At 36.6% G+C, this 144,179-nt stretch overlaps 1 pseudogene; it reads left to right on the top strand.

The window, feature by feature from the left end:
• Window positions 1-102,730: 102,730 nt before the first annotated feature.
• LOC132427886 (large ribosomal subunit protein eL6 pseudogene) lies at window positions 102,731-103,537 on the top strand (annotated as a pseudogene).
• The last annotated feature ends 40,642 nt before the right edge of the window (window positions 103,538-144,179 follow it).

Below are 144,179 nucleotides of genomic sequence, written 5' to 3'. Positions count from 1 at the left end.
ATTTTTGAAATGGGAAATGAGCACTGGCTTGAACCTAAGACTGTCAGCTGCATTAGCCCCTAACAAGGGAATCAGCCTCTCTTTTGAAGCTTTGAAGCCAGACACTGACTTCACCCTAGCTATGAAAGTCTTAGATCGTATTTTCTTCCAATATAAGGCTGTTTCATCTACATGGAAAATCTGTTATTTAGTGTGGCCACCTTCATTAGTTATCTTAGCTAGATCTTCTGGGTAACTTGTTGCAGCTTCTGCATCAGCACTTGCCACTTCACCTTGCACTTTTATGTTATGGAGATGGCTTCTTCCCTTAAGCCTCATAAACCAACCTCTTCTAGCCACAAACTTCTGAAACTTCCTCACCTCTTTCAGCCTTCTTAGAAATGAAGAGTTAGGACCTTGATCTGGATTAGGCTTTGTCTTAAGGGAATGTTGTGGCTGGTTTGATCTTCTATCCAGACCATTAAAACTTTCCTTTCCTATAAACAATAGGCTGTTTCTTATCATTCATATGTTCATTGGAGTAACACTTTTAATTTCCTTCAAGAGCTTTTCCTCTGCATTCACAGCTTGGCTAACTTTGGAGTAAAGAGGCCTAGCTTTCAGCCTATCTTGGCTTTCAACATGCCTTCCTCATGAAGCTTAATCATTTCTAGCTTTTGATTTAAAGGGAGAGATGTGCAACTCTTCCTTTTATTGAAGACTTAGAGGCCACTGTAGGGTTATTAACTGGTCTAATTTCAATACTGTTGTGTCTCAGGGAATAGGGAGGCCTGAGGATAGGGAAACATATGGGAGAACCCAATGGTCAGTAGAGCAGTCAAAACACATACACTTATTAAGTTCACCATCTTATATGGGTGCAGTTCATGGTTCCCCAAAACAATTACAATAGTAACATCAAAGATTGCTGATCACCATAACAAATATAATAATAAAAAGTTTAAAATATTATGAGAATTGCAAAAATGTGACACAGAAACAGGAAATGAACAAATGCTGTTGGAAAACTGGTGAATTACTTGCTCAACTCAGTGATGCCACAAAATTTAGTTTGTAAAAAAGCCAAAAAAAAAAACAAAAAAAAATTGCGTTTTCTGTGATGCACAATAAAGTGAAGTACAATAAAATGAGGTATGACTGTATTAGAACATGGAAAAGAGAAACATTGAGTCCACTTTTGGTGTTTCCTGATTAACCATTCTACTCTCTAGTGCTAATTTCTGTTCAAATACAAGGAAGCCAGGGCTGAACCCATACACTTTTTTTATAACCCTTTGTTAATTTGTAAATGGATCACAGGATGCATAGCAAAAATCTAGCAGAACATCACAAGATTTCTCTCTGCAAAAATTTAACCGAACTATGCATCAGTGAGAGGTATATGCAACCACAACTCTGTTTCAAGCTCTCAGACCTACCCTTGGGTTTCCTGAATGTTCTAAGTTGTAAATTATTTGCAAACATCATTATCAATGTAAGTATTTTCCATTATTCTAGGGGCCCTTCCACCACTGTTACACTGAACAAAGAGGCACTTCCTCACCCTTCCATGTCATATGTTTATGATTTCATCCAACTGGAGAAAGTCTCAAGCCTGCTTCCATTCAGAACACTTGTCTCATTCCATTATGCCATTTTTGGTTTCCTTTGGTAATGTTAATGCTCTGCATGGGAGGGAGTTGAAGGATAATTGTAATTATAAAAATTATAGGAACCATCTTTCTATTTTTTAGGACTTTATGCAAATTTCTGTGAAGTTCCAGAGAATTGGCTTGACCAATGAGACTAATGAGAGTTTTCTAAATGTTTTAAATTTTCAGAGTTCCTTTCTTTCTTCTCTACATCAGTTATTACTAAGAGCTGTAATATAAAAAGTGCTGAAATGATGGCTATATGATAAGAACAACTCAATTGAATGAAAAAATATATTCAACCAAGTACATTTGCATTTAAAAACATATTTTAAAAGAAGGAAAAATATCACAATAAAACGGGAATGCAGTATACTACAAAGATGGACTTAGAAGCTGTACTGACAAAGAACTGAATCCAGTCTTTGTCAGTTTCTATATCTGAAGCTTTGGGCAAATTACCCCAACTTTTTTCCCCCAAGCCTTGGTTTACTCATCTGTAAAAAAAAATTATTGACTCATGTTTAATAATAACATCATTTATAGGTCTTTTTAAAAAATATGCAAAATTATAAGTTCAGGAAAAATTTGTCTACAATTGTTTAGCTACATCTATTTCCTTGGCTGTGGTAAAATAATCCAACTATGACAAGAGACTACATATGACACAGAAGTTTGAAAATGAATAGATTGCCATTTCTCTATATAAGTCACTCTTCTTAAAAACCAGGGACATAGACATGATTCTGGACTCATGGATCTTATATTAATATTGGAAAGAAATCTATTATATTCTTTATTACAACAGCTTTAGTTTAAGCTATTAGATTTTCTTTGTACTGTCTCTTTCAAGTCAAGATCAAATGGAAAAGCAGAGTTGGCTAGAGAGCACCTTTCCTCTTTGCAGTTCAATCACTGTTGAACATAATAATCTACATAATTTTCAGGAGAATTTTGAATATTAGTAAGACAATGTCTATGAGATGAGCTCCTCTGAAAAAGCAGAATATAAATGCAAGAAATTATAATGTATTGCTTCTCAAATGTTATATAAGATATTCAACTGGATCTGTGTTATTAATAAAAAAGTAAAGCTGTACAAGATAAAACCCCAGAGGGACAACGAAGTGAAGTAGAGATAGGTAATCTACCCAGAAAGAAAGAATTCAGAGTAACGATAGCAAAGATCATCCAAGACCTTGGAAAAAGAATGAAAGCACAGATTGAGAAGAAACAATGTTTAACAAATGTTTAACATGTTTAACAAAGACCTAGAAAATCTAAAGAACAAACAGAGATGAAAAATACAATAACTGAAATGAAAAATACACTAGAAGGAATCAACAGCAGAATAACTGAGGCAGAAGAACAGATAAGTGAGCTGACAGACAGACTGGTGGAAATCAGTGCCATGAGTAGAATAAAGAAAAAAGGATGAAAAGAAATGAAAACAGTCTAAGAGACCACTGATACAACATTAAATGCATGAACATTCACATTATAGGGGTCCCAGAAGGAGGAGAGAGAGAAAAAGAACCTGAGAAAATATTTGAAGAGATAATGGCTGAAAATTTTCCTAACATGGAAAAGGGAACAGTCATCCAAGTTCAGGAAGCACAGAGAGTCCCAGGCAGGATAAAGCCAAGGAGGAACATGCTGAGACACATAGTAATCAAACTGACAAAAATTAAAGACAAAGGAAAATATTAAAAGCAACAAGGGAAGTAACCAAATTGACAAAAATTAAAGAAAAAGAAAAACTATTAAAAGCAACAAGGAAAAAGCAACATATAACATACAAGGGCATACAAATAAGGTTATAAGTTGATTTTTCATCAGAAACTCTGCAGGCCAGAAGGGAGTGGCACAGTGTATTTAAAGTGATAAAAGGGAAGAAGCTACAACCAAGAACACTCTACCTAGCAAGTCTCTCATTCAGATTCAATGGAGAAATCAAAAGATTTACAAACAAACAAAAGCTAATAGAATTCAGCAACACCAGACCAGCTTTGTGACAAATGCTAAAGGAACTTTTCTAAGCAGGAAAGAAAAGGCCACAACTAGAAACAAAAAATTATGAATGGAAAAATTCACCAGTAAAGGCAAGCATACAATAAAGGTAGGAAATCATCTGCACACAAATATGTATCAAAACCAGGAATCACGAGGAGAGTACAAACGCAGAATATTGGAAATGCATTTTAATTTAAAAGACCAGCAACTAAAAACAACCTTGTTTATATATAGACTGCTACTTCAAAATCTCATGGTAACCACAAACAGAAAAGCTACAACGGATACACACACAAAAAAGAAAAAGGAATCCAAACATAACACTAAAGTTAGTCATCAAATCACAAGAGAAGAGAACAAAAGAGGATGGGAAGAAAAAAGACCTACAAAAACAAATACAAAACAATTAACAAAATGGCAATAAGAACATACATATTGATAATTACTTTAAACATAAACAAATTAAATGATCCAAACAAAAGACTTAGACTGGCTGAATGGATACATATATTCCGTCCACAAGAAACCCACTTCAGATCTATGGACACATACAGACTGAAAATGAGGGGATGGAAATAGGTATCCCATGCAAATGGAAATCAAAAGAAAGCTGGAGTGGCAATACTCATATCAGATAAAATAGACTTAAAATAAAAACTGTTACAAGAGACAAAGAAGGACACTACATAATGATCAAGGGAACAATCTAAAAAGGATATATAACAATTGTAAATATATAAGCACTCAACATGGGAGCACCTCAATATATAAGAAATACTAACAGCCATAAAGGGAGAAATCGACAGTAACACAATAATAGTGGGGGACTTTAACACCCCATTTTCATCAATGGACAGATCATCCAGACAGAAAATCAATAAGGAAACACAGGCCTTAAATGACACATTAGGCCAGGTGGACTTAACAGATATTTATAGAGGATTCCATCCAAAAGCAGCAGAATACACATTCTTCTCAAGTTCACATGGAACATTCTGCAGGATTATTCACATGCTGGGCCACAAAGTAAGCCTTGGTAAATTTAAGAAAATTGAAATCATATCAAGCATCTTTTCCAACCAAAACACTATGAGATTAGAAATCAACTACAAGAAAAAAGAAACTGTAAAAAATACAAACATGTGGAGGCTAAATAATATGTTTCTAAACAACCAATGGATCACTGAAGAAATCAAAGAGGAAATCAAAAAATACCTAGAGACAAATGAAAATGGAAGCTCGATGATCCACAGCTTATGGGACACAGCAAAACAGTTCTAAGAGGGAAGTTCATAGCAATACAATCTTACCTCAGAAAATAAGAAAAATCACAAATAAACAACCTAACCTTACACCTAAAGCAACTAAAGAAAGAAGAACAAACAAAAGCCAAAGTTAGCAGAAGGAAGGAAATCAAGATCAGAACAGAAATAAATGTCATAGAGACCAAGAAAACAATAGAAAAGATCAATCAAACTAAAAGCTGGTATTCTGTAAAGAGAAACAAAATTGATAAACCTTTAGTGAGACTCATGGAAAAAAAAAGGGAGAGGGCTTAAATCAATAAAAGTAGAAATGAGAAAGAGAAGTTACAGTGGACACCACAGAAATACAAAGGATCATAAGAGACTACTACAAGCAACTCTATGCCAATAAAATGGACAACCTAGAAGAAATGGACAAATTCTTAGAAAGGTGCAACCTCCCAAGACTGAACCAGGAAGAACTAGAAAATATGGACAGAGCAATTACAAGTACTGAAATTGAAACTGATTAAAAAACTCTCAACATACAAAAATCCAGGACCAGATGGCTTCACAGGCAAATTCTATGAAACATTTAGAGAAGATTTACACCTATCCTTCTGAAACTGTTCCAAAATAATTGCAGAGGAAGGAACTCTTCGAAAATCATTCTAGAGAACACCATCACCCTGATACAAAAATCAGACAAAGGTACAATAAAAAAAGAAAATTACAGGCCAATATGACTGATGAACATAGACAAAAAAATTCCTCAACAAAATACTAGCAAACCAAATTCAACAATACATTAAAAGGATCATACACCATGATCGAGTGGAATTTACCCCATGGATGCAAGGATTTTTCAATATTCACAAATCAATCATTGTGATACACCACAACAACAAACTACAGAATAAAACCCATATCTAAACAGATGCAGAAAAAAACATATCTTAAATTGATAATCTCAACAGATGCAGAAAAAGCTTTTGACAAAATTCAACACCCATTTAGGATTAAAACTCTCCAGAAAGAGGGCATAGAGGGAACATACCTCAACACAATAAAGGCCATATATGACAAACCCACAGCTAACATCATCCTCAATGGTGAAAAACTGAAACCATTTCCACTAAAATCAGGAATAAGACAAGGTTGCTCACTCTCACTGTTATTCAACATTGTTTTAGAAGTTTTAGCCACAGCAATCAGAGAAGAAAAAGAAATAAAAGGAATCCAAATCAGAAAAGAAGTAAAGTTGTCACTGTTTTCAGATGACATGATACTATACATAGAGAATCCTAAAGATGCTACCAGAAAACTACTAGAGCTAATCAATGAATTTGGTAAAGTAGCAGGATATAAAATTAATGCACAGAAATCTCTTGTATTCCTATACACCAATGATGAAAAATCTGAACCAGAAATTATGGAAGCACTCCCATTTACCATTTCAACAAAAAGAACAAAACACCTAGAAATAAACCTACCTAAGGAGAAAAAAGACCTGTATGCAGAAAACTATAAGACACTGATGAAAGAAATTAAAGATGATACAAACAGATGGAGAGATATACCGTGTTCTTGGTTTGGAAGAATCAACATTGTGAAAGTGACTATTCTACCCAAAGCAATCTACAGATTCAATGCAATCTGTATCAAATTATCAATGGCATTTTTTACAGAACTAGAACAAAAAATCTTAAAATTTTTATTTGTATTTGCGGTACACGGGCCTCTCACTGTTGTGGTCTCTCCCATTGCAGAGCACAGGCTCCGGACACACAGGCTCAGTGGCCATGACTCACAGGCCTAGCCACTCTGTGGCATGTGGGATCTTCCCAGACCAGGGCACAAACCTATGTCCCTGCATCGGCAGGTGGACTCTCAACTACTGCACCACAAGGGAAGCCTGCCAAAGCAGTCTTGAGGGGAAAAAACGGAGGAATCAGACTCCCTGACTTCAGACTATACTACAAACTACTATACTACAAACCCACAGCAAACATCACTCTCAATTGTGAAAAACTGAAAGCATTTCCTCTAAGATCAGGAATAAGAAAATGATGTCCACTCTTGCCACTTTTATTCAACATAACATAGTGTTGGAAGTCCTAGCCACAACAATAAGAGAAGAAAAAGAAATAAAAGAAATCCAAATTGCTAAAGAAGAAGGAAAACTGTTACTGTTTGTGGATAACATGATACCATACACAGAAAATCTTTAAGATGCTATTAGGAAACTACTAGAGTTCATCAATGAATTTGGTAATGTTGCAGGATACAAAATTAATACACAGAAATCTGTTACATTTCTATATACTATCAACAAAAGAGCAGAAATAGAAATAAAAGAAACAATCCCACTTATCATTGTATCAAAAAAAAATAAAATACCTAGGAATAAACCTACCTAAGGTGGCAAAAGACCCGTACTCTGAAAACTATAAGATGCTGATGAAAGAAATCGAAGATGACACAAACAGATGGAAAGATATACTGGTTCTTGAATTGGAAGACTCAATATTGTCAAAATGACTATACTCTCCAAGGCAGTCTAAAGATTCAATACAATCCTTAACAAATTATCAATAGCATTTTTCACAGAACTAGATCAAAAATTTTTTTCAAATTTGTATGGAAACACAAAAGACCCCTAATAGCCAAAGCAATCTTGAGAAAGAAAAACAGAGCTGGAGGAATCAGGATCCCTGACTTCAGAGTATACTACAAAGCTACAGTCATAAAAACAATATGGTACTGGCACAAAAACAGAAATATTGATGAATGGAACAGGATAGAAAACCCAGAAATAAACCCACACACCTGTGGTCAATTTATGTACAAGGAAGGAGGCAAGATTATATAATGGAGAAATACAGACTCTTCAATAAGTGGTGCTGCAAAATCTGGACAGCTACATGTGAAAGAATGAAATTAGAACATTCTTTAACACCATACACAAAAGTGAACTCAAAATGAATTGAAGACCTAAATGTAAGACAGGATAGTATAAAACTCTTAGAGAAACACATAGGCAGAACAGTCTTTGACATAAATCACAGCAATATCTTTTTCGATCTGTCTCCTAGAGTAATGGAAAAATAAACAAATGGGACCTAATTAAACTTAAAAGCTTTTGCACAGCAAAGGAAATCATAAACAAAATGAAAAGGCAACCCACAGAATGGGAGAACATATTTACAAACAATGCGTCCGACAAATGATTAATTTCCAAAATTTACAAACATCTTATGCAGCTCAATATCAAAAGAGAAAAAAACCAACAACCAAAAAACAACCCAATCAAAAAATGGACAGAATACCTAAATAGACATGTTTCCAAAGAAGACATACAGATGGCCAAGAAGCACATGAAAAGATGGCCAACATCACTAATTAGGAGAAATGAAAATCAAAACTACAATGACATATCACCTCATATCATTCAGAATGGCCATCTTAACAAAATCTACAAACAACAAATGCTGGAGAGGATGTGGAGAAAAGGGGACCCCCCTACACTGTTCGTGGGAATGGAAATTGGCATGGCCACTATGGAGAACAGTATGGAGGGTCCTTAAAAACTAAAAATAGAACTACCATATGATCCAGCAATCCCACTCCTGGGCATATATCCAGAGAAAAACATGGTTCGAAAGGATATTTGCATCCCAAAGTTCATTGCAGCACTATTTACAATAGACAAGACATGAAAGCAACATAAGTGTCCATCAAAAGATGAATGGATAAAGAAGACGTGGTACATATATATCATGGAATGTTACTAAACCGTTAAAAAGAATGAAATAATGCCATTTACAGTAACATGGATGACCTGGAGATTATCATGCTAAGTGAAGTAAATCAGACAAAGAAAGACAAATATCATATGATATTGTTTATATGTGGAATCTTAAAAAAAAGATACAAATGAACTTATTTATGAGACAGAATCGGACTCAGACTTAGAAAACAAACTTATGGTTACCAGAAGGGAAAGGTGGAGGGGAGTAATAAATTGGGAGTTTGGGCTTGACATGTTCACACTAGTATATTTAAAATAGATAACCAAAAAGGACCTACTGTATAGCACAAGGAACTCTGCCCAATATTCTGTAACAACCTAAATGGGAAAGAATTTGAAAAAGAATAGTTACATGTATATGTATAACTGAATCACTTTGTTGTATACTGGAAACTAACACATTGTTAATCAACTATGCTCCAATATAAAACAAAAATTTAAATATATATATATAAATAAAAACAAAATACCTTCAAAAATAAAATAATTTGTTAATGAATACACAATATAAAAAGATGTACAGTTGACCCTTGAACAACATGGGTTTGAACTGTGCAGATTCACTTAACACAGGCATTTTTTTCAATGGTGAATACTACACTACTAGGATGCAATCTGCAATTGGTTTAATCCATGAATGCAAAACTACAGACACTGAGGAAACTTAGATACAGAGGAACCCCATTAAGGAGGTCTTACTAAAAGCTATATGCAAATTTTTTACTTTGAGGAGCATCGTAGCCCCTAACCCCTTGTATTGTTCTAGGGTCAACTGTAAACTTGGTAAACTGTGACATCAGAAACACAAAATGAGAAAAAAAATGAAAGCTTTACAATAAAGAGGAAATCAGAATGGGGAAATGTTTGGAATTTTTCATTGCTTAATATGGATAGTCGAATTTTTAGAAGTCATTCTAGCTGCATGAGGTACTCTGTCAATTTAATTAGAGCTTCTAGAAAAAGAGGTTGAAATTGTGATGCCTGTTTAGGCTCTAAGGAGGCAAAAGAACAGAGAAAAGTATTTTGAGTTTTTGGGGTTTATTAGGTTGAACCATATGTGATTACTGAGGCCATCATTTTTGTCCTACTAAACTGGCAATTCTACATGATTTGCGATGGTTTGTACTTAAAAATTCCCTTAATTTACTTTTTTATTTATTGAGAAAAATACTGAGGTGATATGATATTACATCAGATATCAGACTGAGTTGATCATGATAGTGCCTGAAGAATTTGTATTAGTCCTAAGAAATAACTTACAATCACTTTTGTTAATTGGTGTAATTTATCTTATCAGTTTTGAAACATGTTACCTATTGCCTTGCTCCTCAATTGACATTGTACAAGGATTTCATTCTAAGTTAAGCTTAAAGTATATATTTGGGAAGTCCAGAGCAAAGAGAGGTGGTCTGCTTGGGAAAAGAACATTTACCAATCATCCTCTGAAATCAGTAATAGAAGTGGAAATCCCTTTAAAATATTTCTAAAACCAAGTTTCATCCCTAGGAAAAGTCCACAGCTGTAATTCTTACTATATCTAAACTTAGTGACCTGAGACAGTAGGCAACATAATTTCAAGAGATTTACCACGTCAGAGGCAGAGTCCAAATTGGGTATGTCAGAATTCCAAACAGCACGCTTATATTCCACTCATACATATATTTTCAAACAATGATATCCCAGAAGCATGTAATGAGTAATTCAGAAGATTATTCAGATCATTAGCAAGTGGTTTTGCTGTTCTAATGAGACCATTGCCAAGGATAGGGACATAGGGACATAATCTTTGATTCTTTTTGGATACATCATAGAGAAAATAGATTAAGAAGTAAAAGAGTGTCCTAGAGAAGAAAACAAGTGAAAATTGCTCCACTGCATCATATAGACACAATAGTGTCAATATGTTCTTATAAAAATGAATTACGTAGTGATTTAAAGTATATCATGAGAATAAGATTATAGTAACTGCTGAACTTCAAAAACGAAGAGTGATAAAGAAATGCATATATTTGGCTTATATTCTATAAAGGAAAAGAGGCTTAAAATTCTAAAGCTAAAAGGTAGTATCAGGAGTTGGAGTAATTCCTTTCATGATGAATCAAGTTGCAACAGTTCTTTATACTCCTTTTAAGTTAGAGTCATCAACAATGGTCCTTATTAACTCATTCAACTGTTAACTAATAGTTGTCAAAATTAACTTTAAAGAAATTTTTTCATGCTACCTTCATAACCATCATAGAGGATAGGAAAAAATATTACCGTTTATAGAGAAGACTACCAATAATTAAATAATTTCCACAGGGTTGACAGATTGTAAATAGCAAAGTCAGATATTCACATCCTTGGACTTCAACATCAGGTGCGGTGGTTGTTCCTGTCTTTCACACTTCATTTCCGTATTTCAACAGCATTTGCTATTTTAAGTACTTGGACATCCGAGACATTCTTTTTTCTTATTCAATCTCTATTAAAAATCTTCCATTACAAAGAACAAAATAGAAATTGCTGCATCTTTATCTACCACCTTATTCTAAGATCGCTATCTCTCAATACTTTTCCCAGAATGTGATTATTAGCTTAAGATCATACCATTAAAGACCTGGTTTGAGTTGTCACAATGAAAGAGCCTTCTGTTATACTCCGCCCTCCTCTGTTATTTTTGCTGTTCTAGCACATTTCATGGTAAGAGGAGGGCCTTCACCATCTACAAAGTATCCATCAAATTTAAGTTCATATTGTGCATATTTAGTTCTAGGTACTGGATTTTAGAGAGGAGAGGATAAGGATAACCAAACTCTGTCTGGAATAAGTTTTACAAGCTATTTAGAGAGGCAAGAACAATGTCATGTAAAATGTATTATTGTAGCCCACAGAGCACCTAGGGTGACTTAGCATTGTGCGGTGAGTAAGATTTTGGTCTCTATGCCAAATTGTGAGGAGTTCAATGACATCTTCCTCAAGTTCTACACACTCCCAGGGCCTCTGGTTCTCATGATCCCCTTTGGGTTGATTCCAGTTGCTGAAACTGTAAACTTTTGTTTCCACACATGCAATTCCCATGGCTTATTTCCACTCTCTGCTAGATGCTGAAATAGACATGGGACTCAGCTCCTTTTGCTTGATTTTCCTTTGTACAATTTACAGAGATTATCTGTGTGTGGAGGTGTCTCTATTAAAGATGTGGGAAGATGATGGAGAGAAAATTAAAAGATGAAAGAGAAAAAAAAAATTAAATAAGATATTCTTAGAAGTCTTTTGACCTCACCCCAACATCAGTGGCTATATCTCTTTATAAGCTTTAGATAGATTATGATACTGTTGCCATCTTCCTGCTCCCATTTTCTCCTGCTGTCCTCCACCCCAGATTCCTCTCTTCTAATGCAGAGTGATAAATACCGATCTCTTTCTTCTCACGAACTATGACTTTCAGGTCACCATCTATACTCAAAATATCATGTATTTACCTTCAAAGTGAATTTTTGCTCTAAGAAAAACTATGGTACAATGATGTCTTTTCATATGGTTATAGAGTTTGGCCGGCAATATTTGTGTGTATGTGAATTGTTTAATAAATTGTCAATATATTAATTGTGGAGGTTTTCATAAAAATCTATATTTTTGGCTTCTTTTGAAAAATTGAAGCTCAGGCAACCCCAATCCCCCATATTTGCATGAGAACAGTTATAACATGCTGACTAGTGACTGGCCTTCTCAGGAGCATATCTTCTCAGATTTTCCATAGCCCTTATCATTCTGTCTTCTAGGGAACTTTTTCAATTACATGTTTGACCTTTATAGGCTTATCAATTTGCAAGTCCTTGTTTAGAACCACTGAGAAAATGGATATACCTATGAAAAGTTTGTAACTAGACAATCAATAATGGAAATAAGTCAATCTCTAACAAATGTGGTAAAGTTATCGGAAAGAAAATAAACTGGAAAATGGGTGATGATTGATAAAGCTTCAGGTACTGCTTATAATCAAGAATAAATTAAATCTGTAGATTACCTTAGGTAGTAGAGTCACTTTAACAATATTTATTCTCCCAATCCAAGAACACGGTATGTCTTTACATCCATTTGTGTTGTCTTCGATTTCTTTCATTAGCATCTTGCAGTTTTCAGAGTACAGGTCTTTTGTCTCCTTAAGTAGGTTAATTCCTTGGTATTTTATTTTTTTGATGTGGAATTGTTTCTTTAATTTCTCTTTCTGATCTTTTGTTGTTAGTGTATAGAAATGAAACATATTTCTGTGTACTAATTTTGTGTACTGAAACTTCACCAAATTCACTGATGAGCACTAGTAGTTTTCTGGTAGGATCTTTAGGATTTGCTATATATAGTATCATGTCATCTACAAACAGTGACAGTTTTACTTCTTCTTTTCCAATTTGGATTCATTTTATTTCTTTTTCATTTCTCATTACTGTGTCTAGGACTTCCAAAACTATGTTGAATAAAAGTGGTGAGAGTGGATATCCTTGTCTTCTTCCTGATCTTAGAGGAAATGCTTTCAGCTTTTCACCACTGAGTATGAATGTTAGCTGCAGGTTTGTCATATATGGCTATTATTATGTTGAGGTATATTCCCTCTATGCCACTTTTGGTAGAGTCTTTTGTTTTTATCATAAATGGGTTGAATTTTGTCAAAAGCTTTTTCTGCATCTATTGAGATGATCATATGGTTTTATTCTTCTATTTATTGATGTAGTGTATCACACTGATTGATTTACAGATATTGAAAAATCCTTGTATCCCTGGGGTAAATTCCACTTGATCATGGTGTATTATCCTTTTAATGTATTGTTGGATTTGGATTGCTAGTATTTTGCTGAGGATTTTTTGCATCTATGTTTATCAGTAATATTGGCCTGTAATTTTCTTTTTTATGGTATCTTTCTCTGGTTTTGGTATCAGGGTGATGGTGGCTTCATAGAAAGAGTTTGGGAGAGTTCCTTCCTCTGCAGTTTATTTTGAAATAGTTTCAGGATAGGTGTTAACTCACTTTCAGTCTGTATGTGTTCCTAGATCTGAAGTGGGTCTCCTGTAGACAGCATATACATGGGTCTTGTTTCTGTATCCATTCCGCCAGTCTAAGTATTTTGGTTGGGGCATTTAAGACATTTATGTTTAAGCTAATTATCGACATGTATATTCTTATTGTTATTTTATTAATTGTTTTGGATTTGTTTTTGTAGGTCTTTTTTCTTCCCTTACTCTTTTGTTCTCTTCTTATTTGATTTGATGACTAAGTTTAGTGTTGTGCTTGGATTCCTTTTTCTTTTTTTGTGTATCTATTGCAGATTTTTGGTTTGCAGTTATGATGAGGTTTTGGTATAGCAGTCTATATATAAACAAGTTTGTTTTAAGTTGCTGGTCTCTTAAATTCAAATGCATTTCCAATATCCTGCATTTGTGCTCTCCTCTTCTCACGATTGCTGGTTTTGATATATTTGTGTGCAAATGATTTCTTACTTTTACTGTATGTTTGCCTTTACCAGTGAGTTTTCCATTCCTAATTTTCCTGTTTCTAGCTGTCGCCTTTTCTTTTATGCTTAGAGAAGTTCCTTTAGCATTTGTTGCAAAGCTCCTCTGGTATTGAATTCTCTTAGCTTTTGTTTGTTTGTAAAGTTTTTGATTTCTCCATTGAATCTGAATGAGAGATTGCTAGGTAGAATATTCTTAGCTGTAGCTTCTTCCCTTTTATCACTTTAAATACATTGTGCTACTCCCTTCTGGCCTGCAGAGTTTCTGATGAAAAATCAGCATATAACTTTATGGGAATTCCCTTGTATGTTATTTGTTGCTTTTCCCTTGTTGCTTTTAGTGTTTTTATTTTGTCTTTAATTTTCATCAATTTACAATGGCATTTTTCAGAGAACTAGATTAAAAAAATCAAAATTGTATGGAGAGACAGAAAAGACCCCAGTAGCCAAAACAATGTTGAGAAAGAAAAACGGAGCTGAAGGAATCAGGCTCCCTGATTTCAGACTATACTACAAAGCCACAGTCATAAAAACAGTATGGTACTGGCACAAAAACAAAAATATTGATCAATGGAACAGGATAGAAAGCCCAGAAATAAATCCACACATCTATGGTCAATTAATCTATGACAAAGCAGGCAAGATTATACAATGGAGAAAAGACAGTCATTTCAATAAATGATGCCTGGAAAACTGGACAGCTACATATATAAAAAAAAATGAAGCTAGAACATTCTTTAACACCATACACAAAAATAAACTCAAAATGGATTAAAGACCTAAATGTAAGAGAAGATAGTACAAAACTCCTAGAGGAACACATAGGCAGAACACACTTTGACATAAATCATAGCAATATCTTTTTTGATCTGTCTCCTAGAGTAATGGAAACAAAAATAAACAAATGAGACCTAATTAAACTCAAAAGCTTTTTCAAAGCAAAGGAAACCACAAGTAACATGAAAAGACAGCCCACAGAATGGGAGAAAATATTCACAGATGATGCAACCAGCAAGAGATTTGTCTCCAAAATTTACAAACAGCTCTTGTGACTCAATATCAAAAAAAACAAACAACCCAATCAAAAAATGGGCAGAAGACCTAAATAGATATTTCTCCAAAGAAGACATACAGATGGCCAAGAGGCACATGAAAAGATATTCAACATCACTAATTATTAGAGAAATGCAAATCAAAACTATAAAGAGATATCACCTCACACCAGTCAGAATGGCCATCATCAAAATATCTACAAACAGTAAATGCTGGAGAGGGTATGGAGAAAAGGGAACCCTTCTACACTGTTTGTGGGAATGTAAATTGGTATAGCCACTATGGAGAACAGTACAGAGGTTGCTTAAAAAGCTAAAATAGAGCTACCTTATGCCCTGGCAATCCCACTACTGGACATATATCTGGAGAAAAACATGGTTTGAAAGGATACATGCAACCCAATATTCACTGCAGCACTGGTTACAATAGTCAAGACATGGATGTAACCTAAATGTCCATTGATAGATGAATGGATAAAAAAGATGTCTTACATGTATACAATAGTATATGACTCAGCCATGAAAAAGAATGAAATAATGCCATTTCATTGACATGGATGGACCTAGAAATTGTCATACTGAGTGGAGTAATTCAGAGAAAGACAAGTGTTATATGATATCACTTATATGTGGAATCTAAAAAAAAAAAACTGATACAAATGAACATATTTACAAAATAGAAACAGACTCACAGAATTAGAGAATGACCTTATGGTTACCGGGGGGAAGGGTGGGGGAGAGAGATAGATTGGGAGTTTGGGATTGCCATGTACACAGTGCAATATTTAAAATAGACAACCAACAGGGACCTATGTAAAAAAATAAAATAAATTAAAAACATTTTTTAGAATTTTAAAATATGTAAAAAAAACTTAAAAATTAGATAAGAAATTAAAAATAATTTTAAATAGAAAAGCAAATTAAATACATTAAAAAATAAATAAAAAAGAATAAATTGCCCTACATGACTGAAAGGCAAAATCAGAATGACCTGGGTTTTTTTAAAATTATACTCTATAGGAATTGAATCTATAGAGATTCTAAATTTAGAACATCTAGACTGAGGTATTATAATTAGTATTTCTAAAACATTCTCCAAGTGACTGTCATATACAGCCAGGAATTGAGTATGGGCCATAGGTTTATAGTACCTAATATATCAACCAATATTTATTGAGCACTGTGCCTGATAAATACTAACTACATTATCTACCAAGTACACAGACTCTTCTAAGTGAAGTTTCCACGGCCAACTGCCCTGCTAAAGAAGAGTGATTTTGCCATATCCCTGGGCAATTGAACAATATAATGGCAGAAATGTTACCTTGTAATTTGGCTCAAAACAATAAACTCAACCAATTAGATTCTCTCATTCTGGTATCTGAATATCAAATGTGGAAAGAAGGATGGGGATATCCAGTTGCACTAAAAGTTAAAAGGTCATAATAGAGACACTGGATGGACTCTGACTTGGCCACTTGCAGTCAGAATTTATGAGAAAGCAAAAACTACACTTCAGTTTAAAGAGCTATAAGGCAGAAGAGAAAACACACACATACACACTAAACATTGGGTAAGAAGATAACTAAAGTAAGAGTGAATTGGGGAGCAGACACACAAACACACAAATAGTAACTAAGGAACTGGTAGTAACTGGGGGCCTAGAGAGAAGATTCAGAAACTCCAATGGCTGAAACCTCTAGTACTTACTTTAATTCAGACCCACACTCATATTTTTTATCTGAGTATCTGTTTTTTAATTTCTCCTGGGATCCCACACATGTGTATGATTGGACTAAATTATATTATTTGACATAATTTAAATTTGTCCTTGTTCTTTATAACCAATTATCAGTAACATGTATCCTTTTATACACACAGATAAAGAAGGGAGGTGGAAACTTTTTAGGTAACCAGCCTATCCATTAACATTAGACGCTCAGCAATATTATTAATTCCTAATACTTATACCACTTCATATCTGAAAGTACTTTCCAGGTGATGTGTAAAAACTAACAATGCATTCTTTTTGCCTCTGTAATTATGCAACTAAAGTAAACAAATTTGTTTTGAGTGCTTCTTATGGCATTAGACTAAGCATTTATAATAATCATGTCACTTTATTCCAGAGTACCATTATGAGCTAACATATGAAATGGCAATGCCCTGAGAACTCAGTGAGGGAGGGGACAGACTTGAAAGTGGAGTGAGACCCAGGGACAGGCTCAGTTTCAAGGATGGGGTGAGAGGAGCCATGAGGTTAGCCTCCCTGTTGGGTGTATTACTTGCAAAAATAACCTTTTGGAAACATTCTAATGGCCACTTTCAAAAAGTTTAATCAAAATGACTGTATTATAATGTCATGTACTCAGAGGACTTTGAAAGTTGACATCGAAGTGACAGTCAACTGGAGGAGAGGTCCACTTTTCTCTAATCACCACAATACAAGCCTTCTCTTCACAGGAAAACTTAAAAAATAGAAAGAAAACTCAACATTTACCAACTCTTTTTTGCACCTCTTGGTCTCTGTCATCCCTTCTAACTTAGTCTCTGCCCTTATTACTACATGAAACAGTAATGTCAATATCATACAATTCAGTGCATATATTTTAAGTACCCTTCTTCCTTGAGTACACTGTTTCTGAGAATACCTTGCTTTGACTTCATGATCCAATTGCTCTCAAAGAGGTTCTCTCAGGATGCTATGATTTTCAAAGAGGTTCTCTCAGGATGCTATCTATCCAGCCATGAAATTGAGGAATGATTCCTGTTTTACTCCCAGATCTTATCCTCTCATTTTTATTTTATCCCCTAGATATCTCATCCCTACCCACAGGTTCATGACCATCTCTATATACTGATGCTTCCCAATCTCTATCTCCACCAGACTTCTCCTATGAGAGGTGTAACCAGCTTCTGGCTCAAAATGTAAAAGTATTTCAAATTCAACATATCTAATCACTAACTCACGAATGTTTCTCCACCTATCCCTTTACCTTACAGTTCTTCCAAAGCTGGTAAACTTCAGAATATCTCAGTGAGAGTTCCCTCCCTCAATTTAGTTTCTCAGCCATAAATCTCTGAGGCATCTACAATTCCAAACTTTCTTGTATTCTTATATACAAATCATCACCACATCATTTTAATTTGGCTTCTAAACATTTCTCCATTTCTACTACCAAAACACAAGGCCCAAGTCAAAACTAATACCATTGCTTGACTGGGAGTACAACTGTCAACTAATTTGTCCACCACAACCATTCTGATTCCTCACCAATCCTGTCTCAAACGGCTGCCAGAATAATATTTTCAAAATACTAAAGTGATCATATGATGCCAAGTCATAGCTTATTGTTCCTTCTACTGCATTCCATTATTCCTAGATAAAATCCAGATTCTTAAATGCCCTTCAATGTGTTATCTAGCCCTGGATATCTTTCTAACAATATCTTGCTCATCTCTTGCTTACGTTTTTGCTCCAGGCTTATTTGTCTGACCTTAGTTCCCATATCATTTGGGTTTCTCTGTGATTTAGGGAACTGTGTATGAGCTTCTCCTCCCTTTTCTTAAAATATTTCCAAGCTCCTCTCCCTCTCTCCACGTCCATCCTACTGTTCAGATATCAGGTGAACTGTTATTTCCTCACAGAAGCCTTTCTTGATCCTGAGCTACCACCAATTTTCTTTGTATAAACACTCAGAAAGATATTTTACTTTGTTGCCCTTGTCTCCATGCATTATTACAAAATAATTAAATAGAATTAATGGATAGTACACTCCTCACTAAATCCCCAATTCAGGAGACAAGGGACTGTGTTTTTGTTCAACATCATTACCCCAGGTTTACACAAGTGCTTGGCTAGTAGTGGGGACTCAAGGCCTTAAACTGTAAAGAATAGTACTTCACAAACTAAACTAGCTCAGTAAACAAGGTTGGTGGGAATTTAACATAAGGGTACAACAGCATCCCTTTGAATCCAAACCAGGAAGCATATGTGGGCTTCAATGAGGACTGAAACCAGGAACTGTAAAATTAGGAGTTAAGATTTACTTCTCTATTTTTCTGGGACTGCATAATTTCACACTTATTTTTCTCCATTTCTGCGTGTTATAATTCTTCAATACTGTTTTCCATAGTGGCTATACAAATTTACATTCCCACCAACAGTACGTGAAGGGTTCCTTTTCTCCACATCCTCACCAGGACTTGTTATTTACTATTTTGTTGATCACCATTCTGACAGGTGTGAGTTGATATTTCATTTGTGATTTCAATTTATATTTCCCTGATGATAAGTGATGTTGAGCAACTTTTCATGTGTCTGTTGCCCATCTGAATGTCTTCCTTGGAGGAAATGTCTATTCAAGTCCTCTGCCAATTTTTTAATCAGATTTTTTTGATACTGAATTGTATGAGTTCCTTATATGTTCTGGATATTACTACTTATAGGACATCATTTGCAAATATTATCTTCTCTCATTCAGTATGTTGCCTATATGTTTTGTTAATGGTTTCTTTCACTGTGCAAAAACTTTTTAGTTTGGTGTGGTCTCATTTGTTTATTTTTGCTTTTGTTGTCCTTTCCTAAAGAGACAGATCCAAAAGAATATTTCTAAGACCAATGTCAAAGAGTGTACTTCCTATGTTTTCTTCTAGAAGTTTTATGATTCTTACATTTAAGTCTTTAATACATTTTGAGTTTATTTTTGTATATACGTTAGAAAATGGTCTATTTTCATTCTTTTACATGTATCCACCAAGGTTTCCTAACACCATTTATTAAAGAGGCTGTCTTTTCCCATTGTATATCCTTCCCTCCTTTGTTGCAGATTAATTGACAAAATAAGTATAGGTTTAATTCTGGGTTTTCTATTCTGTTCCATTGATCTATGTGTCTGTTTTATGTCAGTACCATACTGTTTTCATTATTATAGCTTCATAGTATTGTTTAAAATCAGGAGCATGGAGGACGAGGGGAAGATGGTGGAAAAGTAAGATGCGGAGATCACCTTCTTCCCCACAGATACACCAGAAATACATCTAACGTGGAACAACACCTACAGAACACCTACTGAACACTGGCAGAAGACCTCAGACCTCCCAAAAGGCAAGAAACTCCCCACGTACCTGGGTAGGGCAAAAGAAAAAAAGAAAAAAAAGAGACAAAAGAATAGGGACAGGACCTTCACCAGTGGGATGGAGCTGTGAAGGAGGAAAGGTTTCCACACACTAGGAAGCCCCTTCGCAGGCGGAGACCACGGGTGGCAGAGGGGCGGGGGCTTCGGAGCCGTGGAGGAGAGCGCAGCAACAGGGGTGCGGAGGGCAAAGTGGGGAGATTCCCGCACAGAGGATCAGTGCAGACCAGCATTCACCAGCTCGAGAGGCTTGTCTGCTCACCTGCCAGGGCGGGCGGGGCTGCAAGCAGAGGCTGCAGAGGTTGTGACCGACTTTGGTCACAGTGCAGGGAGAGGACTGGTGTTGCCTGCGTGAACACAGCCTGAAGGGGTTAGTGCACCACGGCTAGCTGGGAGGGAGTCCGGGAAAAAGTCTGGACCTGCCGAAAAGGCAAGAGACTTCTTCTTCCCTCTTTGTTTCCTGGTGCACAAGGAGAGGGGTTTAAGAGCGCTGTTTAAAGGAACTCCAGAGATGGGCACGAGCCGCGGCTAAAAGCGCAGACGCCAGAGATTGGCGGGAGATGCTAAGGTTGCTGCTGCCACCACCAAGGGGCCTGTGTGTGAGAACAGGTCACTAACCACACCCCTCTTCCAGGGAGCCTGTGCAGCCCGCCACTGCCAGGGTCCCGGGATCCAGGGTCAACTCCTCCGGGAGAACACACGGCACGCCTCAGGCTGGTGCAATGTCCTGCCGGCCTCTGCCACCACAGGCTTGTCCCGCACTCCGTGCCCCTCCCTTCCCCCAGGCTGAGTGAGCCAGAGCCCACGAATCAGCGGCTCCTTTAACCCCCTCGTGTCTGAGCGATAAACAAACGCCCTCCAGCAACCTACACGCAGATGGGGCCAAATCCAAAGCTGAGCCCCTGGGAACTGTGAGAATAAAGAAGAGAAAGGGAAATCTCTCCCAGCAGCCTCAGAAGCAGCGGATTAAAGCTCCACAATCAACTTGATGTACCCTGCATCTGTGGAATACATGAATAGACAACGAATCATCCCAAATTGAGGAGGTGGACTTTGAGACCAAGATTTATGATTTTTTCCCCTTTTCCTCTTCTTGTGAGTGTGTATGTGTACGCTTCTATATGAGATTTTGTCTGTATAGCTCTGCTTCCACCATTTGTCCTAAGGTTCTATCCATCCGTTTTTTTCTTATTTTTTAATATAATAACTTTATTATATTTTACTTTATTTTCTTTTACCTTATCTTCTTTATTTCTTTTTTCCTTCCTTCCTTCCTCCCACCATCCCTCCCTCCCTTCTTTCTTTCTTTCCTTCTTTTCCTCTTTCTTTCTTCCTTCCTTCCTTCCTTCCTTCCCTCCTTTCTTTCTTTCTTTCTTTCCTTCTTTCTTTCTTTCTTGCTACTTCTACTAATTCTTTCTCTCTACTTTTTCTCCCTTTTATTCTGAGCCGTGTGGATGAAAGGCTCTTGGTGCTCCAGCCAGGAGTCAGGGCTTTGCCTCTGAGGTGGGAGAGACAACTTCAGGACAATGGTCAACAAGAGACCTCCCAGCTCCACATAATATCGAACAGCAAAAACCTCCCAGAGATCTCCATCTCAACACCAGCACCCAGCTTCACTCAATGACCAGCAACCTACAGTGCTGGACACCCTATGCCAAACAACTAGCAAGACAGGAACACAATCCCACCCATTAGCACAGAGGCTGCCTAAAATCATAATAAGTCCACAGACACCCCAAAACACACCACCAGACGTGGACCTGCCCACCAGAAAGACAAGATCCAGCCTCCACCAGAACACAGGCACTAGTCCCCTCCACCAGGAAGCCTACACAACCCACTGAACCAACCTTAGCCACTGGGGACAGACACCAAAAACAACAGGAACTACGAACCTGCAGCCTGCAAAAAGGAGACCCCAAACACAGTAAGATAAGCAAAATGAAAACAGAAAAACACACAGCAGATGAAGGAGCAAGATAAAAACCCACCAGACCTAACAAATGAAGAGGAAATAGGCAGTCTACCTGAAAAATTCAGAATAATGATAGTAAAGATGATCCAAAATCTTAGAAATAGAATAGATAAAATGCAAGAAACATTTAACAAGGACCTAGAAGAACTAAAGATGAAACAAACAACGAAGAACAACACAATAAATGAAATGAAAAATACTCTAGATGGGATTAATAGCAGAATAACTGAGGCAGAAGAACAGATAAGTGATCTGGAAGATAAAATAGTGGAAATAACTACTGCAGAGCAGAATAAAGAAAAAAGAATGAAAAGAACTGAGAACAGTCTCAGAGACTTCTGGGACAACATTAAACGCACCAACATTTGAATTATAGGGGTTCCAGAAGAAGAAGAGAAAAAGAAAGGGACTGAGAAAATATTTGAAGAGATTATAGTTGAAAACTTCCCTAATATGGGAAAGGAAATAGTTAATCAAGTCCAGGAGGCACAGAGAGTCCCATACAGGATAAATCCAAGGAGAAATATGCCAAGACACATATTAATCAAACTGTCAAAAATTAAATACAAAGAAAACATATTAAAAGCAGCAAGGGAAAAACAACAAATAACACACAAGGGAATCCCCGTAAGGTTAACAGCTGATCTCTCAGCAGAAACTCTGCAACCAGAAGGGAGTGGCAGGACATACTGAAAGTGATGAAGGAGAAAAACCTGCAACCATGATTACTCTACCCAGCAAGGATCTCATTCAGATTTGATGGAGAAATTAAAACCTTTACAGACAAGCAAAAGCTGAGAGCGTTCAGCATCACCAAACTAGCTGTACAACAAATGCTAAAGGAACTTCTCTAGGCAAGAGACACAAGAGAAGGAAAAGACCTACAATAATGAACCCAAAACAATTAAGAAAATGGGAAGAGGAACATACATATCGATAATTACTTTAAATGTAAATGGACTAAACGACACAGATTGGCTGAATGGATACATTCAAACGACACAGATTGGCTGAATGGATACAAAAACAAGACCCATATATATGCTGTGTACAAGAGATCCACTTCAGACCTAGAGACACATACAGACTGAAAGTAAGGAGATGGAAAAAGATATTCCATGCAAATGGAAACCAAAAGAAAGCTGGAGTAGCAATCTCATATCAGACAAAATAGACTTTAAAATAAGGACTATTAGAATAGACAAAGAAGGACACTACATAATGATCAAGGGATCGATCCAAGAAGAAGATATAACAATTGTAAGTATTTATGCACCCAACATAGGAGCACCTCAATACATAAGACAAATACTAACAGCCATAAAAGGGGAAATCGACAGTAACACATTCATAGTAGGGGACTTTAACACCCCACTTTCACCCATGGACAGATCATCCAAAATGAAAATAAATAAGGAAACACAAGCTTTAAATGATACATTAAACAATAGGATTTAATTGATATTTATAGGACATTCCATCCAAAAACAACAGAATACACATTTTTCTCAAGTGCTCATGGAACATTCTCCAGGATAAATCATATCTTGGGTCACAAATCAAGCCTTGGTAAAGTTAAGAAAATTGAAATTGTATCAAGTATCTTTTCTGACCACAATGCTATGAGACTAGATATCAATTACAAGAAAAGATCCATAAGAAATACAAACACATGGAAGCTAAACAACACACTACTTAAAAACGAAGTGATCACTGCAGAAATCAAAGAGGAAATAAAGAAAATACCTAGAAACAAATGACAATAGAGACATGACGACCCAAAACGTATGGGATGCAGCAAAAGCAGTTCTAAGAGGGAAGTTGATAGCAATACAATCCTACCTTAAGAAACAGGAAATATCTTGAATAAACAACCTAACCTTGCACCTAAAGTAATTAGAGAAAGAAGAACAAAAACCTCCAAAGTAAGCAGAAGGAAAGAAATCATAAAAATCAAATCAGAAATAAATGAAAAAGAAATGAAGGAAACAATAGCAAAGATCAATAAAACTAAAAGCTGCTTCTTTGAGAAGATAAAATACATAAACCATTAGGCAGACTCATCAAGAAAAAAAGGGAGAAGACTCAAATCAATAGAATTAGAAATGAAAAAGGACAAGTAACAACTGACACTGCAGAAATACAAAAGATCATGAGAGGTTACTACAAGCAACTCTATGCCAATAAAATGGACAACATGGAAGAAATGGACAAATTCTTAGAAATGCACAACCTGCCAAGACTGAATCAGGAAGAAACAGAAAATATGAACAGACAAAACACAAGCACTGAAATTGAAACTGTGATTAAAATCTTCCAAAAAACAAAAGCCCAGGACCAGATGGCTTCACAGGAGAATTCTATCAAACATTTAGAGAAGAGCTAACACCTATCCCTCTCAAACTCTTCCAAAATATAGCAGAGGCAGGAACACTCCCAAACTCATTCTACAAGACCAAAATCACTCTGATACCAAAACCAAAGATGTCACAAAGAAAGAAAACTACAGGCCAATATCACTGATGAACATAGATGCAAAAATCCTCAACAAAATCCTAGCAAACAGAATCCAACAGCACATTAAAAGGATCATACACTATGATCAAGTGGGGTTTATCCCAGGAATGCAAAGATTCTTCAATACATGCAAATCAATCAACGTGATACACCATATTAACAAACTGAAGGAGAAAAACAATATGATCATCTCAATAGATGCAGAGAAAGCTTTTGACAAAATTCAACACCGATTTATGATAAAAACCCTGCAGAAAGTAGGCATAGAGGGAACTTTCCTCTGCATAATACAGGCCATATATGACAAACCCACAGCCAACATCATCCTCAATGGTGAAAAACTGAAAGCATTTCCACTAAGATCAGGAACAAGACAAGGCTGCCCACTCTCACCACTCTTATTCAACATAGTTTTGGAAGTTTTAGCCACAGCAATCAGAGAAGAAGAGGAAATAAAAGGAATCCAAATCGGAAAAGAAGAAGTAAAGCTGTCACTGTTTGCAGATGACATGATCCTATACATAGAGAATCCTAAAGATGCTACCAGAAAACTACTAGAGCTAATAAATGAGTTTGGTAAAGTTGCAGGATACAAAATTAATGCACAGAAATCTCTGGCATTCCTATACACTAATGATGAAAAATCTGAAATTGAAATCAAGAAAACACTCCCATTTACCATTGCAACAAAAAGAATCAAATATCTAGGAATAAACCTACCTAAGGAGACAAAAGACCTGTATGCAGAAAATTATAAGACACTGATGAAAGAAATTAAAGATATACAACTATAGGGACCTTGAAGATGGCGGAAGAGTAAGACGCGGAGATCACCTTCCTCCCCACAGATACACCAGAAATACATCTACACCTGGAACAACTCCTACAGAACACCTACTGAAGGCTGGCAGAAGACCTCAGACCTCCCAAAAGGCAAGAAACTCCCCACGTACCTGGGTAGCGCAAAAGAAAAAACAGAGACAAAAGAATAGGGACGGCACCTGCACCAGTGGGAGGGAGCTGTGAAGGAGGAAAAGTTTCCACACACTAGGAAGCCCCTTCGCGGGCGGAAACTGCGGGAGGCGGAGGGGGGAGCTTCGAAGTCGCGGAGGAGTGCACAGCAACAGGTGCGGAGGGCAAAGCGGGGAGATTCCGGCACAGAGGATCGGTGCCGACCGGCACTCACCAGCCCGAAGGCTTGTCTGCTCACCCGCCGGGGTGGGCGGGGCTGGGAGCTGAGGCTCTGAGGCTCGGGTTTCGGACGGAGGGCAGGGAGAGGACTGGGGTTGGCGGCTTGAACATAGCCTGAAGGGGTTAGTGCACCACGGCTAGACGGGAGGGAGTCCGGGGAAAAGTCTGGACCTGCCGAAGAGGCGAGAGACTTTTTCTTCCCTCTTTGTTTCCTGGTGCGTGAGGAGAGGGGCTTAAGAGCACTGCTTAAAGGAACTCCAGAGACGGGCGCGAGCCGCGGCTAAAAGCGCGGACCCCAGAGACGGGCGCGAGCCGCGGCTAAAAGCACGGACCCCAGAGAGGGGCGGGAGACGCTAAGGCTGCTGCTGCCGCCACCAAGGGGCCTGTGTGCGAGCACAGGTCACTCTCCACACCCCTCTTCCGTGGAGCCTGTGCAGCCCGCCACTGCCAAGTTCCCGGGATCCAGGGACAACTTCCCCGGGAGAACGCACGGCGGGCCTCAGGCTGGTGCAAAGTCACGCCGGACTTTGCCGCCGCAGGCCCGCCCTGCACTCCGTGCCCCTCCCTCCCCGCCGGCCTGAGTGCGCCAGAGCCCCCGAATCAGCGGCTCCTTTAACCCCGTCCTCTCTGAGCAAAAAACAGACGCCCTCCAGCGACCTACACGCAGAGGCAGGGCCAAATCCAAAGCTGAGCCCATGTGAGCTGTGAGAACAAAGAAGAGAAAGGGAAATCTCTCCCAGCAGCCTCAGAAGCAGCAGATTAAAGCTCCACAATCAACTTGATATACCCTGCATCTGTGGAATACCTGAATAGACAACCAATCATCCCAAATTAAGGAAGTGGACTTTAGGAGCAAGATCTATGATTTTTTCCCTATTCCTCTTTTTGTGAATGTGTATGTGTATGCTTCTGTGTGAGATTTTGTCTGTATAGTCTTGCTTCCACCATTTGTCCTAGGGTGCTATCCGTCCATGGGTTTTTTTAAAAATTTTTTTCTTAATAATCAATTTTAATTTTAATAACGTTATTATACTTTAACTTCGTTCTTTATTTCTTTCTTTCCTTCCTTCCTTCCCTCCTTTAGACAACGAATCATCCGAAATTGAGGAGGTGGTCTCTGACAGCAAGATTTATGATTTTTCCCCCTTTACCTCTTTTAGTGAGGGTGTATGTGTATGCTTCTGTGTAAGATTTTGTCTGTATAGATTTGCTTCCAACATTTGTCCTAAGATTCTATCCATCCCTTTTTTTCCCCTAAATAAGAATTTTTTAATTCAATAACTTTATTATACTTTATTTTATTTTTACTGTATTTCTTTGTCTTTTTTCCTTCTTTCCCTCCTTCCTTCCTTCCTTCCTCCCTCCCTCCCTCCTTTCTTTCCTTCTTGCCTTCTTTCCTTCTTTGCTTCTTTCTTTCTTCCTTCCTTCCTTCCTTCCCTCCTTTCCTTCCTCATACTTCTACTAATTCCCTCTACTTTTTCTCCCTTTTATTCTGAGCCGTGTGGATGAAAGGCTCTTGGTGCTCCAGCCAGGAGTCAGGGCTCTGCCTCTGAGGTAGGAGAGCCAACTTCAGGACACTGGTCAACAAGAGGCCTCCCAGCTCCACATAATATCAAACGGCAAAAATCTCCCAGAGACCTCCATCTTAACACCAGCACCCAGCTTCACTCAACGACCAGCAAGCCACAGTGCTGGACGACCTATGCCAAACAACTAGCAAAACAGGAACACAACCCCACCCATTAGCACAGAGGCTGCCTAAAATCATAATAAGGCCACAGACACCCCAAAACACACCACCAGACGTGAACCTGCCCACTAGAGAGACAAGATCCAGCCTCATCCACCAGAACACAGGCACTAGTCCCCTCCACCAGGAAGCCTACACAACCCACTGAACCAACCTTAGCCACTGGGGACAGACACCAAAAACAACAGGAACTACGAACCTGCAGCCTGCAAAAAGGAGACCCCAAACACAGTAAGATAAGCAAAATGAAAACAGAAAAACACACAGCAGATGAAGGAGCAAGATAAAAACCCACCAGACCTAACAAATGAAGAGGAAATAGGCAGTCTACCTGAAAAATTCAGAATAATGATAGTAAAGATGATCCAAAATCTTAGAAATAGAATAGATAAAATGCAAGAAACATTTAACAAGGACCTAGAAGAACTAAAGATGAAACAAACAACGAAGAACAACACAATAAATGAAATGAAAAATACTCTAGATGGGATTAATAGCAGAATAACTGAGGCAGAAGAACAGATAAGTGATCTGGAAGATAAAATAGTGGAAATAACTACTGCAGAGCAGAATAAAGAAAAAAGAATGAAAAGAACTGAGGACAGTCTCAGAGACTTCTGGGACAACATTAAACGCACCAACATTTGAATTATAGGGGTTCCAGAAGAAGAAGAGAAAAAGAAAGGGACTGAGAAAATATTTGAAGAGATTATAGTTGAAAACTTCCCTAATATGGGAAAGGAAATAGTTAATCAAGTCCAGGAGGCACAGAGAGTCCCATACAGGATAAATCCAAGGAGAAATATGCCAAGACACATATTAATCAAACTGTCAAAAATTAAATACAAAGAAAACATATTAAAAGCAGCAAGGGAAAAACAACAAATAACACACAAGGGAATCCCCGTAAGGTTAACAGCTGATCTCTCAGCAGAAACCCTGCAACCAGAAGGGAGTGGCAGGACATACTGAAAGTGATGAAGGAGAAAAACCTGCAGCCAAGACTACTCTACCCAGCAAGGATCTCATTCAGATTTGATGGAGAAATTAAAACCTTTACAGACAAGCAAAAGCTGAGAGAGTTCACACCACCAAACCAGCTTTACAACAAATGCTAAAGGATCTTCTCTAGGCAAGAAACAAAAGAGAAGGAAAAGACCTATAATAACGAACCCAAAACAATTTAGAAAATGGGAAGAGGAACATACATATTGATAATTACTTTAAATGTAAATGGACTAAATGCTCCCACCAAAAGACACAGATTAGCTGAATGGATACAAAAACAAGACCCTTATATATGCTGTCTACAAGAGACCCACTTCAGACCTAGAGACACATACAGACTGAAAGTAAGGGGATGGAAAAAGATATTCCATGCAAATGGAAACCAAAAGAAAGCTGGAGTAGCAATTCTCATATCAGACAAAATAGACTTTAAAATAAGGACTATTAAAAGAGACAAAGAAGGACACTACATAATGATCAAGGGATTGATCCAAGAAGAAGATATAACAATTGTAAATATTTATGCACCCAACATAGGAGCACCTCAATACATAAGGCAAATACTAACAGCCATAAAAGGGGAAATCGACAGTAACACATTCATAGTAGGGGACTTAAACACCCCACTTTCACCCATGGACAGATCATCCAAAATGAAAATAAATAAGGAAACACAAGCTTTAAATGATACATTAAACAAGATGGACTTAATTGATATTTATAGGACATTCCATCCAAAAACAACAGAATACACATTTTTCTCAAGTGCTCATGGAACATTCTCCAGCATAGATCATATCTTGGGTCCCAAACAAGCCTTGGTAAATTTAAGAAAATTGAAATTGTATCAAGTATCTTTTCTGACCACAACGCCATGAGACTAGATATCAATTACAGGAAAAGATCTGTAAAAAATACAAACACATGGAGGCTAAATGATACACTACTTAATAATGAAGTGATCACTGAAGAAATCAAAGAGGAAATGAAAAAATACCTAGAAACAAATGACAATGGAGACACAACGACCCAAAACCTATGGGATGCAGCAAAAGCAGTTCTAAGGGGGAAGTTTATAGCAACACAAGCCCACCTTAAGAAGCAAGAAACATCTCGAATAAACAACCTAACTTTGCACCTCAAGCAATTAGAGAAAGAAGAACAAAAAACCCCCAAAGCTAGCAGAAGGAAAGAAATCATAAAAATCAGATCAGAAATAAATGAAAAAGAAATGAAGGAAACAATAGCAAAGATCAATAAAACTAAAAGCTGGTTCTTTGAGAAGATAAATAAAATAGATAAACCACTAGCCAGACTCATCAAGAAAAAAAGGGAGAAGACTCAAATCAATAGAATTAGAAATGAAAAAGGAGAGGTAACCACTGACACTGCAGAAATAAAAGAGATCATGAGAGATTACTATAAGCAACTCTCTGCCAATAAAATGGACAATCTGGAAGAAATGGACAAATTCTTAGAAATGCACAACCAGCCAAGACTGAATCAGGAAGAATAGAAAATATGAACAGACCAATCACAAGCACTGAAATTGAAACTGTGATTAAAAATCTTGCAACAAACAAAAGCCCAGGACCAGATGGCTTCACAGGCGAATTCTATCAAACATTTAGAGAAGAGCTAACACCTATCCTTCTCAGACTCTTCCAAAATATAGCAGAGGGAGGAACGCTCCCAAATTCCTTCTATGAGGCCACCATCACCTTGATACCAAAACCAGACAAGGATGTCACAAAGAAAGAAAACTACAGGCCAATATCACTGATGAACATAGATGCAAAAATCCTCCACAAAATACTAGCAAACAGAATCCAACAGCACATTACAAGGATCATACACCATGATCAAGTGGGGTTTATTCCAGGAATGCAAGGATTCTTCAATATACGCAAATCTATCAATGTGGTAAACCATATTAACAAATTGAAGGAGAAAAACAATATGATCATCTCAATAGATGCAGAGAAAGCTTTTGACAAAATTCAACACCCATTTATGATAAAAACCCTGCAGAAAGTAGGCATAGAGGGAACTTTCCTCAACATAATAAAGGCCATATATGACAAGCCCACAGCAAACATCATCCTCAATGGTAAAAAACTGAAAGCATTTCCACTAAGATCAGGAACAAGACAAGGCTGCCCACTCTCACCACTCTTATTCAACATAGTTTTGGAAGTTTTAGCCACAGCAATCAGAGAAGAAAAGGAAATAAAAGGAATCCAAATCGGAAAAGAAGAAGTAAAGCTGTCACTGTTTGCAGATGACATGATCCTATACATAGAGAATCCTAAAGATGCTACCAGAAAACTACTAGAGCTAATCAATGAATTTGGTAAAGTGGCAGGATACAAAATTAATGCACATAAATCTCTGGCATTCCTATATATTAATGATGAAAAATCTGAAAGTGAAATCAAGAAAACACTCCCATTTACCACTGCAACAAAAAGAAGCAAATATCTAGGAATAAACCTACCTAAGGAGACAAAAGACCTGTATGCAGAAAATTATAAGACACTGATGAAAGAAATTAAAAATGATACAAATAGATGGAGAGATATACCATGTTCTTGGATTGGTAGCATCAACATTGTGAAAATGACTCTACTACCCAAAGCAATCTATAGATTCAATGCAATCCCTATCAAACAACCACTGGCATTTTTCACAAAACTAGAACAAAAAATTTTGCAATTTGTATAGAAACACAAAAGACCCCGAATAGCCAAAGCCATCTTGAGAATGAAAAAAGGAACTGGAGGAATCAGGCTCCCGGACTTCAGACCTATACTACAAAGCTACAGTTATCAAGACGGTATGGTACTGGCACAAAAACAGAAAGATAGATCAATGGAACAGGATAGAAAGCCCAGAGATAAACCCATGCACATATGGACACCTTATCTTTGATAAAGGTGGCAGGAATGTACAGTGGAGAAAGGACAGCCTCTTCAATAAGTGGTGCTGGGAAAACTGGACAGGTACATGTAAAAGTATGAGATTAGATCACTCCCTAACGCCATACACAAAAATAACCTCAAAATGGATTAAAGACCTAAATGTAAGGCCAGAAACTATCAAACTCTTAGAGGAAAACATAGGCAGAACACTCTATGACATAAATCACAGCAAGATCCTTTCTGACCCACCTCCCAGAGTAATGGAAATAAAAACAAAAATAAACAAATGGGACCTAATGAAACTTCAAAGCTTTTGCACAGCAAAGGAAACCATAAACAAGACCAAAAGACAACCCTCAGAATGGGAGAAAATATTTGCAAATGAAGCAACTGACAAAGGATTTATTTCCAAAATTTACAAGCAGCTCATGCAGCTCAATAACCAAAAAACAAACAACCCAATGCAAAAATGGGCAGAAGACCTAAATAGACATTTCTCCAAAGAAGATATACAGACTGCCAACAAACACATGAAAGAATGCTCAACATCATTAATCATGAGAGAAATGCAAATCAAAACTACAATGAGATATCATCTCACACCAGCCAGAATGGCCATCATCAAAAAATCTAGAAACAATAAGTTCTGGAGAGGGTGTGGAGAAAAGGGAACCCTCTTGCACTGCTGGTGGGAATGTGAATTGGTACAGCCACTATGGAGAACAGTATGGAGGTTCCTAAAAAAACTACAAATAGAACTACCATATGATCCAGCAATCCCACTACTGGGCATATACCCTGAGAAAACCAAAATTCAAAAAGAGTCATGTACCAAAATGTTCATTGCAGCTCTATTTACAATAGCCAGGACATGGAAACAACCTAAGTGTCCATCATCGGATGAATGGATAAAGAAGATGTGGCACATATATACAATGGAATGTTACTCAGCCATAAAAAGAAACGAAATTGAGCTATTTGTAATGAGGTGGATAGACCTAGAGTCTGTCATACAGAGTGAAGTAAGTCAGAAAGAAAAAGACAAATACCGTATGCTAACACATATATATGGAATTTAAGAAAAAAAATGTCATGAAGAACCTAGGGTAAGACAGGAATAAAGACACAGACCTACTGGAGAACAGCCTTGAGGATATGAGGAGGGGGAAGGGTGAGCTGTGACAAAGCGAAAGAGAGGCATGGACATATACACACTAACAAACGTAGTAAGGTAGATAGCTAGTGGGAAACAGCCGCATAGCACAGGGATATCAGCTCGGTGCTTTGTGACCACCTGGAGCGGTGGGATAGGGAGGGTGGGAGGGAGGGAGACGCAAGAGGGAAGAGATATGGGAACATATGTATATGTTTTACTGATTCACTTTGTTATAAAGCAGAAACTAACACACCATTGTAAAGCAATTATACCCCAATAAAGATTTTAAAAAAAAACATCAGGAGCATGATACCTCCAGCTTTGTTTTTTTGATATTGAGCTTATGAACTGTTTGTAGCCTTTGGAGATTAATCCCTTGTCATGATTGTTTGCAATTTATTTGAATAATTTCTGCCCTTTCCTCTCTTCTCCTTCTGGGACCCCTATAATTCAAATGTTAGTTTGCTTAATATTGTCCTAGAGGTCCCTTAAACTGTCCTCAGATTTTTAGTTGCTTTTTCTTTTAGCCAAGAAAAATATTTTTTGATTGGGTGATTTTCACTATTCTGTGCTCCAGATCACTTATGTATTCTTCTGTATCATCTAATCTGCCCTTCCTTCCCTCTAGTGTATTATTGTATTAACTGATTGGTTATTTTTTATATTTTTAAATTAACCCTTGTTGAAGTTCTGTGTTCCTCCATTCTTCTCCCAATTTGTTGAGCATCTTTATGACCATTACTTTTAATTATTTATCAGGTAAATTACTTAGCTCTGTTCATTAGAGTTTAAACAGAGGTTAAAACTGTCTCCACCCACCCCCCACCTCAAGGGTTTTATGTTTTTCTCGTATTTGGAACTGTTCTTCAGTCTCATTCTGTTTGACTTTCTGTGTTTGTTTTCATAAATTAGGCTAAACAGTTACCTCTCCTGGTCTTGAAGATGTGGCCCTATTTTGGAGCACCCCCTATGTAGGTGTGGCTGCCAAGTGGCTTAGGATTTCTGGGGCTGGAGCAGGCATGTGGTGGGGGTGTCCCAGGGTGCACCAGGCCAAGGCTGCTTTTGCAGGACTGCTGGAGCTGGAGCAGGAGGGGCTGAGGTTTTTCCCAGGGTGTGTTGGGCCAAACTGGGGTTGCTCTGGCAGGATTTCTGGAACTGGAGTGGGCATGAGCTAGGGACATGCTGGGATGGACTTGGCAGGCCAGCTAGAGTACCAGCTGCTTTACAAACTGCTGCCTCTGCACTAGGACTCAGAGCAAGTGAATTTGTGTGAGCCCTTTAAGTGTGGAGTTATGATTTCCTACAGCCCTCTGGCTCTCCTGGATGTAAGCTCTGTTATTTTTCAAAGCTAGGTGTTATGGTGGCTTGTCTTCCTTGTGCAGGTCCTCAGGGCTTGGGTGCCTGATGTGGGAGTGGAACCCCTCAATTTTTAGGGAGGATCTCCACATTTGTCTCTATGCTTTTGTTCCATTCTCATTTTTAGCAAGACTGGCTTTCTCTGCTTCAGGTTCCTTTTGAATACTTGGAAAAATGTAACATCTTGTTCCCATGAACCACAGTGATTGAGGAAACTTTTATATCTGTTACTTCACATTCTCAAGAAGAGATTATTGACAATATAGCTTAAGTAGGGTGTCTATACCTGATCCAATAAGCTATGGCCAGAGGAATAAAATCAGCAGCATGGCTGCCTATTTCTCCTTATTTTTTTTTAGGATAGATTGTGGAGTTATTCTCAAAAACAGAGTTGGGTTGTGCAGCTAACACCCAAGAATCTGTTATGCTATGTTTGGCAACACAGCGTATATAGGATATGTTAGAGAGTCAGTGGGGGTAAAGTGTCAAATCTAGTATTTCCAAGTTGAGGGGTTAGAAAAATTATAGTGCTGATGGCATAACTAGGAAGTTAAAAGTAAGAACTAATGTGGAGAGGAAGGTTGGTAACAGGATATTATTACATTGTAAGAGAGATATTGTGGGTTCAGTTTGGAGAAAATTGAGCTATTTATTATTGGATCATAACATTTTCCCTTGATATGTGAGAAATTGACCCCGATAAATCTTTGTCTAAATAAAAAACCTCTCATATCTTGATTCCTCAATCTAACCTACCAACTCCTTTCCTTTCTACAAGATTTATGTAGATAAACCAGATTAACATTTTCCCCTGGCTATCTTCTTAGGCATAATTGACAAAGCTCATTGATTGACCTTTGAAATTGAATAAGAGATACAATTGTGCAAATCCAAGAACAATACAAGTCATGTTAAGACAATTCTCTGAAATGAAAAATGATAGTTTGGAAAACTCACTACTTATACTAATGGCAAGATTACATATACCATTATCTCCAAACTTATAATGGGCTCAAAAATTTACTCTGAATCTAGGAAAATTGAACCATAGTATAAAACATGCTTATTTTCCTTGAAAATCTTTTCTCTCAATTTTATTGCTAATCTGTAATAGGTGCCAGAAATATTTGACCTGGCAGTCAAACTGTATATACTATGGACAGCTGGGCTGGATGGCTTCTGCCTTACGATTATGTGGAATATAAAGTATATGACTCATAAGTGCAATTACAATCAACTTTGAATTTCTAACAATATATGGCAGAGAAGTACCAAATATCATTGTTAACACTTTTTATATAGCTTAACAATATACTATATTTATATTCAAAATGAGAGGCTTTAGTTATGTCCATTTTCTAAAACTACAAATGCAAAAATCAAAGAAGTTATCATAGAATTAAATAACATGACAATGTCTATTAGAAATTGAGATATGAGAATTTATATATGATAGCATGTGTTTTGTGGGTAATGATAGCCCACCAAGATCTAATTTAATCAAATATTTAAAGAGGTAATAATTTTTAAAGAATTGAGGTAAACCATACTAGAAAAAATGTTATTGTTTATTGTTAATGCCAGAACAGTATTCCTGGTGCAATTTAATATTTCATTAAGGCATTAACTTTCATATTGTGGGTTTTATCCAAGGATTTTATGGTTGATGATATATTTTTTCTTCTTGAAAAAACTTAGAATTTTATTTCATAGCAGTGATGGATGATGGGAATGTTCTTTTCCCATCCATCTGAATATGTTCTATTATCACTTAATTACTAGGACTTAATCCAGCAATTTAAGAAAAGTATATTGGCTTTTGTTAGAAACATAAATTATAACCATGTACAGTGCTCCGTATTTTATGGGAATTATGCAAAAATATTTTGCTAGATGCTTTTCTTCAAAAATTTTCTTACACTAGATAGCTCTTAGGTGTTCAAGTCATAATGAGAATGCTCCTTTAAATTTTTCTTGCCTTTTTTCATTAGTTTCAGGATGCAGTATGTTTCTCACATTTTAAGCATTTGCCTCTGAATCTGGGAAAACTTAAATAAGTTTCTCTTGTTTCAGCCATAGTTAAAAGTGTAAATTACTAAAATTTGTGCATAAAGGGTATACACAAATTTACATGGCTGTGGAAACAGTATTTGACAGAAGAACGCATGCTAAATGAATGTTTGACAAAAAGAATTTAAGATTAAAGAGAGAGAGAGAGGAAAAAAAGCAAAGAAAACGACTCCTAAGTCTGACAGATGAAGGCAACATATACTTGTAGTTCATTTGTGAGATGCAAAAAGACATGCACACCGAATGGTACTCATTTTAAGACTTTAGCTTATTTTTTGCACACTTTACCCTGACTCCGACTTGTGACTTTTCTGTCTTATCACTGGTATTTTTATATTCTGCCAGACTTGAAAACTTAGTCATCTGTGACTCCTCTGGCTGCTTTAAGCTCTGTAACCAATAAGTCATAAAATTTTTTATTTTATTCAAAGAAATGTTATACTTTCACAGGGTATAGGTAGATTTCTGAGAACAGTCTTTCCTCAGCATTGGGGAATAATTAGTCCTATACTGGGCCCTGCTTGGTCCTACTTAATATGCCTTCAAAGTAAGATCCAAAAATATAAAACCTTGTCTAAGAAACTTAACTGTGTCTCAGAACATAGCTTGAAAATACTTATGAGAATACAAAATATATCTAGCACCCATCAAATTCACATTTACAATGTAAGGTATCTGATAAAAATGACAAGGCATGCAAAAAAAAAAAAAAAAAACAGGAACATACAGCTTATATGATGATAAACCAGTCAGTTGAAACTGACACATAAGGTAAATTAACAGACAAGGACATTAAAACTGTTGCTATAACAAGTATATTCCAAATGTTTAAAATGTTGAATTGAGACATAAAAGAAAGGGAAATGTAAAGAAGACCCAAATTGGGCTTCTAAATAAAAGCTAGAATGTGTGAGGTGTAAAACACAATGGATGGGATTACTGATATGTTAGAAATAGCAAAAAATATTAAGAAGTTGCAAACTTGGAGATATAACTATAGAAACAATCCAAAATAAAGCACAGAGGAAGAGAATAGTTAACATGCACAGATTATCAGGTATCTGTGGTATCAAGATGGCTAATACATATTTAATTAGTGTCCATCAAAGAGGATAGGGGAGAAAATATATTTGAACAAAAATAGGCCAAATTTTTCCAAATGTAATAAGACAGTAACCTATAGCTCCAAGAAGCTCAATGAACACCAACAGATGCTTACATACATACATACACACACACAGGAGGAAAGAAAACTATAACAGGCACATCACAACAAAACTGCTGATAATTTAAAAAAAAGCTTAAAAACAAGAAAAATATAAACAAAATTAAGAATGGGAGCAATATTATTATCAGAAACAAGGCAAATTAGAACATGGTGGAGTGACATGTTTATAGTATGTAAAGAAAAAAAACTGTCAACCTAGAATTCTATACCTAGCAAAAATATCTTTCAAAAACAAAGGCAAATAAAGATATTTCAGGACATAAAAAAAAAAAAAACAGACTCACATTATAAAAAATATTAAAGCACATTCATTTGAATGAAAATGCAGATAGCAAGATGAAATCTGCATCTACAAAAAGGATTAAAGAGTACCAAGAATGGTAACTTAAAGATATATATTATAAACCCTAAAACAACCATTAAAACAGTTATGGCTAATAATTCAACTATGGAGATAAAAATGGAATCATAAAAAATATTCAATTTTTTTGTTAAACCAACATTTATTATTTTTTAATATATCTACCTCAACTGGAGACTTATTTCTGTAAAACAGATACAAAACAAAAACGACACCACAGCCTACAATACAGAATGTTCTGTATAAATCAATGAGAGAAAACATGATCTAAGAGAAAAAAGAAAAAGAAAAGGACAACACATGGAGAGAGGATGAACAGCCCAGGTCAGGAATTTTATCTGAAATTCTGCATTGAATAGAATTCTTTCAGCCACTTCTTAAAGGCTATGGACGTTTTCCACACAATCAGATAGGAGAGATAAAAAACACATACCAAGATGTTTATATCAATAATCATATTAAATGTAAATGGCCTAATTTCCCAATCAAGGGGTATAAATTGTCTAATTGGTGAAAAAATAAAAACAATATAATGTTGCCTACAAGAATCACACTTCACATATAGAGAATATTAGATAAAAGTAAAATGATAAAAGGTTAGCTATGCTAACATTAATAATAAGACAGCTAGAGTAGCTGTTAAATGTCAGACAAAGTAGATTTAAAAGCTGAGATAATGTATCATTTAATAATAAATTGCTCAATTCATTAAGAGATACAAACCCAATCATTTACGCACCTAATAACAAAACTTCAAAAAGCATGGAGCAAAAACTGATAAAACTATAAGGAACAATAGATAAATCTATAATTATAGTCAGATATCTTAATAGCCATCACTCAACAATAAATAGACCATGTAGACAAAAAAATCAGTATGAATAAAGAAGATTTGAACAACACTATAAACCAACTTGACCTAATTGCCATTTAGAGAACACTCCACCCAACAACAGCAAAATACACATTTTTTTTCCAAGTGTGCAAAGAACATTTACAAAGACTGTTTTTTGCATCATAAAACGAGTTTTGATAATGTTTAACAGGATTTGCATCATACAAAATATGCTCTCTCATCTCAATAAAGAAATCAATAAAAGATGTCTCAAAAAATCCCCAATATTTGTAAACAAAAAACACGTGGTTAGGGCTTCCCTGGTGGCACAGTGGTTGAGAATCTGCCTGCTAATGCAGGGGACACGGGTTCGAGCCCTGGTCTGGGAGGACCCCACATGCCACGGAGCAACCAGGCCTGTGAGCCACAACTACTGAGCCTGCGCGTCTGGAGCTTGTGCTCCTCAGCAAGAGAGGCCGTGATAGTGAGAGGCCCGCGCACCATGATGAAGAGTGGCCCCCACTTGCCACAACTAGAGAAAGCCCTAGCACGGAAACAAAGACCCAACATAGCAAAAATAAATTAATAAACTCCTAGCCCCAACATCTTCTTTTAAAAAAAAAAAAGAAACCATCCCTTAAAAAAAAAAAAAACAAAACACGTGGTTAAATGACACAAGTCATAGATGAAATCAAAAGAGAAATTACAAAGTATTTTATCTAAACAAAAATGAATATGCAACATATTCTAATTTGGGGGATACTACAAAAGCAGTACTGGGAAAATTTATAGCATTAGAAAAAAGTTCTTAAATGAATACTTTTCACCATAAGATCAGAAAAAAGACAAGGATATTCATTCTCACTATTTCTATTCAACATTTTACTGAAGGTCCTATCTAGCACAATAGAGGGAATAAAAGACAACCAGATTAAAGAGGAAAAATAAAACCAGCTTATTCACAGATGGCATCATCCTCTATGAATATTATCCAATGCAATCTATAAGAACTCCTAAAACTAACAAATGACTTTAGAAAACTGCAGGATACAAGCTAATTAACAAAAATCAATTATATTTCTATATACTAGTATTGAACAATTGCAAAGTAAAGTTGGAAGAAAAAACCTTTATAATAGCATAACAAAATGAAATACTTAGGGATAAATCTGATGGATGATGTGAAAGTCATGCATATTGAATTCCATAAGATATTGCTCAATAAATGGAGAGATCCATCATGGATACGCAAAGGTCCCAATATTAAGATGTCAATTCTCCCTAAAATTGATGTGCAGTTTTAGTGCAATTGAAAACAACATTCTAGTAGGCATTTTTTTTTTTTGACAGAACTTGACAAATTGATTCTAAAATTTATACGGAGATAGAAAGGGCCTCAGATAGCCAAAATAACTTTTACAAGGTAGACCAAGTTGGAAGACTAAGACTACCAGATTTAAGACATTATAAAACTGCCCTAATTACGAGAGTTGGGTATTGGCATAAATTAGAAGAATGGATCTATAGAACAGAATAGAGAGCCCAGAAATAGACATACACATATATGGGCAACTGATTTTTGACAGAGGAATAAAGGTAATATAGTAAAGAAAATATTTTATGAAAAATGATATCCAAAATATTGGATATCTATATGCTAAAAAATAATCTTCAATACGTATATTGCACTATACTGTATGTAAAAAATTAACTCAAAATGAAACAGATTTTAATGTAAAATTGAAATTACACAACCATTTTGGAAAATAGCTTGGCAGTTTCTTAAACAGTTAAGCACATATCTACCATATGATCTAGACATTCCACCCCAAGTATTTACCCCAGAGAAAGCAAGCACATGTTCACACAAAAAGTTTTACAGGCCTGTTCACATGTGCTTTATTTCTAATAAACAAAACCTGAAAACAAGCCAAAAATCCATCAACAGGTAAGTAGATAAGAAGTAGAAAACTATTCAGCAACAAAAAAGTAAACTATTGAAATATGGATGAATCTCAAAGTAATTATGGGGAGTGAAAGAATCCAGAACATAAAAAAGAGCACCTAATTTATAATACCATGTATAAAAAATTTAAGAAATGAGATGTTATGTATACTAACTAGAAGTGGACCAGTTTTTGCCAGATTTGGCGGGGGGATGAGGGGATTGAGAAATAAGAGGGAGGGATTAGGAAGGGCTAAAATAAAAATGTGGGTAACATACTCATTATCTTGACTGATTGTGATGATGGTTTCTTGGGGGTTTATACATATGTCCAAACTTCAAAAATTATATACATATACATGTGCAGTTTATTGTATATCAATTATATCTCAATAATGCTGTTTAAAAGTATAGAACTAATCAGGCTCATAAAATAACAGGAAGTAGCATACTTACTTTTGACAGAACTTGACAAATTGATTCTAAAATTTATATGGAGATAGAAAGGGCCTCAGAAAGCCAAAATAACTTTTACAAGGTAGACCAAGTTGGAAGACTACCAGATTTAAGACATTATAAAACTGCCCTAATTACGAGAGTTGGGTATTGGCATAGAGATGGACTTGGAAGTCTCCACTGGAGTGGATGAGCTCCGACCATTCCCACCCTATTTTGTCCCTCTTTTCCAGACTCAAATCCTGAGACACCCAGAGAAACAGAGGGATAGACACCCATTTTCCTGATTTGAGTCAGGAATCTACCGTTTGCCTAAAAGGGGACAGATTACTTCTGTTTGAAGTCTCCAAGCATATTGTAGAGAGTTAAAATCCACCAGAGAAGCCTGGGATATTATGAAAAGTGGAATGAATGGCTAACTAAACATCTTCACTTAAGTAAGCATATTTATTCCAATTCACTGAACATTCAACGAATTTTATTGATTGCCTATTCCATCCATGACATGCAGCATATATTGATGAAAAGATGGAGAGCCATCCTCCTTGGGAAGTGGTACAGTGGGGGAAATGTATATATAAAGAGGGAATTTGAATACTTATATGGCTTCTTCTCCTCTAAGTCTTAGGTCCTGCCCCAATCCATGAAACTACCTCACAGCTTGAGCCAGCACAGAGGCAGGAAGAGGAGGGAAAGTTGCAGAGCCATAAAAATAGAAAGAGGAAGCACTGCAGGGGTAATGAGTACCTGGCAGTAGGCATTTAGGAAAGAGGATTGGAGTAAAACAAGCTCCTTTAAACATAGTTAAACACAGAAGAGTGAGCAATTGCAAACCAAAAGTTTAAGCACTTTCTGCAAATAATAAAAAACAAGGCAAAACCTTTCTGTAAGTAAAGCAAAGTCAGTTCAGGATCAGAATTTGTGAAGGAAAGAAATCACTATCTGAAGCAGACCAGAATAGACTTCTAGAGATTTTGCCAGTTCACTGGACAGGCAAAATTATGTAAGAGGTCAGTGCATAATAATTGTACGTGGGGAAACCTAGGCTGACAAACTTCTGTCACTTATGGGTGACAGCAATTAAGTTCTCTCCTCATGTTCTGATCTATTCAATGTTGATAATATTAGTAGCTACCTCACATATTATGAAGAATGAAGGACAGAATGTGCATAAATCCCTCATCAGAATACTTTACTCAGTGAAAGGTAGAAATAGGTTAGAAATTATTATTGGAACCTCACTATTACCTATAGTTAATTCTCATATTTATATTAGCTATATAGTAACATATATATTCATCTTTTCTTTTTGTATATTCATAAAGTCTCTATTAAAGAAACTCTTCAGTTATGGTCATTGCTAAATATCTATTCTAGAAGCAACATGAAATGGACACAATACCTCACTTATCATTCCTTACTTTCTCCACAGTGCCCAAGCCAAGCGTGTGGCACATATTTGTTGAATAAGAAAAACGATTTGGGTAAATTCCATCTGAGGACAGCAATCAGGGGTCAGGTGGTCAGAGTCAGTTATAAAGCAGCAGGGTGAATATCACCTAGTTACCTGAGCAATATATTCCTAATTAAATTTAGCAATACAATAGCCCTCTCGGGTCTCTAATATGTAGAGTTCTATTGGCTTGAAGCTGCTCTTTCTGGCCTTGGATGTGATGTTGCCCTGGCCTTGGTTGTGTGTTTCTGAAGAACATTTCTTACCCTATCTTGTAATTATAGATAGATATATATCATGGTATGTGTATGTTTATATATTTATACATACTCATATTTAACTTATAAAGGGTCAGTAAAAGAATAGACCAACCAATCACAATTTTGCTTTTATTCAACCCTGGGAGTTTTTTCTCCTGATACACGCAACAAATAACTAACACGTGTCTTTGTGTGGGCAAATGCACATTCAATACAGGATATGCTTATTCAGAATGAGGTACAGACTATTTTTATTTTTATTCAACATTTCTTCAGTTTCATATTTTTGGAAAAATTATTGACCTTTTTGTAACGCACATATACCAAGTTAATATATCTAATTATTGCACATTTTATTATTAGAAGTTTAAAATATAATAATGTAAACAATGAGGAAAAGTCCTTGCTGGCTAACATTTTCCCCCATCGTTTTTATGGAGGCCTCTCTCTAATCAGGATTTTGAGCCCTTCAACTGCTGAACTAGCAAACTGTTCATAAGTTACATACGGTACTAGCCGAAACTGCAGACTTTGCAATACTTTCCCAGAATTTCAGAAATCGCACAAAAGGAAATATTAAGTGTATCCAGTAGTAAAGGTATGATGAGGAAGACACATTCAATGGCAGAGTAAATTAGTTCATAAAAAGAGCAGCACAGGCAACCAAGATAACCAGTGTTACCACATTACCGCGAAAGGTATTGAAAAATCCTGGCCTCCATCTTTGCTAGAGATAAACTCATCACTTCACAGCTCAAACCATCCAAAATAGAAAATGTCTGATCCTTACTCTCTCACAAATGGGTGAAATAACAAACCAAGTAAAGGAAGCATTTTTTTCCAATGGTCAAAAAAGCCACCTTCTACGGTCCCTCACCCCCTCCTCTCAGAAATGCTTCAAACCAATCACGATCTCCATAATAGCTTTGGACCAACAACTTAGCAAACTAAGGAAAGTAACTTCTGACTCCGAAGCATTTCTTTCCATTTGGAAATATTGAAGTCAAGGAAGGACTTTTTCTTTGAAAAAATATAGAAGGCAAATAAATAATCATGTCATAAGTAAGTGATGTGAATTAATAAAATAGCATCCTGATGACGAAGAGGAAAGATGCACGCCTGGCTTTGCCAGGCCCTATTCAGCAAGGGCCTTTTTGGAAGTTGGGAATGATTGGATTGGCCAGAGTCCACTTTGTTGTGCATGGAGCTTCCTGCTGGCTGGCCTGACGTAGGATGTTATTAAGCAGTTTGGGCTGGGGCATTATTATTCTCCATGAAGAATTTAAAGAAGATCTTGAGCCTATTGCAAGAGGAGTCATGCTGTGCCATGCAGTATAAAAATATCATCAGTCTTATGCCACTGGCACATTCAAGCACCTAGTGGGATAAGCCAGGCACCAATGTTCAAGGTTTTATATAAGGTAACAGCTGCTTTGGTCAGACAGTTAATTAAATATGTTAATTTCCCATACAACCAACAGTAGCAACAACAGTTCGAAGAGAGATTTTATGACATTTCTGGGTTCCCTCCTATACCCAGGAGAGTGGCTTGTGCCCGCATCATCTCCTAGTCTCCTTTGTGCAGTAATGTTGTTTTCCCCCTTTGGAAACAGCCCTGTTCTATGACACTGCAAATATTGTACATGCTTTGGTAGCACATTAACCACTGCCAATTGTCACCACTCCAGTCCTGAAAGGCTATTTGGGTCTGATCCCACGCTAGTGTTTGGTTAGTCAGTAAATATCACAAATCATACTGAAGAGGGGGAATGGGCTTTTTCTCCATTTGTGTCATTCTGGCTTGGCATTTATATTTTATCGTTGTGGAACTGTTAGAGCACAGATTGTAAATCACGTAAGAGCAATGACTAGATTCCATCCTAGGCCTGAGGTTGCACCAAAAGACTGTTCTAGATGGTGTTATGAGTTAATCATATGGAGTGCACACATCTGAGAATACATGGTTTAAACATAACAATATGTAAATGTGCTTTCTGGCAATATGTGGCACTGTGAAAGAAAATGTTCTCACTTAATTCATGAAAAGAAGCAATCACAATATCTAGGAGTTATAAATATAACTGTGACATGGAACCATATATAATATTTTTGTGTCATACAGGAATCTTTGAGGATTGCAAAGGAGATGGCAATCTGATTGTGATAATGCAACTGATTTTATGCACCTGAATGAAAGTTTCAGAGAACACTGCTGAAGAAGAGTTGCAACAGCTCAAGTGTTAGTGATTGGCATTTTGATGGAGATGTTTATCAGCCTACAAGTTTCTCAGGGAAGTTCAAAAAGCTCATGCTTGTTGATTAGGTTATCATCAGTAGAATAACTCTTCTCCTGTCTAATGTCACTTTTTTTTTTTAGGAGACGTGGTTTTTGTATAGCACATATATTCTCATATTGCTTAAAGATATCTACAATCTATATCATTAAATCTGAATGCAAAGTGATATGGTAGGAAAGACTAATGAAACAGACTTTCTGCCACAGTTGCTAGGTTGTCTCTATTTTCTTATTTGTAAAATGAGGGGCTTGTGGAAATGAACTTTGAGATCACATCCCGGTCTGATTTTCTATTTGATGAAATATGATAAAATCAAAACGTTCTGACCTATCACAAACCAGCTGGTGATTTTTTTTTTTTTTTTTTTTTTTTTGCAGTACGCGGGCCTCTCACTGTTGTGGCCTCTCCCGTTGCGGAGCACAGGCTCCGGACGCGTAGGCTCAGCGGCCATGGCTCACAGGCCTAGCCGCTCCGCGGCATGCGGTATCTTCCTGGACCGGGGCACGAACCAATGTCCCCTGCATCGGCAGGCGGACTCTCAACCACTGTGCCACCAGGGAAGCCCCAGCTGGTGATTTTGAACTCAACTACTCTGAGTCTCAAACTTCTATGTTTCTAAGGATGTAATACATTGTGAATATGGTTAGTGAATTACAAAATGCTCTAAAAGTTATTGAGATTCTTTGTTTTTAGATTCATAGTTCATTCTTTCAATAAATTATACAATTTTATTTAAAAATCTCAGGACAATAGTGTTATTGGTATAATTCACTCTAAGTCCAAAGACCAGAAGTTCTGATGTCCAAGGTCAGAAAAAGATGGATGTCCCAGATTAAGAAGACAGAATTTGCTCTTCATCTTCTTGTCTGTTTCAGGCTCCAGTGGATTGGATGATGCCTGCCCACATGGGTGGGGACAGATTGCTTTACTCAGTTTACTGAATCAAATGCTAATATGTTCCAGAAACACCCACACAGACACACCCACAAATAGCATTTTACCAGCTGTCTGGGTATCCTTCCTTAACACAAGATTAACCATCACACATAACTATTAACTTATCTTCCTTCTCCTAATGTCATCAAGGAGATCAGTGAGAAATCCATTAGGGGACAGTAAACATCACAGAGTTGAGGAGGATTTTCAGGGCAAGTGAGGAGAGAAAATTCCGACATCTAGTTGTTTAAATTTGATTTTTAATCTCTAGGTCCATTGTAGTTTCTTCCTGAGGGAACAAATGTAGATTTAATTGTGACTACAGAATACATAAAGTATCTGACTGGTTGGGAGAGGGAGAAGGGGGCTGATTCTGGAAATTATAGAATGGTTGATATGAAACTGTCTACTCTTTTCTGAATAGGGAGCTGGAGGATGGGAGGGCAGCCAGCAGTTTCCCAGGGACAATGTTGCTGTATTAGTGAGGGTTCTCCAGACAAGCAGAATCAACAGGAGATATAGATATCTTAATATCTATCTCAAGAGATTATACAATGTTGGCTCACACAATTATGGAAGCTGAGAAGTCCCAAGATCTGCCAACTGCAAGCTGGAGACCCAGGAAAGCTGGTGATATGGTTCAAAGGCCTGAGGGCCAGAGAATCAATGGTATAGATTCCAGTCCAGGTCTGAAGACCTGAGACCAGGAGCACCAAGAGCAGGAGAATTGATGTCCCAACTCATCCCAACTGATAATTGACTCAGTCAATTATCCTGCCCTATCAGTCAGATAATTCAAACTTTCTTCACCTTTTTGTTCTATGCAGGTCCTTAACAGTTTGGATGATGCCCACGTGCATTGGAAAGGGCCATCTGTTTTACAAAGTCCACCAATTCAAATGCTAATCTTTTCCAGAAACATCCTCACAGACACAGAAATATTTCACAACTATCTAGGCATCCCTTAGCCAGTCAAGTTTACGCATAAGATTAACCATCTCAGCTGGGCATATGGATCCCAGGTCTGATGACAATACAAAGCATTGTTTGGGATTTCCATGTCTGTACCAAGATAACCAAGGTTGAGCTGGTTTTCTAAAGGCAAACATACCCAAGGAAATAAGGAGTAAAACAGCAAAGATTCCACAGCAGCCAAACCATGTGCTTTCAGTTCATTTGTAAGAATTTGTACTGTCAGAGTTGAAATGTTTCCTTAGGCTTTTTAGATAGTGACTGTTGTCTCAGGTGAAGGTCTCTAAGAAGACAGTTAAAAGAGTGGATTTGCTCTTGCGGATTCACTAACAAAGCTTTATGATCCATTCACCTCATTTACATTTGAGATATTGTTAGGGAAATGCCACACAGATCTTTCCTTGAGTTCAAGCTGACATTGCACACTATCTCACAGATTTGAAATTAACATAACCCTTATATGGAAAAAGTTTGGAGTAAATAAGGTGGGGATTAAAATTCAGTCATTTCCCTATCCTTTTATCTGCTTTCACCTCCAATTTTTTTAATATGTAAGGAAAGTAGCTTTATATATATTATCTATTACAAACTTTACATCAATTTTATAAGGAAAGTTACTTTCCTTACAGGGAAAGAACATTTTAACAGATGAAGAACCCTAGACTTAAAGTTATCAAGTGACTTTCCCAAGGTCACCCAGCCAGGGAATGACCGAGGATTCCTACTCAAGATTATTTGACTTCTCAAGTTGAGTTAACATTCCACCCCCCAATTTTTAAAATCTGAAGCTGCAAAACTCAGCAAAGGGTACTTGGCAGGAAGTGGGTCAAATAAAATTATTACTACATTAGAATGGAGTCTTAGACATAATTAATGCAACATCTTCTTATTACTCTTGTGGAATAGGGGAAGTATATATCAGGGCTCTCCGGAGAACAAGCAAACCAAAGAGAAAAGGGTAATGAACTTGGAGAGAGGTCTCCAGTGAGGAGCTAAAGAACTCTTTCATCCCAATTTACTAATTTAAAAAGATTGATTAGTTGTAGTTCCCCATTACACTTGAATAGTGTTTTATAGTTTAGTTCCCCATTATACTTGAACATTGTTTTATAGCTTATAGAGTATTTTATAATAGGTTTCCTTCTTTGATTTGGTCCCTATAGAAGCTCTATTTTATAGTGAGGGGGATATTATAATCTCAATTTTATAGATTAAAGATTTTAATTACAAAACTATCTTGAAATGGCATAACTAGTAGATCTAGATCTAAACACAAGTGTCTTATTTGTTTTTTTGGTTTGCTTTTAAATGCAAATGCAGTGTTCTTTCTAACCACATTATCCCTTTTGAGAACACATAGTTACCAAATGCATATGTAATAAATACTAAAAAAAAGTTTGATAAATTTAGGATTATCTTACAAGTGTTGACTTCAAGTCAGAAACAATGGAAATGAAATGCAATACAAGTAAATGTAAAGACGGCATTTAGATTTAAAAAGAAGAATTGGTCTGAATTGAGGAAATTTCCTTGTCACAAGCTTGCCATGTATCAACAGTAAAATAGAATTTTTCAGAAATTGTTAATGAAAGCAAGGTAGGATTAGGAGAAACATATTGTTCTGAGGAATGAGAGTGACAACATTGTTTTCTCTGAATTGGTCAGAATGATGCTAAAAGCTTGGCCTCTCTGTACACCGGTGCCAACTCAAATCTCAGAGACAGAGTTTTGGGTGAAGTAGAAAAGGATAGCTTTATTACTTTGCCAGGCAAAGGGGGACACAGAAGGCTCCTGCCTCGAGAAACTGTGTCCCAACCCCAGAGGATCTGATGGGGGTGTTCATAACAATGGTTCAAGGCTGGGATCTCTGACAAGACTAGGGTATGTGTGCAGGGCTTCCGCTCCTTTAATTGGTCTGAGGTGGTCTATCTTCTAAACTAGATGAGCTTCTCTGGTCCCTTTAATCTTGCCTCAGGTGGTTTCTTGGTTGCTCATCCCTTGATTACCAACTGTTTGAATCTGCCCTTTGGAACTCAGGGAAGATCATGGAGGTCGTAGTCTTACCTACAAGAAATATGGGACAAAAAAGGCCTCCGTGCCCGGGAGCCCCACAGGGCTTCTCTCAGTTTCAAGAACACAGCGGAAGCTTTGAGTTCAGTAATTGATAGGACATTTAAAAGGGATATTGGCAAGCAGAAGTTCAGAGGAGGTGATGGGGTAGAGAGATGGAGTCAGGAAATGCATTCGTCTCTTGGGTGAGGCAACTAAGGGCATTGCCCAGCACAGTGCAGAGTTCTAAACAGAGTTCTAAGCATCTGAAAACTAGCACTTTCTTTTATACTCACAATGACCTTAAACACTAGGAAGTAGTATTATTTCCATTTCAAGAGATGAGGAAAGTAAAAAGTGATCACTCTAATACTCAGAGTAATAAGCTAGAAAGCAGTTTATTTGCCAAGAAGTTAAGGGTGCACTGGTATAAGTAAACAATTATGCTAGAGAAATCCTAACATCACATAAGGTCCTAGAGTTATTTGTTTGCTGATGTTTTTATTAATCCCTATACTTCTTGGGTCTCAAAATTCAACTGAAGTTGAAGTTTATTTACCTTAGCATAAATATGAATAATGATATTAATATAAATATACAATATGTATTATATTATATATAACGTAATAAAGATAACTATAAATTTAATTGGCTCTCAACCAGATTTTGTCATGAAATTTTTAGAGAAACCTATATTTCAGCACGTTAACTGTTTTTTCTATTTTATTACTTGAAATAACTGAATACCTTCTTAGCCGTTACTCTGTTTTGCTATTTTTCCCCAATTTTTGATTATTTTAATTTTAAAGCTTGAACCATTAGGTAAATAAAAACAAGAAACTAGTACTAGAGAAAGAGTTCTATCAATCACCGCTCTGACACCAACCAGGTGTTCTTCAATTTAATTCAGTTCTGACACTAACTACTTGTACCTGATTCCACAAGTTAAAGACACAGTTCTCCACAAGACTACCTTCGGTTCAGATGACAGCTACAAGTCTCCGGGGCCACCTATACTTCTGGCTCACCAGCTATAAATCTGGGGTTCCTACAATCCCCTCAAGTTTGAGAATTTCCTAGAACAACTCAGGACTCACTGAAAGCACTACACCTATGATTACAGTTTTATTATAAAGAACTAAGACCCACAACAAATGGAAGATATTAGCATTCTTCATTCCAGAGAAGACCACCTGAGGCCACCTGAGATTAAAGGAAGCAGAGAAGCTCATTAGGAGACTACCTGAGACCAGCATAAAGGAGTGCAGGCCCTGCCCACACCCTGATCCTTATCAGGAACCCCACCCTCCTTGAACCTCTGCTATAAAACTCACATCAAACCCTCCCAGGTTGGGATACACAGTTTTTGAGGCAGGAGCTTGTTGTGACCCCTTTGCCTGGCAAAGCAATAAAGCTATTCTTTACTACTTGACTCAAAATTCTGTCTCTGAGATTCGATTCGGCATTGGTGCACAGAGGTTGAGTTTTTGGCTTCAGTTATGCTAAGTTAAGAAATAATTGGTCACACTGGAGTGAATCTAAGTTGCAGGACTGGAAGTTGTTTGCAATTTCTTTCCCTTCTCTTTTGCAAATGAAGCACGGGCTTTAAGTTTTCTCTTCACTAAAAAACATTTCACTGATTTTTTTAAATTTGTTTTACTTTTTTATAAATTTATTTACTTATTTTTGACTGCGTTGGGTCTTTGTTGCTGCACGCGGGCTTTCTCTAGTTGTAGTGAGTGGGGGCTATTCTTTGTTGCGGAGTGCGGGGCTTCTCATTATGGTGGCTTGTCTTTGTTGAGGAGCACAGGCTCTAGGCATGTGGGCTCAGTAGTTGTGGCTCACAGGCTCTAGAGCACAGGCTCTGTAGTTGTGGTGCATGGGCTTAGTTGCTCCACAGCATGTGGGATCTTCCCAGACCAGGGCTTGAACCCGTGTCCCCTGCATTGACAGCAGATTCTTAACCACTACACCACCAGGGAAGTCCCTCACTGTGATATTTTAATTAAGTAGCTCGGTTTAGCCAACAACTCTATCTGAGGCTTTTCATGGGGGGTTATTTTTTCTCTAAATACATCTCTGGGAGCAAAGGTGTATTATCACTTATGTCAGGAAGCGACATGATCTTCGTACTTGTTAATCCATAAATAAGGATATGTCTATCACAGGCAGAGAAAATGAAGGGGTGGGGAAAGAAACAATGCATAGCAGCAGGCTTTCTGTGTGTGCCTGGCAGAGCATGAGAAAATGATACTGGTTTAGTTTTCATTCTATTCATCACTGACGTTGTGGAGATAATTGGGTGTTGTAGTTTCTTTCACTCAATATAATGCACATGAACTTTTGAAGGTTTATAGTTTACCTTAGATTTTGTGGCATCATTTATAGAAACTTTAGAACAATTCTGAAGTCTAAAGGGAACGAAATCCCTGAAAATTGGAGTGCTCTGTTGGATGGAATACATCCGAGTTTCAATACAAATGCTGAAATGACAGGTAGAGAGAGGAGAATTATTGTGTCTGTTCGTAGTCCCTGAAATGACAACCCTTGGATAAATCTCCCTGCCAGGGGAGAAACAGACTATCTGGTATTTTGACAAGGAAAAGTTTATAAACACTAGAGAAAACTTGGACCTTCGACAAAGAAGAGCTTATGAGAGGGGGCAGGGACAAGAGTCAGACGAAGAATGTCTGGAGCAAAAGAAGCCAATACTGAACAACACTGCTGAAAAATCTAATGATGTGAGTTTTAGTTGCAGAGAAGGCTGAGTAGCAGTTTGGGGACATCTTTTACTTATTTTTCTTATCATGTCATTAAAAAAAAGAAATGGAGTTGCTAATAAAGAACATTCTGAATAATTTCTAATTAAGTTGAGACAGAGAAAGAAAATGTATATCTTTTACTTTAAGTCTCTCAGGAATAAAAGATGTCCACACCCACAAAATGGACCCGAGTGATTTAAGCTACCCACCCAGCTGTAGAATTTCTGTAGCTGTTGCACATTCTTTGAGGAAGGAAGAAGGTCGGGGTCTGAGGATCCTACTTGAGCCTCAGGGAGGATCCAGAAGAGGGAGACAAAGCTACCTCGCCACACTCGTAGTATCTTATATTGACAAGTTCTCACTGAATTTGCTACATATACTTCTGTGTGGCCATAGCTACCGTAAAGGATCCATTACTCATTAAATAAGTGATGAATATACTCAAAAATTGCAGCCACATGGGCCGCACAAATGCATTTTCATATTATTAAGATGTTGCCAACTTGCAACTCTTCGAAATCTGAGTAAATGTTTTGACAAGAGGAGACAGCAAGGACAAATAAGAAGTAGCGGTCTTAAAGAAATTTAGCCCCACTTCTAACAGCTTTAAAGTCTTAAGAGTGTTTTCGCTGGGGCAGTACCAGATAAATTGCTCTTATATGTGCATGCAAGAGGCTAAAATTCTTTTGAAAGTTTATAATTTCTCATGGGAAAACACAACATAAAAGTTACTTTTACTCATAGAAAAACAAAACCATATTTTCCTGTCAACCTTTGCTGTTGGGAATTTCAAACTTTTTGCATTTTTTTCCTGTGATTCTTAGCTGGCCCAAGGGACAGGCGTTTACAACATAATTTACTTTCAACGTGTCTCTGTAAATCATTGTAATACTCTCTATTGCTTGTGGAGAGGGAAAAAAAAAAAAGAGCTCCCAATGGGGCTTCTTGTCCCACTTTCCCAAGACTCCACCAGCCCAAACACGAACAGAAACTTTCCCTTTTAATGTCCAACCTCAAAGACAAAAGGCACAAAAGGAAACATTGCACTGTAAATACAGGTAAAGTTAGAACTATGGGCAGGCTTTCAGGGAAAAGATTACATTTTAAGATTGAGAGAGGGAGATTTGCCCTAGGTGATGTGGAACGTTTAGAAATGCTCAAGTTATTCTGGAGTAGGTGGGCTGCCCTCAGCCAAATGACTTGAGATCTTTTTTTCATAAAAATCCTAACCTACGGCATACATTTGCCAAGCTATTAATATCAAGGATCATTCAGTTTTACATGAGAATTTGATGACTTATACATTGGTTGATGCTTCCCCTTTTAGAACCTTAATGGGAATTTTTAAGCTATTTCACAGTGTGTAAATTTGAATGTAGGTCAGATGAGGAAGAAAAATAGGGCATATCCAGGCCCAAAGAATAATCTGAAAAATAATACGTCAGAGCAAAGAAAGGTAAGGTGCAAAATTAAACAGATGATTAAAAGTGTCTTAAGCAATCTGAGGTTTGAAGACAGAACCTGATAAATTAGCACTACTCTATATAGACCATTTGAGCTCAAATTCAGGCTACTAGTGAGCCTGGTTCCTCCACAAGCTGCAGATTAAGGAGTTAACATATCATGTTAACCTGCTTCTGCTAACTGTCCATAACAGGAAATGTAACCCAGGTGGGTTTGATATTCACAAGATTAAAGGGTATGTGTACCATCAAATGGTCACCACATTAAAGCTGTTTTAATGAGGACTTGGGAGATAATGAATGAATGTCGCTAATTCACTACAGAGAAGACAGCCTGACCTCCTTCTGACCTCTTTGCCGCCAGGTATCTTAAACAACATATTAGTTTTGCTTAAAGCCAAAATGGGACGGTCTGTAAGATAAGAACAAGCCAAATGCTTAAGAGAATGACTTTTGCTAGTGTTAAAGCCAGAAGAAAAAAAAATCTTCTCCCTAGAGTCCTTATAAAAAGAACACTGTGTAACAGGATGAAAATCATCCTGACACCTTTATCTCTGACACAGCGCTCAGCTACATCAGGCTGTTTCCTGTAGTGCCCCTCAATACTGTCCAGTGACATCATGCCAGGAAAATACCACTAGGTAAAGGCATGGGGGGAGGACTATTATTTAAGGAAATAACTCTCTGCTGGTTTAACTTAATCCTGAGTAAAAATTTAGAGGATTTAGAGGGACTGCTTATCTTTCAGGTAATCCTTCATAAATATCAGGCTTTTGATAGATTTAAGACAGCAGCATATTAGAGATTGTACTTGCTTGAAAATACTCAGGGCACAGCCAATTTATTGTGATCCCACTTGGTTTTCCAGGGAGCAGGAATAGGGTAGGAACTGAGGACCCAGTGATAGTTATCCCCAAATAAAAGACAGCTTGTCTTCTGCTAAGAGGTGAACCAAAGGAGTAGCTATGATTAGGGAAGAAGGGACAGACTGGAAATACTCCAGTGTCCTATTTTAGTCATTGAGTACAAACACTGTCAAATAAAGTAAAATTAATACAAGCGTGAATTCATTTTAAGGCTTGACCAATAGATACAGTGAGGAAGTATTTTCAGCTACGGTGGTTTCAGCTTTTATTTTTCTGGAAGCGAAAAACATGTTGGATAGAATAGATGGAGTTCATATGAAACTTGTATTGGAGTATTTTCTCCTAAATAAGCTTATCAAGAAAGTTTCCAAAGGCATTAAATGTATATTGTGGTTTGTCTATATGGGCAAGGCCTCAGCTTTTAAAGGCTATCTTTAGTTTAAAATACTGAAGAAAACTTAAGTGAGAGGGAAAAGTCCTCAAAATTATCTTCCAGGCCAGATTTATTTTGGCAGTCACATTCAGGAAACTATGTAGTGTACCAAGTTTTAAGAATTGTATTTGGACACTAATCCATAACTGTAGTCATCAGTTTACTGACAACCATCTGCTTGGACACTGCTCCCACGTTCTAATAAGTAATGTAAAATTAAAATGGCAACAGACAATTTCAGCAGCAAAAGTAAAAATGGTAATTGCAACCTTGAACTCATACAAAGTGTTATGAATAAAATAGTGATCCTGTTTCATCGTTATTCAAACACATTTAGGTAAAGCGTGCTAATTCTTTCCATTATAACCAAGATCCTTGAAAGAATAATCTATGTTCATCTTTACTTCTTTATCTGTTTCACTTCACTACATACAGCTGCTTTGTTTTGTCGGTACCTTGAAAACCTAGTTTTCAAGTCAAGGTTTTCTGTCATTATCTTACTTTATCTGAGCCATTTGATGTTATGGAGGTAAAATAATGGCTTAATAAATGTTGGGCACCCTTTACACTCTTCGGTGTTTTCTTACGCCAGATTCCATCTATATCCCAATGGCTCAACACTCACTTCAAGCCTAGACTTCTTGCAAGAGATACAGACCTGCATAATCAATGACCTATGAGATATTTTCTTTTAAATGTTTCATAGACATAGTTAAATAAAAATGTTCAAAACCAAACATACCATCCAGCCCTATACAACATTCACCAAACCTGTTCTTCTGCTTAGTTTTGTCAAAATCTCAGAGAAAAACACCATCTACCCAGCTGCCCATTTCAAAAACCTAGACTCACTGTTGATTTCTCCATCTCTTTTCTTTTTCATAAACCAATAGTCACAATGTCCTGTACATTAGGTTAAAGTGAATGAAAATGCAATATAAACTTGCTTAAGAAAAATGATTAAGAAAGAAAAAACATTGGCTCATTTTCCTGAAAAGGTCAGTCCCAACTGACTCTATGACTTACATTCTCCAGAGTCTCTGAGCTCTGCTTCTGTCTTGTTTCCACTTCTGGTAGGTTCACCAGTTAGGGTAGCCAGATGGTTCCTGACAGCTCTAGACTCATGGTCCATTCTCTCAGCAATTCCAGCTGAAAAAATGTGCCTCTTCCTCAAAAGTTTTACAGAATCTGAGAATCTAATCTTACTGTCTCCTTGTCTCTGTTTGGTCTCAATTAAATCAAGTGCTTATCCCTGATCCAAGCAGCATGGGTAGGAGGAGGCAGCAATCTGATTGGCCAGTCTGAATTACAGTCCACACCTGGAATAGGGCTGCAGGCAACACCACTGACAGCACAAGAGTGAAAATTATGAAGTGTTAATAGCACAGAAATTGGGGTGCTTTTCCAACAAAGTGGATGCCAGCAGGATATTCCATGAATATGCATTTTTCCTTTTTTCCTAAACATGAGCAAAATTTAGAAAAATAAAAATAAAAGAGTGTATTAAACTATAACCTTGATATAATGTTAATGATACAGTGGGAATTGGTGAAAAGTAGGCATATTTTGGAAGTCATCTTGGTTCCCTTGAAGAGTATCTGTCTGTGTTTATCTCCTGAGTATGCAGCAATATTTTTATGAATGGCAAGACTTAATGGTTTTACTCTTTCAACATGAATTCTGGATTTTAAAAATAATTAATCTAGATTTTCCTAATTTAAGTAGTAGGATAATCATTCAAGAGAAAGACTGAAAATAAGAGGAGAATGTTTTTTAGTTTGAGGAAAAAACAGGATTGACTTAAATCATGGACATTAAGTACATAATATTTTTCATACTAATTTTACCCACCAGCTGTTCTTTTCCACTGCAAATTAAACAAAGAGAAAAGCTTAATTTGCAGAAAGAGGACTGAGATTAGTCATAAGGAGTCTGATGCTTCCATGCATATTGAATGCACCTGTCGGGAGAGCCGACCCTCAGGTAGTTGTGGGCTGGAGTCCTGCTGGGCTTGCTGCAATAGCCTAGTGGTGGCTTCTTACCTCATGTTCCTCTCTGATCCTTTCTGATTAAGGAAGCAGAAAAGCTCTGAGTTGGGTGCTAAAAATGCATTCACCATGGGAAGGAAGTAATGCCTTTCTCTTCTGCTAAATTTCTATTAAGCTGGGAAAGATGTTATCTGCCCGGAGTAGCTTACAGCAGTTTGTCGAAATTCAGGAATGGGAAACAGCGGGAGGGCTTGTTAAAAAACAAATGGCTGCCACCACCCCCCCACCCCCCCCACCCCCCCCCCCACCCCCCCGGCAGAGATTCTGTTTCAATAGGTCTGGTATGGGCTTGGGAATTTTCATTTCTAAAAAATTCCCAGGTGATGCTGAAGCTGTCGCTCCAGGCACCCCACTTTAAGAATCACTAGCTTCGACGTTGCCCTGTTGTGGTAAAAAAGATTCGGGGATTCTTTTAGAATTAGGTGAGTCAGAAATGCAAGTGCCCAGATGGTTCCATACAATTAAGGAATAGTAAGCCTCTGTAAGCGGTGTTTTCTTAGAATCTTTTTGATAAAACTGGGTTCATATAGATAAGTTTTCCCACTTTTTCTTAAAGTTTTAGGGGACTGGAAATCTTACTTTTTGAGAACTTTGGCTTGTGACCTTTTCCCCAGTGATTATTTTCCTAATTGCCAAACTCCACTCTCCTATCCTTTCTCCATCCAACACATATCCCATCCTCAACTGAAAATCATAGGCCTAATCAGAATTTCAGAGAATAAGCCCTGTGTCTTTATATTCTCATAAGACTTAATACCCAGGAAAGTAAAGTGCCCAAATGGCTAAATGCTTTTCCATGGGGTCCTTGTGGTTTAGTGTAACACATGCAGCAACAGTATTATACGCAGATTCAAAAGTGCTGCATCTTAAGCAACTGAGCTGGAAGTGGAGACAGGTGCTCTGGAAAACTAAGTTTTTCTGAAAACTGGTTCTAGTTGTGAAGAAGATACTACAATCAAAGAATCATACAAGGAATCTGAATACTATTGTTCCATGACTTGTGAGCCTGTGATCAAAGCAGTATTTCTAAATGGACATTTTATAGAAAAGGTGATAAGTGTGCATGAATAATAAAATTATGAGTAAATTAGATATATCCGTGAGAAAACAAATTCTCTAAGTGAACTCTTTCTCTTGAATGAAATGGCTCCTTGGCTACCTTGAATAGTTCACTTGTGAACAACTCAGGGTAGGTCCCAAATTCCAAGACATGTAACCATAGTATGAATTCTAGCTGAGTTTGAGAAAAAGTGGGAACCCTTCTGCTTTAAGTCAGTAAAATTCTTCCCTTACTCTTTTTATCTGATGTGCAGTGGTTAGACCTTTGCCAAGGTTGCAGAGGACAAGAGACCCTTGAGTGATTTAACCCATTGTTTTCTTATTTTCACATCCCCCAACCTTAGAGATTCCAGGGCCTCAGTTTATTGATAACACTTTAGTGTTGGCAGAAAAGTTTGGAACTCACTTGTTTATATTGGCATAAAGAGATATCCCTCTGCCCATTTTATGTATGTGGAAATTAAGGCTCTGAAAAAAATCACTGAGATAATGTTTGCAAAACACTCATTTTAGGGCCCTTTCCATAGTAAGCTGTTCTTATGCATAGGGCAGAGGACCTCTTTTCAGGAATTTATACAGATTGGACTTGTAAATAATCCATGGCGATGTATTCTATAACAGAGTTAGCAAATGGGACAGAGAGAAGAGAGCAACCAACTCAGTGTGGAGAGGGTACAGAAAGGTCCTCAAAAGAGGACTCATGGAGCCTGTGTAGGGGTTCAGCACATGGTTGAAACACCATGCTTATTGAATGCATTTGTAAGAACATAGACAATTTCACCATGAAATGTAGATCAAACGATATGTCATTCTGAAGCAATATAAACAGATAGATTTGATCACAACTACTTTTTTGGTTGAATTATAATGTGTAGTCAATAATTCCCAAAGGTGGTGATTCATCAAAATAATAGAGGAGCTGCTAATAAACAAAAACTGGGATACTTTGAAAATTCCAATTCAATTTCATAGATAAGAACAAGGGTGGGGTAGAGTAGCACAGGGAACCATAGTTTTACAAAGTTCCCAGGTATTTCTGGTTATCAGCAAAGTCTGGAAACCATTGGTTTAATACAGCTGTTCTACTCCCTGGCTGAACATTTGAACAACCTGAGGCCCTTTTAAAGCTACCCAGACCTAAGCCCCACCCTACTTAGCCCTATTTTATTTTTTTTTTAATTCCCCAGGTAATTGTAATATGTAGCCAAGGTTGAGAACCACTAATTGAAGCTGATGAATATATTGCACTTAGCAAAAGGAAGGAGGGAAGGGAATAAAACAATTGTTGGAAATAAGAAGACACTCTTACGGAGGTTTTCTTATGAATTATAAGTACTTTGAATCTACTTTTGCTACTATTGTTTTACCCCTCTCCCAATGGCCAAATCTCATAAGGACATAGAGGAAGGCAGATATTTGTTTTGATGCTATTTTCCACCAAGCAATTCAACCAGAAATGTTTCTTTCAGTGAGTGCTTGCAGTGAGAAGAAATGAAGATGCATTCTCCATAGCCTCCCAGTCTAAAATAAAGCACGGTCTCTGTCCTTCTGATCAGAAGTGGTATAGTTTACCATTCCTTTTACCCTACAAATTACAGTGTGTGGGCAGTTGTTCACAGTGTGGGCAATCCTGATTTTCAGTGATGTGAAAAGCACATTTTTGGGAAAATATCTAAAATTTTGGGATTCCTGTTTGAATGGAACTTGTCAAATTCACTTAAAGAAAAAGAAAGACAGTCAAGGTGAGAGATTAATCAAGTAATCATTGTTCTTTCAGATTGCAAGTTTTGAAACTCAAGTGGATGACATATTTTGGGAGGGTTCATAATTCACTTATGGAAGACATTTCTATTTTAACTATGTATAAACAACCATTGAGGACAGGTCTTCAGGTGAGGTGGGTCCTTGATGAGTTCTCGTTTGGGCTGGTTTCATGTAGGATGAATGCATTAATGCTTTCCTTCAGTTTAGATGTTCGTGGTTCTGTTTTTTGGCACATAGAGACTCAAAGGCTTTGAATAAGAAAAAAAATAGATATTCTATTTAAGGTTGTTAAGATCATTGAATTAAGTTGGTGGTTCAAATGCTGCCATGAAATAAAAATGTGAAAAGTTGTTTTCATAAAGGTTTATCTTCTGTAATTCTGAAGAGCTGAAAAAATAAATTCATAAGTAGATGTAAGTGATAGAATGACAAAGATTTAATATTTATGGTATAGTAATGTTGGTGACACTATTTCCAAAGTGAATAATATATTTAAGATTAAAGTTAAGCAATATTCCATCAATCTTTTATCAAACTAGTATAATTCTTTCTTCCCTTTTCTGGAACAAATTTGCCACTGGTTTGTCCCTGGCAGTTACCTAACAGAGCTTCAGAGTTAGAGAACCACTGAAGTGTGTGTGTGTGTGTGTGTGTGTGTGTGTGTGTGTGTGTGTATGGGGGGTGGGGTGTATGAATTAACTATATATGTATTTATGCCAAAGGTATTTTTGTCTTTCCTGTAAGCATTCTTTTCTCCCTGTCTTCCTCTGTTTTGGAGAACTTGAATGTCTATCTCTATAGGTACAGCTGCATTATTTTAAACCAAGTAAAATCTGAGGTAGAGTGACATTCTTTTGACTTTTGTCTGAACTTCATTTTGATGTTTCTGCTTAATGAGCATATACTTTTTAAGCTTTAAAGCAAGGGAATACTCTTGTTTGTGTTTTGCATTAAATGTCAGAAATCTTTTACCCAGGTCATAGACTAAGCCCGAGTGTAAGCCATTAGTTACTAAGCAATCATATTTATATCATATATCATTTATTTATAATATCTGAATGTTTTATGTTGTGTGGAGGTACTCTAGCTGCTTCCTGGTTTATCTCTATGATTAAATTTCCTGCATGGTCCTGTAAAGTATGGAGCGTGACACAACTCAGATGAGTAGAAACAGTTACCTAAGTCATGAATCCTATCCCACCTCAACCCACTTATTCTAATACTTCTCTTCAAGGAGCTTCTTATATCCCATTAAATAATTAAAGAGAAGGGTTGATTTATTTTGCTTTCCTTTATCTATAATGACCTTAAAGGAGGAAAGTGAGAAGAGAAACAGAATGTTGCTCCTGTTAATAACTATTCATAGTCTTTTACCGTGGTTTACTGGAGTAAGAAGACAGATAACTCAATTTTCTTCTTCCTTAGCAGGCCCCTTGGGGTGGGGAAACCACTCCAGACTGGTCCTCAAAATCACCCCTGTGTTTTTGGCAGGTGCCAGACTGTTCTGACATATTGCCCATATCCATATAGATGGATACCTAAGTATGTGTGTGCTTGGGAGTGTGTCACATATAAATTAATTTGTCTTTATAGGGAAATCAAAGGCAGGTAAGACTTGGAAGGGAAATCAGAGCTTACTACCCTGTCTGGTGTGATTAACATTCTTCCTTCCAGAGAACACATAAATGCAAAAATCCTACCTGCCTCATATTATCCTAGAACTGAGAATCTTTACAAGATTCAACATCATTCAGTATTGTAAATGTCAATTGGTTATTATTATACTTTATGAAAATTTAAAATAATTAACAATATATAATTAGGCCATAGTATACTTGAATTTTGATAACACGTTTTACCCTTTGTGTAGTAATACCACCTAGATCCAACTTGGACTCCATGGATTGCTATTGACTCTGTTCGTGTGTGTGTGTGTGTGTGTGTGTGTGTGTATGAGATAGAAAGAGAGAGAGAGATGAAGAAAGAGAATGAGAGAAAAACTAATTTCACATGGCTGTTTTTGAGAATTGCTAAAACCACAGAGGAGGTTGCTTCCCTATAGATTCTTTTGCTTGCCTTTGCACATATCTAAGTTTGGTACGTTTGGGGATCTTTCACTACTCTGGGTCTACCCAGGACTATAAACAGTCTTTACCCTGGTCATACCTTTCCCATAAAAAGGAAAAAAGAAAAAAGAAAGCATACTGTACTCACATGAATGTAGTTACAGTATAGGGGGTTGCTTCTTGCTTTGCCGTAAACTGATGGTTGAAATCTGTCTAACTGGAAACATTTCAATGCAAAGTAAGGTTTCTGGAAGTAAATCCACAGTACCTGATGCTTGGTGGGTAACATAATGACTGTGTTAGGTGAGGACATTAGAAGGTGTGTATGTGTCAGCAAGCAGTTGGACAGTTCTTTCCAATTCTGCCAGACAGATTTGGCTTCACTACAGTTTGAATGAATTTTTACAGCTTGAATGATTTTTTTTAAGATAGGACAACACCACAGTCATACTTGTTTTGGCTGTCAGCAGTGCACGTCGGAGTCTGTCTTATTGTTGCAGCTTATGTAAGTTGTATTAACATGGAGTGCAAGAATTAGGAGAAAACTAGGGAATAGATTTTGTAGTATTTCACAAGGTCTTCTGGAAGCCTTAGAAAGCTGAGAAAATACTCTTGTAAAACTTGTCCCCCTGACCCAAAACTTTCTATCCCCTTCTCAGTAAATTAAGCCATAGATTCTGAACTAAGCCTGAGGTTTCTCATTTTATTTTCAGCTTTTCAGATTTGCATAGTAAAATATCTGATTTGAACAATGAAAGAATAGGATGCAAGCTTCTTTAAGGAAAATGTGCCTTATCTGGGTTTATTTCTTTGTTCGTTTGCTAGATTTATATAGCACCTTTGACCCAAGGTCTAGGACACTTTCTTATGTCAGGTCCTTCCCCACCTTTTTAAAATTGATCACTTGAGATGTAATCTATGAATCACCCCCCGTGACTTCCTCCAAGCTCCCACTGGCATCGCACACTGGCCGCTCATGTCAGAACCACAGAAAACTACAGCATGTCAGGTCTACGCAACGTCAGCTCTCTGCGGAGAAAGACATTCGTCAATGTCTTATTGCAACTGATGCCCTCCTTGGGAATTTTTTGTTGTAAAATTGTGGTCATGAGACTAATAAAAAAAATCTGCACATATACAAAAAGGGGCATTCGGTTGTTATTTTTCCCCTTTTTTATTTCCATCAGAGAATAAATATCTTAACAGAAAATGTACATGTGTTACTTATTTAAAGCTAGTGCTAAAAAGCACACACGTCTTCAAGGAGACAACTGATTCAGTTGAAACCAAATGAGAAGAAGCAAATCATGGGTCTGGAAAGAGAAGAGTGATAGACAAAGCCAGTTCAGGTTTACTTCTCAGGGCAAAGCTACTTTTCTGATGAGTAAGCTTTTCCTCCAAAGCCCCTCAGTTTAAAAAAGGGAAGGATGATGGAAACTGCCTTGGTTAATTGTCAGCTCACACCTTTCTTTAATGAGTTTCCTAGAAGTTTATGGTTAAGTTACCCTGGTGACTCAGGTAGGGTTTCCATCAACTCCAGCTGAGGCTGTCAGAATAGGAAAATGGGGGTCCATTTTCTGATTAATGAAAATAATAATTATGTACAGATGAAAGCAACGAGAGAAAGCAAAGAGCTTCCATGTTACTTTAAACAAAGAAGAGTTAAGGCCTTATCTTAACTATGCATTGGCACCGCAATGCGAAATGGTCATGCAAAATTAATTTTTAATGTGTTCAATTTATATTAAAAATTTCTGCAAGTGTGTGAATTTTTTTTCCAAGGCTGGAGTGCTACTTCATTTACAATATTCCCTGAAGGTGTTTTTTTTTTAAAGAGACTCTTAAACTGAAGCCATTTTAAGGATTTTATGAGACATTATGTGAGCTTTCATATGCAAGTTAGTCGTTAAGTACCAGATATTATATTCTGTAATATGCTTAAGTGATATTAGAGGCTGTATATAGCCTGCAGTAATGGCTATTGCTGCTTTTTTAATTTATCAAGAAAATGTTGCTTAAATAAGGAGCAAATCAATGCTGGGTTGTACAAAATATAAATGTAAGGAAGTAACAGTATTTTTTATATACTTGTTTCTTCTAGCTTCACTAAGAGGGAAAAATACAACCTACTTTCAGGGCTTATATTGACAGAAATGGTCAAAAATAAAATAAAATAAAATAGCGTATTTAGAATTAGAGAACTGCTAAGAATACACAGAATGACATTGAACAACTGATACCCATTGCTACTCAGTGCCTCGTGATGGATATAAAGATGAATTTTACGCCCTTGATAATTGTTTTTTGTATGCTGTCTGGCATTCAGACAGAGTAAAATCTCTTACTTGGATTTTGACCAGTTAAGGCTTTGACTATTTTTCCTGCAAAGGGAAATATTTATATTAAGCTGGATTCATTGGTCAAGCTTTGAAAAGCATGGATAAAGCCCCCACCTGATGAGTGGAATTGACTTAAAAAAAATTAAAGAGAGATTCTTGTGCAAAGCTCCTCCCACTCTGCAACTTAGTCACCACCACTGCCACCACCTAGTTGTAAGTGTTGATAATTCTGTGTATGTCTAAACAGTTTTTTAACATTGTCCTGAATTAAAGTTTTCATTTGGGAAGAAATGAGATATGACCAGTTATTGACAAGCTATGTATCGTATCCAGGGGCTTTTCATTATGGAAATAGGACTGAGACTAAAAATAAATCTCTTTTTGTTTAAAAAAAAAAAAATCTCAAAATAGTGAAAAGCCCTAAGCAAAACGAAGGTTCCTTTAGTTTGGTAGTAGGAAATTTATTTTATACTTACATTTTAATATTAAAATAAAATGATTCCTTAGCTGAGGTTATTCCCTTGAACATTTTCTCCCATTATGGGCATTATCACCATACACTTACATATATATGTTGGGCTTCTTAAATAGTATCTTAAATACCATCAATGTGCCGTGGCAGATTCACACTTTGAGCTCACATTTCTCACAATACAAAAAAAAAATAACTTCAATTGTGTTTCCTTGACACTGTGTTTTATAAGACAAATAACAAAATATGAAGCCAATAAACAAAGTAATTTTCAGAGATTACAACAGGCTCAATTTTAGCCCTTCCGTATCTCAAATATGGGTTAATGATTGTTTATTAATTAATTTTTATTTTCATTCCACAAACACTGACCAAGCCCTAACTATACTCCTGACATAATTCTCTGAGGTTCTGAGCGCCTAAGTTGTCCTCAAAATCACCAACCAAAAAAGTGCATTATATTCACTCTAATTTCAATGGTCAGTGTATTTTTGGTTTCCTATTCTTAAAGAATGATAATACAAATCTTTTATATGTGAGATAACTATCTGATAATCAGAATGTTTGTTTTTATTGGAGCACCCTACAGCCAGCCAACACTTTCCTGTGTTTTCTGCTGCTTTTTCAATCTTGGGAGGAATCTCATTATAGTTACTAACTATCCTTATTGTCATTTTGAAAAAATATCAACATGGGCAGGCAGAGTTTTCTATTTACAACCCCTTCAAGCTGTGGAATCTTTCTGGGTATTCACGAGTTTCCTGGTCCCCCTGGGTCCCAGTAAACCCAAAGCTATGTGTTTAAAAGGAAGACAATATTCCAACTTAGCCCTCCGCCTTCCTTGGCCCAGCTGCAGATCTCTCTCCCTCGTTCTCCACTTTGCATTGTGATTAAATACATTTAAAATCAAAATCATCTTTTCCACTCGCTTTTCCTCTCCCAGCTGCTGATTCCCACCCGATCCTTCTTTTGGAGTCAGAATTAATACGAATATTTAAAATCCTTGCCCTAGACCAGCAGCTGCAGATTTCTACTCCCCATACTGTGCTCCGTCTGCAGCTCACCAAAATGTTTCTCAGAAAAATAATACGAAGATGTTTTTTCCTTCCAAAACTTCTAGTGCTTTCGTGGCCCTCATTTTAACCTGATTTCTTTGATAAGGACCGTGAACATGATCTTGTTCAAAAGTTAAGTGTGTCAGATTGTGGGTGTGCATGTCGGGGGTAAGCTTGCTTGATATTAATTAATATTTGCATAAAACAGCATGTGGGGCTGTCTGCACAATTCATTCTTACGGAACACATTGAAACACATATTACATGCTATACATTTTGGACCAATACAGGAAAGTAAAAACTGAATAGAGCTTAGCTCTACCAGATCTTAAAATAAACATTCAGAAGAAGTAAGGGAAATAAGCAAATAAAGTTTTTTGGCAGAGAGTTTATTTATTTAGCAACAGTGATGCAGTTGCTTACACTTTCTACAAATGTTTTATCTCTTTTTCCGCAGCACCTGTCCCTGAGTGAATAGAACCACATCTGTCTCATCTTGGCATCACAAGTACACATCTACATCTGTGAATGATGATTCCATTTTTGAAGGAAACAGTGTATACTTTTGCACTCCTGCAGTCTGGTAAAAAAAAAAAATTGCACAATGGATTTTGTGTCTTGCAGGAAAGCTTTTAAAGTGAATAAAAAGTTTGGAACTGGTACAAAAATATTGAATTTGCAATTTTGGAAAGCTATGAATTTTACCTATATCTGTATGTGCATGTTGTACGTGTAAATGTCTATATTATTTGATTAACACAAAATATCAGATAAAGAAAGGAATCACTTAGTAGAAGGCATGATTTAAAAAGAAAATGCTTTAGTAAACACTTCAATATTTTACAAGCTTATAAGATGGTAATGGTTTGCATATTGCTTCAGAAATATTTTCTGAAAGACAAAGATTAATTTTAAGGAAGGAAGAATTCAGGGTCGTAATTGATACCAATTACAGTTACTGATTATGATAATTTAGGGTATTTTGTATTTTGCACACTTCAATTTTAATACAAATAACAAATCTCTATGCAGAATCCTCTAATAATTAATGGAGGGGAGATGGAGGATCCTGGTAGCCGTAAATTCAGACAGATCCAAAGCAGAAACTACAGTTCAGAAGATACACAGTTTTTCTTTTCCCTAAACCTACATGAATTTCTGTAGTCTCTATTTGAAACCACAAACGTGGCCATCGCCCTTTCTCTTTTTTTCTCTCTTTTCCCCACATCTACTCCAATCTCCTAGTCCCAGTTCATTTTACTCCATTCTTCTATCTTGTTGCCATTTACCATCATCTCTTTTCTAGATTCTGCAAAAGCCTCCAAACTGACCTGTGGACCTCAAGACTATCTTCTCTCCAACCTCTGTTCCCACTGCACCCAAAAAGAGCATTTCTGAATTCATCTCTGATCTAGGATTTCCCTGCTTAAAACCCTTCGATGGCTCTCCATTGCCCTCGGAGAAAGCCCAAACCCAATGCCTCACCTGGATTAGAAAAGCCTCCAGGGTGGGCTCAGCAGCCTCACCTTTTTCTGCCTCCTCTGGCCCTCCCCACTCCCCGTGCCCTTCAGCCATTGACGAATTATTTTCACTTCCTGAAACTCTTCCCGTTGTCCTCTCTCCCTCTCCTTCCCCCTCCCAACCTTTGAGCTTTTTCCTATGTTACTCATTGTGCCTGCAACTGTTTCTGCTTCCACCTTTTCCCTCCACACTACTTTACCGCTCAATAGCAACTGGGGATGGATGGGTAGAGCTATATAACAGGTGTCACATCTGTGGGTGCAGGAACTATGAACTCAAACTTCATGACCTTCCCTTTCTTGTGTGTGGATGCCTCTTTACTGTGTGCAGGACACTGACTTAGGCACTGTAAGAGTATTTTTTAAATGCTGTTCAAAAGTTGGGCAATATGCTTAAGAAAACTGAACTGATACAAGCAGAGTGTGCTCATACACAAAACAGAAATGACACAAGCAGGGTATACAGGAAATAGACATCATTTTGCTGTTTGGTGCAAGGAGTGAAGGTAATTACTTTGGCATATTAGTAGTCTTTGATCTGACATTTCCTCACATTCATTTTCTTCCACAAGTAAAATAGCCAGGTCTTGATAATGCTTATATAATGATTTGTGGCTTTCAAAGATAATCCTGTAGGTGATTCCATAATCTCCCTCTTTACCATTTCCCAGAGTTTCACAGGTCTTGCATCCATGAGTCTCAGCTCTGTTCCTCTTGCTTCTCTGGAAGTCTATTTAATTTTTCTTGATCACTCCATGGTCAGAAGCGAGAACAGCTGCTCTCCACGGCTGTGTGTCTGTTCATATTGCTGAAGAATCCTGTATCTCACCTATCCTTCAAATAGCACTAGGTTCTTGAAGGAAAAACTGCATCTGCAGACTTAACTGGGTTTTGTTTTGATTTCAAGGACACTGCTTGTCCCAGGGTGGTTGCTGTACTGCTGCATTACCATCTCCTCATGTCCCATGAGACACACCTCGACCGTTCTCCTGGTTTTCTGTACTTTGCATCATGTACATGCAGAGAACTGTCTGAAGTGCTGGCCATTGGCACAAACCTTCCTCAGTATTTTTTTTTTTTTTTTTTTTTTTCATCTGAAGGCGAGAAGAGCAAGCTGCATAATTTACCAGCACTTCCTGGGCGGCCCCACCTTCTTTTCTCTCCTGTCTGGCCTAACCCAGCTGCCATCTGTTCTTCTAAGCACCCCGGGCCCTCCTGTGCTTGACAATACACTGCAGCGTTACACGTAGATAAATGAACTGTGATGGAAATCTTGAATTCTTTCTCTTTCTATGATGTGTCCAGTTTCCTGTTGTTTTGTTGGTCGCAGCCAGTTTGTGTATACACGCAAGTTTCCTTTTGCTTAGTTTTATTCCAAAGGAAAATTTAAAAAAATGTTTTTAAGTAAATAATGTGTATTATTTATTGATAGCACCCTGGATATTAGATAAATATACAGGCAGGAAGTTTTTAAAAGCATATATTATACACCCAAGAGAATAAAAGGAGTTATTTCAGTCTAGTGGGAAAATTACATAATTAGGGATTTTAAAAAAATATGTTACTCCATCAGTTTTACTGGTCAATTGAGTCTGTTTTAAAAACACATAAAAAATATTTTTAAAAAAGGATCTTTAATTGTTGGCCATATTCTTTTTCCCCTAATTTTAGATATGTCTACCATTTAAATTCCTCAGATTCCACAGCTGATCCCTGCTATTATGTTTGGAATTAACATTATTATCTAGAAAAAAATTTGTAATAAAATACCCAGTAATGAACAATGAGTGTTTAAAAGTTACAGTAGAGATTTTGGGTCAATTCTTTAATAGTCAATGTAATTTTAATTCTGAGAGGGAAAGCTGCCTTAATGCCAGTAAGCACCACGTATATATATACACTATTAGTAATTTTTAACCTCAAGTACACTGATTTCTATTGCTTTAATTCAAAATGACTAATATTCAAATCACAAAATTGATTTATCAAATTTTATTGAAAAAACTTACATTTAGTAGATGTTTCATTATATTTTTCTTTTTTTTACAATTTGGATAATCAGTAGAAATTTAGAATGATTGACATTCAAGTTTTGGATTCAGGAATATAATAAAGAAATACTCTTAGGTCCACTTTGTTTTTTCATTTTCAGCAAAGCTAAGTTGTACTTTTAAAACTTTGAATATCTATTTACTTCAGTTGTCTCTGAAGTAAGGAAGGGAGATGGTGAGGAATAGTAAAAATTAAAATCAGAATTATGTTAGTTAAGGCTGGAAGATATATCATAGTGTCCTAAAAGGAAAATAAAGTAAAATTTTTCTATTAGCTTGTGACCATGAAATAGTCTCCATTTGATATTATGTGTGCCAGTATTATAGGTGGAAATAGCATGTATCTATGGGTATATCCAATAAGGTATTTCTAAGCTAGCTGACACTAGTGACATTTCTAATTATAGTTAACTATTTAGGGTTTATTAGAAATGCTCTGTATTTATCTCTTGTTTACATGGGTTCTCAGATTTAACTGTAGTTAGTTTACTCTTAACAGTGTCTACAGGGATAACTGAACTCCTCTGCCACTTATTAAGTATATAACTTTGGCAGATTTACTTAATTTCTCCAAGTCTAAATTTCCTTCTCTGTAAGTGGAACTGATATAAGTTTTATTTTGATAAAATCAGGGATCAGCAAACTATAGCCCACAGGTCAAATCTGATACGTGGCCTATTTTGGAGTAGACAAGGAGGTAAAGATGGTGTTTATATTTGTGATGAGTTGTAAAAACAAAATAAAACAACAACAAAAGCAATGAAGACTATCTAAGAGACCCTATGTGACTGCAAAGCCTAAAATATTCGGTATCTGGCCCTTTATAGATAAGTTTCCAACCCTTAAATTATATCAAAGAATTATTTTAAAGATTAAATTATTAAATTTTTTATTTGTGTAAAGAAGTTGGTAGGATGGCAGGCATATGGAACAGGCTCAATAAATGTCACTTGTTATAGTTTTTGGTGATAATGATAAGAAAATGATATTAATGTTCTTCTTAATGGGTCCACCAATTGGTTAAGTCCTATTTTATCTGTGTTCTCTCACTCCGTCCTATTGTAAATAGCATCTGTGTTAGATAAAACAGAAAGCCATTCCTTTTTAGAAGGATGTAAAATGTTCTACATTTTAAAGAAAACTTAACAATGTATAATTTCTGACTCATTTTTATTCACTAATTAATTAATTTTATTATTCTTAATGCAACTCTGATGTGAGAAGCTGTGTCTTGGGAGGAGGGAAGTCTGGAGGTAGGTTCATAAAACCATGTCAAAGATCACTGGAAAGGAAATCACTTAATGTTCTTTCTTTGTGTGTTATTTCTCTTGTAAAAGAAAGAATGTTAGTCACTTGATTTCTCCTTTTCTGAAGAGAGGCTTCCATTTGGAAAGAGTGATGTTTTCCCAAAGGGTGGTGGGGGGAGGAGTTAGAAAGGAAGATACAAAAGGGAAACAAGTCTATTGTTTTGTTTTGTTTTACCTTCAGAGAATGTAGAGCATTAAATCCCATGCTTTCCGAATGTCCTGGGAATCTTACGTAAGCCCACCATAAACTAAGGTTCATACAAGTAAACATCCGTCCCTTCCTTAAGCATTAGATTAAAATGCATTTAAAAAAAAAAAAAAAAAACCTTTGTCAGCAGTTCTAATGGTGGAATGCTATGGATCCCAGCCAGTGGGTCCTTGGGAATGCCATCACAAGAGGACCCATCCAGCTGAGAAACAGAGCAGTGGAATCTGCTCAGACTAGTCTTGTTTGGACTCAAGCTTGAGTCCAACTAAATGTGTGGGGGAAAAAAAAAATAAGCCTCCCCTCCACAGAAAGAAAGAAAGAAAAGAAAGAAATAAGCCTCCCCTCCACAGAAAGAAAGAAAGAAAAGAAAGAAAGAAAAGAAAGAAAGAAAGAAAGAAAGAAAGAAAGAAAGAAAGAAAGAGAAGGAAGGAAGGAAGGAAGGAAGGAAGGAAGGAAGGAAGGAAGGAAGGAAGGAAGGAAGAAGGAAAGAAAGAAAGAAAGAAGAAAAAGAAAGAAAGAAACAAAGAAAGAAAGAAAGAAAGAAAGAAAGAAAGAAAGAAAGAAAGAAAACCAGTAGGGGTTCAAGTTAAAAAGGAAGGCCTTATAAACACACCTGATTTGGTCAGCAGTAGCAGGATTCGTGAGGGCCATGGCTAGGTAGAAATGAAATAGGCCATGAGTTCCCCACCAAATTCCTGTGCAAATAGGATTCTGGTGTTTCTACTAGGGCTTTCTTTGTTCTTCAACATCATGATAGCCAAGCCACAGGATTCTAGAGCCCTCGGTTAAGAGAATTAACACAAACCTATGAACATGCCAGACCCACACTTAATAGTAAAAGGCATCCATCGGGCTTCCTATTAAAGCACTAGCACATGAACAGTTTTGTTACACATTTTCCCACAGTAAAAAAGAAAAATGATGTATTGTCTAAGTTTTTAATAAGATGGAGAAAATCATCCCATCTTTCCATCATTTGGGCTTTGGGACCAGTTCTGAAAATGTACTACAGCCAGTCTTCTTAAAGTCAAAGTGAGGTTGAGGAGAAGCAAGATGACGTTGCAGGGTGCCTCACAGGCATAGATGAAGCAAAGCTGCCAGAAGGAGACTGTCTTAGTAGGTCATACAGGGTGCCTGACAGAGGGACTGCAGGAAGAACCAGTGCTAAAAGCCCTGCTGGATAAGGTGAGTCCCCATGTGTGAAATCTGACTTTGACAAACTCAAATTCTTCAAATTGCTGCTGAATCTATCCCATTCAGCTGCACTTCAGATCGATGATTCCTAAACTTAAGAACAGATGCACATTTCTGAAGATTCAGGACTTTTCTGCATTGCTCCTCATCAAATCTGATTTGAACTCATAGGAAGATTGTTAAAAACTCTTCCAGTTTAAAACTATCCCTCTTAGAGATATTTTAAGATAGCATTGCTGAGCAACTTGGTAACAGCTTTTACTTATTTTGCAAACCATTATGTATGTAGGTGAGCTAAAGGTCATTTAAAAGCAAGATATTATGTGATCTCATTTTGCATCCCGAATCCTTATTTTTACCTGCAATGCCATCTATCCTGGATCCACCCCATCACCTGGCAATTATTACCCAAGGGTCTCATCTTTTAGGGCACACAAGGCTACTTCTGTTATAAACATACCAGTGCGGACAGACTAGAGACACTGAGGAGAAATATTGATAAAATGGCTGATGTCCCCACCTAAGACTAGAAGCCCTGCCCTTCTGAAGTGGGAACATTTAAGATTCATTTTAAACCTACTGGTAACCTCTGGAGATATCTGTGTATGTTGTCTCTATATAAAGAGAGTTCCAGGCATAGCCTGGACTCATGTCAAACATTGTAGCAAAAACTATTTCCTACTAAGTCCTCCTTGAGAATCTGAAATATGCCTCCAGAAATACCTCAGAGGCTTTTTCTATAGGAAAAAATCTTCCTCCCAAACTGCCAATAAATTGTTTTAATAAGTAAACAAATGCTGGAATGTAACCAAGTTGTAAAATTCTAAGTATTGGGTTGTTTTGCCTTTAACTATCCATGATTACTATCAACTCAAAGGAAGAAAAAAGTAAGGGACTAGATGTTCCCTCAACATACAGCATCTGTGAAATGGTCACATTGGCCAAAACTGTTGGAACAGAGCTGCTCATTTCTGAAGAATGTTGAGGCACAGAGGGCCTGGCAGGAGGTATTGTGTCAATGGAGTCAACAAGAAACCTCCTTGAAAACCTAAGATCAGGTCTGTGCTCTGTGACCACCTAGAGGGGTGGGATAGGGAGGGTGGGAGCAAGACGCAAGAGGGAGGAATTATGAGGATATATGTATATGTGTAGCTGATTCACTGTGTTATAAAGCAGAAACTAACACACCATTGCAAAGCAATTATATTCCAATAAAGATGTTAAAAAAAAAAAAAAGCTTTCCTATTTTCAGAGCTGCCTCCATGTTCTGTGTGTGTCTTCAGTGGATATGCGGCCAAGACTGAAATGCTCTGTCGGTACCCTCTCAAGAGGGAAACCCTTTAATTTTTTCTTCACCTTTTCCCCTGTGCTTCCTGCTTCTCCTCTTCTGCCTCTGTATAATCCTTCTCCTCCTCATTAAATTTTCTGGGATTTTAAAGACAAGGCTGAATGTGGTTTAGATATTTGAAATTTGAAAAAGATTGCTTTTGTTGACTTTTATTTTCTCATATGTTTGGGGTGATCTATGGTCTTGCAAGGGAGTGTCACTGTGGGTAGGAACGGAGTGAAGAGAGAAAATAAACATTTATTACCTGTTGGCTAAGTGCCAGGAATAGACTTAGTCATTTTACTATTACACTGAATAATCACACCAACTCCATGAGGTAAATATTATTTTTTTCCTTATCGAATGAGGGAAGATTTCAAAATAATGATGCCCAAGATCATGCAGTTTGTAAGTAACAGAGGTAGATATGAATCCACTTCTGTCCAACTCTGAAGTGCATGCTCTTTCAAGTAAATATACATGGGAAGATAAGGCTTATATGAGTTTTCAGACAAAGGAATTTGCACGGGGGCAATTCCATGCAATATGTCACTTTGTATTTCTCAGTATAATAAATATCTTAGGTTCTGCTTATATGCTGTGCTTTGTGCTAATCATTAATGTAGTGTTGAAATTAGGAGCTTACATAGTAGTAGGTTAGGCAAAGAATTAATCATTTAAAATTTAATTATTAGCAATTAATTGATCAATTTTTGATCCTGATAGGAAGTAAACAAAGTGAGATGCTAGACAGTAATTGGGAGCGGAGGGCAACCTAATTATATTCAGTGTCCAAGGAAGGCTTCTTTAAGGAAGTAACATCTAAGCTGAGACCTGAAGGATAAAAAGGAGCTGGCTTTGCCAAGAATGGGAAGATGAGTGTCCCAGGCAGAGAGAACAGAGACTAGGGTGAAAGGAACATAGTAAACTAGGGAGAGAGGTGAACACAGAGATTGGAGAAATTGGTGGGAGTCTGGTGATGCTGAAATGTATGTGTACATTAATACACTTAATATTTATTCAAAATGTAGTGGAAAGCCATTGAAGGGTAAGATACAGAGGAGTGATATGATATGATTTACATTAAAACAGAATCTATTTGGTTGTTGAATGCATCTCTCCATCTAGTCTGTACTCTAGGAAGTGAAAATGTATCTTACAGCTCCATATTATGTCTGAGAGGATGGGGGCAGATTATTAGTTTTACTTTCTTTCCTTATTCCAAATCCATTGCTTAATTAGAATGCCATTGCTTTTCTCTTATCTATAGGACAGTGGACAAGCAATAGTTTTATGACATTTGAGATTACAAAATTTAGTTCAGAATGTCATTGTCTCTCTCTTATCGGTGTGAGAGTGGATAAACAAGAGAGATCACCTTTCTGTTTGTCAGGGACTCTGCAGGATCCATGGGAAAGAGGCCCAGGAGTTGTTTAGTGCCATGGTCCTGCCAATAACATTATTCAGTGGTTAAAACATTATGAGGCATGGTTGGTAAGAGAATGGTTCTGGAACTACACTGTTTTATTTTGAACCCTGGCTCTACTATTTACCAGGTGGGAATCCTTGGGTGACTCACTTAACTTCTCTGTGTCTCAGATTTCTCACCTCTCATGTAGGGATAATAATAGTATCTACCGCATGTGATAATTGTGAGAAGGAAATGAATTAAAACCTACGTAGCCCTTAGAACAGTGCCTGGAACATACTAATGAACAAATAAGGGCTAATTGTATCTAAAATTGTCGGATTAGAGCAGGGATTAAGTTTAGTCTTAGAGGTAGTCTACCAAAATTTGTTTCATCCATCCCTTTGCAAGTGGGAAAGAAGGTAAACACCACTCTTCTAATATGTGTGTATTAATGAAGTATTCGTAGGTTAAGGAAGTTGCAGATATTGGGAGAGCTACTTGAAAGAAAGAGAATGAAAAAAACAGGATTCTTGAGAACATCAATATTTAAGAAAAGAAAGAGGGGCAATAAAACTAGGCCATCAGAAGGAATGCTATCAAAAACTCTACAGACAAAAAGTGCTGGAGAGGGTGTGGAGAAAAGGGAACCCTCTTGCACTGTTGGTGGGAATGTACATAATTTTTTTTTAGATTTTTATTTATTTTTATACAGCAGGTTCTTATTAGTTATCTATTTTATACATATTAGTGTACATAGGTCAATCCCAAACTCCTAATTCATCCCACCACCACCCCCATGCTATCCCCCACTGGTGTCCGTATGTTTGTTCTCTACATCTGTGTCTATTTCTGCCTTGCAAACTGGTTTATCTGTACCATTTTTCTAGATTCCACATATATGTGTTAATATATAATATTTGTTTTTCTCTTTCTGACTTACTTCACTCTGTATGACAGTCTCTAGGTCCACGTCTCTACAAATGACCCAATTTGGTTCCTTTTTATGGCTGAGTAATATTCCATTGTATATATGTACCACATTTTCTTCATCCATTCATCTGTCAATGGGCATTTAGGTTGCTTCCATGACCTAGCTATTGTAAACAGTCCTGCAATGAACATTGGGGTGCATGTGTCCTTTTGAATTATGGTTTTCTCTGGGTATATGCCCAGTAGTGGGATTGCTAGGTCATGTGGTAATTCTATTTTTAATTTTTTAAGGAACCTCCATACTGTTCTCCATAGTGGTTGTATCAATTTACATTCCCACCAACAGAGCAAGAGGGTTCCCTTTTCTCCACACCCTCTCCAGCATTTGTTGTTTGTAGATTTTCTGATGATGCCCATTCTAATTGGTGTGAGGTGATACCTCATTGTAGTTTAGATTTGCATTTCTCTAATAATTAGTAATGTTGAGCAGCTTTTCATGTGCATCTTGGCCATCTGTATGTTTTCTTTGGAGAGATGTCTATTTAGGTCTTCTGCCCATTTTTTGATTGGGTTGTTGGTTTTTTTCATATTGAGCTGCATGAGCTGTTTATATATTTTGGAGATTAATCCTTTGTCCATTGATTCGTTTGCAAATATTTTTTTACCATTCTGAGGGCTGTCTTTTCATCTTGTTTATAGTTTCCTTTGCTGTGCAAAAGCTTTTAGGTTTCATTAGGTTCCATTTGTTTATTTTTGTTTTTATTTCCATTACTCTAGGAGGTGGGTCAAAACAGACCTTGCTGTGATTTATGTCAAAGAGCATTCTTCCTATGTTTTCCTCTAAGAGTTTTATAGTGTCTGGTCCTACATTTAGGTTTTTAATCCATTTTGAGTTTATGTTTGTGGTGTTAGGGACTGTTCTAATTTCATTCTTGTACATCTAGCTGTCCAGTTTTCCCAGCACCACTTATTGAAGAGAGCGTCTTTTCTCTATTGTGTATTTTTGCCTCCTTTGTCATAGATTAGTTGACCATAGGTGAGTGGGTTTATCTCTGGGCTTTCTATCCTGTCCATTGATCTATATTTCTGTTTTTGTGCCAGTACCATATTGTTTTGATGACTGTAGCTTTGTAGTATAGTCTGAAGTCAGGGAGTCTGATTCCTCCAGCTCCATTTTTTTCCCTCAAGATTGCTTTGACTATTCAGGGTCTTTTGTGTCTCCATACAAATTTTAAGATTTTTTTGTTCTAGTTCTGTAAAAAATGCCATTGGTAATTTGATAGGGATTGCACTGAATCTGTAGATTGCATCGGGTAGTATAGTCATTTTCACAATATTGATTCTTCCAATCCTAGAAAATGGTATGTCTCTCCATCTGTCTGTGTCATCTTTGATTTCTTTCATCAGTGTCTTATAGTTTTCTGAGTACAGGTCTTTTACCTCCTTAGGTAGATTTATACCTAGGTATTTTATTCTTTTTGTTGCAATGGTGAATGGGATTGTTTCCTTAATTTCTCTTTCTGATCTTTCATTGTTAGTGTATAGGAATGCAAGAGATTTCTGTGCATTAATTTTGTATCCTGCAACTTTACCAAATTCGTTGGTTAGCTCTAGTAGTTTTCTGGTGGCATCTTTAGGATTATCTATGTATAGTATCATGTCATCTGCAAAGAGTGACAGTTTTACTTCTTCTTTTCTAATTTGTATTCCTTTTATGCATGGATAGAACTTCCAAAACTATGTTGAATAGTAGTAGCAAAAGTGGACATCCTTGTCTTTTTCCTGATCTTAGAGGAAATGCTTTCAATTTTTCACCATTGAGAATGATGTTTGCTGTGGGTTTGTCCTTTATGGCCTTTATAATGTTGAGGTAGTTTCCCTCTATGCCCATTTTCTGGAGAGTTTTTATCATACATGGGTGCTGAATTTTGTCAAAAGATTTTTCTGCATCTATTGAGATGATCATATGGTTTTAATTCTTCAGTTTGTTAATATGGTGTATCACATTGATTGATTTGAGTATATCGAAGAATCCTTGCATCCCTAGGATAAGCCCCACTTGACCATGGTGTATGATCCTTTTAATGCACTGTTGGATTCTGTTTGCTCATATTTTGTTGAGGATTTTTGCATCTATATTCTTCAGTGATACTGGTCTGTAATTTTGTTTTTTGTAGTATCTCTGTTCGGTTTTGGTATCAGGGTGACGGTGGCCTTATAGAATGAATTTGGGAGTGCTCATTCCTCTGCAATTTTTTGGAAGAGTTTGAGAGGGATGGGTTTCAGCTCTTCTCTAAATGTTTGATAGAATTCACCTGTGAAGCCATCTGGTCGTGGGCTTTTGTTTGTTGGAAGATTCAAAATCACAGTTTCAATTTCAGTGTTTGTGATTGGTCTGTTTATATTCTGTATTTCTTCCTGGTTCAGTCTCAGAAGGTTGTGCATTTCTAAGAATTTGTCTATTTCTTCTAGGTTGTCCATTTTATTGGCACAGAGTTGCTTGTAGTAGTGTCTTATGATGATTTGTATTTCTGCAGTGTCTGTTGTAATTTCTCCTTTTTCATTTCTAATTTTATTGATTTGAGTCTTCTCCCTCTTTTTCTTGATGAGTCTGGCTAAAGGTTTATCAATTTTGTTTATCTTCTCAAAGAGGAAGTTTTTAGTTTTATTGAACTTTGCTGTTGTTTTCTTTGCTTCTATTTCATTTATTTCTGCTCTGCTCTTTGTGATTTCTTTCCTTCTACTAACTTTGAGTTTTGTTTGTTCTTCTTTCTCTAGTTCCTTTAGGTGTAAGCTTAGATTGTTTACTTGAGATTTTCTTTTTTCTTGAGGTAAGATTGTACTGTTATAATCTTCCTTCTTGGAACTGCTTTTGCTTCATCCCATAGGTTTCGGATCATCATGTTTTCACTGTCATTTGTCTGTCGGTATTTTTTGATTTCCTCTTTGATTTCTTCAGTGATTTCTTGGTTATATAGTAATGTATTGTTTAGCCTCCATGTGTTTATGGTTTTTACATTTTTTTCCCTGTAATTGATTTCTAATCTCATAGCATTGCAGTCAGAAAAGATGCTTGATATGATTTCAATTTTCTTAAATTTACTGAGGCTTGATTTGTGACCCAAGATGTGATCTATCCTGGAGAATGTTCCATGTGCACTTGAGAAGAAAGTGTAATCTGCTGTTTTCAGATGGAATGTCCTATAAATATCAATTAAATCTATCTGGTCTATTGTGTCATTTAAAACTTGTGTTTCTTTATTAATTTTCTGTCTGGTTGATCTGTCCATTGGTATAAGTGAGGTGTTAAAGTCCCCCACTATTATTGCATTACTGTCGATTTCCTCTTTTATAGTTGTTAGCATTTGCCTTATGTATTGAGGTGCTCCTATGTTGGGTGCATATATATTTATAATTGTTATATCTTCTTCTTAGATTGATCCCTTGATCATTATATAGTGGCCTTCCTTGTCTCTTATAACATTCTTTATTTTAAAGTCTATTTTATCTGATATGAGTATTGCTACTCTGGCTTTCTTTTGATTTCCATTTTCAAGGGATATCTTTTTTCATCCCCTCACTTTAAGTCTGTATGTGTCCCTAGATCTGAAGTGGGTCTCTTGTAGACAGCATATATATATATATATATATATATATATATATATATATATATATATATATATATATATATATATATATATATATATATACCTTGTTTTTGTATCCATTCAGCGAGCCTGTGTCTTTTGGTTGGAGCATTTAATCCATTCACATTTAAGGTGATTATCAATATCTATGTTCCTAATACCATTTTCTTAATTTTTTTGGGCTTGTTTTTGTAGGTTCTTGTCTTCTCTTGTGTTTCCCACTTAGAGAAGTTCCTTTAGCATTTGTTGTAGAGCTGGTTTGGTGGTGCTGAATGCTCTGAGCTTTTGCTCATCTGTAAAGCTTTTGATTTCTCTGTCAAATCTGAATGAGATCCTTGCCGGGTAGAGTAATCTTGGTTGTAGGTGCTTCCCTTTCAACACTTTATATATATGTTGCCACTCTCTTCTGGCTTGTAGAGTTTCTGCTAAGAAATCAGCTGTTAACCTTATGGGAGTTCCCTTATATGTTATTTGACATTTTTCCGTTGTTGCTTTTAATAATTTTTCTTTGTCTTTAATTTTTGTCAATTTGATTACTGTGTGTCTCGGCATGTTTCTCTTTGGGTTTATCCTGCTTGGGACTCTGCAATTCCTGGACTTGGGTGGCTATTTCCTTTCCCATGTTAGGGAAGTTTTTGACTATAATCACTTCAAATATTTTCTTGGGTCTTTTCTGTCTCTCCTCTCCTTCTGGGACCCCTATAATGTGAATGTTGGTGCATTTAATGTTGTCCCAGTGGTCTCTTAGGCTGTCTTCACTTCTTTCATTCTTTATTCTGTTCTTTGGCAGTGAATTCCACCATTCTGTCTTCTGGGTCACTTATCTGTTCTTCCGCTTCAGTATTGATTCCTTCTAGTGTATTTTTCATTTCAGTATTTGTATTGTTCGTCTCTGTTTGTTTGTTCTTTAATTCTTCTAGGTTTTTGTTCTTTAATTCTTCTAGGTCTTTGTTAAACATTTCTTGAATCTTCTCGATCTTTGCCTCCATTCTTTATCTGAGGTCCTGGATTATCTTCACTATCATTATTCTGAATTCTTTTTCTGGAAGGTTGCCTATCTCCACTTCATTTAGTTGTTTGGGGTTTTATCTTTTTCTTTCATCTGGTACATAATCCTCTGCCTTTTCATTTTGTCTATCTTTCTGTGAATGTGGTTTTCATTCTACAGGCTGCAGAATTGTAATTTCTCCTGCTTCTGCTGGTGGGAATATAAATTGATATAACCACTATGAAGAACAGTATGGAGGTTCCTTAGAAAACTAAAAATAGCACTACCATATGGCCCAGCAATCCCACTACTGGACATATACCCTGAGAAAACCATAATTCAAAAGGACACATGTATCCCAGTGTTCTTTGCAGCACTAGTTACAATAGCCAGGACATGGAAACAACCTAAATGTCCAATGACATATTAATGGATAAAGAAGATGTGATACGTATATACAATGGAATATTACTCAGCTATAAAAAGGGTCATTTGTGAGATGTGGATTTGCCTAGAATTTGTCATACAGAGTGAAGTAAGCCAGAAAGAGAAAAACAAATGTCATATATTAACGCATATATGGGGAATCTAGAGAAATGGTACAGATGAACATATCTGCAGGGCAGAAATAGAGATGTAGATGTAGAGAATGGACATGTGGACACAGCAGGGGAAGGGGAAGGTGGGACGAATTGGGAGATTAGGATTGACATATATACACTATCATGAGTAAAACAGATAGCTAGTGGGAACATGCCATAAAGCACAGGAATCTCAGCTTGGTGCTCTGTGAAGACCTAGATGGGTGGGATGGGGGGGTGGGAAGGAGGTCCTAGAGGGAAGGGATATAGGTATACATGTAGCTGATTCACTTCATTGTATAGCAGATACTAACACAAAGTTTTAAAGCAATTATACTCTAATTTAAAAAAAGAAGGAATGTTCAAAAAATGTAGAAGAATAGGTGAAAGTAGGTAATAGTGGTAAAGAGATCAGCAGAAAGAATAGTGAAAACAGATCCCCATTGATTGTGCCATTAGGACAATATTGACCTTTGTTCAGTTGGTCTTGGGGTAGACTCGGAACAAGAAGTTGGTTTGTAGCCAGTGGTTAAAACCTATTTATGAAGTGAATTATAAAAAACTCTTCTAACAGGAAAAATGAAGAAGAAAGGGGAAGTGATAGCTTTGAAAGGAGGCTGGAATTGTGTGTGTGTGTGTTTGTGTGTGTGTCTATGTGTCTGTGTGTGTGTCTGTGTGTCTGTGTGTCTGTGTGTACACCCAAAATATATGGGGGAATGAAAACTTGTTTGTAATATGTGAATATAATGTAATGGAAAAGAGAATGTATACATCTAAATTTCAAGACATATTGAATTGAATGAGTTTCCTAAAGGAAGATATAATAGACTCATTATAAAAGAGGCAATTAAGAGCATCCTGACTGAGTTTGTATCTTATCTCCAGCATTTCCTAGTTGTAGCCATGGGCATATTGCTGAAGCTCTCTGTGCCTCAGTTTCCACATCTGTAAAATTGGGCTAATATTAGGACCTACCACAGGTGGCTGGGGTCATGTGTTGTGCCCGTACGCATCCCAAGCATATAGTAAGTGCAATAGAAGTAACAGCTATTTTTGTGAAGGAAGGGAGGTAACATTTTCTTTGAGATTGAAGAGTAAGTCGGGCAAAGTAGCAACTGAATTGTGAAAGATAAGGGAGGGAATTAGAAAAATTTCTTAGAAACCCTCTACTTCCTCAATAAATGAGAAGAAAAGTTCTCTTCTGAAAATGAGGAAGGCAGGCATGGGGTCTGAAATTTAGAGAAAGTGGTAAAATTTGAGCATAGGTTCTGGAAAATGGCAAAGAAAGATGAAATAAAAAGATGATCAAGAAGGACTTAGGGACTAGCTAATATGAATACACTTGTCAAAGAATCAGTGTGCCTCCTCGTGAGATTTTCTCCAGCAGGTTTTACCAGCTGGTAGATGCTGTAGTTACCACCCTACACAGACTCTGCAGGTCAGAAGGAGGTAGAGGTTTAGTAAGGGATCTGTTATCACAGTCATTCATTAAGTCATTCCATCAGGAATGCTACCATCTTTAAAAATGTTTTATTATTATCATTTTCAAATATTTTACTATTTTTAGTACTTTTTTCCTTGTAGAAAAATATATGCAATAGAAAATTTAACCATTTTCAAGCGTACAACTTATTTGCGTAGTACAAATATGCTATAAATGTAGCATTTCATACATTTTACACTGTTGTGCAACAATTACTACTATACATCTCCAGAAATTTTTTTATCATCCAAACTAAAACTCTGTACCATTAAAGAACTACTCTGCATTACCCTCTTCTCCCAACCCCTGGTATCCACTCTTCTGCTCTCTGTCTTAATCAATTTGACTATTCTAGGTACCTTATATAAGTGGAGTCATACAATATTTTTCCTTTTGTGTCTGGTTTATTTAACTTAGCATAATATTTTCAAGGTTCACCCATGTTGTACCATGTATCCGAATTTCATTCCTTTCTGAGGCTGAATAATATTCCATTGTATGTATGTGACATATTTTTTTATGTGTCACATCTGTATCACATCTGTCCATGAAAACACAGGTTGTTTCCATCTTTTGGTTATTGTGAATAATACTACTATATATCTATATCTATATATCCATCAGGAGCAACTGGACTTTATCACAGAAATGCAAGGTTGGTTCAATAGCCAAAAATCAATCAAATCATTTCACCATACTAACAGAAAAAACAAAAATAAAAACATATGGCCCTTTCAACAGATGCAGAAATAGGCTTTGATCTAATTCCATACTCATTCATGAAGGAAAAATAAAAACATAGGAAACTAGGAATAGAAAGAAACACCTTCAATCTGATAAAGAGCATACACATAAAAATCAACATCATTTTTATTGGTAAAATATTGAATATTTTCTACTAAGATTAGGAACAATAAAACAATCTTACTTTAACTACTTCTATCAATGTTTTATTAGAGGTCAGAACAAGTGTCATAAGGCAAGAAAATAATAGAAAGTGTGATGACTGGAAGAAAAGAATAAAACTGTTTCTTTGCAGATTATGTGATTGTATTGTAGTAAGTCCTAAGGAGTCTACAAAATTTTACTAAAAATAATAAGTGATTTTAGCAAGTTCAAGAATACAATTCACTAAAACCGATTTTATTAATTAAAAAATAAAATATAATTTGTATTAATAATTATTTAAAACTTGGGAATAAAATTAACCAAAGACAAGTAAAACCTGTACCTCAAAATCTCCAAAATGTTGCTGAGATAAATTTAAAAGGATATAAAATATTGAGAGATATATTGTGTTACTGGATTGGAAAACTCATTGTTGTTAAGATGTCACTTTTCCTCCAATAATTTGTAGATTCACTTCAATCCAAATTAAAATCACAGTGGGCTATTTTGTAGAAATTAATAAGATGATTCTAAAACTTGTATGGACATACAAATGATGTATCTAGATTAGTTGAAACAATCTTGAAAATTGTGAAGAAACAATCTTGAAGAACAAAATTGCAAATTTCATATTATCTGATTTTAAGAATTATTTTAAAGCCAACCTAATCAAGATTGGGTGGAATTTGCATAAGAATAGAGTCACAACACAGCTGAACAGACTAGACAGTCTAGAAATAAATCTACACATAAATGTCAATTGATTTTAGACAAAGGTGTGAAGGCAATTCAATGGAGAGAGAATATTCTTTCTTTTTTTTTTATGGTTGGGCAACCATCACCACCATCATTTTAGCATATTTCTATCATCCCCAAAATTCTGCTGTCAATCCCTGCTCCTACTCCCACCATCAGGCAATCACTAATCTTATTTCATAAAGGAAATTCTTTTTCAACAAATGGTCTATAGCATCTGTATAAACACATGGAATGAAATTTACCATGTCTACTTCGCAATATGCACAAACATTAGAAATGGATCATATACCTGAAAGTAAAATCTAAAGCAATAATCTTAAAAAAAAATGTGAGAATACCTTTATGACCTTGAGTTATGTGAATATTTCTTGGCAAGGAAAAAAAAGCAATAGACATAAAGAAGATTAAATTTTAAAATGAATTTCACCAAAGTGATTTTTTTAAAGTGTCCATCAAAAGATACCATTATGAAAATAAAAATGCAAGTCATAGGCTAGAGAAAATATTCATAATCCGTATATCTGACAGAGGATTTGCATCCAGAATACATAAATAATTTCTACAAGTCATTAATAAAATGTTAACTAGCCAATATAAACAGGCTAGATAATTGAACAGCCACTTATCAAAAGATATGGCAAGCCAAAAGCCCACTGAACCGTTCTCCACTTGGGTTAAATAAAAACCACTTCATGCTTATTTAAAGAACTAAATTAAAGACTGATAACACTAAATGTGATGATTTGGAGGAACTAGAACTTTCATATGTTACTGGTGGGGGTACAAAGCAGTACACCCCTTTGGAAAACTGTTTGGCTGTTTCTTACAAAGTTAAACATACTCCATCAACCCATTGCCCAGAAATTCCACTCTTAAGTATTTACAAGAGAAATGAAGCATATGTTCACAAACAGCAGTGTGCCAAAATGTTTATAGCAATTCATAGTAGCCCCAAACTGCTAAAACCCAAATATCCTTAAGAGAAAAAAGGATATATTCTGATATATTCATATGATGGAATTCTACTCAGCATTTATAATAGAATATGGCACTGTATAATGAATAACACTGAAGAATTAAGCAACAACAAAAACAGCAAAACATTTGGTTGAATAAAAGAATCCAGACACAATAGAGTACATGCCATATGATACAATTTGTAAACACTTCAAATACAAGGTAAAAGTTGTATATATTGATTGAAATCAGAGCAGTAGCTGCCTATGAGTCCTGAGAATGATTGTAGGGCAGCATAAAGGAAATTTTTGGTATGATGGAAATGTTCTCTGCATTGGGTACAGGGTTGTATATATTAGTTAAAAATCATTGAATTATACACTTAAATGTGCACATTTCATTGTATATAAATGTTGTCTTAATTTAAAACAAATGTTACCAAAGTTGGTTAATAAATAAGAAGACCATTAACAGGAAGAGGAAGCACCTATGTCAGTAGCATTGACTTTTGTGACTCCCTGAATACTATGCCCTTTCATAGTTCCTTACTGTCCTCCTTCAGCTCTAACTGGCCCTTCACAAAATTTTCCCTTATCTCTTTTGTATCCACCTCCTTTATAAGGCAATCTCTGCTCTTCTTTTTTGATAGCTCTCTTCAATTCTCCTCTTTCTCCATCTTAAGACCAATTCTGATACTCCTTATTCCTATTAAGGTGTGAGTGAAAAATAGCATTGTTAAACTGTTGACTTTCTGCCAAATATTTATTTTTTATAAGTGAAATGTCAGAACTCAGTGTCAAAGAAGTAACTCAAAATAATTTGCACTATCTCAATAAATTTAGAATTTTATCTTTTATATTTTTAATCAGTTGCTCAACTAATACTGAGTTGCCAGAGAGTTTGATGAACCAGGAGATAAACTGAAGAGCTGTCAATCTGGGGAGAGGTGGGCAGATCTTAACCAAATAAGGACTTAATGAATGTACATAAACAAAATGACAAATGTTTTTGAAAGGGGGGGGCATCTTCTAGGACTCTTTCCTCTTCTTCTTCTCTTCCATACATTTCACTTCCTATTCTTTCACTGAATGTTTGAAAAATCACTCTAGTGTGTCTCATCAATTCTGTGACCATTCCTATTCATCTTGCTCAAATTCTGCTGTCTCTCACTTGTCCTAAGATGTCACCTTATTCACCTCTGTGATTCCAGTTGTGTCCACCTCCTTTCTTACCAATTTTCCCTCCCCTTTCACTCTTCATCCTCTCTTTTTTTAAAAAAAAATTATTTATTTATTTATTTTTGGTTGCATTGGGTCTTCGTTGCTGCACAGGCTTTCTCTAGTTGTGGTGAGTGGAGGCTACTCTTCCTTGCAGTGCACGGGCTTCTCCTTGTGGTGGCTTCTCTTGTTGCAGAGCTTGGGCTCTAGGTGCGTGGGCTGCAGTAGTTGTGGTATGCAGGCTCAGTAGTTGTGGCTCGCAGGCTCAGTAGTTGTTGCGCATGGGCTCCGCGGCATGTGGGATCTTCCCAGACCAGGGCTCGAACCCGTGTCCCCTGCATTGGCAGGCGGATTCTTAACCACTGCACCACCAGGGAAGTCCCCATCCTCTCATTGATTCTCTCCCAAATTCCAGCTACACTAAGTGTGGGTGGTTTGGAAATAGATTATACCCTTTCATGTTTCTGTACCTTAGCATAGACTATTTCCTTTTCCTGGAAAGTCCATGCCGTGGCACTGACTTCATTAAGATCCAAATAGTTAACTAACTTTTTTCAGGAAGCCATAGTCTGCTCTCTCCTGTGCATGCTTCCCTTTGATGACTTTTGCTTATTATTATACATGCCATTTTGTCCTTTTGCCTGCTAGATTTTAAACTCCTTGAGAAAGGGATTGTGATAATCTATGTATTCTATTTTCTGGCCCAGTGTCTGACCCACTGTAAGCATTCAATAAATATTTGTTGACCTAATGTTTTATGAGAAATATTTAAAAAGATAACTAAACTTTCTTTTCTTTCTGTTTGAAATGTTTGTGTGTATGTATATTTGCTTCAGTTTTTTTTTTTTTTTTTTTTTTGGTCTTCTTCCTTTATTTACACACATATACACACATGGAAAACCATTAACAAATGTTATTGAAGGAAGGTGCCAAAAGAAATTAACATAAATGGGTATATTCTCTGGAGCTGAACATTTTGCCATTTATTTTTCATGAGATAGCTTCTGAAATATCAGTCTTCACTGTAAAAAAACCTAATGAAGCAAAGCTGACTTTAGGAGCCATATTTGTAAAAGAGAAGTAAAAAGATTAGTTAATATTCTTTTAAGAAGATGATTTTCCTTTACCCAGTTTACTTATGTGCAAATCACTGACCTACTTTTAACATAATGAGGATAATAGGTAGGTTTGGGTAGGTATCAAAATTAAAGTCTAAAGTCTGCGTCTAAATTATGAGTTGCTTGCTTGTGAGAAATTTCCTAACTGGGACGGCTTCCAAAAGCACTTTACCGTAGCTTCATGGAATTTTCTCAACTGTTTTATTTGGTTCCTTCTCCACACCTCTTCCCTTGTGCATAGAGGCACATCTGTCTGTTTTCTGCCTTATCAAGCATGCATCTACATCTGTGAGGAAAACTCCACTTCCTCGGCTAAAAACCTGTATCTGATTGTGGTAATAAAGCTCTACTTCCTCAGTTCAAAACATACATCAGACAAGACCAATTACTTCAAATGACTCATAGTAACAGGCAAAGCAAAAGTTGTCTTTTCAAAGCCTTTGAACTTCTCCTGCTTCAAAGGTGTACTAAAACGTGGTTATGAGGTGATTGTCTAAAATTGCCAAATTACCAGTTTCCAAGCTTTGACATTTGCTATTTTGCATAACTAGACAAAGGAAATCAGTGAGATTACCTTCCAGGGGGAAAAGAGACCAAAAAAAAGGGCAGACAAAAAAGTAACTATGACATAGGTGAGGCTGGTGGCCATGATGCCTCTTAGGCAAAGGGCAGGAATTAACTATTGATAGAATCAGGTTACTAAGTTAAGCAAGCAGATATTTTTCATTCTTGTTCTTGCTCTTAAAAACATAAAAAATATATTACTCTGAGAATGATCAGTGAATAAGATTTTTCTTAAAGAAGTCACTGTCCAGAAGTTTTGCCTGATATTTTGAATTTTGGTGAAATACTTCCTAATACTCGCTTATGTGTCAAAAATGTCAGTAGTGGTAAAAGTAGTCAAAACTCATAATTGCCTGTCAGCTGTCTGGGGATTTGCGTGAATTGAATTTGTGGCCATATCTGTTCCTGTCCTTTCTCTAGAGTGAATTTAGTCTGACCTTCTTCAAGGGAAATACTTTCTATAGGTTTACTGCCTTCCTACCATACCTTTCAATAGCATAAAAGGCTTTTTATTTTACTTCTTGTAAACATCTTTAAAAATGTTTACCTTCTTTATAAAACTTCTTCCTAAGCACAGCAGGAACAGCTGAGCCTAATGGCTACGGGTAAGTTCTCTAGAGTCAGATGCCTCAGTTCAAATCCTGGTTCTGTACGTCCATTCACCTGGATGCCTTTACATGGGCTACTGACTTCTCCCTGTCTTAATTTCTGCATCTACAAAATGGGGATAATGTTAGGAATTCCCTGGCGGTCCAGTAGTTAGAACTCTGAGCTTTCACTGCCGAGGGCCCAGGTTCAATGTCTGGTGGGGTTTAATCCCTGGTGGGGGAACTAAGATTTTACAAGCTTCGTGATGCGGCCAAAAAAACAAACAAACAAACAAATGGGGGTAATGTAAAAGTACCTACCCCATGGGTTGTTATGAGCGAGAAATACATTAATATTTATAAAGCATTTCAAATAGTATCTGGCACATGGTAAGCCATATATGTGTTTTGTAAAATATTTTAAAATGATGACGTGTATATATTTAATTTACTTTTCAGAGCTTGATTAAATTGAGAGCACAATGATTTTGTTTTTCAAAAGCGATATAATCTGATGAGAAAAAATGCTGAGGCCCACTGCCTGAATCTAAGGAGAAGTACTTGGTAGTTGGAACTAGCCAGCTTCTCCCGTAATCTCCACCATGCCAAGCCACTAAAGGGTTCCCTTGGCAGAAAGTTCAAAAATACTACTGAATCCAGTGAACTAAGCCTTGTCTCCAAATATTTTTTCTTATTTTCTTAGTGTGTCATCCCTCTTAAAATAAGGAGCAAAAAATTTGCGACCCTTGAAAACATACCCTTTCTTAACAATGAGCAATAAATGAGCAATTTTGATTAGGTGATATTATTCACAATTTATAAATACCTAGCAGTCAGGCATGGTGCAACCACCAATTCTTAGACATTTAGATCAAGAGAGACACTTTCGGTTAGTTAGTTCAAGACTCCCACTTTACAGAAGAAGAAGACTACAGTGAAACGGACATAGATAGGTTTTCCAAGATCATAGTCACAATTAGCAATGGATTTGGGTCATTGTTAGTCTTATTATTTCCTCGTCTCCTGTGTCTCTTCCATCATAAAACCAAATACCAGATGTTAAAATAAATACTAGTCTCCTCCAAATGATTATTGTCGAATCATACCCTCTATGATTTGCTGCCCTTCATAGTCTATCCAACACAGGTGGTTTGTAGATGCCCAGTTGGCACCTTAATTTGTAAGGCAAATAGTGACTGAGTCAAAATTTCATACTCACATTTATATACAGCACAGACCCTGTAAATAAACCTGCAGAGTCAAGTTTTATCTTGTCCACTTTGTGTCATCAATCTCTTGTACAGGAAATGGAGTGTATTTAATATTGGTCACTCTGTATGTGTCATTTAATCGTCTTTATTGATTGGATTTCATCAGAGTGTGGGGCTTGGACAGAGGTTTGATTAGACTGCAAGTATTCTTGGCCGTTTTCTTTTACCCGACACCATATCAATGTACCTTCTGGTATGGTATCACTTTCAAAATCAATATCTGAAAAAAGCCCTGCACACAGGCGCCCAGGAAGAAAAGGCAGTGCCTCTTAAGTCTCCTTATATACACAGATTAAACCTCTCCAATTGAAAAAGATTTATTGCATGTTTTAGAGCAGGATAGAGGAGAAAATAAGAACTGAAGGTGTCTCCATAGATTCCTTGTGTAATTTACGCATCATTTTTTATTTAAAAGTGTCAAATTCTCCCTGTTAATGTTGGTTGACATTTGAGAATGGATCATTTTTATCAATGAAATTTTATACTTTCAATCTAGTGCTTTTTTCCCCTAGATGTAATAATAGTCTATAAATATATTTTTTGGGCAAATTGATATCTTAGACAGACTATTCTTGCCCAAATTCATTTTGCATGGATTTTACTGCTGTGAAATGTCCACTGGGCCTCCGGACTAATCTTCCACTGAAGCAAAGTTTACTTTTCTATTTGCCAAAGTTGTTCCATCATGAGTTCACAAAGCTCAGGCTCCAGATTTAAATAACACAAACTAAGTAGCATTAAGCAGCAAATGTGTCTCTTTATGCTAGATTCATGGAGTTTGTGGTGGTGTCATTATGCTGACTGGGAAAGGGGCTGGGATAAAATGCTTATTTATCTCTCCTCTGAAACATGGAATTTTCTCAGAGGTCAGTTGCTGGGATCTTGGTAGTCAGGGTTGAACTGAAACTCCTAGGAGTAGATGAGGCAATTTGAATAACTTCAGACTATTTTAAGTATCAAAACCCTGGGGTTTGGAAATAATATATTCTATCCCGTAAAATGTAAATTCCTAATAAAGCAAGTTACCTGGCATCAATATACCCAGCGTTATACCCTGAGATGGAAGTCTTCTGCCATAGAGTGATAGGAAAGAATGGATAAAGAGCATGAACTCCATTCTGTACTACCACTGTCCTCTTTTTTTGCAATACCTCTCTGTCTGTAACTTTATCATCTCCTCCTTCAGGTTCTTTTATCCTTGCTTTGTGTTCTTCCTTTTGTCATATGTTACTTTAGAAAAGTGCTTGGCAAAATAAAGACCCTGAGCCAAATCTGGCAGCTTTGTTGTGTCGCAGAGACCATCTGGCCAGCAAAACCTAAACATTTGCTACCTGGTCCTTTGCAGAAAAAGTCTGTAGACCCCTGTATTAGAGCAACAAGTTTTCATTGTGAAATGACAAATTTTATGTGGGACGAGTTGGAGGGAAATGCAATTCCTCCCCAAAATACCATCCTGTTCTCTCATAATAATTGTATTTTCTGTATCTCATTTCTAAAGTTACAAGTATCGGACTGTCATTTCTACTTACATTTCTGTATAATGTTCTCAATGTCAGGAAATATTAAGATGCTGAAAACGTAGTTCTGTACATTTTGCTATCTTCTGTGATGACTCCCTCACTGTTATGACATGGTTAAAGTTGTGTGGTTGCCTCTGAAGAGAGAGAAAGTATATATTTATATACATATTTAATGTTTTGAATTGTGATTTTTATAAGCATGTGCACAAATATATTTAATACAGATTTTAAAATTAATTATTCCTAAAGAGCTTTTTCCAGATCCTGGTCAATATATTATATAGAGTAGAGACTTTTTCTACATTTAGAGAGAAATGATATGATATGATATCAGGTAAAAATCAGTTTGTAACACAGTAATTTTCACATACATACTCATTTAAACTTTTTCACATTTATAATCAGGGAACCCCAAGCAAGAAAATTATAACTCAGTTGAACTAAAGCAAAGATTCTCAGTCATGACGTTTCCCAAATTGTTTTAGAACTTAATAGAAGTAGCCACCATTTAGTGAGTATTTACTGAGTATCAAGTGTTTTAGGTATAGCATGTCAGTTAATCTCCCTAACAATGCTGTGAGGAGGGTTGGAGATGAGGAGACAGAGGCCAAGAGTTTAGTCACCCTCAGTCAAAGGCAGATGTGTCAAGTCTAGAGCTCAAGGTCTTTCCGCAACACCGGGTACTTCTAACTGAAGGCAGATCTCCATGGTATGCAGACTTCAAATACCTCTTGGAGGCCAGTTTCACTAGGGATTTGGGAACAGAGAGACCCAGACACTTTCAGAACAGCCCTAGGAGCTTTGATGAGTCCATTGAAAATCTAAGTAGTACACATTAGGAAAAGAGTGTGTGTTCTGCTTTTCAGTTCATCAGGGTGTGGAATCTTGGGGGAAAGATGTCCACTGCAATTCATGAGAGCGAAGAAGTTCCCCAAGTTCAGCTTTTATTTTCCAGAATCTGAATTCGGATTCAGAGCACTCATCCTTCTACAGCCTAGGGCTGAAGTCATCAGTGAAGATGCTGCTGCTGTATCATGTAAAGAGTTTCAGTGACCCCCTTAGTCATGGAAATTTGTTCTTAAGGGCCCAGAGGGATCTGGGCTGAAAAAAAAAAATTGGGGCATGTGTTCTTGATCTGCCCTCCTGACATGACGTATGCTGTGGTTAATTTTGCTAAAACTTTGTTCTGATCAGGTTACTTCCCTTTTCACCAACCTTGCCAAAACAATAAATATTTATTTCCAAAGAATATTTTCTCTGTGCATTTAAACAGTTTGCTATACATCAACGAGATCCTGGAGATGTGTGTATGGTGTGTCTGTGTCTATGTTCTTGTTGATCACATCCTGTAGGTAATAACAAACTGAAAACAGTACAGTCGTCCCTGGTATCTGCAGGGGATTGGTTCCGGGATCCTCCATGGTGACCAAAATTCATGGATGCTCAAGTCCTTTATATAAAAGGATGTAGTACAGTTGGACCTCCATGTCTGCAGGTTCTGCATCCACAGATATGGAGGGTCAACTCTACAGGAGAAAGGATATGAGAAAAGAGTCTCACCACAGGATGGAGGTGGGACATGGAAAAGGGTTGGGTGAGAGTTGGGCGCTTGCTCTAGCCTGGGACTGGGAAGGTCTCACGGGTGATGTAACTTCAGATGAAAAACTCTAAAACTCTAGTATTGGAAGGAGAGTCAGATCTAGGTTTTGTGGTGCCTGAAACTCATACCATTTGTGAGGGGGGATTCTTTAAGAAAAAAAGATACAAAACCACAAGCATAAAATCACGTAGGAAGTCTTGAAAGATGCCTTAAAATCTTAGGTTTCCTTAGCTCATAGTAAATCTGTTTCAGGTTGGACATTGACATTGTAACCTGATTTTCTCGCTGGGAGCAAATGCCTCTGTCAGCAGATAAAGAGTATCTCTAGGAGCATTTCAGGCATCCTAGGCTGAGATCAAACTGAAGTTTTGTCCTAGACTGTTGGAGAGGCAATCGGGTCTCTGGAAGCTCATCCAGATGCCAAGGTTAAGATACACTAGAAGTCTCCTGGTTGAGGTGCTGGGCTATTCTGTGACCTTGAGAAAGACTGGGATCCAGGCAAACTCATGCCATGTAAAGATCCCCAAGGATGAATGTAAGGTACAGCTGTGAGGGCAACCACAAAGGAAGCAGTGTTATCCTGCTGTTCTTCCCTATCGTTATCTTCAAACCAGGAGAAAAGTTGGGAAGACTGGCAAATTAACTTCTGTTGTTCTGTGACGATTCCAGGGGAGAGCCTGCTCTTCATTTAGGTTGTGTGGTGAAGAGAGAGGCTGTGCATTCCCCCTCAACATCTCAGTGGGTGTCTCTGGGGCAGCAACACCCTCATAGGTCCATGGGAAGCAGAGGCAGGAACGGGACATGAAGGATCCAGTTCTGAGTGGAGAGGATATGGTACCTTGTAGAAAATAACTGAGAAACACTCTGAAAGTGAACTGTTTTACCACTTGGAAATGTTCGGTCTCAAACTCACTTAATTTGTGTACTTATCAAGTGCATCAACAACCTTAAGAACAGGTTGGTGTTGCCTGGTAGACATACAATCAAAGCAAATAAACACTAAATAACATGGCCATGTTTCCTGTCACTGACCTTTGTTCAAGGGTTCCTTCCATCTTGCTTACCAACTGCTTATCCCCAGTCAATCTGCATTGGATGAAAACGACCTGTCCTATGAGGTCCAGCTCAACTGGCCATGAAATATGAAAACCTTCCCTGATTCCCCCAATCACAAATGGTCTTTCTATTTGAAGCATTATGTCTTTACATCTTTCTATGGCTCTACACACTTTCACCTAGAAGTGTGGTTACTTTAGTGAATATCTGGACTGGCCTCTCTTGTCTATGAGGATTAGAATGTTACTCAGGTTCTCTTAAATCTTTTGGGTTTCTGTTTGCTTAATAGTGTTTGTAACAAGGCAAAACTGCACACTGAAATCTCATGGGAAACAAGAGATAGCCCTAGAACTGAGCTACCCAGATGGAAACAAAGTTGGGAAGTTAAAGGAACCTATCAGCTGTGGGTACAGCAGTCATCTTCATTCACCAACCCAGCCTCACATCATACAAAGCCTGTAGAAAGGAAGCTCATCTTGGTAGGTAGCAAGCCAGTACTGCAAACACAGTGGTTGGTGGGGCACTAAGCACACAATGCCCAGATGGACTGAAGGTTGTCTGGGTTGTAGCATGAATGTGTTTCTTAGAGGAAGATACCATTCTGATAGCAAATGTATGAGCTTGGTTACCCATGTACTAAAAATTTATATTTTCCTCCTCAGCTCCTCTACTCCCTAGAGCCAAAATCCTTCCACTGAAGACTTTGTCATTAGGTACTATGACAATGCTTAGTTCCCAGACTCTCATAGGCCATTCTCCATCTTACTCTCTGTGTATCCCTCAGAGCAAGACCTTTTGCACATAGGAGGCTCTCAATAAGTTTTGAATGAATAGGTGGCTAGAAATCAGCTGTAATATCCTTCTGCATATACATCATATGTAAGCTACCAGGGTTTGGGGATTTTTTTCCCCTTTAATCTGTATTTTCACTAAGAGAAGGAGGGGAGTCATTATTCTTTGACACATGAAGTACCTCATTTTTAATGTAGGTAAACTGCCTGTTCAGAGGAAACAGTACATTGTGGTACTGAAAACAACTGTATGGCTCATGAGAGCTACCTTATTATCTGACTAAATTGGTTTATGTAGAAAAAACTGAAGAATAGAAAATATACATTCAAACATTAAGTAAATATCTTAAATGGAATCAAATTCTTGGAGAAGATATGAAAGCTCTCCATCTGAGGTCAGGATGGGGATGGGGGAAGGCTTGAATCTTTAGCTGATTTGTTGAAGAAAACTTAGCAGTATGTAGTACGTGGTGAAGAATAATCCTGAATTGGCACAAGCAAGAAAGGTAGGATTTGCCTGCTTCTTTGAACATTAGTTCATATCCTTCATATTCATTATACTGTAGACCATTAAGCTATTTTATGGGCATGAGAGAAGTTCAAGTACAGCACAAGTTGCCAAAAGGATTATGAATTTCATTTTGATTGATCAATAATTAATTGTACCTTGTGAGATTACAGGCTTGACTAACTGTGGAACGTATTGTAGTGAACAGCCCAAGCTGCCAGAAAGAACAGAGAAGACAGAAGAAAAAAAGATGGAAACTGAAACATCTGTCCCCTTTATGCTGCAAGAGCTGGTAACCAAGATCTCGCTGTTTCCTTCTCTATCTAAAGTACAAACAGCATAAAGCAGGGATTGGATTGATACAGGACACTACAGAAGATGTTTGCTTATAATTATTTCTAGCACTTTTTTGAAGCTCAGGGATAAAACATTTCCAATTATTCATCAAGCTCTTGGAACACATAGGCCTCTATAAGAGGGATTTAGCAGAACACAAATAGCACACAAGGGTACAGATGAAAGGAAAGAATGTGAAGGGATTATTACCATAAAAAAGCAAATGACTATTTGATGGAATTACAACAATACAGGGAGTCAGAGAGGGATGGGAAAATAATGTTAATTGATAAATACATAGCTGTTTAGCATTAATTTGAATTATGTCATGGCTGTGAAATGAATAGTAACTGTCATTTGCTTTTCACATGTAAATATATATATATGTATATATATATATATATACACACACACACACACATATACATATATATATATATATATATATATATATATATATATATAACTTTTGAAAGATAACTATTCTAGACTTCCGTTGCCTCAGTGGCTGCCTTGGAAAAGCTGTCCACTTTCCTTCAACCAATGAGAGTTCTAATTATTAAAATATTGGTGGAAATTCCCTTTACTAATATCTGACAGCCTTAGTTTACCCAAAATACACAATTCGTACTACCCATTTATGGTTTACATCTACATACTTCTAAGCAGGTTTTTGGGTTTGTTTTAGAAGATATTTCTTTCTTTTTGTTGTTTGTTTAATTATTTATTTATTTTATTTTTGGCTGTGTTGGGTCTTCGTTGCTGTGCGCAGGCTTTCTCTAGTTGAGGCTAGCAGGGGCTACTCTTTGTTGCAGTGCGTGGGCTTCTCATTGCCGTGGTTCCTCTTGTTGTGGAGCATGGGCTCTAGGCGCACGGGCTTCAGTAGTTGTGGCTCGCGGGCTCCAGAGCACAGCCTCAGTAGTTGTGGCGCACAGGCTTAGTCGCTCCGCAGCATGTGGGATCTTCCTGGACCAGGGCTCGAACCCGTGTCCCCCGCATTGGCAGGTGGATGCTTAACCACTGCACCACCAGGGAAGTCCCATAAACAGGTTTTGAGTACTGTCGAATGTGGAAAAATGTTAAAATCTAAACCAAATCTGAAACAAAGCATAGGACTGACTATCCCTGTTTCTGTTCTGTAATTCCTGTACGTACTTTTCTTCCTTTGTTAGTATAGAGAAAAGTTAAATTATCTAGCAATAACAGCAATTTTAGCACAAATATGCTTTTAAAATTGCATTTGGCAGATTTATGGATGCTGGGGAATCTCAAAATAGAAGGTGAAATCACTTTCTAACCACAAATAGCTAAGCCACCCCAGTAACAGTATAGTTCAGACCTGGGAATAGATTACCTTTCAAAAAGATATTGAATTTAAGCATTTCTTTCCAGTTACCTCTGATCAGATAAAAGGATTTCTATTTATTTTTTAATAAAATAAAATACTTGGGAAAAAAGTACCAAAGGAATTCAAATTAAATGGCAAGACAGGATCTCTAAAACTCTTCTATTATCACAAACTATAAGAACCCATCCATTGGTTATTCCACTCAGGAATGTTGAAGTTCTCACAGGCCCATTCAATCATGAACTGTACTTGCCCCAGAGTGTCTTTCAGAGAGCAGAGAGGCACTAGACGGTTAGGTCTTTGAGGTTTTCTGTAGTTCTCTTTCTATTTTTGTTTTCTAAACTTTGTGTTACATACAACCCAAATTTTTAGTTTCAGACAGAAATAGTATACTTGCGGGTGTAGTTAAGACGTAAGATTCATGATGCCACAGCATAATAAAAGAAATCAGTTTTGCTACCTAATAATGTGCTTCAAAGGATAGAGAAAGTTTAATGTGCAGTTTAGGAAGGCACACATTTACAAATTAAGATATATCGGTCACCAATGCACTCAATAAATATTAACTCCACAAATCTGCATAATTGTAGTTGTAAACACAAGAACCTTTTCTGGTCAGTTTGTGGGGAGAGAAGAGTAAAAAGGGTGAGATACTATAGGGTCCTGGAAGAACTGAGACCTTCAGAATAGCAGATAGGTCAAGAAATAAATGTGTATGAAATAGGATTCCAACTTTTTTTTGAACAGAGAAAGCATTTACCGATAAGGAAAAAAACAAAAGATGAAAAGGTATCTAGTCATTTTCTGTGTGTATCTCTTCTGAAATTGGGGATAGGAAAAATATTTCAGTTTTATACTGATTTTCTCATGGCTTTTGGAAATTATTTATTTACATTACACTAAAATAAATACCACAATAAAGTTTTTGTTTACTATGATTTAAAGTAAATGTTTCATGACCAGGATTTAAAGTTACATTTGTGACTGCAAATAATTCTTAGAAATGAATATTTCCTTGTCTTGCTTTTATACTAAACAAATCTTCAGCAAGTTACTTTAAAAATGAAATAAATCTTGTGTTCATAGTGACAGTCAATAACACTACAGCATAATAATCAATTGCTATTTGTAGCAGCAGGACTAGCAGTGGGGGCAGATCAGTGCAAATTACTGTCACTGTGTGCTGTCATGTATGCAGCCAGGCTGTAGAACCCAAGACAAATGAAGCTCGATTCAGCGGAACGAGACAGTACTTAGTCATACCTGCACCACAACAGAGGAATGTGGGTTGGCATCAAATATAACAGGAAAGTGGATATAAATCTAAAACATTGATGGGTAAGAAAAATAAATTAATCCAGCTAAGAGTTCTGCTCCCAAGATTCAAAGTTAAATGCTCATACCTTTTTTTTCTATGAGCTGGAAATTGGTGGATTACAGGTGTCTAGGGATCTACAAAAAGGTTAGATGGCTTTTTAGTGAACGCCAGAGAAGTCTGTGCTGTACTTGACTCTGTTTCAGAGAGACGACTGACTCTAAAATCAGATATTAGGTGTAAATCACTAGTAATGGCCAATTCTAATGACAAATTTAAGTGATAATATATTCCACATACAAATAAGAAACAACTAAGAGGGGTGAAAACCATGTTTGTCAATATCATTGGGGTTAAAATATTTTTTTAATCTTTTTAATTTTTTATATTTAATTCAAAGAAAGAAAGGAAGCTGATGGTCTATCTTTGGGAAATCCTTAAATCTTTTAGCCAATCAAGTAATTTTAAAGCTAGAACTACTGATTTTCTACCTTAGTCTCTTTCTGTGATGAATCAGACGACTTGCCTTCTTTTTGCAGGTAAGTAATACAGAATACAGAGAGTAATGGGGAGAAGGCAACCAGTATATTCAAATCCACAAAAGAAATAAGCTGAGCAGATTGACAATAGCATAGTAATCCCTCCGTTTCTAACACTCCCCAATAGTTAATGAAGTTTGCAGAGAGGTATAGTCACTCATTCAGGAGAAAAGTGCTTCAAATATTTCCTTGAACAAGATCAGGACCAACCATGTAATCTACTGCACCCTGTTTTAAATGAATCTGGGGTGCCCCTTGTTCAAAAGTAATAAGAATTTCAAGACCACACAACAGACCACTGAACCAAGCATGGGCCCTCTAAATGTGGGGCTTCCTCCAGCGACCCAGATTGTGCACCCATGAAGCCAGCCATCGATGCGAGAGTTCATCTCCCTAAGCTTCGACCTCCCCACAAACACCAGCCTAGTTCGGTTTATGTTACTTAACCCTCACCAAATTGATCTCTAAAACAATGGTTACAGATTGATAGCCTGCAGGCTGAAGTTGGCCCAGAGACATATTCTGGTCGACCTGATGGGTGACTCTTATAGGTCAAGACTGAGTAACAGCTGATCCCTTTGGATGAGACTTCTTCTCTCAGTCCCTATTATTTCTTATTCTTTGACAGTGAGCCATTTTTGCCCCTTACATACCTTCCTAGCCCCTGTTAACATTTGAGTTTACCACCCATAAAATGGTGATGGAAATCTTTAGCTAGCTTTCCCTGATCCTAATAGCAGTGCAAATAATAGTAGTAAAAGCATCATGCTGGAAAAACCTACATGGATCTTAAGAAAACATTAGTTAAAGCACAAATAAGTTAATAGTATTGATGAAATGCATATTCTATAAACTATACTCTCAGGAAAAATTTGCATTAACTCACTACCTCCTTTAATGAAAACCTGTTAGGAAGAAATGCCACTCTCTACTTTCACCCTGTTTACTTCACTGATCTAGATGGGGAAAAAAAAAAAAACCCTCAAAAATTCACTTACCAATATGTTGAGCCATTTACAATTCTGAAATCACATTAAAAGCAACTAACAAACACCAAGGGGAAAGGGGCAGAAACATTTAAGTACAATTAAAAGAAACTGAAATGACCCTCGGAAGCAAACTGTGATGCATGAAAAATAGTAACGCTTTTCCCAAGTAAAATGACTTTATCAAAATGACAGCACGATGCCTAAAATATGTACATTATTTAGAAATGTGACAATTCACTCGATTGTTAAACATAGTGGTGATAAGTTGTAGTTTTCTAAAAGGGACCAAATGACCTGAAAAATAATGCAGCTAAGATTTAAGAAAACATTTCTGTCAAATATGATAATGCTTTGAGTTCAATACAGTGACTTTCTTATTGATAGCTCATGTTATTAATGGCTTAAATATATAACTCTGTCTTATAACTCTATCATGGGCAGAATCCAACTGCAAACCCAATGTGTATTTTTATTGCTTTCATCTTGCTAGATTATTTTCAAGATAGAAAGTCTACACCAATTTAGTTGTGATTAGACTTAACTTCTAGACTAAGCTCACATATAAGGAGATGAACAAATTCTAGAATGTCTTTTTGACTACTGCTTCAACTTCCCAACGAATGGAATGAAGAACTTAATATAAATTTTTGGTCTCTGCTGTATTTTACTCTGTAGTTTTGGCTCTGCTGTATGAAAGCCGTTTGCCTTATTTGCAGCATTTGGAAAAAAGAAAGCACATAGCAATACTCTTGAGTCAAACTTTTGCCACAGTCAGCCACTGTTTCTGAGATTCAGGTCTGTATAAGTATATTAGAGCGAATTTTTTTCCTTCATTCTGCCTCTATTCCCCAAACTGTAATTCCATTCAAAGAAATATTTGTCATGTAAGTCAGCAAGGATTAGAACTATTTTTAAGAGATTGCTTTTAGAATATTATTGCTGTTTACCTGGCAGAGAACAGATAAGGCTATTGCTACCGTTATTGTAATTTTACTGAAGATGTGCCTTTTTTTTTTTTTTTTTTTTTTTTCTGTACGCGGGCCTCTCACTGTTGTGGCCTCTCCCGTTGCGGAGCACAGGCTCCGGACGCGCAGGCTCAGCGGCCATGGCTAACGGGCCTAGCCGCTCCGAGGCACGTGGGATCTTCCCGGACCGGGGCACGAACCCATCGGCAGATGGACTCTCAACCACTGCGCCACCAGGGAAGCCCTGAAGATGTGCCTTTTTAATGATGAAAACTGTGTTAGGACTTTGGAGAATGGCTTTCTCTGTTTAAAATATATGCTGCAGAGCTCAAACCTTAAACTAGATGTGTTAGATATGAGATTTCTTTTTTAACAGAATAAATTTAAGGTGGAGCATGATGTGTCACTAAAAATGTTTCCCAGGAGAAATCTGTCTCATGAGGGTGTGATTCATTTGGCCCAGGGAGACTATAAAGCTAGCACCACTAGCCCATACTTCTGAGTTGTTTGCTCTTCATGAAGTAGTCTAAGTATTATCTACTGACTTTTCTTCATTGTCATTTTTCTACAGTGATCTCCTTTTACAACTGGTGAATTCCACTTCATCTTTTCTATAATATCCACACATCCCTTGAGTAAGAAATATGGCTTATGGAAAAATGAATAAGACTTGGGCTTGACAACAATGAGCTTAGCACTAAGTGGAGATGTTTGCACACATTCTATCATTCTGTATAACCATCCGGAACAAAATGGGTCAGGGATGAGGCTGATTTGGCACCTTTATGGTTGACTAACCTGCACAAATTCACATGCCTAATAAGTGTCAGGGCAAAGATTTGCACCTATGCTTAAAGGTCCCAGCTCTTTTCATTGTGCCATGTTGTCTTTCTTCAGGGTCTATGGGTTACAGGCCTCTGTACCTTACAAGCCTTATCAATAAATGAACCAGATGACATCTTTGAGGATTTTTTGGATTGCATTAGAGGTAAAGTTTACAGAACTGGGAATCCAAGATAAAAATGACTGCCCTTTCCCTCATGACTCTTAAACTAAATTAAAACTGGAATAATTTTTGAATCCTAGAGTCTCAAGAAAGAAGCAAATACCATATAAACGAGTTGATAACAAGAATTTTTTGAAATACCTTTCCCATGATATCATGTATTTGCCTAAAATTGAAATTTAGTAGAATCTTCTGAATCATAAGATAAATACCAACCTTTATTTTTTATATTTTTGGTGTTAAGAACTTTTTAATATTTACTTTAATTCTTTGAAAAGCAGTTATTTATTCACATATGTGTGTGAAGGTTTAGTATACATATCAATACAGCAATGAATGACAAATGTCTTATCCTCGGTTTGCTTAAAATGATTAATAAAGTACCTGTGTAATATTTCTCAGTTAGCTAAAATACTTATTATATAGTTCTGTATCTGAAACCTTAAGAATATATACTAGTAAAGAGCACTAAAAATACCACATGTGGAGAAAAAAGACATTCAGTTATATTAAATAGCAGGTATAAATACCATTCTCATGACTATCTCATATATGTAGTTTCATTTTTGTGTTTGTACTTAAAAAATATAAAATGCAAACTCAGTGTTATAACAACTTTGTCAATTAGCTAATTTTACAATTTGTAATTCCATCACAAACTTTCCAAGTACTATAAACACTAGTTATTTTTGATGCCCTTTCTATGTTTTCTGCAACATAGAAATAAATAGCAGGGTATTCAACTCCATCATTCATTGGTACTCCTGTTTATTATAGAGAGAAAAAAGGAACTCTAGAAAATCCCATTTATTTTATGTAGCATGTTTATGATACAGAGCATATCAAGATTTCTATTAAAATAGAAACTCACATTGAATGTTTGCTTGCAGTGCTGACAGTACGCTCACAACTGTTGGTTCCCGAAAACACTGTTAGGAATTTTAATGATTTGAATTGTAAGAAATGCATTAGCATTAACTAAAGGTGATGAAAAATCTCTGGTTCTAGTTTTTAGACTCTCCCACCGCCCCCCCTTTTTTTCACTCTTTCCTTTCCTTACATTGGATTTTGTCATATGTATAGGTATAGCCATATGGGGAAATGTGAGATTGACTGCATAGCAGTAACATAATATAAAGTGAATGGATCTAAGAGTCAAGATTTCACCAAATGAAATATTTTTAACTTCTATTTTTTACTAAGAAAAATAAAACTAGATGGAAACCATTGTATCGATATTACTATTTAAAATTCTAATTATTTAGAATTGTAAGATGAAAAAGACTCTTAAAAATTGTATTGTGCTCTCCTGTCATGCAAGATGGTGGTAAAATAAAGCTGGAAACCCAGACATTAAGGAGGAAAAAGCAAAGGAAGGGTGATGCCAGTGGCAAGGTTAAGAAGGAAAACCACAGGGCAAAAATGCCCAAGAAAGGGAAACCCACTACAGCTGAAATTCTGTCTTAGTCAGAGGGATCTGCAGGCATTCCCCACCCAAGGAAAGCCATGTGCAAGAGGAAAATTTCGGCAGTTAAATCCAACATTGAGAGGCAAAAGGAGATGGTTCTTGCTACTGTCACAAGCCAGTTGCTGGTAAGAAGAATGGTGGCACCCAAGTGTTCAAACTTGGCAATATATCTAGTTATTATCCTACTGAAGAGGTGACTGAAAAGCTGTTGAGCCACTGAAAAAAGCCCTTTTGTTACCATGTGAGAAAACTTAGAGATAGTGTCATTTACAGATCAACTCTACTGGTCACCGCAGAAGCAAAAATGTGGCTTTCCTGAAGCAGCTTCCTACTTGTAATTGAATCTCTGGTTAGTTTCTCTATGCTGAACACAAAAGAAATTTGTCATTGCCCCCTCCACCAAAATTGAAATGAAAATACCCAAACATTGCATTGATGCCTACTTCAAGAAGGAGCTACATAAGCCCAGTCACCAAGATGAGATTCTTGACACAGAGAAAAAATTACCAGGTTACAGAGCAGTGCAATATTCATCGGAAAGCTCTGGACTCTCAAAGTATGCCAACAATCATAGCTGTTCCCAGCTCCATGATTATCTGCGTTCAGTGTTCTCTCTTACAAATGAAGATTATCCTCACAAATTGGTGCCCTAAATTTCTAACACAGAACACTAATTAAAATAACTGAAACATTAAAAATATAGTATTGCTTTAAACGTCATTCATACCAGCATATGTTTTCAGTTCAATTAATTAATATTAATTGATTAATTAATATTTTGAGGTATTGGTACATAGAGAAAATATACATTTGATCAAAAATAAAATTTTTATGATAGCCAATTTTTCAAAATCTTTCCTTTTAAAATTAGACATTTTTGTCATTGAAAAGTTTGATTCTATACGCAAATTGTAATTAACAGGTAATAAACAGTGAAGTAACTATTCAATACTAATAATAACTTAGTATTATTTTTCCCCAGAAATAAAAGTAAGGTTTTTAAAAAATATAATACTACCTCATTAAAGTCATAATGCTATTGATATACATGAAGTTTTCAATGAACCTGGATTTTATTTTTTACTTATCATACATCAGATGATGTGAATGTAATGGTTCACAATTTTAAAGTACAATGATTCTATTTATAGAAATAAGAACAGACACTAGTAGATAAAATATATATGTTCCATATATAAGAAGATTTATTATTAAATAAATAGTAATAAATATTAAATTTTTCTTATTTAGGGGAAAAATCTAGATTCCACAGAACATAGATACAATGCTTGAAGAAAAGAGTAATGCCCAGCTAATGGAGGACTCTGAGGGAAAGGGGCCTGCCTAATATTTAGGAAATTATTGTAGCTAGAATAGGGTTAGTTTGTCAGTGTTGCAGTTTGGAAAATTAGCAACCATGTATAAAACTTACAGGAAAATTGATAACCAACTATCCTAGCATCAGAAAAGTGACTCATTTCTCGAAGACGTCCATTGAGATATTTTGCAGCACTTAGGGTTCATCAAAGCATAGCGTTTGTAATATGGGAAAATAGCCTTCAATAATAACCTTTCCTTTAATATGGTGGCAATTGCCAAGGGCCTAATATAATTTGGCAAAAAGTGCCTTGTGTACTTAAATCAAGGGCTGATTTAATCTTATTACAAAAACCATAATGGTTTTATTGAACTTCTATCTAGTCTCTATTGGTCTAGTCGGGTAGATAGAAATTCACTTCCTCTTTTTGTTCTTTTAACTTAAGATGCTTTGGAAAAGGAAATGAAATGTATCAAGGTAATGTAGTTGATTCTAACAACAAGAAAACTTTGAAGTTAAAGTAGTTTAGTTGGGGAATGTCAATGAGGCTTCCATGGAGTGCTTAGATGCTTCGTACCAGTTATAATGGACACCCTTCTCCCGAAAGATAGGAAAATAGTATTTGTTTCACATTATCTTTAACATCTCCAGTAAGCTATCCTTCGTACACAGTTGCATAATTCATCTAGCACCACTGTCTCATGTATGGGTGGTTGTATACACCTATCTGAGAGATTGACAAACTAAAAAAAAATAACTTTGATGAACATTTATACTCTCAGATGAAAAAGAAAGCATTAAAGTTTATGTATGATGCACACATAACTGAAAAATTTTGGAGATATAGTGAAAAGTGAATTGTAGACATTAAATCCCAAGGGAGGGTAAGTTTTGAGATTCTCCAAGAAGCTATTCCTTAGTTATCTCTTTGTGCAATAAGAGGGGCTTGAAGAATGATTGATTATAATAGGAAAGATCGTGGTGAGCTTAGACATCTTTGCACACAATCTTTCAATCCCCAGAGTTGTCTCACTAACGTCTCAACTTCAGTCACAAAACTGGCTTGGTCTCTGGAATAAATCTGGTTCATAGGTGGAAAAAAATATGATGTCTCAGCATCAAACAAATCTTATTTTTGTTTGGAATATGCAGTTCCTCTAACTAGGCTTAAGACTATTTGAAATTAAGTTCATGTCTTACATTCCATTTTTTAGGAACTTGACACATACAATGTACCCTTGTACATTGCACAGGGGTACCCAGTGCCATGGTCCCTCTGTGACAGAGATCTTTCTCTCCCTGGTGCAATTTTCTTAGTGTTTAGAGACATGTTTTTGAATCTTAGTGCTTGTGACTGGATTCCTGCTACTCATTCTTAGATCTACTCATCCTGACAGGGTTCTTGCTTGGAATTCTGCCTGTTTTATGAGAAATTCATTGGCTTTTATCACTGAATAACTCAGACACGATTAACCACCTAAAATTTATTTATTGAACACTCAATATGATTCAGTAACTGTGCTGAATGTAGATACAGTAGTAAATAAAAACAATATTTTACCTATCTCCCCAGGATTTACAAGCTAGTGGGGAAGCTGGCATTAGACATGAGCTCAGAATGATGATTTATGTTGCAAACGGCCATGACAAAGAGCTATGGAAGTGTATGTCCAGGTATCTAACCTGGTCTGGATGATCAAGGAATGGCTTCTCATGAAAGGATGTTTGAATAGTGACCAGAAAAGACTTAGCAAAGTGAACATGGGCAGAAGAATATTTAAGCAGAAGGAAACATGTATATAAAGACCTAGCAGCATAAAAGGATGGTAGATTAGAGAAAATAAAAATCATGATGTCTGAACTGTAAATGGGATTGTACCTGACTTTTTTCTAACTTCCCAGGACTTGCTGTGATTACCTGTCCTGCCTTATTTTGAGTTATGTCCACTCCACTATTTTTTACTACATTGATGTCTGAGGCCATGGTCTGAATATAAGGTGACTTTGAGGCTAATCAGCAGAGAAACAGGAGTCAAAAGCAAGATGTGATACCTGAAACTAGCACAACATTGTTAATCAACTATACTCCAATATAAAATAAAAATAAAAAATCAGAGTGTGATAAAAGTAAGATGGATTAGATCAATGAATAGGATGTGCTATGGGATGCATTCTATGGAAGATTTAGCAGTGGACCTTCACTGTGAGGAATAGAGTGGGGAATGATGAGGGTTGAAGAGAACTTACCAATAGTGATGTTAAGCAAGAGAGAAATTAACAGACAGAAATAACTATTTCCAGTCACATCTTCGTTTGGAATAGAATGTTCACATTTAAGGTTAATATTTGTTTCTAAATTTATTCTTAATGTATCTCTTTTAAAAAGTTAAGAATATTATTAAGATGTTGGGCTCAATTGCATAATATTGTTTGGGCATTTTTGATTGTGATATTTAGATTAATATTTATGTTGTACACATTATGAGTGACAACAATTTGACTCAATTTTTACTAATCTTCCTTATTCAGAATTAGGCACAAAAAAGCCCTTACCATCACTCCGTGCTTATGCACTTAAGTTCTCCAAATCATCAGAGAAATTGGTGTGGGAGACAAGTGTGGAATCGCTGTTTCAAGTCCTCTCCAGGATGACCAGGGTGGGACAGAAGATGCTGCCTGGGGCAGATGGCAGCTGCAGAGCGATGGTGTGATTCAAATTGCTAACCTGGACAGAAAGACTTGGTGTAGGTTGGAAGAGGAGTCAGATTAAGAAAGGGAAGTAAGTTTGTCTCTCCCCAAAGCCCAGCTCTCATCTTGAAGCTTTCATAGCAATTTAATGTGTGTGATCTTTTTAGCCAGGCACAGACCTATCCCATATTTAAATAGACCCAAATTAAGTCTTTTGCTAATCAAAAGGCAGAAGAGTAAGCTGAAGTATCAAATTCAGAAATATTGGAGAATTCCCCAAAGCATTTTCACAAACCTGAATCGATCTGGGTCTGCTTGATTTCACCTTAAGGCTATTTTATAAAAAGGTTTCATATCTGAGAGAAACACAGACACAACTTCAAACACCTTGAAGGGGTAACAAGGATAGGTATTAGGCAACCTCTAAAATGACCCCCACTGATCCGTGCCTCCTGCTATGCATGCATTTTTGTTATAAATTCCCTCTGAGTGTGGGTAGATCTAGCAACTCACTTCTAACAAAAAGAATACTGCAAAAATGTTGGGATATTTCTTATAAGACTAAGCATGCAATTAACCAGAAATTGCACCACTAGGCATGCATCTCAGAGAAATAAGAACTTATTATCACACAACAACATGTACACAAACGTTTGTAGCAGCTTTATTCATAATAGTAAAAATCTGACATTAGCCTACATGTCCTTCAAAAGGTTGATAATTAAACAAACAGTGTTACACACCTTCCCTGGAATACAAGTCAGCAAGAAACAGGAACAAACTATTGATACATACTGCTTGATGAATCTCCAGAGAATTTTATTGAGTGAAAAAAGTCAGTCCCAAAAGGCTGCATACTGAATCTTCCATTTATATAATAATTTTGAAATGACACAATTACAGAAATGGAGAACAGATTAGTGGGTGCCAGGAGCTAGGGGCAGAGTAGAATGGGGAGAAAGAAGTGGGTATGATTATAAAAGAGCAAAATAAGAAATAATTGTGTGGATGAAACTGTTCAGTATCTTGCTATGGTGGTGGTTACACAAACGTACACATGTCATAAAATTGTCTGGAATTAACTACATATGCAACAAAATACAAGTGAAACTGGAGAAATCTGAGTAAGATCTATGGATTATGGCAATGTCAATATCCAGGATGTGATATTTTACTGTAGTTTTGCAAGATGTTACCACTGGGGGAAACTGGACAAAGGGCCCATGGGATCTTTCTATATAATTTCTTACAACTGCACGTGACTACAATTATCTCAATAAAAAAATTCCATAAAAAACTAATGGAATGTCACCTATGAAATTAGCTTACAAAAAGACCTGATCTGTCTGTTTCTTGCTGTCTCCCTCTGTCCCTTTCTCTTAGCCCTTACTCTGAGGGACACCAGCTGCTGCAATGTTGTGAGTAGCCCTCTAGAAACTTCCATCCATCAAAAATTGATGTCTCCAGCCAACAGCCAGCAAGAACCTAAGTCCCATGAATGGCTACGTGAGTCACCTTAGAAATGGATCTTCAGAGGTCTGCCCACAGCCACCTGAGTGAGCTAGACAGCAGATGTCAAGTCTTGGGGTGACTGAAGCACATGCCCATGCTTCAGTGCAGCCTTGTGAGAGACACTGAGCAGAGGCACCCAGATAAGCCAAGCAGGATTTGTGACCATAGAAACTGTAAGATAATAAACGTCTACTGTTACATTATTTACAATAGCCAAGATATGGAAGCAACCTAAGTGTCCATCAACAGATGCATGGATAAAGAAGATGTGATATATATATATATATATATATATATATATATATATATATACACAACAGAATACTACTCAGCCATAAAAAAAGAATGAAACTTTGCCATTTGCAGCAACATGGATGGACTTGGAGGGCATTATGCTAAGTGAAATAAGTTAGAGAGAAAAAGGAAAATACTGTATGATATCACTTACATGTAGAATCTAAAAAACACAACAAACTAATGAATATAACAAAAAAGAAGCCGACTCACAGATACTGAGAACAAACTTGTGGTACCAGTGAGGAAAGGGAAGGGGAGAGGGGCAGTATGGGGTAGCAGATTAAAAGGTATAAAATACTAGGTGTAAAATAAGCTACAAGGATATACTGTACAACATACAATATAGTCAGTATTTTATAATAACTATAAATGGAGTATAACCTTTAAAAATTGTGCATCACTATATTGCACACTTATTAACATATAATATTTTACAGCAACTATACTTCAATTAAAAAAAGAGTGAAAGAGAAAAAAGTTAAACATCTGCTGTTTTAAGCTGCTGTGTTTTGAGGTAATTTGTTAGGCAGCAGTAGATAACTAAGGGAAGAATCATACACCTGACAGTGATAGATCCTAAAAAGTCTCTTCATTTAGTTCCTCACAATGTCTCACAGGATGGCAATGCCCCCATTCTCCCTCTACCTTTCATCCCTCTTACAAAAAAAATAAACAAACAAACAAGCTTTAGACCCATGAGATATTTGTCCACTTCAGCCTTACTCCAGCCTGCTCTTAACTTACAAGGCTAACGGTGGGAATCCCTTGTTCTCTGGCTTTTGTTGGGTTGGGCCAATGAGAAGGCATCTCAGGTGACCAGTGGGCAGGAGGGGAGTGAGGTTATTTTTGTCTTTCCTGGCTCCCTCCCTGTAAGGTCACCTTGAATAAACACTAAGGCTGATCCATTGACAGAAGTTTCTCTCCTTCTTCAAGCAGCCTGAGGTCCTGGACTCTGAACTCTACTTCTTCCCCTCAGGTCCAGGGGCAAACAGCATCCCTGAGGCTGTTAGCACTGCATTCTTGTATCGATTCCTTGTGGTTTCCCTACACTCCAACCACACCTCTGCACATAGTCCTTGGCAAATTATCCCACTTTGATGATGTCATGTGCTTCTTGATGAGACTCAATGGTTTTTCCATCTTACTCCCCTTTCTCTTCCCTCACACTCTTTTTATATCTTTGGGCCCTTTCCTTCAAGATAAATTTTTTCCCTTTCTCTTTCTTCCCTGGATTTACCTTGTCTTTCTAATGTTAATCAATTTAACCTTTCCAATTTTCTTTCAGGACTCAGAACTAGGCACCACAAAGATTATTATTAGAAGGCAGAAATTGGCAAGCAGTTGCAAAGATGTTAATTATTTTTATTTAGGACCACCTTTTACAGTTGTGCAGCTTTTGTGTGGCAGAAAATTCTCCAGGCAGAGGGAGCAAAGGAGGTTTGAAATCCATACTAGACCATGCTCCACCTGCCAGACCTTGGAGTAGGACAGCCCCTGACTCAGGAAAGTGGCACATGTATTTTCTTCTAAAGGCACCTTCTGCTGGCCTAGTTGTGCTCCCAGAGGGGTCTCTCTGCTGCCTAGTGAAGACACTCTTTCTAAATAACACCAAGGATATTCTATGCACTCTGAGGCTCTGTTTTGTCTCTGTCACATTAAGATTATCATTTAAAATATACTGAAAATATGAAAGAAGAGTTTGTGAATCAGGGTGTGTGATTTTTAGTAACAGGAAGCTAAAAAGGACATTTGTACTCTGTTTAGGTAAAAATAACCAGCGTGTTTCCTTTTAGTTGGCAAGTTTTCATTCATTTGTAATATCCCTGTATTCATCATCTATCAGATTTCTGTAGCCTATTGAATGGCAGCCAGCACGACTGGGCTTCAATGAAAACATAAAATTAAGCGATAATGTAAGATATTTTTAAAGCTAATTTGGCACCTCAGTTTCACCAAAGCCCTATGTGTTTAGAGATCCTCTCAGCTGAATAATGCACCCTCACGATTTATCAGTTGAACAAGATTCAAATGCAAGTGACAAACACACACATGAGCTAAGCATGCACATGGAATGTCATCTTTGAAGTGTTAAGGAGTCTGGATAAAAGCTGATCTGTGAATTATCCAGAAACAACATCTCTCATTCACTCATTCATTCATTCACAGCACGAGCTCTTTGACTATCTTAGGGGATCCTTCATTTTGAGGTTCCTGAGTCTGCATGTTTTACTACTTTTTTTGGCACTGGGTATGCAGTGCAGGGAATGATGACAGCCACTCTCTGGGAAGCTTGTTTCTACGAATGATATCTCTAAAGTTGCCCTGTGACAAGGCTGTCTTGGTGGAATTGAACCTTTCCCTGTGCAGCCTAACCAAAAGGTACTGTGAAGGTTCTGGGCAATGATTTAATTTGGTGTGACTATGATGTTTAAAATGAATCCGTATCAGCTTTTCTTGAGTTTAAATTATGGCACAGTTTTACCTCTACTAAATATTCTCTGTGTAAACGTTTAATTTCTTGAAGTTCTAAATGTTGGACATATTCTCATTAAAACTGCACTTTCATATCATCTCTGTTGTGTTGATAAATATATTACAAAAATATCAAGGTTTGGAAAGATCATTTTAATCTATGATGTGTATTATTTGAAATATTTGACTTGTAAGGTAGATAATGAGAAGATACCATTTTGTATTTTACTGTAATTTAAATAGCACTTTTTATCAAAAGTAAATAAATATAAATGGGAAATGGGGCAATCATTGAGAGTAAGATGTTTCTCAAACATAGAATATAATAAAGCTCCTTCAAAATATGTGATTTTATTTTTCTAAACTAAAGAAATATATTCTCTCCAATAAACATCTAGCTTTTTTAGATAAAATAAGGTAGTAGACAGAACAAACATTTCATGCACATAGAGCTTTCAAGATTTTTATGGACATTTATTTATAAATATGTGCAAGCATTCTTTTTTCTATATTTTCTCCTTGCTGGCCAATTGCAAGCTGATCACTTACAATTGTACTTGAGTGCTTAGTGACCAGAAAATTTACAAATGCTTCTGCTGCCAGAGAAACTGAAAGTGCACAAGCAGATTGAAGGAAATACTACAGGCAAAAATTAGGCATCATTAGTTACCCCTGCTAATATTGCAGAAAATTGGAATGCTTGCCTCGCTGAGAATTGGAAAACATTCCTGAAGTTTATTTAAAACGACTGAAAAGGCTTTTATGTATACATAGATATCATGATTTTGGGACATTGTGTTGTTATACCTTGTAAGTACATTTTAAAATTCATTTGCACTTAATAGATCTAAGATACTTTTTTAAAATTCCAAACTTTTTATTTGTATTTTATGACTATATATTTAAAATCTTACGTAAAGACAAAAGTTTTAGGACATAAATGTTAGAATTTATGACTAGTTCTATATTAATATAATTGTCATATTGGTATTCTAGGCTAACTGTCAACAAAACTTATGTCACATTTAAGATCTTTCTTCTGAACTTTTCCTTACTAAATCGTCTATAAACCATTAGACAATTGGGGTTTTTTTCAGTAGACTGACTAAACTTGGTATTACATTTTAATACTAAGATTAGTATTAAATCTTAGTATTTAAGATTTAATACTTAAATTAAAATTTAAGTATTAAATTCTTAAATTAGTAGATTCAGGTGGAAAACATATTTACTGAACACATACTATGTTTAATAGCATTATTTTAGGTGTTACAAAGAATTCAGAAATAGAGGATGTATATTATCTAGTGAGGGAGACTTACGTATCAATAACCAAAATACCAATCAGATGTTTTAAATATTCTGATGGAGGTTAAATGCATGCTGACAACATTAATAGAACAGTTATTCTGTGTTGCTTCATATATATCCTTTGTCTTTGTAGGTTTTATTTTTGCCATGTAATGACCTCCCTCTCTTTCTCCGTATTTGAGAATGAATAAGAGAGAGAGAGAAAGAGAGAATGAGTATTGTGAGGCAAAATAAACGTCTTTTAAAAATGTGTGTGTGTGTGTGTGTGTGTGTGTGTGTTGTTGTTGTATTTGTTTTGGGGGAGACCACAGCTGATTCCTCCTATACATTGTTTTTTTTCTTTCTTGTGCCACTAATGGCTATATACTTTTCTTGATATTTTCAGTGTTTATGCTTACATATGACCTTACTGTCAATATCTGTCAAGTACATTTCCTCAACACCTGTTATAAAATGCTACAGGCTTCCATGCACATGCGACACCATATTGGAATGATCCAGTTCATTTGACATAATGCAAATAGGTAGAGTACATGTTGCCTAACATATTTAAGCACCATTATATTTTGATCAAGGGAGACTTTGGGAAGATTTTGGATGGCATAACAGATAAAGATTCTTTCAGCACGCTTATTATTGAAACCAATCAACCAAAGAGATGCTATTGAGAAACATGCCCTTTTTGGTTAAAGATAATGCTGAGACATATGATAAAAGATGTGTAATTAAATTAGGGCTTTCACATAGCCATCACACCTTTATCCATAAATATAAGTGGGTATGCATATTATTTTGTAAAGTATATGGATTTCTAGTTTACTTTAAATCCTTTCTGAAGAGTTTTTGATTCATAAATTTCTTTAAAGAAATAAAAATGGGCACACATAAGACATGCATTTGTAATTTTTATCTTTGAAGCATGTCCTATATAGAGAGGAACCACGAAGCATTTAGCACCATTAGTATGGAACTGATAAAAAGTTTTATCAGCCATTCATTTCTCATGCTATTAGTGTGGAACAGAGTCAGCATAATATAGAATAGAAAGAAAATTTAAGATTAATTAAATTACTTCATTTATTCAATAAAAATCTTTTATGTGCCTACTACGTACACTGCCTTTGTTTGGCCTTGTTGATTTATAACTGAGTAGGACCCAATTCCTATCTTCAAAGAATTTTTATCACACACACACATACACACACACACATACACACCCATCTAGCAAAGATTTTTCTTCCAGTTCAGGCATAAGATGGTAACCAGCATGAAGACACAATTATTTGGGAATAAGCAGTTAAAAAAAAAACAACAACACTGCCAAAAAGTATTTTTTCTTTCTTTTTCAGATTGTAATTGCATATCCTTTTTTATTTTTTTGACAGCAAGAGCAGTCCAAGAGACAGGTAAGATGCTTGGATGCATAGAAATAGCCAGAGAATGACAGGTATATGAATGTCTATTTGTTGCAAGCCACTAAGGTAGGTACTTAGCACAGTATTACTTTCAGATAGACACTGATGATAATGATCACCATCCTTAATAAAAACCATATGACAAGGACAGACTTCACTATAAATGTTATATTCTTCCCGAGTTTAGGGCCATGATTGTTTTACTTCTGTATAAAACAATAATATATGTATTCCGGGCTTCCCTGGTGGCGCAGTGGTTGAGAGTCCGCCTGCCGATGCAGCAGATACGGGTTCGTGCCCCAGTCCGGGAAGATCCCACATGCCGCAGAGCAGCTGGGCCCGTGAGCCATGGCCGCTGAGCCTGCGTGGCCAGAGCCTGTGCTCTGCAACGGGAGAGGCCACAACAGTGAGAGGCCCGCGTACAGAAAAAAAAAAAAAAAATATATATATATATATTATATATATATATATACACACACATATGTATTCCATTATGTACAGTAAGTGCTCGTGTTGTATGACTAAACTTATTTTATTTTATTCATCTTCCTGAAATAGCCTGAGTTTTACTTTGTGTTGCTAAAATTTAAGCCTTCAGTTTGTAATATGTTACTTTTCATTGTTGATTGAAAAATAAAATTTCAAAGCCTACTGAATATAGTTTTATAAAGATTTCCACCTGTACAAGTTATTGCTTAAATTATAGGTTTCTGATTCTCATTAATTTTTTTTAAATTTGCAGAAGTTAACCCAAGTAAATGGTCAATACAAATTATCTAAATATTTCTAGTAAATGTGGCTTTCCACTGAGTGATTATCAGGAAAAGGAAAGCCAGCATCTACTGGAAAGGCACAGTTCCACTGTAATATGACATGCTCCCTGAGCGTGGCTAGTCTTAGTTCTTTATTTAGTCTTTGAGAGTTAACAAAAATGCAGGCATGACTATAATGTGCATCAAATAACAAATTCAGTAGGAAGGAACAAAAATAATATTGGATTCACAAGCTGCACTGCTATCGTTGTTTATACACAGGGCTTAGACTTGATTAGGTGACACGGGATGATGCAAATGGCATAACAAATCTCTATTAATTGCGAAAGATTTCTCAGAGGATATAGATTTTAAATTCCCCTCCAAAGGAGTCGAGTAAGAATGTTGGAGAAGAAACTCTTCCAGATATGATAGCTTGTTTCCATACAGGCGTAAGAGAAAATTAGGTATGTTGGAGAGGAATTGCACTTCAGGGGTTTAGTGAGAGGCCCTGAAGCCTATAAGTTAAGATTACTGTGTACATGGTGTGACCAGAGAAGATTAGGTTAGGGTCTGGGAAACTGAGTGGCTGCTGTGATGGCAACATCATTTAAGGGAAGCAATTTGAGATGGAAAGTCCAATGAGATGATAATAAGATGATCATGGTGATGATGGTGATAATACACACATACATAACTTATTTACATATATAATATATATGGATATGTTTATATATATATGGATCTCAGTTTATAAAATTCTACTATTTTGCTTTTAATTTTCACTAAATCCTGTGTTTAAGGCAATTATTAATACATATTAAAAGATAAATAAATGTGAAATGACATGTCAAAGATTCAGAAATATGTAATGGAGAAGGGAACTGAATCCAGATTTTCTGATATCTGGTCCAAGGCTCTTTTGGAGAGAAAACAGCAATGCTTGCTAGTGAAGCAGCTGGGTAAGATGACTTTTCTAAGGTTGGTGATTCATTTATTACTGTATAATGTGATTATCAGCCAAAGATGCCTTGCTATCTTCTTGTTAATTCAAATTCGTCTGTTTAGAAATCTGACTAGAAGAAAACTAAGGTTATTCTAATTATTCTCTGGAAGAAAAACTCCGGTAAATTATCAAATTTTTCACTTCATGAAGTTGTTTTTGCCTACTGGTATAAGGACTATTGCAAATGTGCACATTGTATGAGTTTTCACCAAGGACAGCCTCCTAAGCAGTGTTATGACAACCTGATTGTGCTAAGCACTGATGGCCATGGGAAGTTTGACTGAGTGAAGACTGGAGAATCAGACCCAAGCTCTTGAGTACAGAGACTATAATTGGTAAGAGACCTTAGCTCGTGAAAGGCAGTAAAATATATGTTTCAGAGTTTTAAATAAATATATCACCATTTCAGGTGAATTAATAAGGTATGCCTTGAGTTGTAGTTAAATATATGGTCACTTGAGACTGTGTGTAGTTTCTTTGGATGTAATAGAGGAGAGATTGTCATTGAAAATATGCTAACCAACAGTTCCTACCCAGGGTAATTTTACTTTTATTTTTAGTTCATGATTTTTATCATCAGAAAACTGATAACTACTCTTTTAGACCCATCCATTCAAGAGAATGATGTTCTTACTGATTAGGATGGTTGCATAGAGGAGACTTGTTGTCTATTCTGAGGGTGAGCTATTCCAGCCTTGAAATATTTGGTGTAGCGAGAACAGTACCTGGTTTATGGGCTCATTCTAATAGAATGCGGCTCCATCTCTCATTTTCCACTGATAGTTAAATCATTAGAGAAACAGTTCACAAGTACCAAATTAAAAGAAGTCGACTTGAATCCAAAGTGCATCTAAACCGCTTTGGTTTCCAGCTACAATTCATTCGAATGGCTAAGAATCAAGTTTAATTCGATAATTGGTAGAGGAAGTACATATTTAGGGCTATCTCCCACTAGTTAGACCTTTAGTTCAGTAAATATCATCTGCACATTCTGGCAGACGCTATCTGCAATGACGCCCAAACGAGAAAAATCCCCCTCTTCAGTCACAAATTTACTAAATGATATTATGGCACTTGAAGGGTTCTTAGTATGAATTCACCTCAAGAAGTCCAAAATAAGGCTGACATTTTGTGCCAAGAAATAGAAAATGAACTAATTATTCAGCATGGAATGACCAAAAATATTGCAAAGCATTTCTTGCAAATCCAGAATTTAATAGGGTGTATTGTTCATTACAAAAGATCATTGTTCTGACTAACTTTTCCAAAGTTGTATAAGCTTAAGGATACTTGTGTTCACAATCACAGCCCTTCTGTTGTCCACCACGAGTTCAATTCTATGCTACTCTTTTGGAACTTTGTTTTTTATCATGAAGTAATCAGTTAATAATTTATATTTCAGTTCACTGGATCTTAAAACCCATGTTTTGCTGATTATAGAAGCAATATTCAGGAGGAATAGAAAATAGGGAAATAGAATCCAAGCTGAACAAAAGACAATTAAAAATAAGATGATATAAATGACAGGATTTTTTAAAATTCTGGAATACCCATCTCATGGATATTGTTTAGAGATATTTCTGTAATGACTCAGAGATGCTTGCATGTCCTTATGCTCAATCAGAGCTGTTTATTTCATACCGAAGTATGAGCTACAGATGATTTTTCAAGTTTTTTTTTCTGCTAGATATTTAACAAAACCTGGTCACAAATAAGCTTTGGAGAAGAGTATTTTTCTTATTGGTGATTTAAATTGGCTGAGGAAACAAAGGGTAATTTATAACTTTAATTTACTAAAAGCATGTGAATTGAATATGCTAGGGTTCAATAACGGTACTGTGATGCTTAACTCCAGCTGTATCTGTCTTTGCGAATGGTGATTAAAAAAGGCAAATTTGCTTACATCTTTCCTTGCTGACACTGAGGTCATTACTTTATGGGTTTGCTTTCATTTGCTCATCCACAGTATTTCTATTTTTGGCTACTCTTGCAAAAAAAATCAGATGCCCTGGATCAAAATAGATATTCTCATAGTGCAATTATAGCACCAGGCAAAAGCTACTGTATATGAAAAAACAAGAAGAAAAGGAATATGCCTGGTTTTATCATAAAACATAACCAATAACTTTAAGATATTTAACGCAGAAAAAACATTCCCCACACTGATCTTTCTTACCACATAAAAATGCCTTCATAATGGTTATTCTTTGACACGAGGTCTTTATAAAAGAAATAATTTATTGCCTTACCTGTAACTGAAATAATGGCTAAATCATTAAAAAAAAAAAAAGTCTAGTAGCTCCTTCAGAGTAAATCTTCCACAACTTGCTACAGTGCTAATCATAAGCATGTTATACAGTAAGTTAGCCCGAAGCTAAGTTAAGCAGGCAGATTAGGACTGTAATATAGTATCAGGACTCATAAATCAAGTGTGCTTGCAGATTTCCTTTCACTTTCTGCTCCTTCTTACAGTTCAGACAAGTCATAATTACACATCAGTAGGCATTGTGAACAGAGGAATGAGCTACAACATAACGCACAATAAACCCTGTCATATAAAAGCAAACTGGATAAAATAACAGAAGCAATACTCCATTTTACAACATCACACTAAAGAATTACACTGTGCCATTGTGTATTATTCTGATCAATCATGAATCCATCCACAATTGACAGCTCAGTGGGCAAAAATTTACCACTGAAGAATAGTTTCCAGTTTTATTATTTTCTTGTTTGATTATACACATTAAACACAAGACTGTGTGTGATTCTGAAAAGCCACAGGTACATAATATAACACTGCCCTGCACACATTGCAATTAAATAAATTCTGCTAATGCTCTTTTAAAGCTTTCTTTTATTAGACATGCTTAAAATAATTCATACCGGATGAACTGTAAGTGGTTCTTTATTCATGTTTTATTAGTATTATAATTTTGAGTAATTATTCAGGTATTCTTGTTACCTTAGACCAAAGAGATGTTGACTCTGAAGTCTTTTCTGTTATTTTCAGGCTTAGATGATATTACCACTAAGCTCAAAGGACCCTCCTTTATCACTAGGTTTGAGCCGAACATTGAAAATGGGATTTAATGAAACATGAGCAAATATTGGTTGTTTCAATTCTAATAAAACATTTAAAAGAACTAATAAATGTAAGGTAATTGTTGAATGCTAATCTAAAATTGCTACTACCAGTTTTATTTTATAGTTGGAACTCAGCAGGTGTTGAGGGGATGTATTTTTCACATTATTCATCAAATGAAGTTTTGAGAGGCACCAAGGTGTTTTTACCTACTCCACATTCATAAGAATTTAATTACAGTTAATATATTAAAGATATCAGAAATATAGAGAAAATAATCTTAGAGCCAGAGAGTAAATTATATGCCACACTGGAATTTCCTTCCAGATGCTACTGGGGCCACATTTTAACTATAATTCATGTGTACATGAAGGAGATTCTTTTGAGAAATGTGGAGTTCATGTAACTCCTTTTATTTAAATTACTGATTTAAAAATTTTTTTTCTCCATAGGACTGTTTTAAGACTGTTAGGATTTAAAGGGAAACAATGAAATCAATGATTGGAGGGAGACTGGAAGAACTAAAGGGGGTGAGTGTGATTTAGTCACATTTTACGCAAACACCAGTGACCTTGAAACTACAAAGCCTGAGTTGAGACTTCAGTTGACCTAAACTCTACCATGTCCTTAAGGGGCAGAGCCACATATTTGATGTCTATTCACAGAATGTAATACTGTATTTGGGGCATAATTATTTTTTCCAGGAAAAAATCCCCTATACCCATATGCTCCCAGAAGATTCTGTGCTAACCTCTAGCATAGCAATTAACTTGTTGCATAGTAATTGTGTGTTTACTCTTGTCTTTTTTTGAGGTCAAAACTGTCTTATTTAACATTTCTATGCCCATGGTTAAAGGATAGATTTGATTGTTATAGAATTAAAGCTCAAATATTCGTTTAGTCTTGGCTCAATAATAATGATATTAATAATATTTATTGATGGTGTAGTATATGCCAGGCACTGTGATATATGCTTTATAGACTAGATCTCATTTACTCTTCAGAAAAATTGGATGTCTTAACCCAGCAGTCCAACTCCAGAGGCTCTGCTGCCAACTATGCTCCACTCCCTTTAATTTCAGGTCAGCTTCATCTTTCCTAATCTTAGTAAAAATTCCCCCCTCCATGAAGAAGTTTCTATCAAAATGGTTGAGGTCAAAGTTTAAGTCTGGGCAAAATCCCACGCTGGTCAGGGTGGAATCCCACAGGAACCTGTACTGAGAATGTCTTAACAGAAGGCCTTGACATGGCCAGATCCACTGGAACACCTCTTCTAGGATTTGCTTACACCTTTGCTTCCTAACCCTGGGGACATTGCTTTATGGGTTTGCTTGTATTTACTAATCATCTAGTGTTTGTCTGTATGTTGTTTTATCTTGTTTGGTTTTGTTCAAAACTTCTGAAACAATCATAGACAACCTTCCAAGAAGCTAATTATTTCTCTAGCATGGAAGCCTGGGTCCTCTTTGAGTTCCATGGTTGAAAACTGCAAGATTAGGCCAGAATAATTTCCTACATTATTGCCTTGCTATATTGAAAACATGGGCATTACTTTCCTACCCCAAGTAATGTTTAATTGAGATTGGATCCACTAGTCCATTTAGGCTCCGTAGTCAATTAAGTGGGGATAAGGGTGAGAAATTAGTAACTTGGCACTATGTCCAAATTAAAACTTCGTTGTTCAAGTATTTAACAGCTTATCTTTTAGTTTGTTATTGTTGAAACATGACCTTAAGGGAATGAAGGAATCCTATGAAAGCTGAGCAGACTTGGATTCAAGAGAGGCAGGAGCCTTCAGATAATTCTGAGTGGGAATTCTTAAGTGTGTATAATTAAAATGTTTTATAGCCCTAATATTTCATTTTAGCAAACAATTTTCACCTCTTTCCTATTGTGAGGCCTTGATGTCAGCTGTTGGTAAATATCCCCAAAGAAATGGTAACTTTGTTATATAAATCTTATATTTGTTGTATTAGTGAAATTAATACAAGGCGAGCGGAAAATGGGAATAAAAAGGGGGCAAAAAGACCTTATTGTGTCTTACCGTCTACAGACTGGGAGTACAACACCTAAATCATCGAGAAGCCTCTCTCTCTTCATACACATGCCCAGAGTTAATTTATTGGAAATTACACTTAATACCAAGGTCAGCAGCTTAAGTTTCGAACTGTTTGACTCTTCTCCATTAAAGTGTGGATCAAGTCAAAAATTTATGACTTAGTTACTTAAAATTGACAACAGATCAGGCATTTCCCAACAAGGAAACAGAGTAGGTTATGAAGATCTAAAAATCCTCAAATGTAGAAACTGAGTAAAAAGGGATTAGCAGCTCTGTCAAGCTGAGAGGTGGCAGAGGGTAATTTTGTCTTTATCTTGAAATGTTGCTAACATCAGGAAGAATTAGTATAAAAAGTCTTACATGAGACATCTGTTAACTTGGTCAGCCAAATTAGAAAAAAATTCTTTAAAATTTCTAAATAGTCATCACTTTTCAATGGGTATCAATGTGGACAGCAAAACTGCATGAAATACAAATACAGTTGAACTTCAACTGTATGAAAAAGACATCTTGGCAATAGCAAATATCTGTTGGAATATATAGATACTCAAATAATGAGTAATTCATAGTTGATTTGCAGTTTGGAGATTATATAAATATATGCAGCCGCACGGTTAAAAAGGCTTTTTCTTCCCCATTCATTTTCTTAGAAAGTGTTATTATCTAGCCTGTTTAAATAGCAACTATGCAAATTTCTCATGCTTTATAAATGTTTCACCAAAGAATTCTCAACCAATCAATTAATTCTATTTTTTTTTTTTTCCTGATTGTCAGCAGATGAGTATCTTATGAGAATGGTTCTTTTTTTTCTAAGTTGGTTTCTGTAGAACTCTGACTCCATTTCCTGTAGAAGTCTTTTTTGGGAAGGGAGAAAAAAGTAGATCATATGAAAGAAATTGTTTTCTCTTCATGGAAGTTAACCCTTTATTTTTCCTACCTCTCTCTCCTTTTGACTAGAATCTAGAGGAGAGAAAAACATAGGATAATAGCTTTGATGTGAAAATCTGGTTTAAGAAGGGTTACTTAGTAAGTATTTAGATCATTAATAGGCATTTGAGTTTATATTCATGTCAAACTGCCTCCAACTTTTATTTATATAAATGTCTGTAGGTGCAGAAGACTGGAATTAAATCTCCGAAATGTAGAATCTCAATTTTAGAAGGACTGTTTTAGAAGGAACATCCACTTACAGGTGATATTTAAAGCCACAAGCCTGAATGAGGTCTTCAAGGGAGTGAGTATAGGCCAAAAAGAGAATCAATTCTATGAGCAAGTCCTTTGGCAAGCATTATGAAGGCGAAGAGAGGAAGAAAAACTAGTAGGAGACTCTGGGAAGAAGGAAATAGTGAAGTCGGAGGAAAATCAAGGGAGTGGGTGTCTGGAAGGTGAGTGGGGAAAGTGCTTTCAGATCAAGCATGCTAGAAACTAAGAACTAGGCAATGCAAATGGCAATGTGGAGATAATTCATGATCTTGACAAAGCAGTGTTTATGGTGTTTCTAGTGGGCTTCAGAGAGGATGGGCATAGAGAAACTGGTGAGAGAAAGTTTGAACACTTATAGGAAATTTCCTATAAAGAGGAGCACAGGTTTAGATTAATAACTGAAAAGGGAAATAGGGTTTAGAGGGATTAAGATGGAAAAAAATAACAGCATGTTTATAGGATAATGGAACTATGTAGAGGGATAAAATGATGTTTGTAGGAAAAAACTGATGGTATATGTTGGAGTGGGAAAGAACTGGATCTAGTATACAAATGGAGGAGTTGACTTTAGTTAGGAACACCAGTTATATCTATGAGTTCTGTCTAGATCCATCCATACCCAGATTTCTCTTATCTTTCTATATATGAATCTATATCACACACATAAATTATTAGTAACAGAGCTAGATGGTTTCAGTTGCTGGTAGGTGGGTAGATGTGGTATTCAGAGTTTGTGAGAATTCTCTTCTCACTGCTTCAGCTTTCTCAATGGAGTGGGAAGTCTGGTAATCCCCTGGACATAGGATTTGGGGCAAGTGCTGGAGTTCGGGGTAGAGAGAAGGATGCAATAAACTAGGAGAGTGAGATGAGAAAAGCATAGCATGTGTGTCTGACAACATTAAGGATCTTGTTTAGAATTTAAGGCAAGAATAAGTTGCAGGTTTGTGTTTTCCTCCAGCCATGGGCAGGCATAGAGCAGGGAGAGAGTTGTATTGACCTACTGTTGTGATTTGTCAGAGAGTACAATAAAGCAGCAAGAGAGGCCAAGGAGTTGGGATTGTAAGCAAGGGAATAATTACACTGATTGACCTTGTAATTCAAGCTGTGAAAGACTGGTGTGACCTCTTACAACATCTTCCTAAGTGGCATCCTTGGTTGCTTTCTCCTTTTATCCTTTATGCTGCCACAAGTTACCTATACTCCATAGCACAAAATTGCTCATTCCTCTCTTTTTTCTTAGTAGCCTCCAAAGGCTACCCATTGTCCTTAGGAGAAAGTGTAACTGTCTTAGCATGACATTAAATTCCAGCCTTAGTTTGCACCTCACTTCCTTATGCCCTAGTCCATTCTCAGCATTACCCAAGTAGGGCATGTTCTTTCAAACATATTCTTTTGCCATGTGGTTCTCTTTGTCAGAAAGGTCTTTCTCTCAGGCTTCTAGCCCCTATTCATCCTAGAAAACCCTAAGGGAATTCACTGCTTTGTAAAACTTTTGTCATTTTTTTTTCAAGGCACAGATAATTCTCCTTCCTTTACTCCCATTGCACCTGGTTAATATTTTTTAGGATGCTGACTTTGTATTGCAATCAAGTATTGGCTAACTTTGTATTGTAATCAACTACTGACATGTCTGAATCCCTAGAATTGGTAACTTTTAAAGTTATGGAATGGGTATTACTTGTATTTTTTATTCCTGTGACTCAAATCATTCCTGTCTTATAATTATCTATAGGAAATTTTACGAACGGTTACATGAGCAAATAAACTGAAATGGGAACATATGGTGGTGCCAAATGTCTTTACATATCTGGTAGAAAATGGAGGACTTTGAATTGAATATGGTAGACATAGCTCTTAATCGAAAAAAGAAAATAAGAAATATAAGGTAAAAGTATGGCTGTTCCATTTTGGGAAGAGTGAACCACAGTATCTAAGAGGGAAAAGGGGGAGCATGCTAATTCTAAAGGATAATGAAACAGACCTGAGAAGTTAGTAGAGAATCATCTCTGGCCTAGTAACTAAAAACAAATTCAGTATCATGAAGCTATTACCACCGTTAAGTTGCTACTGCCACCCCATTCAATGGGATTTGTGAATTTTTCCCAGGTTGTTTTAGCATCCAGATACCTTAAGCATGTATGTGGCTGGTTACCTGTTCATCTGGCAACATTCACGGTTTCTTCTAATGCAGTGCCTCCCATCCATTGTTCCTCAGTTTCCTTTCAGAAGAGTGGTGGTGATATTTCTTGTTCTGCCTACAATAGTTGGGGAATATAAGTAAGGTCATGGCGAGGAATATCTTTGAAAGTGCTAGATGAATACAAGGCTTTATTAATTGTCTAAAATGAGAAAGAAAATCTCAAATATTAGTTGTGTTGTGAGAAATGAAAAGCTAGGCTTTCATTGGCTTTATTTCCTTTACAAATGACCACTAATTTAATGGACAAAGTAAATATTTATGTAAAATCTTTTTACTTCAGTCCAAAAAATGTACACCGAGGGAAAATGAATAATTTCAAGCTTAAGATATTGAATAACTATGGAAAATCTGGTAACAGCAATAATGATTGGAATGTTCCCACAGTATCAGTCATTTTTTTATGGCATACAAAACAGTGAGCTAACAACATACTGAAAGCTTTTCTCAAATAAGGGAGAGTTTAGGCTTTGAAAAAAATTATGTTACTACATAGTGATGAAATAACCTAAGCAAAACCCAGACCAGAAAGAAAGCCAGGAAAAGGAGGTGCAGAAAGGGTGAAAGGATGTTTTCAAAAGCTGGAGAATTGATAAGAAAAGAGTGGGAGACAAATGAGCTAAACTGCCCAAGCAAATTCACTCAGGACTCTAGGCCTGTAAGGTCTAAAAGAAAATATAGTAATCTGAAAGTCACCCAGGCTGCCCTGTGGCTTTGTCACTAGACCCATCCTTAGGATGTTATGTATGGTAATTGCAAGCTAAACTTTTGTGTACTAGTTGAAAGAGCTGTGAACAACTCTAGTTTTGAATCTGTGGTCTAGTTGTTTGCGGACTTCTCACTATGGCTGACATATGTCTGAGTGAAGTCCTTGATTATGTGTCTGGCATGTTGCATTTTCAACCTAAAGTCTTTTAATTTGTGTTTGATCTGGGTATACATCTGAAAACAGTAAGAGGTAAAGCCGGTAAAAAGGATTGATGCCTTATTTTCTGAACTATATAAAATGTTTAATATGGATAAGAAGACACACACATAGCAAGAAAATCTTTAAGGGTACTGGTTCTCATTAGGAAATTGTGTTTAGAGGGAGTCATAAAAGAAAATAAGTTTGAAATCATAAACACACACAGTTTTAAAAATACATTTATTTTCCTGTATGAAATCTTCAGAGAATTTCGTGCTATTTGATATAAGGGGAGGAGAACCTGTAAGCAGAGGAGGTTTTCAGTTATAAACACATGGAACTTTTGCTAGACCCTACGCTGTAACTCTACCTTATAAATGAGATTGCCTCCAAACAAAATTTACTTACTAGATGCCTCTGTGCCAGATATGGCACATTTGTAAACCACAGTAACTCAAAAAATATTGAATTGATTACAAACATTTAAAAATTGAGAGATTTCACGTTTTAAAAAATCTAAATTTCTAGGAAAAAAGAATTCTTAAGAGCTGGTAACAGTGAACACACATTGCTACTTGGCAGCAAGTAGGTGGGCTTCATAGCAGCTGTCCTTCCAATTTTGTATTCATTCTCCTGATCCCTGAGATCTTCCTCACCCCCTATTGGTCTTGTAACAAACAGACTTCATTCAAATTTAAGTTTGCTGACTAGCACTTGTTGGCATCTGAACCTGAAACTCCGCCCTTAATGAGGTCCTGACCACCCTTGACAAAACTTGACTGAATCTCATGTTGTCACATTAAAACTCCTATCATATAATGAGGGCTCAGTGCAGCTGCAGAGATAAGAACAAAATTTTATGTATCAATTGTAATTAGCACCCCACCAAAAGAGTGACTTAGTATTTTAATCATATTAAGTTATTCCTTAAGCAGAAATGAGGAGCTTGATCCAGATTATTTAATGTTAAGACTATTTGCATCGACTAAAACAACATCAAAGTTGAAACTGGACCAGCACTTGACAGTAAGAAAAACGGATCATTTAGACATAAGAAATAAGAAGCTATTAGAAATAGTGAGATGTAAACAAAGAAAACATCTTAGTAAAATAAATTCTTTAAAGTACCTGTACCAAAACCTAGACAGAATTGTCTCAAAGAAATAGCATAGATTTAAAAATTGCCACAATACCATTTCTAAATAAAACAAAGCATATTTTTAGAAATATAAAAAGATCACGTTATTTTTTCCCATTTGAACCAGATTTCTTGGATTAAATTGCTATTTAAATTGAATTTGATAAAGATAAAATCCATAAATGTATGCAGAATATATTCATAACAATATTGTACCTTGCAGAAAAAGTAGATGAAGTAGATAATATGATATTTTTTATTGGACCAATAAATAAAAGGCAATTCTCAAGCCCCAAAGTCTCAAGCACATTTTCGCTTTAAATGAACACATTCATGAAGCATTTTACTGCAACATTTTCTTGTGGGAATATACAGGTAAATGGCTGCAATGATGTGAAAGTGCATCGTAAACTGTAAAGCTCTATTTAAAAATTCTTCATGCTCCTAGCATACAGCTGGACCCTGTTGTGACTTCTATGTGTGCCATGATTAACATCTATCTTACAGAATTAAAATTAATTGTAAGAGAAAGTATCGGTAAATATTTCATCACATGGGGAAAACGACTGAAACTAGTATAATGAAATTGTTGAACTAGCAGCAATATCAATAAATGTAATTATATGCTAATAATAGTAATTTGTGTAATTATTATATAGTTATATGTTCAGTTATATAATTGGATTTTCAATAGCTAACATTTACTGAATGCTAAATATGCACCAGTAAGTACTTCATATGTGTTAACTAATTTAATCCTCAATCAAACCTGGGAGTTGAAACTATTACTTGCATTTTAAAGAAGGTAAAACTGAGGCAGAGAGAGGTTAAGTAACTTCTTAGAGATCACACAATTAGGAAGTAGCAGAGTTGGGACTTGAACCTAACCAGTCTTATTCCAGAGGCTGTGCTTGATTAGTTGAAAAATCTCAGGGCAGAGGCAATGACTTATTATGATGATAAATCCATGTTCTGCCTTTCTCAAAGTGTGTGCCTTTGGCAAACTCCTTAACTTTTCTGTGTCAGAGTTTGTTCGCTGCATATAATACAAGCAAATCCATAAGTTTGCAACAAATATTAAGTCAACTATAGAAAGCATGTAGCAATGTATATCCATCTAAGTGCTCAAGAATAGGGCGTCAGCTATTTTTACTATTACTGTTTATTAAGTGTTCTCATGATTATTAATACTCATAGTAATTGATTAGCACCTAACATGGTGATTTACAAATGAAAAGATTATTCACTTTTACAAAAAAAGTTGGGGAGGGGGATGTTAATACCCTTCTGATCTATAAGATCTTGTCTTTACAGCCAAAAGTAAAATAAATGTTTATATGTTGTTAGTGAGTCTAAATAAAATATCAGTAATCACATTTTTGAGAATTTGAACAAAAATTAACTACCAGTCTTTCAGAACATAGTCTTTAAAAGCTAGTTCTCCATAATAAGAAACTTTTTTTAAATCACATTTTATTTGAAAAATTATTTTATAGTCATTTTCATGATCATAAATCATTTCATGCAATTAAATTAATGCTCCCTAAATACAAATTTATAGACATTGATTATGAAATAAAACTTGTCCAATTGTACATGATGGCACTGGCCTTACAGATTTGCCCCATGAGACAAAAGTATCAGGGTATCAGTGTGGATGGCTGGGTGGGGTACCGGAGATAAAAGTGTCTGATGACGGTCAGCCACAGAGAATAGGGCATCGTTTTCCATGTCCCTGTGCAGGTACAGAAATTGAGGGAAGGGTGGGGTGAGGTTAAGTGGGGTGGGAGGGAAAGAACAAGAGAGAGAGACAGAGAGACCAAAGGCATCCCAAATTTATCATGTTGGAATGTACACGCAGATTTGCAGCATACACCATATGATTAAAGACAGAGGGAACATGGAACATTTAAGCAATAACCAGAACACCAATGAATGGGGAATGGTTGTTTCAAAAGGTGTAAGCAGAGAACAAATGTCTCAGAATAGGGGCTGCCCCTTTACTTGATGTCATATGGGACTCTCTCAACAGTATAGTGAAGGAAGGGGCAAAATATGAGTTGGGTGAGTTTAAGCCTAGATAAAGAGAAAGCACTGACATGTTTGAATTTATCAGAAACTAATTAGGTTAAATACTCTTTCATTAGGTTGCATGGGATCTTAAGAGTTATATTTTTGGCATGTCTAATTATAAATCCCTTGAAAATTACACTTATAGTGTCACTAGAAAATCTAGGTAAATCAAGCATTAAACAATAATACCTAAAAATGAGACTTTTGTATGTGACATATTAAAAAAATTATTTTCAAAAATAGTCATACTGTATTTCAAATAAAAAAAAGAAACCAATTAATATTAGTTAACATAAGTATATAATATACCTAGGGATAAAAACTAATCAAGTGTGCATGACCCAGACTTCCCTGGTGGCGCAGGGGTTAAGAATCTGCCTGCAAGTGCAGGGGGCCCAGATTCGTGCCCTGGTCCGGGAAGATCCCACATGTCGGGGAGCACAACTACTGAGCCAATGTGCCACAACTACTGAAGCCCACATGCCTAGAGCCCGTGCTCCACAACAAGAGAAGGCACCGCAATGAGAAGCCCATGCACCGCAACGAAGAGTAGCCCCTACTCACAGCAACTAGAGAAAGCCCACGCAGCAACAAAGACCCAACACAGCCAAAAATAAATTAATTAAAAAAAAAAAAGGTGCAAGGCCCATATGAAGATAACTATGTACTTTTATTGAGAGGCTGAAAAATAAATAAATGGAAGAGAAGTCTATGGTTTTGCATAGGAAGACCATGCTATCAAATCATCCTAATTTAATGTAATTCAATTCAAATTAGAAACACTTTGTGTCCATTTGGGAAAATGTTCTAAATATTATTTGAAAACTAATTGGGTAATAAAAGCTATGAAATTCTGAAAATGAAAGAAAATGAATGGAGGAATCTCACTACAAACTATTGGAATATACTAAAAGATAACAATAGTTATCATAGTGAAGAACTAGTTCCGGAATAAAAAAGGGATGCACAAATTAATAGATTGATATATTTGACCATATAAAGTTTGTTTTTCAGATTTGCAAAACACAACACAGAAGTCCTACCACAAAATGAAAGACAAATGACAAAGTGGAGAAATGTTTATTACATGTGTAATGTATCGTGAGTAATTTCTTTAATGTATAAAGAAAACTTATAACCAAATAATGACAAAATAAATACAATAATAGAAGAGTAGAAGAAAGCATATGAAAAAAAGTTCAAATTTCTTTGTTAAGAATATATTGGGTTTTGGTTTATCAAATTAACAATTTTTAATGATAACATCTATTTTGGTTTAAGATAAAACATTTACTCTAATACACTGCCAGGAGTAAGGTAAATTAATACAAACTTTCAGGAGGATAATGTAGTAATATATTTCATAAGGCAGAAAAAAACATATTCCTTGACCCAATAATTCCATTATTTTTAAGGAAGTAATCAGATATACAAATGATTTTCATTACAATGTTATCTATGATAATAAAAAACTTAGAAACAACCTAAATGTCCAACAATAGTGAAACCAATGATAGTAAAATTCATAGAATGGAATATCACTTGAAGTGATATTGATATTTTGACATGGAAAAGTGTGTGTGTGTGTGTGTGTGCGTGTGTGTGTGTGTCTATTTGTGGTATATAACTTTAAAAAACAATTTACAAAAATTATATATACACACAGTCATACAGAGAATATATATATATACACATAAATACACATATATGTGCTTGTATACACACATACATACATCCACACATAAGACATGTTTAAACCTCACATGGACAAATAAATTAATATATACATGCATATATGTATACATACTATAACTGTATATAGTCTTTTATTTATCATACATTTTCATGTCATATATATTTATTTATCTGTGTATATGTGTGTATATATTCTCAAATAATACAGGCCATAATTAATCATGGTTATCTCTGTGTGATAGGAATAATGATGATTTTTATATCTTCTTTATGCTTCTCTATATCTCTAAACTTTTCTAGAATAGGTGTATTGCTTCATAATTAAACAAACAAAGTGAATAATTTGCTTATCGTGAGTTGGTAACAACTTGCTTCTTTGACATATGTGATCAGTGCAATTCTGATTCGATTTTGGGCTTGGGTAAAAATAAAAGTTCATTCCTCATTTTTATCAAACCTTGCATTAATCTGTGGCAATAGCTGGGTGTGCTGAACTGTTCTGTCAGTTATGTTCCTGTGGAAGGTAACCATTTTCCCACAATTGTCATGTCCCTGAACAACCACCTCCTGATACTGGATGGTGGGTGATTCATTAGCCTTCTTCAATAAGGTATGATTTGAAAACCAGAAAAGGAGAGTTTAACACTGACATAAAGTCCCAGTACTGAAGTGCAGTCGGGTTTTTTCCCCCAAATTACAATGAGGAGAGCTCTCTGGATTTATCTTAAATTCTTGGTGAATATTCTCCATTAACAACATACCATCTTTCTTTGACTGCAGAGCATGTCATCCTTGCCTAGTGGGAACCAAAATTTGCTTTAAATTGTCAAAGTGCTCATTATGGAATGCTTAGTAGCTAGAGTTTGTACATAATATTTGAAAATCAACCTTAATTTTTCTGCCTGAGATGAACACTTGGTTTCCACAGTAAGCATAATCAGAGATTTACAGAAACCTAGTGAACTCTGTTTATTATACTTGCCTGGAATAGCTACAGAAAAGGTCAGAGGTCCAATGTCTTCATGCAGAGACAGATCATGTTCTAGCTGGTTCTGAGGAGGAAAAAAACAGTAGGTGATGCTTTAATGAATAGCTTATCATGTGAAACACACTATGTGATAATAGCAGTGTTGGTAAGACAAGAAGGGAGCCTTTTTTCTTTCTTTTTTTGTAAAGGTTTAGTTAGTTTTACATTGCTTTAATGCTTACATTTCAATAGTAACAAACAAAATGGTTCACTGAGAAACTATTAAATTCTGCAGGGTCCTAAGCAACTTTGAGTTCATAAACTGGATTGAAATTTCCTTTTTATTTTATTATTTTATTTTATCATAGCTGACATTTTATAAAATTAAGTACCTGGGTTGGAACATTTTTGATTTCTTGAATTATGGTTTTCTTTTATTCTTTTTTGTTTGAGTTGACTTAGTGAAGGAAATAGAAGAGAAGCCTCATAGAGGTCAAAGTTTTATTGTAAAAAGTGGTCTTATGGTACAAGAGGATTTTCTGGAATGACAGCAGAGATGTGCAGAGGCATTTTTTAAGTGCCTTTCTCAAAATGCAGTAAACCAACGAGGAAATTTAGCTAAGCAGATCCTCCTGACCTCAGCATACTCTCCTCTCATTCAGCCAGCAAAACAAGAATTCTCTCAATGGACAAAAGAAACTTATGGACCAATTCCCCTCGAACTTAAATGTGCATATGACTAATGGAGAGATTCTGACTAAGTAGGTCTGTGATTCTGCATTTCTTTTTTTTTTTTTTTAAAGATGTAAAGCCATTTAATTCACTTCATGAAGCAAGTATACAACTGATTTCAAAATATCACAACGATGGCACATAAAAGGAAACTATGAATCCAAGAGATTTGTGAGTATTCAAAATAAAATGCTAGTAAATAAATCCAACAGTGCATCAAGAGACTAATGTACCCCAAAAAGTATTGCAAATATGATGTATTAACTTGAAATCTAAATCATGTAATAGGTCAAAAATAATTATTCCAATTGATTACTAAAAATTATTTAATTAAGTTTCAACTCTTATTCTGATAAAAATATAGAAATATAAAAATTACTCTAAAATATTTTAATTATGACATCTGAAAATAATCACATCAAAGGTAAAGGAGATACACTCAAAGACTAACCACTAAGAAATAAGGATAAATTGTGCATCATTATTTTATAATGAAATATTTTGTGCATATAAAACTATAATGTACATATAAGATAATTTGTACATTCAATACCATGAAAGAAAAAGAAAATAACTATTTATATTAAGAGGGTTTCACTCAGATATGATTTCCCTTTTTTTTAACATCTTTATTGGAGTATAATTGCTTTACAATGGTGTGTTAGTTTCTGCTTTATAACAAAGTGAATCAGTTATACATATACATATGTCCCTATATCTCTTCCCTCTTGCATCTCCTTCCCTCCCACCCTCCCTATCCCACCACTCTAGGTGGTCACAAAGCACCGAGCTATCTCCCTGTGCTATGCGGCTGCTTCCCACTAGCTATCAGTTTTACATTTGGCAGTGTATATATGTCCATGCCACTCTCTCACTTTGTCCCAGCTTACCCTTCCCCTTCCTGTGTCCTCAAGTCCATTCTCTAGTAGGTCTGCGGCTTTATTCCCGTCTTGCCCCTAGGTTCTTAATGACCTTTTTTTTTTTTCTTTTTAGATTCCATATATATGTGTTAGCATATGGTATTTGTTTTTCTCTTTCTGACTTACTTCACTCTGTATGACAGTCCCTAGGTCCATTCACCTCTCTACAAATAACTCAGTTTCATTTCTTTTTATGGCTGAGTAATATTCCATTGTATATATGTGCTACATCTTCTTTACCCATTCTTCTGTTGATGGACACTTAGGTTGCTTCCAAGTCCCGGCTATTGTAAACAGAGCTGCAATGAACATTGTGGTACATGACTCTTTTTGAATTATGGTTTTCTCAGGGTATATGCTCAGTAGTGAGATTGCTGGGTCATATGGTAAGTTCTACTTGTAGTTTTTTAAGGAACGTCCATACTGTTCTCCATAGTGGCTGTATCAATTTACATTCCCACCAACAGTGCAAGAGGGTTCCCTTTTCTCCACACCCTCTCCAGCATTTATTGTTTCTAGATTTTTTGATGATGGCCATTCTGACTGGTGTGAGATGATATCTCATTGTAGTTTTGATTTGTATTTCTCTAATTATTAATGATGTTGAGCATTCTTTCATGTGTCTTTTGGCAATCTGTATATCTTCTTTGGAGAAATGTCTATTTAGGTCTTCTGCCCATTTTTGGATTGGGTTGTTTGTTTTTTTAACATTGAGCTGCATGAGCTGCTTATAAATTTTAGAGATTAATCCTTTGTCAGTTGCTTGATTTGCAAATATTTTCTCCCATTCTGAGGGTTGTCTTGGTCTTGTTTATGGTTTCCTTTGCTGTGCAAAAGCTTTTAAATTTCATTAGGTCCCATTTGTTTGTTTTTGTTTTTATTTCCATTTCTCTAGGAAGTGGGTCAAAAAGGATCTTGCTCTGATTTATGTCATAGAGTGTTCTGCCTATGTTTTCCTCTAAGAGTTTGATTGTTTCGGGCCTTACATTTAGGTCTTTAATCCATTTTGAGTTTATTTTTGTGTATGGTGTTAGGGAGTGTTCTAATTTCATTCTTGTATATGTAGCTGTCCAGTTTTCCGAGCACCACTTATTGAAGAGGCTATCTTTTCTCCACTGTATATTCTTGCCTCCTTTATCAAAGATAAGGTGACCATATGTGCGTGGGTTTATCTCTGGGCTTTCTATCCTGTTCCATTGATCTATATTTCTGTTTCTGTGCCAGTACCATACTGTCTTCATTACTGTAGCTTTGTAGTATAGTCTGAAGTCAGGGAGCCTGATTCCTCCAGCTCTGTTTTTCTTTCTCAAGATTTCTTTGGCTATTTGGGGTCTTTTGTGTTTCCATACAAATTGTGAAATTTTTTGTTCTAGTTCTGTGAAAAATACCAGAGGTAGTTTGATAGGGATTGCATTGAATCTGTAGATTGCTTTGGGTAGTAGAGTCATTTTCACAATGTTGATTCTTCCAAACCAAGAACATGGTATATCTGTCCATCTATTTGTATCATCTTTAATTTCTTTCATCAGTGTCTTATAATTTTCTGCACACAGGTCTTTTGTCTCCTTAGGTAGGTTTATTCCTAGATATTTTATTCATTTTGTTGCAATGGTAAATGGGAGTGTTTTCTTAATTTCTCTTTCAGATTTTTCATCATTAGTGTATAGGAATGCAAGAGATTTCTGTGCATTAATTTTGTATCCTGCTACTTTACCAAATTCATTGATTAGCTCTAGTCGTTTTCTGGTAGAATCTTTTGGATTCTCTATGTATAGTATCATGTCATCTGCAAACAGTGACAGCTTTACTTCTTCTTCTCCAGTTTGGATTCCTTTTACTTCTTTTTATTCTCTGATTGCTGTGGCTAAAACTTCCAAAGCTATCTTGAATAATAGTGGTGAGAGTGGGCAACCTTGTCTTCTTCCTGATCTTAGTGGAAATGCTTTCAGTTTTTCACCATTGAGGATGATGTTTGCTGTGGGCTTGTCATATATGGCCTTTATAATGTTGAGGAAAGTTCCCTCTATGCCTACTTTCTGCAGGGTTTTTATCATAAATGGGTGTTGAATTTTGTCAAAAGCTTTCTCTGCATCTATTGAGATGATCATATGGTTTTTCTCCTTCAATTTGTTAATATGGTGTATCACGTTGATCGATTTGTATATATTGAAGAAGCCTTGCATTCCTGGGATAAACCCCACTTGATCATAGTGTATGATCCTTTTAATGTGCTGTTGGATTCTGTTTGCTAGTATTTTGTTGAGGATTTTTGCATCTATGTTCAGCAGTGATATTGGCCTGTAGTTTTCTTTCTTTGTGACATCTTTGTCTGGTTTTGGTATCAGAGTGATGGTGGTCTTGTAGAAGGAGTTTGGGAGTGTTCCTCCCTCTGCTATATTTTGGAAGAGTTTGAGAAGGATAGGTGTTAGCTCTTCTCTAAATGTTTGATAAAATTCGCCTGTGAAGCCATGTGGTCCTGGGCTTTTGTTTGTTGGAAGATTTTTAATCACAGTTTCAATTTCAGTACTTGTGATTGGTCTGTTCATATTTTCTATTTCTTCCTGGTTCAGTCTCGGAAGGTTGTGTATTTCTAAGAATGTGTCCATTTCTTCCAGGTTGTCCATTTTATTGGCATATAGTTGCTTGTAGTAATCTTTCATGATCCTTTGTATTTCTGCAGTATCAGTTGTTACCTCTCCTTTTTCATTTCTAATTCTATTGATTTGAGTCTTCCTTTTTTTCTTGATAAGTCTGGCTAATGGTTTATCAATTTTGTTTATCTTCTCAAAGAACCAGCTTTTAGTTTTATTGATCTTTGCTATTGTTTTCTTCATTTCTTTTTCATTTATTTCTGATCTGATCTTTATGATTTCTTTCCTTCTGCTATCTTTGGGGTTTTTTGTTCTCCTTTCTCTAACTACTTTAGGTGTAACGTTAGGTTGTTTATTTGAGATGTTTCCTGTTTCTTAAGGTAGGATTGTATTGCTATAAACTTCCCTCTTAGAACTGCTTTTGCTGCATCCCACAGGATTTGTGTTGTCGTGTTTTCACTGTCATTTGTTTCTAGGTATTTTTCCTCTTTGATTTCCTCTTTGATTTCTTCAGTGATCTCTTGCTTATTAAGTAGTGTGTTGTTTAGCTTCCATGTGTTTGTATTTCTTACAGAATTTTTTCCTGTAATTGATATCTAGTCTGATAGCATTGTGGTCAGAAAAGATACATGATATGATTTCAATTTTCTTAAATTTACCAAGGCTTGATTTGTGACCCAAGATATGATCTATCCTGGAGAATGTTCCATAAGCACTTGAGAAGAATGTGTATTCTGTTGGTTTTGGATGGAATGTCCTATAAATATCAATTAAGTCCATCTTGTTTAATGTATCATTTAAAGCTTGTGTTTCCTTATTTATTTTCAGTTTGCATGATCTGTCCATTGGTGAAAGTGGGGTGTTAAAGTCCCCTACTATGATTGTGTTACTGTCGATTTCCCCTTTTATGGCTGTTAGTATTTGCCTTATGTATTGAGGTTCTCCTCTGTTGGGCACATAAATATATACAATTGTTATATCTTCTCCGTGGATTGATCCCTTGATCATTCTATAGTGCCCTTCTTTGTCTCTTGTAATAGTCTTTGTTTTAAAGTCTATTTTGTCTGACACGAGAATTGCTACTCCAGCTTTCTTTTGATTTCCATTTGCATGGAATATCTTTTTCCGTCCCCTCACTTTCAGTCTGTATGTGTCCCTAGCTCTGGAGTGGGTCTCTTGTAGACAACATATATACGGGTCTTGTTTTTGTGTCCATTCAGCCAATCTATGTCTTTTGGTTGGAGCATTTAGTCCATTTACATTTTAGGTAATTATTGATATATATGTTCCTATTACCATTTTCTTAATTGTTTTGGGTTTATTATCATAGGTCTTTTCCTTCTCTTGTGTTTCCTGCCTAGAGAAGTTCCTTTAGCATTTGTTGTAAAGCTGGTTTGGTGGTGTTGAACTCTCTTAGCTTTTGCTTGTCTGTAAAGGTTTTAATTTCTCCGTCACATCTGAATGAGTTCCTTGCTGGGTAATTTTGGTTGTAGGTTTTTATCCTTCATCACTTTAAATATGTCCTGCCAGTCCCTTCTGGCTTGAAGAGTTTATGTTGAAAGATCAGCTGCTAACTTTATGGGGATTCCCTTATGTGTTATTTGCTGTTTTTCCCTTGCTGCTTTTAATATTTGTTCTTTGTACTTAATTTTTGCTAGTTTGATTAATATGTGTCTGGGCATGTTTCTCCTTGGATTTATCCTGTATGGGACTCTCTGTGCTTCCTGGACTTGATTAACTATTTCCTTTCCCATATTAGGGAAGTTTTCACTATAATCTCTTCAAATATTTTCTCAGTCCTTTCTTTTTCTCTTCCTCTTCTGAGACCCCTATAATTTGAATGTTGGTGTGTTTAATGTTGTCCTAGAGGTCTCTGAGACTGTCCTCAATTCTTTTCATTCTTTTTTCTTTATTCTGCTCTGCAGTAGTTCTTTCCAGTATTTTATCTTCCAGGTCACTTATCCGTTCTTCTGTCTCAGTTATTCTGCTATTGATCCCTTCTAGAGAATTTTAAATTTCATTTATTGTGTTTTTCATCACTGTTTGTTTGCTGTTTAGTTCTTCTGGGTCCTTTTTAAACGTTTCTTGTATTTTCTCCATTCTATTTCCAAGATTTTGGATCATCTTTACTCTCATTACTCTGAAATCTTTTTCAGGTAGATTGCCTATTTCCTCTTTATTTGTTTGGTCTGGTGGGTTTTTACCTTGCTCCTTCATCTGCTGTGTGTTTCTCTGTCTTCTCGCTTTGTTTAACTTACTGTGTTTGGGGTGTCCTTTTCGCAGGCTGCAGGTTCATAGTTCCTGTTGTTTTTTGGTGTCTGTCCCCAGTGGCTAAGGTTGGTTCAGTGGGTTGTGTAGGCTTCCTGGTGGAGGGGACTAGTGCCTGTGTTCTGGTGGATGAGGCTGGATCTTGTCTTTCTGGGGGGCAGGTCCTCGTCTGGTGGTGTGTTTTGGGGTGTCTGTGGCCTTATTATGACTTTAGGCAGCCTCAGTGCTAATGGGTGGGGTTGCGTTCCTGTCTTGCTAGTCGTTTGGCATAGGGTGTCCAGCACTGTAGCTTGCTGGTTGTTGAGTGGAGCTGGGTCTTGGCGTTGAGATGGAGATATCTGGGAGATTTCCGCTGTTCGAAATTACGTGATGCTGGGAGGTCCCTTATGGACCAGTATCCTGAACCTGGCTCTCCCACCTCAGTGGCACAGCCCTGATGCCTGGCTAGAGCACCAAGCGCCTGTGCTCTACACGGCTCAGAATAAAATGGAGAAAAAAAAGAAAGAAAAAGAAGAAGATAAAATAAAATAAAAGTTATTAAAATAAAAAATAATTATTAAGAAAAAGTTTTTTTAGTAATTAAAAAAAAAAACGGACAGACAGAACCCTAGGACAAATGGTAAAAGCAAAGCTATACAGATAAAATCACACACAGAAGCATACACATACACACTCACAAAAAGAGAAAAAGGGGAAAATATATATATCGTTGCTCCCAAAGTCCATCTCCTCAATTTGGGATGATTCATTGTCTATTCAGGTATTCCACAGATGCAGTGTATATCAAGTTGATTGTGGAGATTTAATCTGATGCTCCTGAGGCTGCTGGGAGAAATTTCCCTTTCTCTTTTTTGTTCGCTCAGCTCCCGGGGTTCAGCTTTGGATTTGGACCCGCCTCTGCGTGTAGGTCGCCTGAAGGCATCTGTTCTTTGCTCAGACAGGACGGGGTTAAAGGAGCAGCTGCTTTGGGGACTCTGGCTCACTCAGGCTGGGGGGAGGGAGGGGCATGGAATGCAGGGCGAGCCTGCGGCGGCAGAGGCCAGCGAGACGTTGCACCAGTCTGAGGCATGCGTGCGTTCTCCCGGGGAAGTTGTCCCTGGCTTCCGGGACCCTGGCAGTGGCGGGCTGCACAGGCTTCCCGGAAGGGGGGTGTGGATAGTGACCTGTGCTCACACACAGGCTTCTTGGTGGCGGCAGCAGCAGCCTTAGCGTCTCATTCCCGTCTCTGGGGTCCGCGCTGATAGCCGCGGCTCACGCCCGTCTCTGAGGCTCCTTTAAGCGGCGATCTTAATCCCCTCTCCTCGCGCACCAGGAAACAAAGAGGCCAGAAAAAGTCTCCTGCCTCTTTGGCAGCTCCAGACCTTTTCCCGGACTCCCTCCCGGCTAGCCGTGGCGCACTAACCCCTTCAGGCTGTGTTCACGCCGCCAACCCCAGTCCTGACCGAAGCCCGAGCCTCAGCTCCCAGCCCCGCCCGCGCCTGCAGGGGAGCAGACAAGCCTCTCGAGCTGGTGAGTGCTGGTCGGCACCGGTTCTCTGTGCGGGAATCTCTCCGCTTTGCCCTCCGCACCCCAGTGGCTGCGCTCTCCTTCGCAGCTCTGAAGCTTTCCCCCTCCGCCACCCGCAGTCTCCGCCCGCGAAGGGGCTTCCTAGTGTGTGGAATCCTTTCCTCCTTCACAGCTCCCTCCCACAGGTGCAGGTCCCGTCCCTACTCTTTGGTCTCTGTTTTTCCTTTTTTCTTTTGCCCTACCCAGGTAAGTGGGGGGTTTCTTGCCTTTTGGGAGGTCTGAGGTCTTCTGCCAGCGTTCAGTGGGTGTTCTGTAGGAGTTGTTCCACCTGTAGATGTATTTCTGATGTTATCTGTGGGGAGGAAGGTAACCTCTGCGTCTTACTCTTCCGCCATCTTGAAGCTCCTCCTCATTCTGCATTTCTAACAAGCTCCCACGATGGTGATGCTGCTGGTCATCAGATCACTCTGTGCAGCAAGGTGGGTACAAGTGAACAAAAATTAATAATGGAAAAGATAACTCCATAGTACAGTAGATTAATAGAAAAAAATGCAATGAGAAGAAAGAGGTTCTAATATAATAAGTTAGTAAATGATAAAGGTGAATGCTTAATGAGGAAAGAAGAATCTTGTCCATCATTGGTGTTGGGGAAATTATTTAGGTCTTTGATGCAAGAAAAATTGCATTACTGTCTCCCATTGATACCAAAGTCATTGCCAGGTATATTGAGAAATTTTGTGGAAAATTCAATCCTATAAAGTAAATCAAATTATAAAACTATAAAATAAGTATAAACTCAGAATAGGGGGGATTATTTTAAATGTAAAACAGAAGCAGAACTCTAAAGGAAAAAACATATATTTGACAACACACATGTAGTGGTTTTTTTATATTAAAATAAAGGGTAAATAATAAGCTGTGGTATGTTTGCTAAGCATCACATCTCTATCAACAAAGTGATTCTTAAAAGATTCTATCTTCTGACCCAGTAATTATACTTATTTTGGAGCTATGCATAGAGATGTTTTCATATAGATATTAATCACAGCATAAATTATAGCATTAAAAAGTAGAACATTTCCAAATTAAACAGTCAGGAATAAGCTAGAAAATCTAGGCTATGAAATACTATAAAAATATTCAGTGATAGCTTAAAGATGTATTTAATATTATGTATAGGGAATTCTCGTGGCTTATTCTTAAGTGTAAAATTATCAAATTCTTTAAAACGTATACATATATACATATATGCAGATAATATGTAAATGTAATGTAATTACACATATGTGTGGATGGATAAACAATAAATAGGTAGATAGCATATAGATACAAATATATACATATCCAAATGAAGTAAGAAAATATTTAAAAAGGCAGATTTTACAATATTTTTCTCCAGTTGGTTGGTATCGAAGGTGATGTTTATTTTATTCATCATACCCTCTACATATCCAAATTTTCTGCAACAAATGCATTATTTTTATAATCATCAAAAGGACTACAGTAATTTTTTAAAAAAAAATAAAAAAGGACTATGAGTCCAGAAAGAATGTGTTTTCCATGCCACAAAAATTTTAGTCCTGAGAAAACCCAGATCAGAGAAGGCCCAGAGCATCTTGTGTCCTGGTAGCCTCTCTTCTGACCCCTAAATGATGCAAAAGGGACTCCAAGGCAAAATGCAGGGTCCAGATTCTTCTTCATTTTTTATATATTTGTTGGTCATAAGCCATTATAAAGCATCTATGATATATCTAGCACCCTATTAATATATCTTTGTAAGAATATCTTAACTATACATACTGATAATAAAAGTTCTCTTCTACAGTTAAGGACACATTTTCACTTTGAGATTTTTCAACTTTATCTGAAAATACTGTTGTGTCAAGGAATTAAATAGTTTTCATTTAAAGAGGACACAACATGTGATGGTCACTGTGCATACATTATATTTAATATTCATTAAATCTTTTGTAAAATGGATATTATTGTCCCTGATTTAACACAGTCAGCAATTGAGATGTTCAAAATCATAGAGGGAAGAACCCAATCTGTCTAGGACTGTAGCCAATATTTCTTTCCTTTTTACATTACCTTTATTCAGGGATTTTACTTAATAACCAAGGAGAAGTAAGAAAAAATGATGAACCATCCTACACTATTGCTCGTTATGGATTTGCAACCAGGGGCTTGGTCTCTACAGCTTCTGCGGACAGTCTGTCCAGATTTCTAAGCCTAATGGTCCTCCGTCCGGTCCATGAGTAGGAAGCAGGCATTAATTGAGTTATTTCAAGTCTGTTTTTGGCTATGAATGTCCCCAGGTATTAGTGGCCAGTGTGTTCTGTGAGCATCAGTTACTTATTAAACTTCCTACACACTAGAGAACCAGTAAACAAACAGGAGCAAATTGTAAGGGAGGAAACAAATCCTTACAGTTTGTCCTAATTATTTAAAAAGAGGTTAAAGAGGTCATGGAAAATGTTTCTTTAATGGGCCAGCACTTCTGCTCCAGATTATAAGGAAACAGGTGTGCAGCAGTAGCTCAAATAACCTGAACCGATTCTTCCTCCTGTCTCCAAACGCTTTTCAGCAAACAATAGGGAACTGATTTTTTGAATGCCACTTAATCAGAGAATCAGCATTTATTATTTGTTCTAAGGTGGTAAAAAGTCACCCTTGAAAAGTGGCATTGCAAAAGTTGAAATGGATCCAACACAGTCCTTCCTGAGACCTAACACAGAGTGGTTTTGATCATTTCCTTTGAGACACAGCCAGGACATTTGTACGCCTCTTATCCCCATCCCTGAATGCTGCTGCTGGTCTTGGTTCTGCCTCCCATGCCCCACCCTCCCCCACCGACTTCAGCAAGAGCTAGGGTGCTCTTAGAGCACTTACGTTCTGTATGTCTACTAGCAAAATCTAAAGTCCAAATCTGCAAATCCTTCTGCAGTTTTTACTGAACTATCACTAATTTGTCTGAATTCGTAAACCCTTCCATCTCAGTTCCACAAACTTAGACCAAGGGAACATTTGATACACTGATTTGAGCACCTTTTACATTGCTTTCTAAAAATATTTTAGTCTTGTACCTTTTGTGCTTCCAAAAGTATTAAAGTGGATATATTTTATTTATATTAATAACAATATATTGTTATATATTAATGTATAAGGATATATTTATTTGAGATATTAAAATAACACATATAACTTTATTAATTCTAATAATATTTCATTAATTTTATTAATAGTAAATAATTTAGATCACGACTAGAGTAAGAGAACAGCAGGTATAATCCTAGGGGAATCAGGGTAGTATTGTGGTTAAGAAGGTGAGTTCTGGAGCTAGAAATATGATTTTTAAATCCCAATCTTTTATTTGCTTGCGATGTGACTTAGGCAAGTTATTTAACTTCTCCATTGCTTTGTTTAACTTATTTTAAAGTGGATATAATAATAGTACCTATCTTAAAGCTTTGTTAGAAGAATTAAGCAAAAAATTGGTACAGTGCTTGACATATAATAACTTCTCAAATAATACTGGCTGCTAATATTATTATCTTCATTCTCATGCCTTATACTAGATATCTGGAGATACATACCAAAAAGTAAGATATGGCCTTCTACTTAGAGAACTTAAATTCTAGCAGATGACACAAAAACATAAATAAATCCTTTCAACACAGTATGGTCAGTGTTGTACTAGAGGAGATCCTGGATCTAGGGGAGTTTAGAGGACTCACATGGTGGGGGGGGCACTGCCTCAGGCCAGGGAAGGGTCCCTTGAGGAGATGACACCTCATCTGAGACTTAAAGGACAAATAGGCATTAGTGAGGTGAGCAAGGAATTTGGAACATAGAAAGTCATATGAGGTCACTGTCCAGGACTTGGGGATCAGATGTGGGAGGTAGAGAGTCTCAGACTTGGGGTTGGCAGTCATATGGTGATGATGGTGATAGAGGTAGGGTTACTGGAGAAGATTTCTGATGGGGAAGATAAATCCATCCACTGTTTTGGACATGTTAATTTAGTTCAGCTTATGAAACACCCATTATTTTTATTTTATTTTTTTAAACTGCTTTATTGGAGTATAATTGCTTTACAATGGTGTGTTAGTTTCTGCTGTACAACAAAGTGAATCAGCTATATGTATACATATATCCCCGTATCCCCTCCCTCTTGAGCCTCCCTCCCACCCTCCCTATCCCACCCCTTTAGGTGGACACAAAGCACTGAGCTGATCTCCCTGTGCTATGCGGCTGCTTCCCACTAGCTATCTATTTTACATTTGGTAGTGTATATATGTCCATGCCACTCTCTCACTTTGTCCCAGCTTCCCCTTCCCCCACTGTGTCCTTAAGTCCGTTCTCTACATCTGCATCTTTATTCCTGCCCTGCCATGAAACACCCAATTAAATGTATCTAGTTCACAGTTTGATTCAAAATATCAGAAGTCAGTATCAGAACAGTAAATTTAAAAATCTTCAGAATAAAAACAGTAATTGAAACCATAAGAGCAGATGAGATTTCCCAGGTAAAAGAAGTAGATGAAGGACAAAATGTTGGGCAAAAAAACAGTTTTAGATATCAGAGGCGAGTTCCTCAACCTCAGCACGACTGACATCTTGTGCTGAGTAATGTTTTTATGGTGAGGTTGTCCTATGCAAGGCAGCATGTTTGTCAGCATCCCTGGCCTCTACCCACTGACTCCAGTAGCACTCCCTGCCTCCTCTGGTTGGGACCAAAATGCCTCCACACCTTGTCAGATGTCTCCTGCAGGACAAATCCCCTCCAGTTTAGAAACACTGAAATACAAGAGAAACTATGAAATAAACTAAGAAAGGACCTTCAGCATGGTAGAAAGAGAGCCAGTATTTAAGTGCTTCATGAAAATTGAAGGGTTCAGTACTTTCAAAATAGAGAGAATATTTATTCACTCAATAGATTTTTAAGGGCAGAAATGTTATAATCTGGGATACTGAAAATCACTCATTAGATGTGACAATATGAATGTCTGTGATGGGATTTGCCAGTGAAAATTCAGATGGGGGTGGAAGTCAGTTTATAATGGTTGTTGGAATACTTGAGAGAGGAATTAGATTCAGCAAAAGTAGAATAAATTTTTACAAAGTTTAGCTAAGATGAAAAAGTAGAACAGTGAGGCATCTGTCAGTGAGAACACAAAATT

The sequence above is a fragment of the Delphinus delphis genome, chromosome 7 (genome assembly GCF_949987515.2).
Source record: "Delphinus delphis chromosome 7, mDelDel1.2, whole genome shotgun sequence".
Classification (NCBI taxonomy): Eukaryota; Metazoa; Chordata; class Mammalia; order Artiodactyla; family Delphinidae; genus Delphinus; species Delphinus delphis.
The sequence above is the reverse complement of the archived record's forward strand: the minus strand, read 5'-3'. Positions and strand labels throughout refer to the sequence as shown.